This window comes from Odocoileus virginianus, chromosome 13 (genome assembly GCF_023699985.2).
Source record: "Odocoileus virginianus isolate 20LAN1187 ecotype Illinois chromosome 13, Ovbor_1.2, whole genome shotgun sequence".
NCBI classification, from domain to species: Eukaryota; Metazoa; Chordata; class Mammalia; order Artiodactyla; family Cervidae; genus Odocoileus; species Odocoileus virginianus.
Genome location: NC_069686.1, coordinates 60,446,013 through 60,589,474, shown reverse-complemented (window position 1 = coordinate 60,589,474; position 143,462 = coordinate 60,446,013). Strand labels below are relative to the sequence as shown.

Genomic DNA, 143,462 nt, shown 5'->3' with positions numbered 1-143,462 from the left:
AAAACAAAAACAAAGCTATTTTAGGATTCACAGCAGGGCACAATGGGTGGATATTTGAATTCCAAACCTAAACATCAAGAGAGAAACTGGGAAGCACAAGTCAGTCCAGATGGAGATTTCATTCTCAGAGGTCCTGAGCATCTTTGGGATCTACATCCTTTGTGGCATGCAAAGACAGATGGTCCATGCCACATGTGAGATAAAGTCCTTAGACCCTTCACTAAGATTCTGAAGGCTTGAGTAGATATAATATTCCCATTTTATTTGAACCTGAATGAAAGGTGACTATGAAACCATTTAAGTACCAGGAGTTAAAACTAGAATTAGAATGGATTAACTCCTGATTTCAAGTTTTGACTCTGGGGGGCAATTGACCTGAACATAAATTATAAATTATCTGCATGATACAGATTATCTCAAACTGTGTTTACTCCCAAGTTTCCGGTTCTGATTTAATTTATCAGATATGTAAAGTCTGTTACTGTTACACATTTGAAAATAACACATTCAAACGTGGCTTATTCTCTTTCATAACTGGAGACCTACTTTCCAAGCCATCTTCAATCTGAGAACTCTCAGGAAATTGGCAACTTGAGAATTAATTCTCCTTACCTGATGTTGGCTCCACAGTAAAGGCCTGATGAGGATGGACCACAGTGACATGAAACTCGAAATCCACAGGGCAACTGCACCACAAAGGAATCACGTAGCTTTTGCTGCAAAAAAAGAAGAAAACCATATAATATTATTTTTCTTTATAAGTAGCTCTTTTGGCATCAAAGAATACCCGGGTATTGTAATAAACAACCACAGCCAGGAGGACAGTCAACCCCCACACACTCCCGGGTGACAGCTAGCCGACAGCACATTCTGGGTGCTGTGGCAGGGGCATGTTTCAGAGAGCCCTGAGCCTATCCTGATGGCAAAGTGAAATGACCCTTTCGCAGTGGTAGTTTTGGGGATACAGTAGATTTCAAATATGGTTTGAAAAATGATGCTAGGAGTATTTTTACTTGGCTTTAAATTCATTATTTGGAAACATTCCAAACATAAAGAAAATATTGAAAATAATAAAAGAAAGATCCCTTTATCCACTGCCAAAATCTTCTGCTTTGGGTAAACCAATGTCTCACTTTAACAGATATAAAACGTGCAGAACAGTTGAAGCTCCCTGTCTACCTCTCCTTGGTCCTCTGCTCCTTCTTGCCTCCCCAGGGGTGACCACTACCTTCATTCACCATCATTCCCATGGATTTTAGAAATATCACCACATACGTATGTGCCCATAAAATGTATCCCATTTATCACTTGGTTTCAATTATACTGTTCTAAAACATGCTAGTTTTGCCCAGCATTATGGTTTTGAGATTGATCCATGATGACACTTGGAAGTTCTGTTCATTTGTTTTAACCAGCGATAAGTAGTTCGTTGTCTGTCAACATCACGTTTCTCTCTCTGCTCTCGTGCTGAAAGGTGTATAGGTTGTTCGTGCCTTTTCACTGCTTCAGTGTGGTGATGACAGCCCTTTGGGGGACCCCTTACGCGTGTGGGCCAGAGCTGCTCTAGCTGTGACTGAGAAATGGAATTATTGGCTAGCAGTAAAGTGAAACCATCAGCTTTGCTAGGTAAGGCCTAAGTGCCCTTCGAAGCACTTGAACCAATTGATCCTCCCATGAGGAGCATCTAATTACCAACACAGGATTCTCAGACATTGTAACTTCTTCCAGCTTGATGGGGGTGAAATAGTATGTCACTTTATTTTCATTTCTTTGAGGTTGATCCCACTCATTTTACCCATTGGGTTTCCTCTTCTATGAATTGCCTCTGTGTATTCTTTGCACATTTTTCTACTGGATTTTCTATTCTCTTATTAACTTGGAAATTTTAGATATTAATGTTTTCAATTACATCTATTGATATAAATTCAAGATAAGGGTCATTATACAGAGCAATCACTTCAGCCAACAGTGAGATGAATACTTCATAGCTTTTTTATTTTTTAAACCAATTCATAAATTCTGTCCTAAATCAGGCTCTATTAGAAGTATCAGTCCATCCATCTTAACTGTATGAGATGCGTTCTAATTCTGAAATACAGGGTACCTAAAAGTCATGACGTTTTTCGGGGTAATTCAACCTAACCACACTCAGGCCCCACTGAGCATCAGGTATTTTACAGCACTGGGCAGGTAAAACTAACATTACAAATTACATGTCTCTCAAGATGATAAATGACACTGCCCAAACTTGGACCCTGAAGATGAGGTCAGTGCCTTACAAACCACCTGGGCTGTGTGGGCCTCCAGTCCGTATCCCCAGGGGTCTGTTCAGAGTTACCCCAGCAGCTGCTCAGGGATCCTCTGCTAAAAATTGAATGTTTACATTTTCCTAAACTAAAACAAACAAACAAAGACTGGTAGTGCTTTTTATATTTACCCAATCTGTAGCTAACTTCAGAGCTCTGATAATTCCCATAGAAAAGGTGTCAGAGTATTTGTTTAATGATGATTACATGAAGCCAAGTTCCTGATGCATTAATCAGTCGGAAAAACAAACAATTCCTTAAGGGCACAAAATTCCAAGTGGCTTGATTCAGGAGACACAGCAGTGGCAGGAATAAGGCAGTGGAAAAACTGAACTTGGCTTTCATCATTGCTGTTCATACTATGAATGTCAAATTATGTGACTGGTTTCCTTCATTATAAATCAAGGGCGATCTACATTAATTTAGGTTAAGAGAAATTCTGGCAAATAGGAAGCTGAGTTTATTTAGAAGTTTTCCATATGTGAAGAAACAGAATCCCATTAGATTCTGGGGGCCTTAAAAATTCTCAAATAAATTCCATTGCTAAATACAATAAAAAAGTGCCCGGCAGTGAAGAAACATGAATAAATATACATATCCTATGCCTATGAATCCTCGGTGCAAATAGGAGCCTGAATTAGAGTTCTTCTATGATTTATAGAAAGTAGCCAATTAAAATATTAAAGCAGGACTTCCCTGGTGGGGCAGTGGTTGGGAGCTCTCCTGCCACCGCAGGGGTCATAGGTTTGATCCCTGGTCCAGGAGGATTCCATGCGCCACGGGGCAGCTGGCTCTGTATGCTGTGCGTGCTGAGGCCCGCGTGTCCAACAGCTTGTATACCACAAAAGAGCCTGCCCTCCCCATCCCCACCACCCATCCCTGCTCTCTGCAATTAGCAGGGGCCTGCATGCAGTGGCGAGGGCCCAGCACAGCCACAATAAAGATAAATAAATAATATTAAAAAATAAAAGCAGATAGAAGTTAATACTCTTCAAGTAATGACAACTTTTATCCCTGCTACTTTATTATTTACACATTTGATCAAATACACTAAGGCAATGTATAAAAATATATTAAGCACTTGAAAAGACTTGTGACTTATTTTTAATAAAATCCAACTCAAACTTTTTAAATACCAGTCTTATGATCATGTACAAACTGTGCCTGTTAGAAGAAAAGAGTACCAATTTGCCTCACAGAAAGTAAATATTATAAAATAATATAAACTCAAATTTCTTTCTTGTCCCTTTTCTAAACAAATGTTAGAAGAGGGCCAGACACTGCATTAATTTCCAGTAAATTATATAACATTTGTTTCTACTTTACTCCGATGTTATTTTCATCATTTACCCTAAAATCTACCATTGTATTAGCCAGGAGTAATCAACAATTTCTTGAGAGAATGCATAATCTTGTGAACTTATTGGGGATGACATAAAAGCAAATTTCTTCTCTAATTAAAACCCTCCATGTTTAGAGAGTGGACTGAGTGAGCCATCTGGACATACATAGTACTGGACTCCTTTTTGGAGAATGAAGGTTGACTGATAATGTCACCGAGAGGGACTGTATGGGGCTTTCCTGGAACAGACACCCCGCCCTGACCCCCATGTCCTCTACCTGCCTCTCCACTGCAGAAAAACTGTGGCCTCCTAGACCTCCCCTGAGCTCCAAAGAGTCAATTTAATCAGAGAACGAGAAAATGGAGAAAGAAAGGAAAACCATCAGGCAAGACAAAATTCTAATACTTTAGCCATTAGACAAAGTCAAGGACCTTCAGTCTCTCCTCAAGGGCCATAGATAATATTCTGGGCCACATCCTTTGAGCTGTCTTGTAGCTTCTGAGATTCCCACCAGGTGGGAGAAGTTGCTGGTATGCTACCCACAAGCATGTAGACTCCAGATTGGTTGGGACCAGAAGGTTGACGATGCTGACTCCTGATAACCTCACCATAATCCAATCAGAAGAATGTCGATGAGCTGACCACACACCCTACTACCCTCTTTCTTCACTCTGTCTTTAAAAACCTTCCCATGAAACCTTTCAAGGAGTTCAGGCCCTTTAAGCACTAGGTGTCTAGACTCCTTCCTGGGTGCCTGCAGTTAACACTGCACTTTCCTTCACCACGACCTGCTGTCATTAGGATGGCTTTGCTGCAAATGGGCAAGCGGACCCAAGCATGATTCAGTAACAGTAAAAAGCATGACAGACGCTAACTTATTACAAGATGCTGGATTCAGAGGGCACAATAAATTAATCATCAGCTATTACATGTTACTTGTAACCATCAAGATAAAGGGAAGCCTCTTCACAGAGACATATGTAAAATTTAAACCATAATGTAGACTATGTAAACATGTCAATTTAGCAGGACTTTTCCCTTGTCAATTACTCACTGATACAGAAATCACTTAGAGATCCAAAGCTGTGGACAGCAATGATGTATTTGCATGAGACCCACTCCTTTTCAAATGTACAGAAGACTCATGAGAAAATCGAATCTGAGTGAGCTCATCTATAGTGGGACTTCCCTGGCGGTCCAGTGGTTAAGAATCTGCCTTACAATGCAGTAGACATGGGTTTGATTCCTGGTTGGGGAACTAAGATCCCACATGCTGGGGGGCAGCTAAGCCCATGTGCTGCATCTGAGCCTGTGGGCCTCAACTACAGAGCCCATGCACTCTGGGGTCCCCGCACCATAACTACAGAGAAGACTCTGTGCTGCAACTGAGAGCCTGAGTGTCTCAACCAAGAGCTGAAGCAGGCAAAAATAAATACATAGATATGAAAACAAACCCATTTTTTTCCTACTGAGAGGTGGATCCCCGGTCTCCTTCCCTGGGATCTGGGCTCTCTGGCCACTCAGCTCCCAGAGAGCAGTGGAAATAATGATGCTGCACTGCTTTCCTAAGGTCACACCCAGGAGACTGGCATCCCTCGCTCCTGGGTGCTCACCGTGTTGCTGGGTTGGCAGGAAGTGCAAGCAGCCTTAGGAGAGACCCATGCGGAGAGAACCGAGGCTCCCAGCCCTGCACCCGGCTCAGCCCAGGAGACAGCCAGCATGCGAGTGGACCATCCTGGGAAGTGGATCCCTTGGCCTGGCCAAGCAGCCTCGCTGACTCTCCACAAAGCAGGGCAACTCTCTCCATCAAGGAACCTTCAAAATGTAGGTCCAGGAGCAAAACGAATGACTGCTGTTACTCTAAGCCGCTGCTTCTAGGGCAGTTTGTTAGACAGCAGGAAGGAAAAACCAGATCCAGACAGCACTCTCTCTTCCTCACCTCATTTCTCCTTTAGTGAGTGACAGCCTTTACCCCATTCCTGGTGGGAATCTTAGCTTGGACATTTTAAAGTCTTTCTCTCTTTTCAGTTTTACTCTTCACATGTCCCAGCCATGTGCTTGTGCCTCAGCAGCCTGGGAGGTAAGCGCTATTATTCTGCCCATTTCATAGATAAATAAACCGACCAGTGTGGGGCTGTCCAAGGACATACGGTTAACGAGAGATGAGGCTGGAATGATGAGGATCAGAAGGTGGCAGAGTAGAAGGACATGCGCTCATCTTCTCCTGTGAGAACTCCAAAATTACAACTTGCTGCTGAACAACCACTGACAGGAGAATGTTGGATCACACCAAAAAAAGATACCCCATGTCCAAGGGCAAAGGAGAAGCCCCAGCAAGAAGGTAGGAGGGGCAAAATTGCATTTAGAATCAAACTCCATACCTGCCAGAGATGCTTGGACAGCTCAAACAAAACCTTGTGCACACCAGGAGACCCCACAGAGACTGAGCCAGACCTGCCTGAGTGTCTGAGTGTCCCCTGCAGAGGTGTGGGTCAGCAGTGGCCTGTCACAGGGGCAGGGGCTCTGGGTACAGCAGACCTGAGTGTGGCATAAGCCCTCTTAGAGGAGGTCGCTATTAACCCCACCACAGAGCCGCCAGAACTTGCCCAGGACTAGGGAAACAGACTCGTGGAAGGCCCAAACAAAACCTCGTATGCATCAGGACCCAGAAGAAGGGAGCAGTGACCCCACAAGAGACTGACCCAGACTTGCCTGCTGAGTGTCCAGGAGTCTCCGGCAGAGGCATGGGTTGACGGTGGCCTGCTGCAGGGTCAAAGGCACTGAGGGTGGCAGTGCACAGGACCTTTTCAAGGACATCGCCATTATCTTCATTACTTCCGCCATAGTGTGATCTCAGGTCAAACAACAGGGAAGGAACACAGTCCCACCCATCCACAGAAAATTGGACTAAAGTTTTACTGGGCATGGCTCCGCCCATCAGAACCAAGAACCAGTTTCCCCCACAGTCAGTCTCTCCCATCAGGAAGCTTCCATAAGCCTCTTATCCTTATCCCTCAGAGGGCAGACAGAATGAAAATTACAATCACAGAAAACTGATCACATGGACCACAGCCTTGTCTAACTCAAGGAAACTATAAGCCATGCCGTGTAGGGCCACCCAAGACAGATGGGTCATGGTGGAGAGTTCTGACAAAATGTGCTCCACTGGAGAAGGGAATGGCAAACCATTTCAGCACTCTTGCCTTGAGAACCCCATGAACAGTATGAAAAGGCAAAAAGATATAACACTGAAAGATGAACTCCCCAGGTCGGTAGGTACCCAATATGCTACTGGAGAAGAGTGGAGAAACAACTCCAGAAAGAATGAAGAGATGGAGACAAAGCAAACACAACGCCCAGTTGTGGATGTGACTGGTGATGGAAGTAAAAATCCAGTGCTGTAAAGAACAATAATCTATAGGAACCTGGACTGTGAGGTCCATGAATCAAGGCAAATTAGAAGTGGGCAAACAGGAGATGGCAAGAGTGAACACCAACATTTTAGGAATCAGTGAACTAACATGGATTGGAATGGATGAATTTAACTCAGATGACCATTATATCTACTACTGTGGGCAAGAATCCCTTAGAAGAAAAGGAGTAGTCAACCAAAGAGTCCAAAATGGAATCCTTGGATGCAATCTCAAAAACAATAGAATGACTTCTGTTTATTTCCAAGGCAAACCATTCAATATCACAGCAATCCAAGTCTATGCCCCAACCACTAATGCTGAAGAAGTGGAAGTTAAATGGTTCTATGAAAACCTACAAGACCTTCTAGAATTAACACCTCAAAAAGATGTCCTTTTCATTATAGGGGACTGGAATACAAAACCTTCTAGAATTAACACCTCAAAAAGATGTCCTTTTCATTATAGGGGACTGGAATACAAAAGTAGGAAGTCAAGAGATACCTGGAGTAACAGGCAAGTTTGGCCCTGGAGTACAGAGTGAAGCAGAACAAAGGCTAATAGAGTTTTGCCAAGAGAATGCACTGGTCATACCAAACACCTTCTTTCAACAACACAAGAGAGGACTCTACAAATGGACATCACCAAATGGTCAATGCCAAAATCAGACTGATTACATTCTTTGCAGCCAAAGATGAGAAGCTCTATGCTGTCAGCAAAAACAAGACCAGGAGCTGACCGGGGCTAAGCTCATGAACTCCTTATTGCCAAATTCAGACTTAAATTGTAGAAAGTAGGGAAACCCACTAGACCATTCAGGTATGACCTAATTCAAATCCCTTATGATTATACAGTGGAAGTGACAAATAGATTCAAGGGATTAGATCTGAGAATGCCTGAAGAACTATGGATGGAGGTTTGTAACATTGTATAGGAAGCAGTGATCAAGACCATCCCCAAGAAAAAGAAATGCAAAAATGCAAAATGGTTGTCTGAGGAGGACTTACAAATAGCTGAGAAAAGAAGAGTAGCTAAAGGCAAAACAGAAAAGGAAAGATATACTCATTTGAATGTAGAGCTCCAAAGAATAGCAAGGAGAGACAAGAAAGCCTTCCTCAGTGATCAATGCAAAGAAATATAGAGGAAAATAATAGAATGGGAAAGACTAGAGATCTCTTCAAGAAAATTAGAGATACCAAGGGAACATTTCATGCAAAGATGGGCACAATGACGGACAGAAACGGTATGGACCTAACAGAAGCAGAAGATATTAAGAAGAGGTGGCAAGAATACACAGAAGAACTACACTAAAAAGATCTTTATGACCCAGATAATCACAATGGTGTGATCACTCAGCTAGAGCCAGACATCCTGGAATGTGAAGTCAAGTAAGTGGGCCTTAGAAAGCATCACTACAAACAAAACTAGTGGAGGTGATGGAATTTCAGCTGAGCTATTTCAAATCCTAAAAGATGATCCTGTGAAAGTGCTGCACTCAATATACCAGCAAATTTGGAACATTCAGCAGTGGCCAGAGGACTGAAAATGGTCAGTTTTCATTCCAATTCCAAAGAAAGGGGATGCCAAAGAATGTTCAAACTACCGCACAATTTCACTCATCTCACGTGCTAGCAAAGCAATGCTCAAAATTCTCCAAGACAGGCTTCAACAGTACATGAACGGTGAACTTCCAGATGGTCAAGCTAGATTTAGAAAAGGCAGAGGAACCAGAGATCAAATTGCCAACATCCACTGGATCATCCAAAAAGCAAAAGAGTTCCAGAAGAACATCTGCTTTATTTACTATGCCAAAGCCTCTGGCTGTGTGAATTACAGCAAACTGTGGAAAATTCTTAAAGAGATCAGAGTACCAGACCACCTTATCTGCCTCCTGAGAAATCTGTATGCAGATCAAGAAGCATCAGTTAGAACAGGACATGGAACAACAGGCTGGTTCCAAATTGGGAAAGGAGTATGTCAAGGCTGTATATTGTCACCCTGCTTATTTAACTTACATGCAAATGCCAGGCTGGATGAAGCACAAGCTGGAATCAAGACTGCTGGAACAAATAGTAATAACCTCAGATATGCAGATAACACCACCTGTAGCAGAAAATGAAGAAGAATTAAAGAGCCTCTTCATGAAAGTGAAAGCGGAGAGTGAAAAAGTTGGCTTAAAACTCAACATTCAGAAAAGTAAGGTCACAGAATCAGTCCCATCACTTCATGGCAAATAGATGGGGAAACAATAGAAACAGTGAAAGACTTTATTTTCTTGGGCTTCAAAATCATTGCAGATGGTGACTGCAGCCATGAAATTAAGACACTTGCTCCTTGGAAGAAAAGCTATGACCAACCTAGACAGCATATTAGAAAGCATAGATATTAATTTGCCAACAAAGGTCTGTCTACTCAAAGCTATGGTTTTTCCAGTAGCTATGTATGGATGTGAGAGTTGGATTATAAAGAAAGCTGAGCACCAAAGAACTGATGCTTTTGAACTGTGGTGTTGGAGAAGACTCTTGAGTATCCCCTGAACTGCAAGGAGATCCAACCAGTTCATTCTAAAGGAAATCAGTTCTGAATATTCACTGGAAGGACTGAGGCTGAAGCTGAAACTCTAAGACATTGGCCACCTGATGCGAAGAACTGACTCCTTGGGAAAAGACCCTGATGCTGGGAAAGATTGAGGGCAGGAGGAGAAGGGGATGACAGAGGATGAGATGGCTGGATGGCATCACTGACGCAGTGGACATGAGTTGGAGCAAGCTCCTGGAGTTGGTGATGGACAGGGAGGCCTGGCGTGCTGCAGGCCACGGGGTCACGACTGACTGATGAACTGATTGAGGGGGGAAAGAAAGCAGGACCCCAGGACCCAAACTCTTCACTGCCATGCTATGTCCTACTCCTCGGTCTCTAACAACCACAAAAAACTAAGACATCACACTGTCCACACCGACAGCTTCTTCCCCATGGATTTTCTCTTCAAAAGGGATCCATCTGGGCTTTATTCGCTAAGCTTTTTGAAAGGCAAGTTCTTCAATTAGTCCATCATCAAGAAAGGCTTATAAAGCCCCAGGACTTTTTCTCAATTGTTACCAACCTCCCCTCAAGTCCTGGCATGCATGCAGAGAGGAAGGGGTGGGGGTGTCTGGGGACTGCCCAGTTAGTTTCCTTCAAGCCTGAGGTGTAAATTGCTGGATTCAGAAGATGACCAACAAAAACAGAAAGAAATCAGACAAAACGATTAGTTTCTCGATACGCCAGATCCCCAGATGAATGTGCCACAATCTGAAAAGATATGAAGAGTGCAGAATAAATTATGTTTCCGATTTCAAAGTATGCCCTTGCATCTCAGATAATTTATGTTCCTGTGAACTTTCACATGCTGCTTATCTCACTTTCAAAGATACAATTAGCTGAGCCTGGGGCCTCAAACCAGAAGCACAGTGGGCCCAGGATCTTTAATGACGTAGTCAAATAAGGACACACACATTTCCGTAGAGAAATGGTCACTTAACAGGCATCTAATTTTTTTTTTTTTGCCTTTACAGAATTACACACCATCCTTACTTTAGACTCAGCTTAGACCAATATTGGGCTTCCCAGGTGGTGCTGGTGGTAAAGAATCCACTTACCAATGCAGGAGACATGAGACATGGGTTCAAACCCTGGGTGGGGAAGATCCCCTGGAGGAGGGAATGACAACCCACTCCAGTGTTCTTGCCTGGAGAATCCCATGGACAGAGGAGGCTGGTGGGCTACAGTCCATGGGGTTGCAAAGAGTTGGACACGACTGAAGTGACAGCACACACACACTAGACCAATATTAGAGGCAAAGATCGAGAAGGAGGCAAGGGGTCAGGGAGCTTTGGCGCTTTTTCTCTTGCTGCTGTGACGGTCAAGTTCCTTTCTTGCCCTTAATTCAGTTTCTTCCCCAACCCTACTTAGTTCTCCCCACTGGTACAATTTTACACCCATCCCAGTAGTTTAGGAAAAGATGGGATTCTGAAAACACTAGGGAACAACCACAAGTATTATTAAATGAGGTCCCCTTGCATACTTGGTTAAGGAAGTTAAGATATTTCTCTGGGGGTGGGGCGGGGAAGGGAACTGAATTTCGAAGAAGTTAGAGGTGACCTGGTGACATGTTACCTGTCATCCACAGAGACAATATGTACCCACTTCATATTTCTAAATGCCTTTTTTAGAAAATGTGTATACCATAAAATGTATCCATTCCTAAGGGCACAGTTTTTGGCTTACCCTGGTGGCTCAGTGGTAAAGAATCTGCCTGCAGTGTAGAAGACCCAGGTTTGATCCCTGGGTTGGGAAGTTCCCAAGGAGGGCATGGCAACCCACTCCAGGACTCTTGCCTGGAGAATTCCACGGACACAGGAGCATGCCGGGCTACAAGCCATGGAGTCGCATAGAGTTGGACACGCCTGAGGTGACGAAGCAGCAGAAAGGGCACAGTTGAGAGAAACTGGGGACATTCACACTGTTGTACAACCATCACTACCGTCCTTCTCTAGAACTTCTATCACTTGCAAAATTGGAACTCTGCCCCCATCAAACTGTAAGCCCATCCCCTAGCCTCTGGTACCCACCCTTCTGCTCTCTGTCCCTAAACATGATGAGTCTGAGTACCTGATGGAACTGTGGAATCACACAGTATGAAAGACCTTTTAAAAAGTAAAGGATAGGTCGGCGCTCGGGTCCGTCTCTGCCCGCGGCTGTGGCGGCGCCGGCGGCTCCAGCCTTAGCGGTTCCTGCCTGGGCGGCGGCGGCGGCGGCTCGGTCGACGCCTCCTCCGCCAGCTGAGCCCGCGGGAGCCCGGGACGCCGCTTCCCCGCCCATCCCCGCTCCCCGAGGCCGGCCGGCCGGCCATGGCGCAGCCGGGTCGGCTCCTCAGCCTGACGTTTCTCTTCAGCAGCGGGTGGCAGAATTGGAAAAAATTAATGCAGAATTTTTACGAGCAAAGCAACAGCTTGAGCAAGAATTTAATCAAAAGAGAGCAAAATTTAAAGAGTTATATTTGGCTAAAGAGGAGGATCTGAAGGGGCAAAATACAGTTCTACAAGCTGCACAAGATGATTTAGGACATCTTCGGACACAGTTGTGGGAAGCCCAAGCAGAGATGGAAAACATCAAGGCCATTGCCACGGTGTCTGAGAATACCAAGCAAGAAGCTACAGATGAAGTGAAGAGACAGTGGAGAGAAGAAGTTGCTTCACTTCAGGCTGTTATGAAAGAAACAGTTCGTGACTATGAGCACCAGTTCCACCTTAGGCTGGAGCAGGAGCGAACACAGTGGGCACAGTATCGAGAATCTGCAGAGAGGGAAATAGATTTAAGGAGAAGGCTGTCTGAAGGCCAAGAGGAGGAAAATTTAGAAAATGAAATGAAAAAGGCCCAAGAGGATGCTGAAAAACTTCGGTCTGTTGTGATGCCTATGGAGAAGGAAATTGCAGCTTTGAAAGATAAACTGACAGAGGCTGAAGACAAGATTAAAGAGCTGGAGGCCTCAAAGGTTGTGAAAAGTTGTAATCCATTTGCTTGGAGCCAAAGTTCTACCCTTATGCTTTGAGCAAAATTAGAATACTGAGGGAGTAAAAACTGTAATTTAGACTATGTATTGTCAGAATCTTGCTTTCTTTAAAATGCAAGAAAATGCTTGGAGATGATTTTGTCTTTATGGATATTTAAAATAATGACAATAGTGTTGCTTGTGCTGCTTCATTATGTAGTCAGTGTTTATCTTCTTATCAAAATGAGCATCACTCGTTTTGATGGAAAATAAGTTGTTCAAAGGTGACTTTGTTTCCTGACATCAGCCCTAGAATCGACCTTTTAGAAATTACGTAGCTGTAGTACAGCTGGATTTGTTGGCTGTAAAGACCCAATAGAAAAAAAACAAGATTTGCTGTTAGGCAGATCCAAATCTCTGACCATAGGTTATTATTTACAATAAAATGTAGTGAAGGTATAATGTCTGAAAATGAAAAAAATTAACTCATGGGAAAGGAATTGTCAAACATTTTAATAATTAATCTAAAACGTATGAAAGAAAAATAATTTAGAGGTAGTAATCAAAAGGACTATATAGGAGTGTAGAAAAAAATGTAGGAGTGTAGAAATGGATGTGTATCAGTAATTCTAGTAAGTGTAAGCTGATAATTACCTACTAAAAGAGACTGGATTTTAAATTTATAGTGTAATATAAATTTATATTGCTTGTAAGAGACATACCTAAAATAAAACTACAAGGTGATATTGAGAAAAAAAAAAAAGTAAAGGATAACTTCACTTAAACATGAAAATAGTAATAGAAATAATACATCGTATAGAAAACAGCATCTATAGCTCACTAGAGGTACAGATAATGTGGGGTAAGGAACGAAATTCAGGGCTGCTCATCCTAGTCAGGGCAGGTCCCTGGCTGCTAAGCTACCCTAAATATTTTGACAAAAGCATCGACTAATCACATTCTAGGGAGTTCTCTGGTGGCCCAGTGCTTACGACTCTGTGCTCTCATAAGACACATGGCATGACCAAAAAAAAATCACACTCTAGACACCATGTCATCCACAATATTTACCTTTGCTTCTTCCAGGAGTATAGGCTGAAACTCCTTATGCTGTACTCTTAAGTACTAGAGTTGGGAGCTAATCTATGAATAGTTTTTGTAACAATATTTTAAAGTTTCTTACTGTTAGTCCATGATACCAGGTTGGTAGTTTCATATAAGCCATATAATGTATCTATTAAACTTAACATATTATTCCAAGAATTTATACAAAAACTAGAAAGCCCTAAATAAAAAGTACTCCACCTTTTACCACTGCCCCTGATACACACGTTGCTAAACTGACCATCTGTTGGTGTTGTCCAATCCTTAGTACCGTGCAAACCAAGGGCAATTTTCCAAATCAAATTTGCACAAAATCCAAGGGAGAAAAGCAGAGTATTACAGTTTTCAAGCTAAGCTCTAATAAAGTCAATACTGCTTTCCTAAATTTTGTTTTTCAGCCTTTTGATGACTTTCTCCAGGAGTCAAAAGTCTGGGATTCAACATTTTGTGAGAAAAACTTAAAAAAAAAAACAACCCGAAACAAAGTAATTTAGGCCTTCCACTGAAAGCTCTCTTTGGGACTTCCCTGGTGATCCAGTGGTTAAGAATCCACCTTCCAATGTAGGGGACACGGGCTCAATCCCTGGTCCAGGAACTAAGATCACACCTTCCTCAGGGCAACTAAGCCCATGCACCATGACTACTGAGGCCTGAGTGCCTACAGCCTGTGCTCGGCAACAAGAGAAGCCGCCGCAAGGAGAAGCCCATGTACCACAACTAGAGGGGACCCTAGGAGACTTTCAGGCAAGCTTGTCTACAGCACTCCAACCAACTGGTCAACCGAACCAGCTTGGTGCTAGGAGGGTCAGGTGATGCCACATGGAGAGGACAACTAGCCAATCGACTGGATTTGCTCCAGATTCCAGCCAGTTATTCAGGAGGAGATAGACACTGCCAGGGAAAGTGCATAGTGAGATGATTGAAGGTGAATCTTTCTAGGGTCATGGAAACAGGGAAGATGTAACATTTCAGTACCTTTCATAAGCATGCTTTCATTTACTTATGTGTGCAGGAAGAGTAGCACTGTATCTGATCCACAACACTCTCTAAGAAACGAAGTGATGGCTAGAGCTACCCAGTTATGGAGCAGTTTCAACATCTGAAGGCGAAAGACAGCTGAAAGGCCTCTGCATCTCACGGTTGGATGTTGGATAGATGTTGGATAGAAACTGGAATGCTACTTTTTGCTATTTACAGAAGCTGTCAAAACATAATTCACCAGATTTTAAACCACCACAGTTGTTTATAGGTAGCTGGCAAATGTCCATGTGGGATTTTATCCCAGCGAGGAAAATTTACAACTATCAAATCCAGCCCATGAGAACATAGTTGATGAATAGATACAAGTCTGCCTCTTGACCTTCTGAAAAGTGGACTGAGGTGCCACCCAATCCTCAGAAAGGCTGGACCCAGACCACACCTGCTTCTCCCCAGAAGCAACCTCAAAGAGAGCAAACTTAGGATACTAAATGAAAATCCTACAACTTCTGGCAACTTGGTCTAAATTGATTATATATATATATATATATATATATATATATATATATATATATATATAAAGAGAACATATATTCTTCTGAATCTACTTTCTGCTAAATTTATGTTTTCCCATCACCTTTGACCTTCCCCATAATGTGCAGTATTTTTTTTTCTGTAGCTATAGAAAGAATTGCTTTACTCTGACATTTAAACACATAAATGTCATTGGAATACAGGCTCCTTTGTCCGTGGAATTCTCCAGGCAAGAATACTGGAGTGGGTAGTAGCCATTCCTTTCTCCAGGAAATCCTCTTGACCAGGAACTGAACCCCGGTAACCCACACCGCGGCAGATTCTCTACCATGTGAGCCAGGGAAGCCCTGTATATAAAACAGATAACTAACACGGACCTGCTGTATGGCCAGGAGACTACTCAATACTCTGTGATGGCCTACATGGGAACAGGATCTAAAAGTGGATACATGTAGACATACAACCAACTCCCTTCACTGTACAGTGAAACTAACACAATCGTGTAAATCAGGTATACTCCAACACATTTCTTTAAAATAAAAATAAATAAATAAACATATAAATGACACTGGAACCCTCGGACATTGCTGATAAGAATGAAAAATGGTGCGGTCATTTGGAAGACAGTGTGGCAGCTTCTCAGAATGTTAAACATGGAGTTACTACTACAGCCGACCAATTCTGTTTCCAGGTATGCAGCCAACAGAAACGAAAACACTTATCTGCATAAGAACAAACGCATGTTTATAGCAGCACTATTCAAAGTGGCCAAAAAGTGGAAACAGCTCAGTGTCCATCACCTGATGAGCAGATAATAAAATACGGTTTATCCGTATAGTAGAATATTATTTGGCATGAAAAAGGAATGAAGTACTGATACGTGCAACAAGCTGGATGCAAACTGAAAACATTACGTTAAGTAAAAGACGTCAGTCACCAAGGGCCATAAGACATATGATCCCATTTTTATGAAATGTCCAGAATAAGCACATTTATAGAGACAGAAAGTAAATCAGAGTTTACTTAAGGCTGTGAAGTTTGAGAGAGAAACGAGGAGGTGGAGGGTTCTTTTTAGGCAATAAAAATAGCCTAGAATTGTGGTGATGGTTGATACATACTAAAAACCACTGAATTGTATGTTGTAAATCAGTACATTTTATGATATGCAAATTCTATCTCAATAAAACTTAAAAAAAATATACACACCAAGAGAGGGTGGGGAGGATACATTAGGAATTTGGGGGCAAAAGATACACGCTACTATATATAAAATAGATAATGACAAAGATCTACCGTATAGCACAGGGAACTATACTCAATATTTTATAATAACCCATACGGGGAAAGAATATATAAATATATATACATATAACTGAATCACTTTCCTGTACACCTAAAACTAACACAACATTGTAAATCAACTATCATCTGATAAAGAAGAAAACAATTTAAAATACACACACACGTGCATAAACATGCCAAGAGAAAGATGCTCTTAGCCCCAGAACCTACAGCTACCCCCTCACTGCCCCCTGCCTGCCCCACCCTGGCCCCTCTCCCCAGCTCATGCGTAGCTCCTGACAGGTTGTTTCGGAGGCTTCCCACAACCCCTCTGCCATCAGCCCAGTCCCCGAGCCTTGGAAACCCACCTTCAGCTTGGCCGCCAGCCTCCCCACCCCGAGCCTCTCATAGCAATTTCTCTGTAAGTTGTCCACCTTTGTTAAAGCGTGAGCCAAACTGTCTGGTCTCATCTGCGCATCAGCTGGGCAAAAATCTCCTTGGTGACGACAGTGACGATGGCTGTCAACTTTCAGGGCTGCGCAGCCATCGCCAAGCAGAGCCTGGACGGGACTCCAGACCCTGCACGGCGTTCTCTCCTTCCCAGCTTCTTTACTGAGGGTCCCCACAGGCCGGGCAGGTGATACTGCGTGGAGAGGGTGGCCGGGGACGCAGCGGGGAGAGGTGGGGACTGTGGCGCCTGGCAGAGGCACGGCCCTCGGGAGGGGCAGCGTCCATGCCGTACCTGCTGGGCTGATGGTGATCAGATAGGAATCTGTGCCCAGTACTGCTGGAGCTAACTTTTTAAAACACACACACACACACAAAACACCAAAAAGTGGAAATCTAAATTTCACGTGAAATCTTCTGATTTTTCAACGCTGGCAACTAACTGAAATTTTTAAAATTTATTTTAAAGAAGGATGGTTTATATACTGTTGTGTTAATTTCTGCTCCACAGCAAAGTGACTCAGTTAAAAAGGAAAGTGAAAGTCACTCAGTCGTGTCTGACTCTTTGTGACCCCGTGGACTGTAGCCTGCCAGGTTCCTCTGTCCATGGAATTCTCCAGGCAGGAATACTACAGTGGGTTGCTGTTCCCTTCTCCAGGGGGTCTTCTGGACCCAGGGACAGAACCCAGGTGTCCTGCTTTGCAGGCTGATTCTTCACCGTCTGGGCCACCAGGGAAGCCCCCCAGTTACACATATATAAATGTGTTTTACACACACAGTTTTTTCCCGTTCTTTTCTACTGTGGTTTATCACAGGATACTGAATATAGTTCCTGTGCTCTACAGTAGGACCTCGGTGCTTATCCATTCTCTACACATAGTTTACATCTGCTAGCCCCACACTCCTAGTCCATCCCTCTCCCATCCCCTTCCCCCTTGGCAACCATAAGCCTGAAGTGTTTACAAAAAAATAAATCATGTGAACTCCCACTACGTGGACTAAACAGAGCAGATCAGCAGTTTAATAAAATCAGGATCACAAACTCAGAAAGGGCGGATGGGTGACAGGCTGAGGGATAAATCATTTGTGCCAGACAAGATAGGGGTGTTGGAGCGACACACCCCACTCTCTGCAGCAAGCTGATCCTCAGGAAACCATCCAGGGCTTTAGCTCTCCACAAGGAGCTAAGAAGGGAGAGACTGAGTTCGAGGGGCTGAGAAGGGACAGGGCTAAGAAGGAGCCAGGGGCATAGGTGCCAGAGCGTGCCCATCCGTGAGACACGCTAGCAGGTGGCCGGTGCGGCCGGAGGAGGTGCTGGCCCTCTGGGTGTGGGGCGGGGATACTGGGTGAGGTTGGCTGCAAAGGCAGCATCTGCATGTGCATCATTTCTGGCCCCAGAGCTGGGCCTCACAAGCAGTCCCTGGAGAAGAGATGGAGCAGAGCTGGGGGGATCCGTATTCACGGACGGGTAGGGACTGAGGGCCGAGGCAGGGAAATAGTAGGAGCGGGGCTGCAAATCGGGGCTCCTAGGTGGCTCGGTGGTGGAAAATCCACCTCCCAGTGCAGGAGCCACAGGGGACATGGGTTCGATCCCGGGGTTGGGAAGATTCCCTGGAGGGGGAAATGGCAACCCACTTCAGTATTCTTGCCTAAAGGATCCCATGGACATAGGAGCCTGGTGCGTTACAGTCCATGGGGGTCGCAGAGTCAGACGCCACTGAGTGGTCGACCACACACGACTGCAAATCAGCCTCGAGGGCAGGCGGTGGCCTGATGGGCTCCCAGGTGAGAGGTAAGACTGGAGGTCACAGGTGAGGATCACTGCTTCTCACTCTCCGAGCGGTGGCTGCAGCAGGTCCACTCTTGTAGGGAGGAGTACTAATATTTTATCAGAGATCATGCTGAGCCAAGTGCCCACGCTGCAGTTGCCTTTCAAACCAGAAGTGTGTGTACTCTGTGTTATAACTTCTTCCTTTAGCCAAAATGCCTAGTCCAACTTTTTTTTTTCTCCAATTAATCACATCCTAGGATCCACTGTATTGATACAAATCCAGTATTGCATGTCTTGCATGTAACTTTTCTAAAGAACCTTAATTTATGAACTATATGTATCAGAATAGTGTACATAGCCATGCAATGCAAAAAAGAAAAATCTACATAATTAATGCCACTAACTGTCCAAGTCTTATAGCAACTGGAACAATAAGTGAACAGTTATCAGTGCAAGGTCACACTGAAGGGCCCCTCTGTCCCCAGGAGGGAGCACCAGGCGTAGCCAGCCCTATACTCTCCATCATGACACCACCCATCAGGAGACAATCACCCCGCCAGGCAGCAGCTCACATCATCTCAACCTCGCAGGGAGTCTGCATCGTTGCTCCAGAGAAGGGCAATCCCAGAGCCAGATAAAGCCGGACAGAGAGCTGACAAGTGGGTGTGTGACCCAAGGGCGGCTGCTTGCTGCGCCCTGCGGCGATGCTACGGCTCCCCTCCTTCACCAGCTGGAGCTCCCAGTGCCAGGCTCCCAGGGGCCGTGGCTGAGGACTCTTCCCATGACCTTCTCCAGAGAAGTACCTTCAGCTGAGGGGCTGGGCGCCCTCACCCTTGCCCTGCCTCCTTAATGGGTTCTGGCTTAATAAACCATGGGCAATGAATCCTTATTTCCGCTTCTGAGGAACCTAAGGCCGCACTGCTTCCTTTAAATATTTGCAATCCATGCCTGTGAAAGTGCTGCACTCAGTATGCTGGAAAATTTGGAAAATTCAGCAGTGGGCACAAGACTGGAAAAGGTCAGTTTTCATTCCAGTCCCAAACAAGGGCAATGCCAAACAATGCTCAAACTACTGTAATATTCTGTTCATTTCACATGCTAGCAAGGTAATCCTCAAAATTCTTCAAGCTAGACTTCAAGCAGTATGTGAATCAAGACCTTCCAGAGATACAAGGTGGGTTTAGAAAAGGCAGAGGAACCAGACACCAAATTGCCAACATCCATTGGATCACAGAAAGAGCAAGGATATCCCAGAGAAACATCTACCTCTGTTTCATTGACTATGCAAAACCTTTGACTGATGGGATACAACAAGCTATGGAAAACTCTTAAAGAGATGGGAATACCAGACCAACTTATGTGTTTCCTGAGAAACCTGTATGCAGGTCAAGGAGCAACAGTTAGAACTGGGCATGTAACAAGGGACAGGCTTGAAACTGGAAAAGGAGAACGTCAAGGTTACATATTGTCACCTGCTTGTTTAACTTATATGCAGAGTATATCATGTGAAATGCCAGGCTGGATGAATCACAAGCTGGACTCAAGACTGCTGGGAGAAACATCAACAACATCAGATATGCAGAGTACCACTCTAATGGGAGAAATCGAAGGGGAACTAAAGGACCTCTTGATGAGGGTGAAAGAGGAGGGTGAAAAAGCTGGTTTAAAGCTCAACATTTGAAAAATGAAGATCATGGCATCTGGTCTCATCACTTCATGGCAAATAGATGGGGAGAAAGTGGAAACAGTGAAAGATTTTATTTTCTTGGGCTCCAAAATCACTATGGATGGTGACTGCAGCCCTGAAATTAAAAGACGCTTGCTCCTTGGAAGAAAAGCTATGACAAACCTAGACAGCACATCAAAAAGCAGAGACATCACTTTGCCGACCACGGTCCATCTAGTCAAGGCTATGGTTTTTCCAGCAGTCATGTATGGATGTGAGAGTAGGACCATAAAGAACGCTTAGTGCTGAAGAACTGAGGCCTTCAAACTGTGGTGCTGGATAGACTTTGGAGAGCTGCTTGGGCAGCAAAGAGACCAAACCGGCCAATCCTAAAGGAAATCAACCCTGAAGGGCTGATGCTGAAGCTGAAGCTGCAATACTTGGGCCACCTGATGCGAAGATCTGACTCATTAGAAAAGACCCTGATGCTGGGAAAGATGGAGGGGAAAGAGGAGAAGGGGGCGACGGAGGATGAGATGATTGGATGGCAATCACTGATGGCCATGTCCATACAATGGACATGAGTCTGAGCAAACTCCGGGAGATAGTGAAAGATTGTGAGGTTGCAAAGAGTCGGACAAGACTGAGCGACTGAACAAGACAACAAGACAAGCAGTGCCTGTTTTTGAGGTGCACTGGGGCCCCCTCCTGTCTTGGGCCTGGCTGTGCACAGCAGTGCTGGCCATGCCTCCTCTGGTTCCCACACAGGCCACTCAGGTGAGGCTTCCATCAGGTAGACTAGACTGTGCGTTTCTCCGCTTCCATTGTTCACTGGCAGCATCATTGAAATCCATGCCCCCCCAGCATAGCCTCTGAGGCCTTCCTTTCTCAGCCTTCTCCCTGCTTCCCCTGCCTCAGGCTAATAAATGTTCCCGACAGGCCCAAATCTGCTGCGCCTTCCACACCTCTGACTCTGCCGAAGCCTCTGTGCTACCAAAAACACCCCTCTTTCCTCCTGCTCTGCTCCCTTCTGCCGCTGGCTGATTCGAAAGCTCAGGGCAAGCACGTTCTCCTCTGGAAAGTCTCTTCTGAGCTTCCCTGTCCCACCTGCCACCAACTCACTTCACACTGAGCTGGGTAAGGTGTCCTTCCTCAGAACACACTGAGTTAGAAATTAGAACCATCCATTTAACAAACAGCTCATACAACTCAACAACAACAAGAAAACAAACAACCCAGGACTGCCCTGGTGGCCTAGTAACTAAGAATCTGCCCGCTAACGCAGAGGGACACAGGTTCGATCCCTGGTCCTGGGTGACCCCACATACCTCGGAGCAACTAAGTCTGTGCACCAACTACTGAGCCCGCGCTGTAGGGCCCAAGTTTTGCAAGGAGAGAAGACACCACAATGAGAAGCCCGCGCACCACAATGAGACAAAGCCTGCACACACCAACAAAGACCCGGCACAGTCAGAAATTCATATTAAAAAAAGATCAATACCCCAAGCATTGTTTGTCTTTAAAACAAACAAATTGAAAAACAGGCAGAAGACCTAAACAGATACTTCTGCTAAGAAGACATACAGATGGCCAACAGGCACATGAAAAGATGCTCATCATTGCTAATTATTAGAGAAATGCAGATTAAAACTACAATGAAGTACCACCTCATTGTCAGAAAGGCCATCATTAAAATATCTACAAACAATAAGTCCTGGAGAGAGTGTGAAGAAAAGGGAACCTTCCTACACTGTTGGTGGGAATGTAAGCTGGTGTAGCCATTGTGGAAAACAGTATGGAGGTTCCTTAAAAAACTAAAAATAGAGCTGCCATACGATCCAGCAATCCACTTCTGGACACACATCCAGACAAAATTATAATTTAAAAAGATACATGCACCCCTACGTTCACAGCAGCAGGAGCCAAAACATGGAACAACCTAAACATCCATCAACAGAGGAATGAATACAGAAGATGTGGTACATAAAAACAACGGAATATTACTCAACCTTAAAAGAATGAAATAATGCCATTTACAGCAACATGGATTGACCTAGAGATTATCATACTAAATGAAGTAAGTCAGAAAGAGAAAGACAAACCTAATATTTCATTTACATGTATAATCTGGGGCTTCCCAGGTGGTGCTAATGGTAAAAAACCTGCCTGCCAATGCAGGAGACATAAGAGACACAGATTTGATCCCTGGGTTGGGAAGATCCTTTGGAGGAGGGCGTGGCAACCCACTCCAGTATTCTCACCTAGAGAATCCGATGGACAGAGAAGCCTGACAGAGTTGAACAAGACTGAGGTGACTTAGCATGCACACACGCATATAAAACATGACACAAATGAACTTATCTACAAAACAGAAACAGATTCACAAACATAAAGAAGAGACATGTGGTTGCCGAGGGGGAGGGAGTTGAGGGAGGGATGAACTGGGAGTTTGGGATTAGCAGATGCAAATTATTGTATACAGAATGGATAAACAAAAAGGCCCTACTGTATAGCACAGGGAACTATGCTATGATATATATTAAATACCCTGTGATAAACCATAGTGGAAAAGAATATGAAAAAGTATGTGTGTATATGTATGCGTGAGTGCGAGCTCAGTCGCTCAGTCATGCCCGACTCTTTGCTACCCACTGGACTGTAGCCTGCCAGGCTCCTCTGTCCATGGGATTCTCTAGGCAAGAACACTGGAGTGGGTTGCCATGCCCTCTTCTGTGTATGTGTATACATACATCTGAATCACTTTGCTATGCCCCAAAAGTAAACACAGCATTATAACACAACTAAACTTCAATAAAATAAAGAATTGTCTATTTGTGAGATGAGATTCATGTACCCTCAGTACTACCATTGTGCCGGGCACACAGTAGGCATTCTATAAAGGTTTGTTGAATGAATGAATGAATGCTGAATAAAGAACCTACCCAAATAATATCTTCAATCCTTCAGTTCAGTTCAGTTCAGTTGTTCAGTCGTGTCCAACTCTTTGCGACCCCATGAACCAGAGCACGCCAGGCCTCCCTGTCCATTACCAACTCCCACAGTCTACCTAAACCCAAGTCCATTGAGTCAGTGATGCCATCCAACTACCTCATCCTCTGTCGTCCCCTTCTCCTCCTGCCCTCAATCTTTCCCAGCATCAGGGTCTTTTCAAATGAGTCAGCTCTTTGCATCAGGTGGCCAAAGTATTGGAGCTTCAGCTTCAACATCAGTCCTTTCAATGAACACCCAGGACTGATCTCTTTTAGGATGGACTGGTTGGATCTCCTTGCATTCCATGGGACTCTCAAGAGTCTTCTCCAACACCACGGTTCAAAAGCATCAATTCTTTGGTGCTCAGCTTTCTTTATAGTCCAACTCTCACATCCATACATGACCACTGGAAAAATCATAAGCCTTGACTAAATGGACCTTTGCTGGCAAAGTAATGTCTGCTTTTTAATATGCTGTCTAGGTTGCCATAACTTTACTTCGAAGGAGTAAGTGTCTTTTAATTTCATGGCTGCAATCACCATCTGCAGTGATTTTGGAGCCCCCAAAAATAAAGTCAGCCACTGTTCCCCATCTATCTGCCATGAAGTGATGGGACCAGATGCCATGACAGCCTAAAATTAACAGAGGATATTTCAGGAGAAAATCCTTTCACATACTCACCCTATCCTACCTTGGGCTGCTACCAGACAATATGGATTAAATGTGGTGTGGGCAGCGTGTGTCATTAAAAGTTGGGGGAAAGCCATTAAGTCAAAAGCATCAAGTCTGGGAAAGGTGTTCTTGGCTAGAAACAAAATAGCACTCTTATGTTTTGAAATATTTATGAAATTAGCAAGGTGTTACACACAGTAACTCAAGTTTTATAAACTGTTTAGCTGAAATTTTCATTCTGATGACAAATGAAGGGCATGATGTATAAAGCTCCTTGAGAGAAGCCTCCAGGGAAGTAAGCAGATTTGTGTGTTTAGAACCAAGGCTGGGCTTCCCTGGTGGTCCAGGGGTTAAGACTCTACACTTCCACTGCAGGGGGTGTGGGTTCGATTCCTGTTCCAGGAAGTTCCACATGCAGTATGGTGTGGTCAAAAAAAAAGAACCAAGGCTGAAGTCTGCATCCTTTCCTTCTGTCTATGCACCAGTGCTCTCAACGTGGACAGCCTGGCTTATGGTCCAAACAAGGAGTGATGTGTGGAGGGAGAGGGAGAGAGAGAGGGAGGAAGGCAGATGAACTAGGAAGTCAGTTGTTTCCACCACTTTGGTTTTGGTTGAAAATTGCCATTCACCCATTTAAAGGAAATAGCTATGTTTGGGGTCAAAATGCATAGAGTGAGTGGGGGTGAGCAGTCTTGCCAGGAGGGGTTCACCTCTGTTGGCCCCTTAGGTTCCTACATAGACCACTGAGTGCTGATGGGCAGTGGGAGCAGCGTAGATGAGGGGAGGGAAGAAGTGCCGGGAAAGAGTTCTGGCTGAGCATTCTGGGGGAAAATGCAGACAAGTAGAGCCAGGGGCCAAGAATATACATCACCCAAAATGTAAAGGTCTAATAACACCCACCATGGGCAATGATGCAGGAGAAAAGGGAGTGTGTCTAAGGGGCACACCCGTATCGGAGAACAATTTGGCATCAAAAGGTGACACTGAAGCTATGTGGACTGGCAATTACGCCTCTAGGTGCACAATGTAGAAAACTCTGGAACACACCCCCCAGACCATGCACACGGATATACAACAGCAGAGCTGGTCACAGCCAAAAAAAAAAAAAAAGTAGTAGTAATAATCCACAGGTCTGTTAGCAGTGAGAAGATTTTTAACATTGCCATAAACACACACAGCAGTGAACTACGCCGGCTCTGGGTTAATGTGGCTGGACCACGAGAACATAATGTTGGATCAAAAAAGCAAGTTATGAAAGAACTGATGCAGAGTATGATTTCATTTATATAAAGATCAGGGACATCCCCGGTGGTCCAGTGGCTAAGACTCCGTGCTTTCATGGCAGGGGGCCTGGGTTCGATCCCTGGTCAGGGAACGAGATCCCACATGCTGCGAGGAAGATCAAAGATCCTACACGCCACAATAAAGACCTGGCACAGCCTAAAAGAAAAAAGATCAAACACTGGCAGAGCCATACCACGTGTTATGTAGGGGTGCCCGTGGATGTGTCGAAACTACTAAAATAAATCAGAAAAATGACTGCCACAAAATTCAGAGCAGTGGTTGTAAAGTTACTGGTAGTGCTTTATCTCTTAATGTCTTAAAATCAATTTTCAATATATTATCATTCTTTAAACTGTGCATATTATTATATATTCTTTTGTATGTGTTATTTATTGATACTTCTTAAAGAGTTGTTTTAAAAAAATAAGTAAAGCGAGAAGGTGAGCCAGAAGCCCATGGGAAGCCTCTGGGTAGGGGGCAGGGTCTCACATCAGCTGAACCAAGGCAACTGTTCCAGATCTAAATGGTGAGTTTCACTCAAAGGCCCTGAAGGTCATACACCCTGGTCACCCCCTCCCACCACCAAAAAGCCTCAGCTGCTGCCTCTTTCCTCTGCTACTGGGTCTTCAGCAACTTGTATCCCCTTGCTCAGTGCCGCCTATGGGCACCTGAACATGCTCTGACCCCCCACACAGGCTGGGGCCCACAGTCTTTGCTGACTCTCTGTCCTTAGAGCAAGAGGCGTCTAGGGGTCTCCCTGGTGGTCCAGTGGCTGGGACTCCTCACTCCCAATGCAGGCAGCCCAGGTTCAATCCTTGGGAGGGGAACTAGATTCTACATGCATGCTGCTACTAGGAGTTCACAGGTCTCAACTAAAGATCCTGCATGCTGCAACAAAGACCAAGGATCCCACATGCCACAACTAAGACCAGCTGCAGCCAAAAAAGAAAAAAAAAAGAGGCGCCGAGTATCTGCTAGCTACGGGCTGGGTTCATCACCTGCAAGGCATGATCCACGCTCTGTGGCCACCATACTTTCGTATACCCGGTTTCCTTGCCTGGATGCCATCCTCACGGCCTACCCCATGGTGTCCTCTGAGGATAACTGGATGCCCCCCCTTATGCGGGAGGACTTTCCCCAGCCCCCCAGTCAGTTCTGTGCTCCCTCTTCTGGACCCACACAGAACCCCTTGTGTGCCTTGATGACAACACTTAGCAAGTGGTGTAATTTCTGAATGACATGGTTCTGTCCCCGTTAGACTTTAAGGCCTTCAGAATGAGAGCTTTTGTCTATTGGTCTTTTTACATAGGTGATACTCAAAACATCGCCCAAGCAGGACTTCACCGGCAGTACACAGCCAGCATGGATACAAAGCTGGAGCCAGGACCAGCAGGTCCCCCTGCGCCCAGACTGCTAGGTATTAACAACTTGGTTACTGCATCGCTGGAGGTGAGGGGTGGCAGAAGGGGCTCCAGGCAGATGAGCTGGGGGGACAGGGACAGGACAGTGTGTATTTCTCAACCAGTACAGGAATATTTCAAGATTTAACAAACTTTAACTGGTGTGGCCATTATATCTCAATGTCTAACTGCTCAACATTCATCTTCTTTATGTCCCTAGATACACATGGCACTGTGCCTGGTAGTAGGTATTCAATAAATATTTACTGGAAAAACAAGAGGCATCTTAAAGTACACCTAAGTCATCAACTACTTTCCCAGCAAGGAGAAAGGACTTGAGATTTGGCTTCCATTGCGACCGTCTACTGCCTTTGCCTTCTCTGCTGCCAATCTAGCTACAAACAGGTAAATGTCTGGGCATGAGACGCAAGCTGGTCCAACAGCATTCAATCCAATCCTGAGACTGCTATGTGAATACTCACAGCCTCACGGCCCCTCCAACCAACCGTGTTGTCAACAGTGTCTGGACCTTCTGGCAGCTATCTTGCCCCGTGCAGGGGAGCCTGTTGAGAAATAAGCCTGCGCAGGGCAGTGAAACCAAGACATGGAAAGGCTCAGGTTTCCCCAGCCTTTGCTAAACCTCTAGACCCAGTCATGCCTGAAGATCCAGCTTGTTCCTTGCAGGTTGATGACCTAACACACTCCTTTCCTGCTTACGATATTTTGACTTGACTGGGTTTGTTTGTTTACTCTTTTTAATTTTGGTTTTCTGGTTTTTGAGGGTTTTTCGTTGCTGTTATTGCAACTACAAGTCTAGTCTAATTCATCTAGGAGGAAAACCTCCCATTAGGAAAAATACAAATCTAAGTTTTTACATACGTGAGTCTCTCTTTTCACATCCCTTGACACTTCGGTAGTTCATTTTGATAACTTACCTTTCACCAAGTAGAACATTTGATAGATTTATAAATGAGGGAAAGTCCAGTGTGTTCATGACAGGATAGGCATGAATGGGAATAAGCAAAGTCTCATCTCCCTAAAATTAACAAGAAAAAAGTCAAGTTAACCACGCTGAAGACTATAATTTTCAAAGATGAATTTGTAGATCCTTTATTTCTTGTCCTGTTTTCTATCATTAAAAAATATTTCCAGAAAAAAAGGGAAAACATTTCTTTAAAAAAAAAACTGAGTGCTTAAATATAACATTTGAGATATTGACTTTTCTTAGTTATAAACAAAGTAGAGAACATTTTAAGTATATTTCATTGAAATTACATTCAATATTATTCAGGAAAGCTAAAGATAATCATATGATGACTTCATGTAGAGATGAAGACAGTAATCTGTTTCTCTTTCAGAATATTATAGAGGAAACAGTCTTGCATGGCCTGAGATACAGAAAAGCCAGCACAGAATTAGCTGATCCAGACAGCACTGAACAGCAAACTGGACCAGCCAGAGGCACAGAGCCCTGCTTCCAGACCCGCACAGCACACGGCCTTGAGTTAGACTTCTGACCTCCCCACAGCTCATGTCTTCCTTTGCTTTCAACTGGGGATAATTCCACCTTTCTTCAAATGTACTTTTGAGAATGAAAGCAGATGATGGCCTTAAAAAGTTTAAAGAGCCATACAAGTAGGAGGCACTACTAGCCGTGCTACTAATTAGCAGGACACTAGGGACTTTTGTTCTTGGTACAGAATATTCCTTCTGAAAGCAATATTCTGGTCTCATCTTTAGTTCCCTCTCCCCTTTTAAAAGCTGAAATTTGTTTATTGCTAAAGCATACTCTTCCACTTTAGTTTTGCAAAGTTAAATTTCGTTACCCTTGGGGCTTCTCAACTTCTCAACTTTTCAAGGGTCAGGCATGAAAGTCAGAGCAGGGGCAGGAGGTGAGCTGAGTGCCAGTTTTGAGGGGGGACTGGACAGCATATGGACCTGGGGCCTGGGGGCCAAGGATGAATTAGGTGACCTGGGAAAGGCTCACAGAGCACAGCCTCTGCGGTCGGGCCACACAGGGCCCCTTCTCCCTGCAGACCCCCAGGGCTGCCTCGGAGGACGTCAGCCGTTAGTCCTAGGTGTTCATAATCACAGCTCAGGGTTGTTGCTGATTTTCTTGCCTAGCACTTAAAGGATGATGTTTAAATTATTTGAAAAGCGTTTAGTAACTCTCAGGACCACAAGATAAATTAGGTTCTTAGGCCAGGAAAGGTGAGAACAAGCAGTGTCTCTGGCTCTGCCCCAGTGCTCAGCAACCTGAGGCTTCCCCAGCTGGGACCCACATCGCTGGACAGGGACCCCCAAGCCACTCAGGTCGCTGCCTGAGGCGCTGCGCTGAGAAACTTTATACTTGTAATTCCATCTCTTTCTTCTCCTCTTGAAGATATATGTTTTGATACCATCCCACTCCCCCAGAATTTAACTTTAAGGCGCTTACCTTACAGTGGACACGGATGCAATCATAATAGTATCGCCACTCATCTGGAGAAAACGTAACGGTGATCCTGAGAGACAAGCCAGGGACAAGGTTTTGCTCCTGGAAGACAGGGGGGCTCTTGTCAAGAGACCCCAGAGACCACAGGAGCAGCACCACGGGCAACACACCACGTACCGTCCCAGAGAGACCCCCCACACGGAAAGCGCCATCCAACAGTGAACATCGAGGGAGGACAGGCCACCCAGGGACACTTACCTTTTTCACATACTTGACCTGAAAGTATTTGGTTTGCGGGGGTAAAATATGAACATGTATGTCTTCATCGCAAATATTGACCAGATGCTGGAGAGAAAAAGAAGCATTCACATGAACACACTGCTTTATCTATCTGCATAGATATTTACACCCCACCTTGTTCCTAAAGGGAGGTGGAGATATGGTGTGCTTTTATTTTTATTATTAAAAATTATTTTTTAAATTTTACATTGAAATAGTTGATTTATAATGCTCTATTAGTTTCACATGTACAACAAAGTTATTGAGTTATACATATAGCCATTCTTTTTCAGACTTCTTTTCCATTTAAGTTATCACAGAACATTGAGAAGCATTTCCTATGCTCTACAGTAAGTCTCTATTGATTATATATTTTATAGGAGTGCATATATGTCAATCTCAAACTCCTAATTTATCCCTTCCCCTCAACCTTTCCCCTTTGACAACCATAAATTTGTTTTCAGAGTCTGTTTCTGTTTTGTAAATAAGTTCATTTGTATCATTTTTTAAGATTCCACATGTACATGATATCATATGGTATTTGTCTCTCTATCCGTCTTACTTCACTTAGTATGATACTAAGTTCATCCACATTGCTGCAAATGGCATTATTTCATTATTACTCTAGGCGGTGAGTCCAAAAAGATCTTGCTGTGACTTATGTCAAAGAATGTTCTGCCTACGTTTTCCTCTAAGAGTTTTTACAGTATCTAGTCTTACATTTAGATCTTTAACCCACTTTGAGTGTATTTTTTGCATATGGTATATGTTCTACTTTCATTCTTTTCAATGGAGCTCTCCGGTTTTCCCAGCACCACTTACTCAAGAGACTGTCCTTCCCTCCATGGTGTATTCTTGCCTCTTCTGTCATAGACTGACCATAAGTGTGTATGCTTATTCCTGGGCTTTCTCTCCTGTGTCACTGATTTGTGTGTCTGTTTCAGTGTCAGTACTATACTGCTTTGATTTCTGTAGCTTTGCAGTTTAGTTTGAAGTCAGGAAACCTGATTTGTCCCATTCTGTTTTTCCTTTCTTAAGATTTTTGGCTACGGTGCACTTTTAAACTTTTTAAGTGATTCAAAATCTATCATATACCACTTAAAGAATCATGAAATAGATACAACAAATCCCACTGAAAGAATAATGAAATATGCCCAGGCGAATCAGCCCAGCCTAAGGCTTTTCCAGAGCTGCAACCCCAGGTGCCCCCGTGTGTGACCTAGCACACCCCCCTCCTCCCGTCCTGACCAGTCACTTGTGGACATTTTTGTTGAACTCAGCTCACTCCTGTGGTTCAGCTAAGCTAAGAAGCCAGTCACCTGCTCACCCTCAGTTTCTCAATTAGATGACACTTGTGCTGGGGACCTGGTGACACTCATGCAGTCAAAAAACCAGGAAAAGGAGTGTGGAGAGGACGGCCCTCCTTCCATCCCTGGGGCTAATAAAACAGAACACAAAGTCAGGAGTCCCTCCTGGAGTCAGGAGCAGGCCCTCCTTTGAGACAGGACAACCTGTTTGGTAAGTTAAGTGGGTGTCTGAGTAGGGATGTTTTTCCTTTCTCTAGATGAAAGGGGAGCAAGGACTCTGGGTTCTGGGATCTGGCCTTCACCTGGGCAAGAAGACAGTTAAGAGGCCCTTGGTTTTCAGTGTCCAGACCAGAGGCTGGGTGTGCCACATGGCCCACTGTCCACGGCCTCAAAGTCACTGAGTCTCTAAGTTAGACGTAGGATACAGTCTCTTGATGAGACGACATCAAGGCTTGCATCGGTTAAAAGTTCTCACTGGTCATCTGTGAATATTCTTAAAGTGACTCCGTTTGGCATATTTTTTTTTGACTATAGTTGATTTACAATACTGCGTTAGTTTCAAGTGTCAAATTCAAGTTTCAGATTCTTTCCCAGTATAGGTTATTACAAGATACTATATATAGTTCCCCATGCCATACAGTCAGTGCTGTTGTTTATCTGTTTTATACATAATAGTGTCTGACTGTTAATCCCAAACTCCTAATTTATCTCTCGCCTCTTTCCCCTTTGGTAAGTATAAGTTTGTTTTCTTGGTCTGTAAATCTGTTTCTGTTTTGTAAATAAGTTCATTTGTAGTATTTTTTTTTTTGGATTCCACATATAAGTGATATCATATGATATCTGTCTTTCTCTGTCTGACTTACTTCACTGAGTATGACAATCTCTGGCCCATCTATGTCGCGGCAAACCTAAGTGTCCATCAATAGATGAATGGGTAAAGAAAGTGTGGTACATACACACAACGGAATATTACTTAGCCATAAAAAGAATGATATATTGCCATGTGCAGCAACATGGCATATCTTTTTAATACAGGAGAAGCCTGAAAAAAAATAGCCTGCCAAGATCTCTCTTGACCTACAAGGAGCCTGGCACACAGGAGTCTTGGTGAAGGTGTGGGCTCTGGAGTCTCCTGGCCCTGAGAGTGGTCCTTCCAGGAGACTCTATGTACATATCGGGACAGTTCAATGCCCAGACTTCATTTCCTACTTTTATTTTTATAGTTTGTCAGCAGGTCAGTTTGATTTCTTGTCAAAAAAAAAGAAGTATGCTTTCAGGGCTAAAATGGATTTCTGGCCTTTTCATTTATAACTAACACTGAGGGGAAAATAACCATCACTGAAAGGGGTAAAAAAAGGACTTCCTTTGTGGTATGGTGGATGAATCCGCCTGTCAGCGCAGGGGACGGAGTCCAGTGTCCTGGTCCGGGAAGACCCTGCCTGCCTGGAACAACCAAGCCTGTGTGCTCCGACCTCGGAGCCCACGCACCAGAGCCCCCAGGCCAGGATGCCCGAGCCTGCGAGCTGCAACCACGAAGCCCCGGGGCCTGGACTGTGCTCCGCCGCGGGAGAAGCCGCCACAGTGAGGGGCCGGAGCAGAGCGAGTGCAGAGCCTGGACTGTGCTCCGCCGCGGAAGAAGCCGCCACAATGAGGGGCCGGGGCAGAGCGAGTGCAGAGGCTGGACTGTGCTCCGCCGCGGGAGAAGCCGCCACAGTGAGGGGCCGGAGCAGAGCGAGTGCAGAGCCTGGACTGTGCTCCGCCGCGGGAGAAGCCGCCACAGTGAGGGGCCGGGGCAGAGCGAGTGCAGAGGCGCCCCTGCTCGCCGTAACGAGAAAGCCACACACAGCGACGGAGACCCAGCACGGCCAAAAACACAACAAATAAGTGAAGTTTAAAAAAAAGAAAAGGGAAATAATGGTGTCTCCTTAGGCCTGTATCGACTCTAAGGTGAGACTCAGCCCTTGCTTCAGTGTTTCAGAATGGGCCCCCCGACCAACACACAGGGAACCAGCCACCGGGTACCAGGCAGTTGCCGGCTGAAGAGCGTTTCCTCTCGGGTCAGGGGGACTTCGCAAGGACTGCTCACGGCTCCCCCCGCACACACTGCTCCTCACCGTCTCCCTTCCGTTCCCTCCACAGGGCAGAGCAAACCCAGCCTCCAGTGAAGTGCTGGCTTTGGCGGGTAGGGTCTATAATCTTCCGTCCCAAGCGCTTACAGTATTTTCTAAACACATTTCGGCCTCCCCAGGTTGGGGTCCTTTTAATCCTTCCCTCAAGGACACAGCTTCTCTGAGGTAAACGCCTAACCACAGGCATCTGGGGGCAAAACACAAGCAGCTCTGTAAGTTCTTTAAAGCCACTTGAGACAGGCTGGGATCTGGGACCTGGGACTCTCTGCTCTAGTGCTTGAGCCTGGACAAACATTTCCCTGAGCAACAAAATACAGAGAGACCATAAGGAAAAAAAAATAACTGCAAGCACGTGTTCAGCTCAGCTCAGCTCAGTCGCTCAGTTGTGTTTGACTCTTTGCGACCCCATGGACTGCAAAACGCCAGGCTTCCCTTGTCCATCACCAACTCCCGGAGCTTGCGAGCATGTGAAGCTTGCCAGCACGTGAAGCTTGCCAGAATGTGTAGCTGGGGCAAACTACGTACAAAAAGATACAAAAAGACAAAAAACGGAACAAAACAAAACCCCAAAACCAACTGACACTTCTGAAGTGCAGTCATAGGTGCTAAGTCGCTTCAGTCATGTCCGGCTCTGTGGGACCCTGTGGACTGTAGCCCACCAGGCTCTTCTGTCCATGGGATTCTCCAGGCAAGAATACTGGAGTGGGTTGTCATGCCTTTCTCCAGGGGATCGAACTCCCATCACTTTATATCTCCCGCGTTGGCAGGTGGGTCCTTTACCACTAGCGCCACCTGGGAAGCCCCTGACCACTTCTGAAGAATCAAGAGCAAAAGCAGGCTCTGAGCACATCCCTACACACACATCCCACCAAGAGGGTGAGCAGACCACCCAAGTCCTCCCTCAGGCCCGACCCCCTAGACCCTTAACCAGATAAGGAACCAGCATGCCCCTCGAAGGGTGAAGAGCAAGGAGGGGAACCAGTTGTCTGTCCTCACTCCCCCTGTTGCAGCATGCATGCTTGCATGCTCAGTTGTGTCCAACTCTTTTGTGACCCCATGGACTGTAGGCCACCAGGCTCCTGTGTCCATGGGATTTTCCAGGCAAGAATACTGGAGTGGGTAGCCATTCTCTTCTACAGGGGATCTTCCCGACCCAGGGATGGAACCCTGCTGCAGCAGGAGCCCCAGTAAAGCCTTGCCGGAATTTCTTGTGTGGCCTCAGATGGATAATGCATTTTACTTTAAAATTTTGCTCAGTAATGCAATTCTCCAAAATGGGAGAGTAAAACTGATGCTCCAGAAAGATACACTATGTTTACACTGGAGCTTCAGGTCCTGACCCTCACACGCTGACCTGAAGCCATTGAGATACGTGGCCCTAGTTTGAGAAGCAAGATCCTGGGGCAGAGGAGTCTCTGAAGGCTGCGACAGGGAGTTCAAAACTAATACAATTATTTCAGAAAGCTGGGAAGGACTGTGACTCTACATAAGATAAGGCTGTGTATGCTGACAACTTTGTTTTGGGCTGGTCACAGTAACACTGATTGTCTCATCGGAAAATTGATTAACTATTTACTTAATAAACATAGTTTCCCAGACAAAATCTCTCCTCAGAGGGAAAGAGAACTTAAGAGGTCTTGGTTTGGAGAAAACTGGGAACCATTATTTCAACTTTTAAAGTAAATCGAAACATTGATTTCTATGTGAATCTAAGTAAAAGGTTTTAAAGCATTTAACCAGATCTGGATCAATCTCAAATGTTAATGAACAATTTATTGTGGTTTTAAACACACATTCAATCATTCCATTCTTGGGCAATTTGTACCATTTCCTGTAACAAAACCAAGATAAAGTGCAGAGTTGAATTTCCCCCCTTGTTTGGCAAGAATCTCAAGGTAACTGCCTTAGGCTTCTGCTTAACTTTGCTGATAGAAATAGGAGGCTGGGTCTCCCAGAATGTTATTAAGATGAAATAATTTTGTACTTTTAACTGTTTGTTTTAACGTCTGATTGAAGCAGTGTGACTATTCAGACTTTACCTTGTATTTACTTGGAACTAGTGAGACTCCGCCAAGTCACTCTCTTCCAATAAAGTGAGTTCAATATCTTGACAAGTGTTTACTGAGTGTGTTCTGTGTGATAGGTACTGTGTTGTACATAAGACAGAGATGGATGTTCTTCAGCAGAATGAAGCTTTTACCCCCTCCCCGAACCCTAGGATCCAGGTTAAGCAGCCTGCACCCTGGACACCAAACCTGCCACATGCTTGCCCCCCGAGCCTCTCTCTGCATCTCCCTCCGCCCCCCGACTGCCCTCCACTCCCCGACTGCCCTCCGCCCCTCGACTGCCCTCCACCCCCCAACTGCCCGCTCCCCACTCCCCGACTGCCCTCCACCCCCTCGACTGCCCGCTCCCCACTCCCCGACTGCCCTCCACTCCCCAACTGCCCTCCACTCCCTCGACTGCCCTCCACCCCCGACTGCCCACTCCCCACCCCCGACTGCCCTCCGCCCCCCGACTGCCCTCCACTCCCCAACTGCCCGCTCCCCACCCCCCGACTGCCCTCCGCCCCCCGACTGCCCGCTCCCCACCCCCCGACTGCCCTCCGCCCCCCGGCTGCCCTCCGCCCCCCGACTGCCCGCTCCCCACTCCCCACGTTGCTTGGGCTGTCCCACATGGCTTCTCCGACATAAGTCTTCGATGCAACGTGACCAGTAAGCTCATGAAAAGATGCTGAACGCTATCAGTCACTAAGGAAATGCAAATAGAACAACAGTGAGTGGTGAACTCAAAAAGACACAGCCACGCCCCAACAACTGGAACGTGTGAATGTGACTTTATTTGGGAAAACAGTGACTGCAGGTGCTATTAAGTTAAGGACCTTGAGACGAGATCATCCTGGATTACCCCGGTCGGTCCCTCAGTCCAGTGACAAGCTTCCTTTTAGAGACAGAAGAGAAGACAAAGGGAGTCGGAGGAGAAGCCGGGTGAAGACGGATGCCAAGGTTTCAGGCCATTAAGCCTCAAGACAAAGAGCACCCGGTGCCGCCAGGGCTGGGGAGAAGTGAGGAGAGAGGCCTCCATGGAGCCTGTGAAAGGAGGGGGGCCCGGCTGACACCTTCAGTTTGGACTCCAGCCTCCAGAATGCGTTTCTGGTTTTCTAAGCCCCTAAATTCGTGGTAATTTGTAAGGCAGCCACAGAAAACCAACATACCATACAACCTAATTCCACTTCTTAATACATACCCAAGAGAAATGAAAATATATCCACACAAAAACATGTACACAAAGGTCCATGATGACATTATTCCTAATAGCCCCAAAGATAAAATCCAAATGTCCATCAACTGGCAGAACAAGGAAAATGTGAATGGTGTGAAGGTTCCTTAAAAAAACTAAAAATGGAGCTACCATATGATCCTGCAATCCCACTCCTGTGAATATACCTAGAGAAAACCATAATCCAAAAGATACATGCACCCAATGTTCACAGCAGCCCTATCTACAATAGAGAAGCTCTACACAGTCAGCAAAAACAAGACCGGGAGCTGACTGTGGCTCCGATCATGAATTCCTCATTGCCACATTCAGACTTAGATTGAAGAAAGTAGGGAAAATCACCAGGCCATTCAGGTATGACCTAAATCAATCCCTTACGATTATACAGTGGAAGTAACAAATTCAAGGGATTACATCTGATACACAGAGTCCCTGAAGAACTATGGACGGAGGTTCATGACACTGTACAGGAGGCAGTGATCAAAACTATCCCCAAGAAAAAGAAATAAAAAAAGGCAAAATGGGTGTCTGAGGAGGCCTTACAAATAGCTGAGAGAAAAAGAGAAGTGAAAGGCAAAGGAAAAAAGGAAAGATATATCCTTCTGAATGCAGACTTTCAAAGAATAGCAAGGAGAAGTAAGGTAGCCTTCCTAAGTGATCAAGGCAAAGAAATAGAGGAAAACAATAGAATAGAAAAGACTAGAGAGGTCTTCAAGAAAATTAGAGATACCAAGGGAACATTCCACGTAAAGACAGGCAAAATGAAGGAGAGAAATGCTACGGACCTAACAGAAGCAGAAGATATTAAGAAGAGGTGGCAAGAATACACAGAAGAACTATTCAAAAAAGATCTTCCTGACCTAGATAAACCATGATGGTGTGATCACTCACCTAGGGCCGGACATCCTGGAATGCGAAGTCAAGTGGGCCTTAGAAAGCATCACAGCGAACAAAGCTAATGGAGGTGATGGAATTTCAGTTGAGCTATTTCAAATCCTAAAAGATGATGCTGTTAAAGTGCTGCACTCAATATACCAGCAAATTTGGAAAACTCAGCAGTGGCCAGAGGACTGAAAAAAGTCAGTTTTCATTCCAATCCCAAAGAAAGGCAATGCCAAAGAATATTCAAACTACCACACAATTGCACCCATCTCACATACTAGCAAAGTAATGCTTAAAATTCTCCAAGACAGGCTTCAATAGTACATAAACTGTGAACTTGCAGATGTTCAAGCTGTATTTAGAGAAGGCAGAGGAACCAGAGATTAAATTGCCAATAACCGCTGGAGCATAGAAATTTTGATCTTAGCAAGAAATTTGGATCAAAGAAAGAGAATTCCAGATAAACATCTACTTCTGCTTCATTGACTATACTAAAGCCTTTGACTATGCAGACCACAACAAACTGCGGAAAATTCTTCAAGAAATGAGAATACCAGACCAGCTTACCTGCCTTCTGAGAACTATGCAGGTCAGGAAGCATCAGTTAGAACTGAACATGGAACAACGGACTGGCTCCAAATTGGGAAAGGAGTACATCAAGGCTGTATATTGTCACCCTGCACATTTAACTTATATGCAGATTACATCATGCGAAATGCCGGGCTGGATGAAGCACAAGTTGGAATTAAGATTGCTGGGAGAAGTTATCAATAGCCTCAGATGTGCAGATGACACCACCCTTATGACGGAAAGCGAAGAGGAGCTAGAGAGCCTCTTGATGACAGTGAAAGAGGAGAGTGAAAAAGCTGGCTTAAAACTCAGCATTCAAAAAACGAAGATCATGGCATCTGGTCCCATCACTTCATGGCTAATAGATGGGGAAACAATGGAAACACTGAGAGACTTTATTTCTTTGGGCTCCAAAATCACTGCAGATGGTGACTGCAGGCATGAAATTAAAGGACACTTGCTCCTTGGAAGAAAAGCTATGACCAATCTAGAGAGCATATTAAAAAGCAGAGATGTTACTTTGCTGACAAAGGTCCATTTAGCCAAAACTATGGATTTCCCAGTAGTCATGTATAGATATGAGAGTTGGACCATAAAGAAGGCTGATGCCAATGAATTGATGCTTTTGAACTGTGGTGTTGGAGAAGACTCTTGAGAGTCCCTTGGAAGGCAAGGAAATCAAACCAGTCAATCCTAAAGGAAATCAGTCCTAAATATTCATTGGAAATACTGATGTTGAAGCTGAAGCTCCAATACTTTGTCCACCTGATGCAAAGATCTGACTCACTAGAAAAGACCCTGATTCTGGGAAAGATTGAAAGCAGTTAAAGGCAGGAGGTGACGACAGAGGATGAGATGGTTGGATGGCATCACCGACTCAATGGACATGTGTTTGACCAAGTTCCAGAAGATGGTGAGGGACAGGGAAGCCTGGCGTGCTGCCGTCTATGGGGTCACAGAGTCGGACATGACTGACTGAACAACAATAACAAAGGACATGGAAGTAATCTGTCCATTGACAGAGGACTGGATAAAGATGTGGTATATCTACACAATGGGGTATTTCTTAGTTATAAAAAAGCATTAATGCCACATAAATAATGCCATATAAAATGCCATATAAAAAAGCACAGTGCCACATAAAAGGTGGCATTATGAAATAATGCCATTTCCAGCAACATGGATGGACCTAGAAATCATCATACTGAGTGAAGAAAGCCAGACAAAGAAAGACAAATATTGGGTTGGCCATAAGTTCGTCTGAGTTCTTCTATAATGTATTCTGAAAAATTCAAATGAACTTTTTGGCCAGCTCAATATCATATGATATCATTTTTATGTGGAATCTAAACTATGACACAAGTGAACTTATTTACAAAACAGAAATAGACTCACAGACACAGAATACAAACTTATGTTTACCAGAGAGAAAAAGCAGGAAGGGATAAGTTAAACGTTTGGGATTTAAAGATACACACCACTGTGCATAACACAGATAATCAACTGGGACCTACTGCATAGCACCGGGGAGTATACTCAGTATCTTGTAATAACCTATAATGGAAGAGAATGTAAATGAAGAATATACATATTTATATTAACATACAAAAATATACACATATAATTGAATCACTTTGCTGTACATTTGAAACTAATACAGCATTTTAAATCAATTATATGTCAATAAAAATTTAAAAAAAATTTTAAAAAGTGATATAACCATACAACAGAACACTATTTGCCCATAAAAAGGAATGAAGTACCTATTCATGCTACAAATTCAATGAGCCTGGGCGACATGCCGAATGAAAGAAGCCAGTTGCAAAAGACCACATGTTGTGTGATTCTATTCATGTGCAATGTTCAGGACAGCAAATCTGTAACAGTAGAATGTGGATCTGGCTGCTTAGGGTGGAGGTGGGGTGAGTAAAGGAATGAGAGTGAAGAGGGCTGGGAACAGGCAGTTAACAAACAACAATTATTTTAGATCCAGTCTATCATCATCTAGGGGCCTCCCCGGTGGCTTGGTGGTAAAGAACCTGCCTGCCAATGCAGGAGATGGGGGTTTGATCCCTGGGTTGAGTATTTCCCCTGGAGAAAGAAATGGCTACCCACTCCAGTATTCTTGCCTGGAAAAACCCCGTGGACTCCTCCCGTGGAGGAGCCTGGTGGGCTACTGTCCATGGGGCCGCAAGAGTGGGACATGACAAAATAACCCCAGCATCTAGACAGCAAACCTAATAACCAGGAAATGCAAGTTCCAAAATGAATGGTTAACCTTGGTCTTTGAGGCTGTGTTCTAAGAAATGTGTCCTCGCAGACTGAGGGGTAAAGTTCCTAATCACAGTTTTAAATCCTGACCCTTTTCCTAAGAGGAAGTGCTCGGCCCCTAGCAGCTTCCTCCGCTGATCCCTTCTCTCTCCTCCCTCGTCAATGTGTAAGGACTCAAGGAAGCGGCATTGTCTGTTGGCCGGGGCCTTGCTTTCTGACAGTTTTATCATCTGTCAGTTTCCTGCAGCCAGTCTCCCCACTCTGAGAATGAGTCTGATATGATAGTCGGAATTCTGTCTTGAAATGACCCACTTTAAGACACAGTTTTGGGGGCTGGGAGAAATAAGGCATTTGGGATTACCATATACTCATCACTATATATGAAACAGATAATCAAAAAGACCTACCGTATAGCACAGGGAGCTGTACTCAATATCCTGTAATAACCTATACAGGAAAAGAATCTCAAAAGGAATGCACTACATCTAAATGCAGAGTCTTGTAGTGGGAGGGGACATCACACACAAGCCAGAGTCTCAGGGCCTGTGTGAGACACCCCACATCCATCGACCTCACTCCAACACGTGCCCAGAGGCTGGCCTGGCTCAGTCCCTCGACCAGCTGGAGTAGTTCTAACATCTTACGCAGTGTGACTTTGCGGGATCACAGTGGGGGTCACCGAGATTGTGGAGCAGGTTTAAACGGTCAGTTCCCTTTTAATGGTGGGTTAGGAGTCCTGTAGTCAACCAAGCCCTCCCTAGTTGGGATATCTCAGTCAAAAAAGGGGACCCAGCAAGGCCGGGACCTCTGTGGTGGACCGCTGTCCCCACAGCTGCAGCCACTCTGCAGGGCAGCCTTCACCTGTCCCTTCTGTGGAGGTCGGTGGGGCCGCCGTCCCAGCTCTAGCTGGAGTCTCTGGCCACAGTGACTGATTTAGGCCTGGCCATCTGACCCAAGCAGGTGGAATGGAAGCCTTGCTGGACCGTCCTAAGAAAGGGACATCTCTCCCGCTGGTGCTGTTGGCTGGAGCAGGAGGGCACTGGCTGGGAGGAAGGTAGCCTAGAGTGAGTCTGTCTCATTACTGTTCTCTGGAGGCGAGTCTTTAACCTTACTGAATCACGGTTTTCTCATCTCTACAGAAAGAGTAGCAATACAACCATCACAAAGCTGGTGTAAGGACTAAACTGAAACACGTGAGACACGAAGATAGTTTCTGGCCCTCGAGGGCCCCTCAGAAACGGCCCCAGTTTGGAAAGAGTGTTGGGAGGTGCCTTTGGCAGAGGGAGGAAACCTGTCCACAGAAACTGATGCAACTTTAAAATTTCTCATCCTAGAACTACTGCCTTTCCTGGTCAAATTTACATCTTCCCTTCTGTTGATTATGCTGCTCTTTAGATGAATCAGTAATATAAATGAGAATATTCATGTCATTTCATTATTGTAATTATCCCACTTAAAGAAGGCTAATTATCCCACTATCTACACAGGGGTTATCCCACTTAAAGAGGGCTAATTATCCCACTATCTACACAGGGGTTGGGGAGGGAAGGGTTGGGAATTTGGGATTAGCAGATGCAAACTATTACACATAAAATGGATACACAACAAGGTCCTACTATAGAACACAAAGAACTATATGCAATATTCTGTGACAAACCATAATGGAAAAGAATATAAAAAAGAATGTATATATGTATGTATGGGGCTTCCCTGGTGGCTCAGATGATAAAGAATCCACCTGCAATGCAGGAGATCTGGATTTGATCCCTGGGTTGGGAAGATCCCCTGGAGAAGGAAGTGGCTACCCATTTCAGTATTCTTGCCTGGAGAATCCCATGACCAGAGAAGCCTGGCGGGCTACAGTCCACGGGGTTGTAAAGAGTTGGACACGACTGAGTGACTAAGCATGCACATATATAGGTATAACGGAAACACTCTGCTATATACTTAAAACTAGCACAACATTGTTAATCAACTATACTTCAATGAAATGTTTTAATTTAAAAAAAAAAGGACCTACCAATATCTGCTGGTGGTGTTTTTCTACTTGATAGCCTCCAAAATGTAATATGCCAGGTTTTGCCTGTATGACCTTATTATGCAGAAGATTCGCAAAAACCTCTGTAAAAACAATGCAGATAAGTATACCACGAGATGAGACAAAAAAAATACTAAGTGAAAGAAGATCCTATCAACATGGACTCCCTTTAATTTAGGGTGTTTTATGCACATGGAAGTTTCAGACAGAGGATACAGCTGTCAACAATTAATGACTGTTCCACATGAACTGGACTGCTTCTCCCACTATTTTAACATTTTGCTTGGGAGATATTACCATCACAAGACAAATTCACATTTGTTTTTTATTATTTATTAAAATAACTTGCTCTGTACACATTTTGCACAAGTCTTCATAATAAAACAAGCCTGTAAAGGACACACACTGTATAATACTGTGATTGTTGTGTAATGAATATCCACTTCAAAGAATGCAAACACCAAGTGTTTCATTTTATTGCTGTGTATTTAACTGTTACTATTTGCTTTCCTCTGAACTGAATTATAGTGTGATACTGAGTAATCCTAAAGCTCTGAATAATTATCACTCTGGATGGTAATGTCTCAATTTGCTCTTGACATGTGAGTGTCTTTTTTTTTTTCCCCAAGTTTTGAGAACAAAGTGAGGACAGCTGGGCTCAGAGAAGTGTCCAGGTCTACAAAACTCACCCCAGCTCTGCTGGGCTTCAAGCCCCTAGCTCTGCTGTGCTTCATGCCTGGCATTTCTTTATAATCCTCCATTGTTTCCATTTTGTAAAAATCAAGCCCAGGCCTGATTCTGACCAGCAAAGTGCCTCCTGTGAAGTGAATGCACTGTCTAGTTTCTTACAGATGACAGCCTTTCCCCTTCGGCTGTACCCAAACCTCGTGAGTCACAGAAACCCTGACCCCAGCCTCCACCCTCTGTGACTTTCTGTTCCACTGAAGTGGCTGTGAAATGTTTGCTGATTTTGTTCCTCCAGCGACGAGCAGTCACTGTTGTCAGCTTTGGGCCAAACTGAAGGGCTAGACTAGGGAAGGATGGTGTCTCAGGGGGTTGTCTGGTAAATTTTTAAGTATTGTTTAAAATTTTATTTTTATTTATTTGGCTGTGCCAGGGCTTAGTTGCAGCAAGTGGGATCTAGCTCCTTGACCAGGGATCAAACCTGGGTTATCTGCACTGAGAGCTTTGAGTCTTAGCAACTGGACCACCAGGGAAGTCCAATTTTTAAGTATTAAAATGAACATTACTTGGTAATGTTTTTTAATGCTGAGAGTTTTGGTTTTAGGGCCACAATACAGATGTAAAATGGGCATTGCCCTGTTAAGACCCAGAAACAGTCAAGTATACTGATTTGCATGCAATGTGTTCTAAAGTAACAACATAGCCACACCAAATGCTGCATGCCCCTCATTTGTGATGGGCCTTGAATGTTGAGCAGGAAACAAGCTGGTTGAGACACAGAGATCTAGACACTGGGTGGCTACAGCTGAGCACCAACCCACCACTCAGCTGAGTCACCCCGGTGAATTCATTTGAGCTTTTGGAGTCTCAGCTTCCCCAGGAGTAAAATGGAAATAGACAGGATTGTGATGTTAAGGTGGATTCAGTGAGAATATAGGCAAAATGATTAGCCTTCTACACAAAAGCTATAGGATTTACCAGGCTTTCTAGGCTAAGGATGTGCACAGAAAAATGCAAGAAGGTGTAAATGCAAGTGGCCTTGAAGGAACAGGAGTAACAGGTGTGGCTGGAAGTGGGGGATGGGAGGGGTGAGAACGTACAGTTTCAGATCCAGGCAAAGGGGGCCAAACGACAAGCAAAGGAACCGAAACTTTATTCTTTACACAAGAGGATTCCCTGAGAACATTCAAACAGGGTGTGGATAGGAGCCAGCCTGGATTCTAGAACAGAAAATGCTGGGGGGTGAAGGGTGGATGGGAGGAGAGCCAGGACTACAGTAGTCCTGGTGATCATCTGAGGACAAAGTATAGTCATAGAGCAAAGACACTTGAGGAAGTGGAAGAAACAGAACTTGGTGATTAATTTTCGCCACAAAAGTCTACCAGTTAAGCGAATGGATCTAAATAGAACCATTGTTCATAACAATAAAAAACTATTACAAGCCTGTAAAACAATATAGATAAATCAGCACCCAAAATTCCATTATGCTTTCTGGACTTTGGATCCTCTGGGAAGACCTGAGTTATAAAGCGAACCTGTTTTCTAACCACTTACTTGACTCTAGGAGATGATTGGGTACTTCTTTTGGTCTCTTGGGTTCCTCCACTAGGTTCCTTAAAAGGAGGGGTGACACATTTTGAAACGGTTCTTCAGCATTCTTTACTTCTCTGCCGGGGGTTTTCACCGCTGCCATTTTATCATGAAAAATGGAGTCTTCTTTTTAAAGCCAAAGGTCATTTCCTGGGAAGAAAACAGTAGTAGTATAATCATCCACAGAAAACCACGCACCATTGACAAATGTACCTCTTGCCACTGTGTAGTTTACTGTGGCTCAGATCTTCCCCACCTCTCATCTCACTCCCGGCCACTCTGCGCCCACACAGGTTGTCCTGTTCATCTTGCATCACACATCAACCGCAGTGCCATGTTGTAACCAAAAGTCGGGTCCAGCTGTTCACTATTCAAAAGCCAATAAAGAGGCAAGCCTGGTGGAAAGGAAAGTTTGCTCTATTTTGGATGCCAGCAAGTACAGGGCACTGGACTTCTGTCGAAAGGATGACTTACCACCCCCCACAATTAACAACCAATAGACAAGAGCTTTTATAGACGAAGGAAGGCTACAGACAGAAACAGCACAGTCAGCAATAACAGTCATCTTGAAATCGGTCATGCAGTGATCTGACCAGTGTCATCCTGATTGGTTTAAGTAACAGTCAATCTTCAGTTCTGGTCGACTTGTTCCCTTTCTTTGAGGCCACTTCTCTGGAGGTGGCAGCTTATGTCATAGTCATGTATGGATGTGAAAGTTGAACCATAAAGCAGGCTGAGCGCTGAAGAACTGATGCTTCCAAATTGTCTGGAGAAGACTCTTTTGAGAGTCCCTTGGACAGCAAAGGGATCAAACCGATGAATCCTGAAGGAAATCAAGCCTGAATATTCATTGGAAGGACTGATGTTGAAGCTGAAACTCCAATACTTTGGCCACCTGATGCAAAGAGCTGACTCATTGGAAAAGATTCTGATGCTGGGAAAGATTGAGGGCAGGAAGAGTAGGGGGTGATAGAGGATGAGATGGTTGGATGGCATCATCGACTCAATGGATACGAGTTTGAGCAAACTCTGGGAGATGGTGAAGGACAGGGGAGCCTGGTGTGCTGCAGTCCATGGGGTCACAAAGAGCTGGACACGACTGAGCAACTGAACAACGAATGTCATGGCTACAGTCTGGTCATCATGGAGCTAACTTCTTCCACCCGGTGGTGGTTTCAGTCTCTCTATGACAACTCCGAGGATATGACTCAGATTACCTATAGCGTTCGAGAAGGAACTAAAGGTCCTTGACTTTGCTTATGGACTAAACTCTTATTATTTTGTCCTATTTAACTGCTCTCCTCTACTTTTGCGTTTTCTCACTTCTCTGATTGGACTTATTCTTTGGCTAAGTTTTCTCAGAGACAAAAGGCAGGCTGAGGACATGGAAGGAAGGATACAGGGTCCTGCTCTGTTTCAGCGTCACAGCTCAAAACTCTGCTGTGGTCCTTAATTCTCCTTAAAAGCTTTTCTCAAAATGTAGTCCTGATGCTTTCTGAGGCTCTCGTGGCCAGTGAAGTTTGCAAAATGTTGAAGTCAGCAGTTAAACAGGACTCTTTTTTTTTTTTCCAAATTTGCTTGTGCTGGGTCTTCATTGTGGCTCGAAGGCTTCTCCAGTTACTACTGCATCTGGGCTTGGTTGCCCCGTGGCATATGGGGTCTTAGTTCCCTGATAAGAGATCAAACCCAAATCCCCTGCATTGGAAAGCAGACTCTTAAGCCCTGGAACACCAGGGAAGTCCCAAACAGCACTCTTCTTTATGAGATTTCTCCGAATCAGTTTCTTAGACGAATGTGACCATGAAACCCTTTAACACTGGGAGATACTAGCATAATGAGTCATCTTCCTGGGCCCCTCTGTGGAGAGAGGATGTGGAAAGCCACAGACCTCCTCCCCCGCCACTGGACGCCCTCCTAGGAGCTCTGTTCTAGGACACCGGGTCCCAGCTCATGTCACACCTTTTGGCAGACTTGCCTTGGGAGTCTGATCCTGCCCTTCGACGTTCTTTAGCAATTGCTGCCTTTACTGCTCCTCTGGTGTTAATCACTTATCGCCTTGTGATGACACTTTACAAATCCCACATGTCTATATCTTCCACAGCTAAGTCTCTAAACTTGGGGGCTGCTCCATGAAGCCCCTGAAATTGGATGTAAAATCATATGTGGATTTTCACGTGCCTTTTTCTGTGTTTGAGAAGACTCAGTTTTAGATTCCCTAAAGACTACAATATCAAGCAAAGCACACTGACCATACCGAAGCAATGCTTAATAATCACTTTCTGAAACGAGTTTCTCCTTTCCCCTCACGGCCCAACCCCCTTCACGTGCACGGCTGAGGGAGCCCACTCCTCAGAACAGCCTCCATCTCGCCCTCCAGCCGTTCTTCAGCCTTCCTTCCTCCAGCTTCCTTCCCCTCCAGCCGTTCAACATCTACCCCGGTTCACTCTCCAGCCCTCTTCGTTCAAACTCCCTGCCTCTACTTCAGGGCGGCACAAGAGCCAAACAGCTGTCCCCCGACTCCTACCCCAGGTCACTCACCTCCAAGGTGAACTGTCCCCCTTCACCCCTCCTCCCCACCCTCTCCCCAGGTAACCTTGGCTTCGGGCCCCAAGCTCTGCGGAGCAGTCCCTTTCACCCCTGCCAAGCGCCTGCTGCGGGGAGCGCCCCCCCTTACTCCAGCCCCTGCCCGGAGCACGGTCTACCCCTGACCCAGGCGCCAGCCCATCTTCATTTCACCCCTTGGGCCCTACCTCCCCCCCGCCCCCGCCCAGGTTGACTTGCGGCTGGACACCCTCCGGGGGTTCAATTCGCTCCCTGCCCCGCCCCGCCCCAGCCTTAGGTCCCAGGCCGCTCACCCCAGAGCGGCTTCCCCGGGCGGGAATCCGCGGGCGCAGCCACCTTCCCCGAGCGTCGCCATGACGACGCGGACGCTCCCGGGGTCGCGACCGGACGCGACCAAACTCCCTGGGACGGGGGGGGGACCCGGGCAGAGGTCTGAAAGTGGTGGGTCAGTTCTGGGGACTCAGAGGAGCCTCTGGAGTCTGAGTAAGAGCAGCGAGAGCGGCTTATAGCGTGCGAATTCCCAAACGGAGACACAAACACCTGGGTACCTTGAGAGGAGTCGGTGGCCGAAGGGGTGGCGCTTACCACGCTCGCTGGGTGGAGCTTCCCCGAGGGCCATTCAATCCTGGATTCCGTGCTGTGATACAGTTCATTTTGCACTTAATATGATGATGAGTTTCAAATTTCAAACGTATACAAAGCCGAGCAAAATAGTATGGTGAATCTTCAACACCAACCCACAACAATTATCAACTTATCTCTACCTTTCCTCCACTCCCTGTATTTTTTTTGAAGGAAACCCCAGACATTATAATGTCATCCCAGACACCAATCCCAGTATCAGTCATAAATATTTCAGAATGTACCTCCAAAAGATAAGGAGCCCTTTTAAAAATATAACTGCAATCAGTACCTAAAACATTACGTAATTTCTTAGCAACTTCAAATACTTGGTACTCAATTTTCATAAACGTATTTTTTTGAGTTTGAATCACAGTTCAAATAAAATCCACACATTATAATAAACTGATATGTCCTTTAGGTCCCTTTTTATCGGTAGATTCTCCCGCCATATCTTTTCGTTGTTGTTACAATTTGTTCACTGAAGAAACGGTTTCTGTCCTGATAATATGTAGGAATGATAAACCATGAAACCGGACCGGCTCCCCAGACCTGCTGCTCTGTTACTTCAGTCTGCTCACCCACGGACATTATTCCTTACACTGATAGCTCAGGTTTCTCTTCCCAGGATCTGTCCTTGTCTCGCTCCCTCCATGTATGAGGGGTCACTTGCGCGATGTTATTTGTTGCTTCATGTTGATAAGAGATTGCCACAGGAATCCAACAAGGATACCTGCCTTTCCCACACCTTCATCACCTGTGCTGCATGTGCTGTGGACCTCCAATATTCACTTTTCCCATCTTCCCATTCTTTAGCTCCTCCCTTCTACCTTCCATCATCCCTGATTAAAAATAAAACATCTACCCTTCTTTCAAGGCTCTCACTAGAGATGGTGTGTCTGCTATTGGCCCCTTAACCCTCCAGACCAGAAGGGCTGTTTCCTTTCTCTGGGCTCCCATTCAGTTTGTTCTGTCATCTTTGTCACATTTTTTATATGCTAAACCCATCATTGTATGTGTGTTTTAAGCTCCAAAATTCTTAAGAGGCAAAGACTCTGCCTTATCTTTGCATCTACCACAGCCCTTGGAGCAGGCCTTTGTTCGTAGTGATTACCCAGTAACTGTTGGCTAAGTGGATAAAAAAAATTCACTTGTTTCTGTTGTAGATTGCTTTAGTTCTTTCTGTTTTGTTGCCCCCAAAGGGTTGTGGGTTTCAGAACAAGTATTGTTTCCCATATCCTTGACTTTTCCACCTGAGCTCATCAAATGCTTGTCTTCACACACTTTAAAAAATATGTATTTATTTATTTGGCTGTGTCGGGTTTTAGCTGTGGCCCACGGCATCTTTCATTTTAGCCGGCAGGCTCCTCTCCCACTGTGGCGCACAGGCTTAGTTGCCCTGTGGTGTGTGGGATCTTAGTTCCCCACCAGGGATTGTACCTTCATCCCTTGCTTTGGAAGGCAGATTCTTAACCACTGAGCCACCAGGGAAATCCCTCTATACACTTTTTAATGGGTATTGGATAACATTTTTAAAATTTCCCCTTGTTTTTAAATAAATTTGCCAAATCCTCTATTTTATATGTTAAGATAACTAGATATGGATATAGATATAACATGTAGGCCTATGTACAGTCAATTGGCCAAAAAATATTATTGTGCATATTTTGTGCATATTATTATGCACATTATTGTGCATATTTTGTGCATATTATCTGCACATTATTGTGTAGTGTTTACTATTGGTCATCTGCCTCCACCGTCCTACAATCAGAACCCCAGCTTTGCTAAGGTTTCTCCCTAATCCCTCCTTCCCTAGATCCCACTTAGATTCTGATAAGTCTACACCAATCATGGAATTCCCAGTCCTCTTGCCCATGATTGATTTACGGTTGAGACTGTAGCTCAATTCTGGCCACAGAGACATCAGCGGAGGGCTTCTGGGGGACCTTGGGAAAAGGCTTCTTTTCTCCTAAGAAAAGTGACAGACAGCACCTTTCTCTTGCTGGACAGTGTGGTGTCCAGAAGTGATTCCTTGGAAGTGCAGCAGCCTCGGGGCCATATGGAACCCTCATGAGAGGGTGACAGTGAAGGTGGTGAGGAGGATAGCAGAAGAAGAATAGAACGAGACCCCATTGGAGGACATCATCTCATCTCTTGACTGTTTGGCAACCAAATCACACTACTTTCTTTCCTTTTTAAAAAAAAGTTAATTGATTCATTTCTTTTTGGCCACGCTGGATCTTCCTTGCTGCACGCAGGCTTTCTCTAGCTGTGGCGAGGAGGGGCTACTCTTTAGGCATGGTTGCGCGGGCTTCTCACTGGGGTAGCTCCTCTTGTGGTGCAGTGTGAGCTCAGTAGTTGTGAGGCATGGGCTTAGTTGCCTTGCAGCATGTTGAATCTTTCTGGACCAGGGATCAAACCAGCGTTTCCTGCATAGGCAGGCAGATAACCACTGGACCACCTGGGAGATCCCCATTACCTTTCAGCTAAAAACATTCTGACATACAATGATTCCTAAACACTCACTATTCAAAAGTGTAAACAGTAGCACAGAAACTTACTAGAAATGCAGAATTTCAGGTCACCCCAGACCTTCCAAATCAGAATCTGCATTTTAATAAGACCCCCCCACCCCCGGCCCTGACTACGTGCCAAAAGATTCATGGACACATTCAAGTCTGGGAATCACTGAACTGATGCCCTACAATTCTAGCTTTTCTAGATCTTCAATTATATTGTCAATTCATTTATGTATTTCAGATTTATTTCACTTAGCATTTGCAATGAGCAGAATACAAGGGTATCCCAGCCTCTGCCCAACTTGTTGTTCAGTCCTTCAGTCGTTTAGCTGTGTCTGACTCTGTGACCCCATGGACTGCAACACACCAGGCCTCCCTGTCCTTCACAATCTCCTGGAGCTTGCTCAAACTCTTGCAGTGGAATAGGTATGAAGGAGGCACGGAAGATTTTGCACAGGGGAGCCATAAATTTCCTTTCCTGAAACTCCTTGGTGGTTTGACACTGTACAGAAAATAAAACTCAAAATCCTTAACACAAACTTCAAGGTTCTGCAGGCCCTAACTGCCCAGTCCAGTCCTGCCTGAATTTCTGATCTCAAAGTTCATAAAAATAGAATAAAATGGCTATTGTTTCAAACCTGCAAGATCTGGAACAGATCTAGCTGCAGCAATAAATAATCAAAAACTTGGCTCAGTCCTGCTCAGCCTGAGAATCCCTTCCTTAGAGGGAGCTAAGCCAGCTTTTCCTGGCCTCCCTCACTTAATCAGGTCCCACCCCACCATCCTGTCTTCCAGCCCAGGGTTCTCTCCCTTTAGTGCATTTTTCATAGTGTGTGATTCTAAGACTGATGGCTTTCCACTTCTGACATCTGTCTTCCTAGACCATAAGTTCAATGAAGTTTGACTTGTTCGTGACTGTATACTCATCACTTTGCACACTACCTGGTACATGGTGGGACCTCCAATATATTCAGAGAATTAAGTAATTAATGAGTTATGCCAAGAGAGTTCTAAATTTATACATAATATCCATTTAGAGCATACATGTATTTTTGGAATATAGGCAATATATTCTTGTGGTTCAAAATTCAAAAAGTAAAAAATGTCCCTCTCACTCCTGTCCTTAAGCCACCAGTTTCCCTTTTCTAGAGGTAATCCATATTGCCAGATTCTATTTATCTGTCAAGGCATATCCAGTGCACGCATGCATACTCCGTCACTCAGTTGTGTCTGACCTTTTGCTACCCTATGCACTTAATCTGCCAGGCTCCTCAGTCTATGGATTTCCGGGCAAGAATACTGGTGCAGGTTGCCATTTCCTACTCCAGGGGATCTTCTTGACCCAGGGATCAAACACGCGTCTCCTGAGTCTCCTGCATTAGCAGGCAGATTCTTTTCCACTGAGCCACCTGGGAAGCCCATGCTATGCATACACGAGCAGTTATATGTATGCTTGTATTTGTAAGCAGTTCATCCCCTATTGAGAAGCCAAATTGCTCATTCTTCTGTTTCCTTTTTTCCCCATTTACAAATAAATCTGAGTGATCATGAAACTATGCCACAGAGTTCACAGAAGTTGATAAGTAACAGAAATCCTTGAACTTGTCTCACAGAACAACAGATAAGGAAAGTCTGTTAAAACACCTTGCTTCTGCCTTCACTGTAATCAGCCTTCATTGATTCTGTTTGCTTTAGTTTCTTTTTTTCCTTCCTCCTCCTCTTTCTTCCTTCCTTCCTTCCTTCCTTCCTCTCTTTAATCACATGCGTTCCCGGTGTCGCTGCCACAGTTACTTTACAAGACCTTGGAGTCAGCTCCTGTCTGTGTGAGCCAGCTGGACTTGTTTGGGACCACTGACCCTAAAACTGGGCCTGTGCGGATGTCCTATGAATGGCCTTTTGTTTCTTGATAAGTGTTGCAAAAAATTTTCAGCCACTTGTCATTTGACTTTGCTGTTAATGGTTTTTGGCTTGAAGAATTTAAAAAAATTTTTTTTTTATCTTATATTCATTATGTATTGTCTATGACTGCTAAGTCACCTCAGAAGTGTTAGAAGTGTTAGTCACTTAGTTGCATCCAACTCTTTGTGACCCCATGGACTGTAGCCTGCCAGGCTCCTCTGTCCTTGGGATTCTCCAGGCAAGAATACTGGAGTGGGTGGCCATGCCCTCCTCCAGGGGATCTTCCCAACTCAGGGATTGAACCTGTGTCTCTTATAGCTCCTATATTGGCTGGAGGGTTTTTTACCATTAGCGCCACCTGGGAAGCCCACCATTAGGTATTGTTCCATAACAGATTACTCCCAAACTTAGTGACTTAAAATAACTACAGTCACTTACTATCATGATTTCTGTGGGATAGGAGTTCAGACAAGGCATAGCAGAGATGGCTTGTTTTTCTGCTCCATAAAGTCTAGGACTTTAGCTGGAAGACCCCGAAACTGGGGAGGTGGAGCAGTTGGAAGGCATCAGCTGGCAGTGGATGCTAAAGCTGCCAGCTGCAAGTGTAGGTGAGGATCTTGGCCAGTATACCCACAAGTGGCCTTAACTTCCCTGTGATATGGTCTCTGGATTCCAAGGGCAAGTATCCCAAGAGAAAACCAGGTTTAAGCTGTATTTCCTTAAAAACTTTTAAAATTGAAGTATAGTTAATTTACAATGTGTTAATTCAAGTATACAGCACAGTGACTCAGATATATGTGTGTATATATTATATACATACAGGCTTCCCAGGTTTCCCTGGTAGCTCAGCTGGCAAAGAATCCGCTTGCAATGCAGGAGACCCCAGTTCGATTCCTGGGTTGGGAAGATCCCCTGGAGAAGGGATAGGCTACCCACTCCAGTATTCTTGGGCTTCCCTGGCAGCTCAGACAGGAAAAAAAATCCACCTACAATGCAAGAGACCTGGATTCAATCCCTGGGTCGGGAAGATCCCCTGGAGGAGGGCAACCCACTCTAGTACTCTTGCCTGGAGTTTCCCCATGGAGAGAGGAGCTGATGGGCCACAGTCCACGGGGTTGCAAAGAGTTGGACATGACTGAGCTACTAAGCAGGTGGCGCTAGTGGTAAAGAACCCACCTGCCAGTGCAGCAGATGTGAGAGACCCAGTTTTGATCCCTGGGTCAGGAAGATCCCTGGAGGAGGGCATGACAACCCACTCCAGTATTCTTCTCTGGAGAATCCCATGGACAGAGGAACCTGGCAGGCTGTGGTCCATAGGGGTGCAAAGAGTCAGACACGACTGAAGCGACTTAGCACGCATATATAAAGAATATATATATATATACTTTTTCAGGTTTTTTTCCTTATAGGTTATTACAAGATATTGAATATACTTCTCTGTACTATACAGTAGATTCTTGTTGGTTATCTGTTTTATATTCAGTAGCATATTTACTTTAATCTCAAACTCTTCATTTATCTATCCCCCACTCACTAGCCTTTTTGGCTACTATGTTTTCTATGTGGGTTTGTTTCTCTTTTGTAAATATATTCATTTGTATCATTTTTTCAGGTTCCACATATAAGTGATATCATATGATATTTGTTTTTCTCTGACTTACTTCATTTAGCATGATTATCTCTAGGTCCATCCATATTGCTGTAAATGGCATTATTTCATTCTTTTTTATGGCTAAATAATATTCCTCTATGTGTATATTTCACATCTTCTTTCTTCATTCATCTGTCAATGGATATTTAGATTGCTTCCATGTCTTGGCTATCATAAACAGTGCTGCTATGAACATAGGGGAGTGTGTATATTTTCATTTTAATTTTGTCCAGATATATGCAAGGAGTGGAATTTTTTGATCAAATGGCAACTCTATTTTTAGTTTTTAAAGGAACCTTCATACTGTTCTCCACAGTAGCTGCATCAGTTTACATTCTCATCAACCATGTAGGAGAGTTCCCTTTTCTCCACACCCTCTCTAACATTTTTTATTAATAGATGTTTTAATGATGGCTGTTGTGACTGGTGTGAGGTGGTACCTCACGTAGTTTTGATTTGCATTTCTCCAACAATTAGCCACATTGTATTTCCTTTTATGACCCAGCCTTGAAAGTTGTTCAGCATCACCTCCTTATTCTGTTGAGTCCATTACCAAGGTGCATTCAGGTGTAAGAAGAGGGAACATAGGTCCCACCTTTCCATGGAGATGGGCCAGCTTCTTAAGATCATTCTCTGTTTCTCTGGCCTCAACTGTGAATATTAGCCTATAGAACTACTGCAGCTGGTTTGCTATCAGCCTGAGGTTCTCCAGATTAGAAGAGGGCAAAGCCAAGAGAACCACAGGCAAACAGAACCCGAGCTAGATTTGGTCCACCCTGAAGCAGGCTCTGTCTCTGAACTCAGTCATGGGAGCCAATACCCAGCCTTATTGCTGCTTTAGCCCCTTTGACCTGGTTTGACTATTATCTGCAGCCACATGCATCTTAATTGGTTGGTACATCTAGACAATTTAATTGTGCTGAACTATTTTCAACCTCATGGCAATGCTGAAAGATTGGTATTATTTTTTCCATGATACAAATGAGGAAATTGAGGCTTAAAGTGCTCAAGTAACTTGCCCAAGGTCACCCAGCTAATTGATGACTAAGTCAGGATTTGAATCCAATTTTGTCTGTGGCCAACATTTTTTTTCTGTGTGCCAAGCCAAACTGCCTTAGTAGGCAGAAAAGTGGGGAAGCCTCTGGGAGGCCAGGGTGTACCTGACCTTTCTTTATTCCATCCAGTGAAGATAAGGCTTGAAGAGCATTAGCAACACTGTCTTTCAGATGTGGTTTTATTTGCTCTCTTTTATTTGATCTGTTTTAATGCTAATATTTCATACAAATATTTAAAAGGATGCTGACAAATGGAGGAGCAAAACAAAAGTAAAGTAAAAACAGCTTTCTTGAAAAAGCCAGCCCCCATTTCCAGAGTAAACAGTGAACCTGAGTCATAAAAACCTCATTAAAAAGTCAGTGTTATACCTTTGTACTTCAGCACTGAATAGGAAATCATGCTGGCCCCATTATTTATGGCTCATCAATAATGCATTAGCTTGACTCTCAGAAGAGCTCACACGCAGAAGGGAACAGACCTTTTTGTTTGGTTTATTGAGCAGCTGAAGGGGCAGAGCAAGTTCGTTTCATAGGTGCCGTCATTAAGGAAGGCTTAAACCTGGACCCCCAGGCATAGTCAACTTCTCACCCTCTCATCCCACCCTCAGCCCCGCCCCCAAAGCAGTCTTTGCAACTCAGGCATCACATCCCTGGGTAGCTTCCATAAGTCCATGCAGGGCTCTTTTTGTTACAAGTGGCAGAAAAGAATTCAAAGTTTAAAGAAACATTTTAAAAAAGTATCCATCTAAGAGAACTACACTCAATATCCTGTGACAAACCAAAATGGAGAAGAATATGGAAAAGAAACTGAGTCACTTTGTTGTATAGCAGAGATGAACAGAATATGTCAACTATATTTCAATAAAATTTTAAAAATTAATGAAAATTATCTGTCTGTCTATGTAGCTCTCTATCTGCCTATCTGTTCATGTCTCTCCCCAGCTACCTGTCTATCTATCTATAATATTTATCTGTCTGCCTATCTATCTATGTATCTATTTATCTGTCTGCATATCTGTCTATCCATCGAGGCTCCCGTCACGGCTGCATGCATGCACAGCAGGATGGTTTCTCTGTGCTTGGATCTCTTCACAACATTTGAAAGTCTGCCATCATGCCGTGGGCTTCAGCATCATCTGCCATCATGTAGGTTTTGCTGGTGCCACTCCTAGGGGCCCCGCTTCAGTGGTGTGCCCATCTGCCAACCATTCACTGGGGTCCGTTGGTGGGGGTGACTCTCCCTGCCTGGGTCTGGGTCATGTGCTCACACCTGAGCTGTTGGTGGTGAAGGCCCCACCCAAACCACATGGTCTGAGAGTGGGGATGGATAAGGGAGCTCTTTGTCTCAAAAGAAGAGGTAATGGTGGCTGACCATATACAACCACAGGTTGAACCTTGTGAAATCATCAATATCCAAATGTATTGATAATTTACCTACAAAACTGATGACTGAAGGACTCGGCCTAATACATTAACCCTCAAGGCTTACTCTGGTCCCTGAGTACAGGCTCCCATAGAATTTGTCCCAGTAGACCATACCTACCACACATACGGACACAGCTAAGGGACTAACAACAACCATACATTCTATGGTCTCTTACTTCAGTCAACCAGTAGGTTTGTTAAATGTGTGCTTGGGTGAACTTCTGAAGTCTTGACCACCTCGGTTGTCTTTCTGGGCCTCCTGGGAGGCGTGCAATCACAGGGCTTCATGCAAGCAATTTTCACAGGCCTGTATGGGTCTGGCATAGCACCTGAAACAGACCAGCTGCTCAATAAATAAGCACAGAATGGATGTGCTTAATTACTTTCTCCAAGTGTTTGCTGCTATTGAAAACATGCAGGAGATTTATATATATATATATTCTAATTTCTTGTTGAAGTAGTTAACAATGTCTCCAGCCAACCAGGTAACCCTTCTCCACAACATGAAGAAACTAATAAATCAGTGTTTTTATTGAGTGCACATGAAACCAGACTCTGATGTACATCACTGGCTTCTGAAGGCAAAGACAAGTAGAAATCTTACCCTTTCAGCCAGACAGACACAATCCATCACACACATGCTAATTGTCTTTACCAAAGGAAAAACAAAACTTCTCTAATCTTTTTGACAAGCTGGAAAATTACAACTTGGAGTTAAGCATGTAGGCTGAACTCCCACAGTATTTGGAAGAGAGGGCACCATTCTCCTGGACAATCACGTTTCAAAGAGAAGGTTTCAAGATGTTCAAGAAAGATGGTCCTGAAAAAAAAAGAAAGAAAGAAAGGTGGTCCTGGGATGCAAAACTGGCAAGAGGCTTATTTAGCTTTTATAAAGATTTACATACATCTCGGAGACAGAGGAGATTTATAAGTTTTCTAAGGGAAATGCTGAAGGGAAAGGGAGAGAAGAAAAGCTTTCTTTCTGACACTAGGGAAATTTTTATATTTCATTTTGGTGGGGGGGTGGGGGAGGAGAAATCTTATTCTTTCTCCCCTCCCAGGTTCAATGACTGAAGCCTGAAATCAATCTGACAAGACAGATTAACAAGATAAAAAGTTTTAATTGCCCAGATAGGCACAAAATTTCACAAGGAAACCAGAGTCCAGGAGGCAGCAGATGACAGGTTTCCAAACAGTCTTAGGCTAACAAAGGAGAAGTGGTTTGGGGGCTTCTGGGTGGGGGAGGCGAGCTGGGAAGGAGATGGGGGAGCTGGATGGTAAAAGGGCTCCTCTTGTGTCCTGCTGTGCAGATTAGACTCTCGCAGGTGAAAAGAGCGGTTCTCTTCCTCTCCTCTCCTGTATAAATGAGTCCTTTTGTAAAGGAAATTTCCATTTCTTAAAAGTCTCCTATACAACGGGGCGCTTTTGTACTTTACGTTTTGGCATCTCTGGGAAGGTGAAGAGCTTGTCCTGTACCTGCTGGTTCTCAGTTGCCTTTGGCTCAAAACAGTACTTATGCCAAAGTGGCATCTTTTGGCTAACATTCAGTATTTAGCCATATATTCTGCCTCCCTGGGGTGATAAAGACTATCTGTATGCAGCAGTAGAGAACAAGTTACCCTGGAACCAAATACATGATCTCCCATCCTCAGGGTAACTTAAAATTTTTTATTGAAGTATAGTCCTGAATATTCATTGGAAGGACTGATGCTGAAGCTGAAGCTTCAATACTTTGGCCACTTGATGTGGAGAACTGACTCATAGGGAAGACCCTGATGCTGGGAAAGATTGAAGGCAGGAGGAGAAGGGGACGACAGAGGATGAGATGGTTGGATGGCATCACCAGCTTGATGGACATGAGCTTGAGCAAGCTCTGGGAGTTGGTGATGGACAGGGAAGCCTGGCATGCTGCAGTCCATGGGGTCGCAAAGAGTTAGACATGACTGAGCGACTGAACCGAACTGATAGTTGATTTACAATGTTGTGTTATTAAACAGTTGCAAGTGTATATAAGGAGATTCAGTTGCATATATATAAACATATATATGTACATATATATAGTAGTTTGTATTTGCTAACCCCAAACTCCTAATTTATCCCTCCACCACCCCTCTTCCCTTTTAGTAATCTTAAATTTGATCTCTGGGTCTGTGAGTCTTGTTTCTGTTTTGTAAATAAGTTCATTTGTTTCATTTTGTTAGATTCCACATATAGTGATATCATATGATATTTGTCTTTCTCTGTTTGACTTATTTCACTTATCATGATAATCTCTAGGTTCATCCATGTTTCTGCAAATGGCATTATTTCATTCTTTTTATGGCTGAGTAATATTCCGTTGTGTATATATACCATACCTTCTTTATCCAATCCTTTGTCGATGGACACTTAGGATGCTCTCACATCTTAGCTATTGTGACTGTGTGTTGCTGTGAGCATTAGGGTGCATTATCTTTTTGAATTAAAATTTCACGGTAACTTTTAAGTTACTGTTGTGAGAACATGACTTAGAGTGTTCGGGGTAGTCATGACTTAGTTTCCTATGCCCCACTACACCTACCTCTCCAGTGTAACTTGGAGAAAAGAATGAGGCTCAAGACCTGGAAAAGCATCAAAGTCAAACAGACACCCCTTTCTGTTGCTCCTGGGAGTTATAATGACTTTAGAGGGTGGACATAAAGTGTCTCCCCACAGCCCCGCTAACGGTACTGGTATCAGTACTAGCGCTGCTGGTCCTAGGGGCTCACGTGCTCCTCCGGGATCTCCCTACTCTCCCTCAAGAGGCAGAGTCTGTGTTGCCCCCCCTAAAACCAGGACTGGCTTTTATGATTATCTGGACAACAAAAAGCAGAAGCAGAACTGTATGCCCTTGAGGCTGAGTCATAGATCACGGCACACCTTCCACCTGCTCTCTCTTAGGACAAACACCTTTGGGATCACAGTTTAAGAAGCCCAGGCACCCCGAAGCTGCCTGGAGCTGGGGCCACGTGGAGCAAGCCCAGCCCCAGTCATCCAAGCGAGCATGTCTCCGGGTGACTGTCTGACTGCCACCACGTGAGATGTGCTAAACCAGGGAACTGTCGGCCAAGCCCAGCCAGCCCCCAGGACTATGAAGTGATAGTAAATCATTGCTCTGATTTTCCATCACCAGTTTCAGGTGTAACGGACATAAGCGTGATGGAGAACTCAGGCTGGGAATCAAGAGACCAGAGTTTCAGTGCAAACAATCCTGTGTGATCTGCATTTCAGGCCTCACCCATCTTCATCTGTTCAGGTTTCTTCATCTGTTAAATGGGTAGAATGATATATCCTAGTGGGGTTATTCTCCTTTTGCCTCATCCCTCTCAAATCTCTTTTCTGCCTTCTCCACCCAGGAGGGAGGGTAAACTCTATGGACATAGAGAAATGCTATGGACAGTTTCTCCCCAATCTGTCGGTCTTGTCTCTGGCTTTGGGTTGGGTTCAGACAATGGAAGACATAGCCAGGAGATTCAGAGGGCAGAAAAAAGGTCAGGGTATTTATCCCAACACCTGACAGTTTTTCCATTTGTCTGTTTTTGGTTGTGCTATGCAGCATGTGGGATCTTGGTTCCTAAACCAGGGATGGAACCTGCACCCCCTGCAGTGGAAACACAGAGTCTTAACCACTAGAACACCAGGGAAGTCCCAGACCGCGGTTTTGACAGAGGCTGCATTCCCCTCTGGTTAAGATCCTGTGGGTGGCTCCACTCCCAAGGGTAACTCTTGCCTGCTTCAGGAGACACTGCTTTCTCTCTTTGTTCCTTGTTAAAGGAAAATTATCCTGACACTTACTAAAATGGTAAAGAAACCTTCATTCAAGACTGTTACAATAGGGGTGTTGCAATAGGGGAGAGAACCAGGGCTCAACTCAGAATATAACAAGAAATAAAGGGGATTCGTAGCTATGGAGCAGGATGAGGGTGGCCGTGGATGGATGATGACTAAGAGGAGACAACAAGACAGGGAGATTTCTGCTAAGCTGACTTAACACCCCTCTTGCTGAAGGCAGGACTGGATTAGACATCAAAGGTGGGAGACAAGGAACCTGACGGGATATCAAGGGGGAAGATTCTCACTAACCCATGGCAGGAGTCTTGCTGAGGCAGGCCAAAGACAGATGGGGCCAAGGTCAAAGCAGAAGAGGCGCAGAGGAGTCTGACCAGGCCTACTGCTGCTGCCCCGGACACCCGCATGTCCCCTGCTGGTTCGCTGAGCCCCACCCACACCTCTGCATGGCACCTTCTCATTAAACTGTCAATGAAACCATGTGAGCAATGGAATCTCCCTCTCCTGCAGCCCCTGATTGCTGGTTCTACAGACCCCATGGAGCTGTTTCAAGGATCAAATGAAATGCTGCATGGAAAAGAGCTTTGGAAACACTGAGAGTAAGAAAGTCATCTTCAGGATTGAGAGACGTTCTAGTGCCATGCAAAGGACATGGGCCTGGGCTTTGGACTCAGTCCTGGGTTCAATCCAGGCCCAGCCCTTGTTGGCTGCATTGTGGAGGCAAATGGTTACCTTCCCCAAGCCTCAAGTTCCCATCTGATTCATCAAGGAAAGTCAGTGTCTCTCAGACAGTCTTGGAGGATTAACTATGATGATACACCCAATTATTTAAAAACTCCCCAGCACATGGTGGGTATTAAATACATGGTTAGTTCCCCACATGCTTCCTTTCACCCTCTGAAATTGTGTTCTCAGGCAGGTTCTACAAAGCCACTGACAGCATCCGTGACTTCCCAACAGAGCATCTCAGATCCTTTTCTCAATACTCTGAGAGAGAGAGCCTCCTACCTAAGGAACAATGGTTTTCCACAGGCCAGAAATTGATTGAATTGCCCGGAATAAATGTCATTTTGCTTTTTTCACTGGTGATCACAAGGCTCTGGTATAGAACGCAGATTGCCTTTTGCATTATTTTCTTTTTTTGTCTTTCCATCAAAAAGGCAATACATCCAGTCATTACAGAAACTATTCATGCAACACGAAAGTCTATATAGTAAAAATGGCATATCCTTACTGCATGCACTTTTTCTAATGCACATTTAGGATGTCAGAGAAACTAGTTCATAACATTTTTCCAGCCTGAATCTTGAACCGATTGAGAAATACGAGGAAGACTGTGGGACCCAATATCACTTTTGTCGGTGATAATGGTCTCAGAGAATGTGGTTTATATTTGTGGACCAGAGCGGAGAAACCACCTCCTGCCACTGACCACGCTTGATCAAGGCAGTCAGAACCTTGACTTCCAACGACAGCCCGGGCCGGGGCAGTCCAGTTACAGGCCCTCTGGTGGGAACGCTATGAAAGGAAAGGGTGAGTGTGTGTTTGTGTGTGTGCACGTACACACATGCACAGAATCTCATGCCAGTCCTTACGCCAAAGACAGCAATCAGGTAGCGCGCACTTCACTTCCATGTGTGGGGAAGAGGGTGAGGGAGGGAAGACATCAATGAGCTGATGGACTTCAAGTGCCTGAGAAAAAGATCCAGATAGAAGGAGACACAGAAGGAAAGCGAACCAGAGCAGAAAAAGAAAAGAACTGGGTCTACAAAACCCTCTGAGGGTGCCTTGTACTGTACTGAGAGGCCAAAAGCCAACCTTCAGGAGATCCGATGAAGAAGGAAATGGCGACCCTTGCCAGTATTCTTGCTTGGAGAATCCCATGAACTGAGGAGCCAGATGGGCTACGGTCCATGGCGTCGCAAGCTGTTGAGCGACTAAACAAGGAGATCTGAGCCCTCACACTCAGGATGAGCAGCTCCCGGGCACACCTGCCTGATACTGAACTAGCTCCCCGGGGAACCAGAAAGCAGGAAAGCTCCAGCACAGCCCCAAACGCCGGGGCGCGCCGATGGTCCTCCTTGGTCTCACCTGATCATCAAAGGCTTCTCGGTGTGATGGAGCTCATGTGTGTGCAACTTTCTGGAAGGAGTGTAAATATCTAATAAGAAAGAAAAAAAGAAGTGAAAATCGGAAATGGAGCAGATGCCCCCCAGAACAGTGCCATAGGGATTTAGCGAGCACCGGCTGGGTCACAGGGCACTAGTACAAACTTTTCACCCAGAAGGTGGGCATTATTAGATGTACTGTTCGGATGAGAAGGCTGAGGTTCCAAAAGGTGGCCTCCTGCCCATCCTCACGCAGCGCAGCGGTGGCGGCGCTGACCCGGACCTCGGGGAGGGCTGTTTCAGTCCGCGGGGGTGTGGCAGTGGGGCCTGCCGAGCCTCGCCTGCGGGAGCCGCTCTAGGTCTCGCGTCCTCCCTCCACCTCCTCCGCAGCCGGCCTCCGCACTGGCCCCCGCCCGCCGGCCAGCCTGCCGGGGTGGGTGGAGGAGCGCACGCCGCGCCGCGTCCTTATCAACCGGCGGGGCGGCGTGGTGCGGGGCCACGCGGTCAGAGGAGGCGCAGTCCCGGGCCCGCCGCGGGTGGGGCCATGGCTCCCCTGGGCGCGGCGGCCAGCCGGGGTCCGGGAGGCGGCAGGGAGCGCTGAGTCCTGAGCGGCGGTGCGCGCGGGCAGGCGGCCGTCGGGGCGCCAGGGGAGCGCACGCGGCACCATGCGCCCCCGCCTGCCGCCACTGCCCGGGCTGCTGCTGCTCGCCTGCGCCGCGCACGCGGTGAGTACGAGCCCTTCTGCGGGACCCCCCCTGGGGGTGAGGGGTGGAGGGGGCCCCCCAGATCGTCTGCTGGGCAGTGGGAGGCGTTCCTCCCCGTCCTTTCCCCACAACTAAGATTTTTGTCTGCTCCTCTCCGGAGGGTCCTCTCCTCTCCGGAGGGTCCTCTCCTCCAAAATAAAATCTGTATGTGCCCGGGCGCAGGCAGCGCTGAGATAACCCGCCTTGCCCTTCACGCAACCCGGGCGCTCCTGGGCGGAAATTCGGGAGCCGCTCCTGGCCGTGGCTTTTGTGTGCGGGCACTTTGCCTGCAGTATTGCCTTGAAACCTCATCTTCGACTTTCGAAGTTGCTATTTTCACCCTCACTTGGCGGACAAGGAAAGCGAGACTTGGAAAGACCAAAAATCTTGCCCCGAGAATAGATAGCTGGAACCCAATCTGTCTGCCCCAGAGCCTTGCCATTTGCACGGACAGCGGCTGCGGATGGGGAGACCTCCGAGAGCTTTGGCCGTAACTGCCGGGGCTGTAATGCGGGCGTTTGCAGCTTTGGTCTTGTGGGTTTGGCTCCGCAATGTCGTGGGTCTGAGGACTTCTGGGAGCAGCTGGTCTCCCCAAACCAGGTCCGGGGAGGAACTGGCCAAGAAAAGTGAAGGCAGCAGAGTGAGTGGCTTATGTTGCTTTTTCAGAAACTCCAGGGAGTCCTGGCTTCTGCCTGTGGGGTTTGTGAAAGAGGGCGGCTGCGCCCAGTGGGGAGAAGGAGCGGTGTGGAAGGGGCGCACAGATTCCAGAACTTCCCCTTTCCACCAGCATTCCAAACAGGACCCCACAGCCTCAGTCCCAAGAAACTCCCCAGGGAAAGCCCTTGGGAACTCAATTCTGAGCCTGAAGTCTCTCTCCTGGGCAAACCCTTCCTGCAAACCTGTCAGTGGCCCTCCAGTGGTCCTCTCCTGGTTGGCTGTAGGAAAGACCTGCTTCCGGAGCTGGTGGAGTGTTGACACCAGGAGGCACATCTCCTATAGTATCCAGGGTGGGCTTTGCGGCTCTCCTGTGCAGCTCCCTGGTGTTAATAACTTGGAGCCTCCTGTCCTCAGCGCTGCAGTTGGAAGGTGCTAGGACAATAGCACCTGCTGGCAAGTCTAAGCTCCCACTTTGGGGAAATGCCACCTGAGACATGGGGACAGTTCAAAGCCAAATTCAGCCTCCAAGTGTGTTGTTATTTGGTGCCCAGAGCTGGGAGGCAGCCCCCTTGGTGACCTCACCCGCACCCCCATCCCGCCTTCCGCCAGCCTCCTTTTTAAGTATCTGCAGTAACACTGCGGTTGTCAGAAGAAATCACCAAGTGGCTGGGTCTTCAGGACTAAGGTTCAAAGTACATTTTAACCTCCAGCGTCATCTTAGGACTAAACCCAGGGGAAAATGAGAACCTTCCCTTGGTTCAGGTCTTCCGTGTGCCTTGGAAGGATGCTTTATTATGCCCTGGTCCACTTTCCTCCTTTTACCGGGGAGCAAACTGGTACCCACAGAGGGCAGGGACCTGCTCCTTATCAGTAAGTTTGTGGCAGCTCTGGGACTGGAGCCCAGATCTTGCCATTCTCAACTGCCCAGGGCTCTGTCCAGGTTGTCGCTTGTCTTTGCTCTCATCTTCATCTACTCACAGACCACTTTATGTTCCTGCCAGGTGGTTTCCTGTGTGTAAGTCTTGGCTCTCTGGTGATTTTATGGGCTTATCCAGATCTGAGGTTCACACTTCTTGGCAGAGAACTCCTTCAACAAATAGGGATGGAATTGCTCTGCTTCGGTTGGAGGATTTCCCAGCCTATGGAACCCGGCTTTTTTTCTATTTGAGTGGTCAGGCTTTTGATCTTGAAACTGACGGGCGTTCAAACAATTCCGTATTCATTCTGTGCTTCCTCTTGAGGGAAATCACAGGCATCTTCCTAATTGGTGGTGGTGGGGGATCACTAAGGCCAAATTGCTTATTACTACTCTCCCCAACTCCCCATCTTTCCATACAGAGAGATGTAGGGAGGGTCCCTTGAAAGTGGACCAAAAAGTGCTGATGGCTGGTGGGGCAGGTTTTTGAGACCCTCATGAGAAACTCTGGCCTCACCTCCCCTTCCTGTCCCCGCCCATGTCTCTCATGAGGATTTTTACCTGGAACAGTATCGTCATTATTTCCCAGGGCACCTGTCCTTCCCGTCTTCCCCAATATGTTCACTTAGAGCTTGAACCTTGAGACTTGGTTGCACTCATCCTTTATCCTTAGAACTTGTCGTATCAGAAGAAAGAGTCAATGACGTGTGTGTGGGCTGAATGAATGGGTGAAGTGATGGTGCTATCCATAGTGGCTGCCCTCAGCTGGGGCACTTTCATATAACAACAGGTAGTGAAGAATGACATCTTACAAGTGATCATTGCTTACAAAATTGTACATAAACGTGCGAGGCAAAGGTGCAGTCTCTCGGGGTGGGCTTTTAAATCCAGGGCGTCTGGCCAACTGCCCACCTGAGAACCTGAGTGAATTAAGTGGGGCACAAGGGGCTACTTTTTCCTTCAAGCAGGGTTTCTTAACTTTGACACTGTAATTCTGGATATTAAATCTGAGCTTTCCACAAGGGATGCTGGGACAAGAGCCAGGCCCTCCCCTGGCGTGGGAGGCGAGAGGGTGGAGATAGTGGTTAGAGAGAGGGGAGCAGGGGGTGGGGGTGTCCAGTGCATTGTATCTCCTCTCCAAGTTGTGCCAACAGAAAGTGTCTCCAGACATTGCCAACTGTCCTCTGGGAGCAAAACTGCCCTGGTTGAGAACTACTGCCTTAAAAGTTATTATGTCTCAGGGGAAATGTGTGAACAAGTTTCGTAATAGGTATCACTGGATGTTGGATTCAGGATAGTGGGGTTGGTGACAGGGAATCTGAGCTGGACACAGAAGCAGGTGTACCAGTGAAAACCCATCTCCGGATGAGACCTCTGTAGGGCATGGGTTCCTTTGGCTTCTCCACTCTCCCTTCCCACTCCCCCGTGTCCCTCTTCATTTCTTCTCGGTTGATGGCTCAGAAACACAAAAACTCTAAGGAGGGGCTCTGGCATGTGGTGGTCCCCACCCCTTTCTGGACTGCATCTGGACCCAGAGGTTGACAAGCTGGGTGAGCAGAATTTTAGGAAGGCCTGCAAGGTCACCAGAGGATCTGGCTACTGATGCCTGTTAGAGAAAAGTCACTGGGAGCTTTGTATCCCTGAACAATATTCCGAGGTAGTATTGTGGATTTCTTTTTTGAGTTTTTGCTATTCCTAAAATTCATGTGACTGATGACCATGATGATGATGATGATGATGATGGTGAAGGCTTCCCTCACTGAGTGTCTCCTTCACACCAGATACTCTGCTAAGCTGTGCCTGGCATTACGTGACTTCTCTCACCAACAGTCATCATCCCCACTGTGCATGTGAAGAAACTGAGAGTCAGAAAGAGGTGAAACCGTTGGTCAAGTCACCCAGCTGGACATGATGGTGTAAGGACCCAAACCCATCTGTTCTTAACCAGCACGTGCATCTGCTTCCAAAGAGAGGCCGATCTGGTTTCTGGCTCCCAAGGCACTGTCATGAAATCTCTCCCAAACCACAAAATGACAATAACTACAGTTTAATCTAATCACTTTATAAAAGACAAACCAAATACAGAATTACACACAGCATTTTACTGAGGGTGGCCAGAGATGAGCTTGGGGCCACAAATTCAAACAAACAGGAGAGATGCTTCCCACACTGTTTAGGGGAGTCCTTTAGACTTTGGCTCCCCCTTTAGGAGTTGCTACAGAGCTCCCCTCCTGTCCCCCAAATCCCCTCCCTTGGCACTGGAGGGCACAGATCTCTTCCTGGCACCCGTTGTTGAAAGCCCAGACTCCACAACCAGGATTAGAGCTCTGCCCCCGGAGTGGCCCCTGGTTTGGCCCCTGCATCCCTGCCCTTAGCAAGCTGAGGTCACCACTGACCTTTGCTCGGGCTCTGGAACAGCCTGCAGCCCAAGGTAAGACCCACAACACTCAGATTCTATCTACTTGCTTACATGACAGAGTATGTAAGTATTCATGAGGATATGAGAAAGCAGGGATCTCTTGGGGCCCACTCAGCTTCAATATTCCATGTCTGAGAGAGTCCAAGGGGGTGTCTGGGGAAGGGACCTCCCTGGTGGGTCATCTCCTGCTGGTTGTGCTGCCAGGATTCCCGAGTTTTCCAGTCTTCTCCAGAATCACCGCATGCCCGACATCAACTTCCCTCTCTCTTGGCTCCCCGAGGATCCCCTTGGAGTCTTCTGAGATTTCTGACCTTACCCCATCCTTTCATTTTCAATAGATGGGTTTACCTCCCATATCCCGAGAGTCGGAGAATGAGCATCCCTGAGCAGCCTCTTGCCCTCATAAATGAATCTAAGTTGTGCCCTCCTGTTCCTGGCCTCTTGCCCTTCCTTTAATGTCGTGCCGTGGCAGAGCAGTGCAGACTGCGGGGCTTGAACAGTAGAAATGTTTCTTCTTGTAAGCCTGGAGGCTGGGTATCCCAGATCATGGTTGGCTGCCTGCTGCTCACCTTTCCTCTGACTTCCGAGAGAGTGAGTTCACTGATATCTCTTGTAAGGACCTTAATCCTATCAGATTTGGGCCCCACCCTGTGACGTCATTTGACCTTAATGAACTCCTTCTGGGCACTGTCTAGCCACACCAGAGGTTAGGGAGTCAATGTATTCTTTGAGGGACCCAGATATTCAGTCTGCAACACACCTGACTGGAATAGAGGCTTTGCTCCGGCCCCCTGCTCCTGACCTCTCAGTGGCTTTTGTCCTGAGATGACACAGAGGTAGCCTTTACCTCCTCCTCTTGACTGAGTTTTCCATCAGCTGGTCAACCTGCCCAAGCCCACCCAGCCAAGTGGCAGAGGAATTCTACAGCTCTGGCCATGGTTCCTCCGCTACCGCTCATGGCCGGGGGGAAGATGCATTTATGATCCCTGCCTCCACCTCTGTCCGTTCCTCAGCCTGCAGCACCCTGGCTCCCACCCGTTCCCCACTCGCATCAGTCTCAACAGGCCCTGCGTTGTCCCACGTTCCCTAGACACGGCGTGATCTCTGTCCCACCCAAGGGGACCACATGGTTGATGAGAGGTTGGACGTTATGACTAATGACATCAAGGCAGTGAGCACACATCCTGAGTGTTCTGGGCAAGGTGGGCAGGGCACCCATGGGACTCCAGCCTCTTAGAGACACTGGGTGCTGGGACACTCTGTCCCTCCCCCTCTTCCTCACCTGGGCATCTGCCTTTCACAGGCTCACGGTTCCCGTTGCGCCTCAAGCGAGGTTTCCCCTCTTTCGTGGCTTCCCCGTGTCACATGGGCCCTTCATCTTGTGTGACCCCTCCTTTCGCGTGGCTCCTCCTTCTGCTCGTCTTCCCAGCCTGTGCGGGGCACTGTCTCAGGCACTGTCTCTGGCTCTTGCTCTTGTTACGCTGCTCCCTCTTCCCATGTGAGTTTCCTTGGCCACCTTAATGTGACATAAGTCCAACCTTAACCGTGCTCACCTCGCTTCAGCTGCTGCCCAGCTCACACCTCTGGTCCTTGCTTTCCCTGCTGTTGGAGTTATTGAGGTACCCAGAGCAGACGCAGGAGCCACGCTGCCCCTGTCCCATCTGCGCGCCTCCCCTCTGCCAAGGGGATGTCATCACACCTACGCGGTGCAGTGCCTCCCAGGGGTTTCCTGCCACTGCTTGTGGTCTGTGGTGACCTGGCCACTACCTTCCCCGCATGCTCCCGCACAGGCGCCTCTGGACCCCGTGGAGCCTGTGAGCTGCAGCAATAAGATCCGTGTCCACTCATCTTCGATTGCAGGGCATCCTAGGGACCCAGTAAGTATTAGATGACATTCTGGGTTTGGAACTGGTTGTAGGATTGAGTTCCCTCTTTATTTCTTACTGTGTAAACTAGAATAGTATCTCTCTTTTTTCCCCTGTGAAACTATTCCTTTCCAGTCTCAGATGGGCAGTTGACAAGCAAAGTGTGTTGAGTTTCTTCCCTTCCTTTGGAATTCAGTAGTTTTTCATTGGAGAAGGCAATGGCAACCCACTCCAGTACTCTTGTCTGGAAAATCCCATGGATGGAGGAGCCTGGTAGGCTGCAGTCCATGGGGTTGCTAGGAGTTGGACACGACTGAGCGACTTCACGTTCACTTTTCACTTTTATGCATTGGAGAAGGAAATGGTAACCCACTCCAGTGTTCTTGCCTGGAGAATCCCGGGGACAGGGGAGCCTGGTGGGCTGCTGTCTATGGGGTCCCACAGAGTTGGACATGACTGAAGTGACTTAGCAACAGCAGCAGGTGAATAAAAGCTTTTTCACTCCTGAAAAGATTCAAAAGTTGACCTCCTTATATGTGCTTTCTCAGGAAGTTACTGTAGAATGTGCTTCTGAAGAACAAGGAAGCAAAGCCAAGAAAAAGACAGGGAATATAGGAAATGGAACTGTGACTGGGGGGGGGGTGGTGGGCTGGGGAGAGGCCCCCTAAAAGCACAGCCAGGTGTCAGGCCCCACTGGCAGAGGTCCCTGGGAGAGAGGGCTCCAGGGGTAGAAAGAATAGACCTCTTGATAAATGTCTGTCAGGGCTGTTGGAGCATTTGGATAAATTAACCCTATCTACCTAGATAAACTAATCAAATGAAAACGCAAAGTAAATTGTTGACTACAGGAAAAACAAAATGTACAAGAAGAGACATAATCGTTTTACATGGCTAGACTCAGCAGTGAACAATATTTCATAGTCAAAGTAAGTCATTATAAATACAGACCATTCATTTAACTAAAAATTAAGAGAAGGATATATCAATATATTATATGGGGGGAGGGAAGTATATGTAGGGAGGTTTAAAAACATCTAAATCTTGCTCTTCATAATAGAGAGTTTTGGATAATGTCTCAAATTGATAAACCAAAAAATAACAGTATGAGATAATTTTGAAATACAGAGATAAAATGAAAATGTACATCTAAAAAAAAGGAAAGTGGTCTTCTTTGGAGAGCAGGAAAAGGTTAGGCAAGGGAACTGCTGTTTTTCACTATAAGCACTTTAGTACTAGGAACAGTTAAAGAAAAAAAAAGTACCTATCCAAACTTGATTTTTAAAAACTATTAAAAGGGACCGTTTCAAGACTAATAGCTCTTGCTTTGAGGAGTATTTTATATAAATTTTAGCAATACTTTCACCTTTACTTGTTTCTCCTGTGAATTTAGAGGAAAATTTTCAAGGGGTGAACTATAGAGCTTAGTCTGTTTTTGTCTTAAAAAGGTTTTTTTGGCTGTGCTGTCCAGCTTGTTCAATCTCTGACTAGGGATTGAACCTGCCCATGCCCTCGGCGGTGAAAACACAGAGTCCTAAGCACTGGATTGCTAGGAAATTCCCAATATTTCTAAATTTATTGATTATATAGAAACATGCACAAGCATACATACATTTGACTTCTAAATATCAGCTTCTTCTTTCCTCTAGGAAAACTTAGATGATAAGGGGGTTTTTCTCCTTCATTTTCCCTCTGAGGCATCTAACAAGCTGTTGCTCCATGAACACAATCTTCCCAGCCACTCCCAGCCTCACTGATCGCCCCACTCTGTCACTGACACCACTGTCTGCAGGCCACAGACTCATCCGCAGACTCAACCCTTTCAACAGAAGACTGTTGCTGTCATACAAACTGGATGCACACGTTTATGCAGTTGACATGCCATCACACAAAATAAACTTGGTTTATTCAGTTTTAATGAAAGGATTAAGGGTAAACGAAATGTGGAATGATCTACTTCACACCCACTAAGATAGATATTGGAGCTTGCCAGGTTATGCTAGTGGTAAAGAACCTGCCTGCCAAGGCAGGAGATGGAAAAGACGCAGGTTTGATCCCTGGGATGGTAAGATCCCCCGGAGGAGGAAAAGGCAATCCACTCCAGTATTCTTGCCTGGAAAATCCCATGGACAGAGGAGCCTGGCAGGCTACAGTCCATAGGGTCACAGAGAGTCACAACTAAAATGACTTAGCACAGCACAGCACAGGACAATAGATATTATTAAAACAGAAGAATAAGGGTTGAGGATGAGGACGTAGAGAAATTGGAACTCTGTGCACTGTTGGCAGGAAGGTAAAATGGTAAAGCTCATGTGGAAAACAGTGTGGTGGTCCCTTAAAAAAGTAAACATAGAATTACCGTATGATCCAGCCATTTCGCTTCTGGATATGTACCTAGAAGAATTGAAAGCAGGGACTCAAAGAGATACATGTACACCTCTGTTCTTGGCTGCATTATTCACAATAGCCAAGAGGTGGAAACACCCAAGTGATGAGTAGATGAACAAAGTGTGGTCTGTTCATACAATGTAATAGTGTTCATCCATATAAAGGAATGAAATCCCAACAGATGCTACAACATGGATGTGAAATGACACACAGAAGAGCAAATATTGTATGATGCCACTTACATGAAGTATCTAGAACAGACATATTCACAGAGTCAGAAAGTAGCATAGAGGTTGCTGTTTAATTGGTACAGAGTTTCTGTTGGGCTGTAGAAGTCCTGGAAATGGATAGGAGTGATCACTGTACAACTTTTCGTTTAATACCACTGAATTGTACACTTAAACATGATTGAAATGGCAAATGGTATGTGTATTTTGCTACAACTTAAGAAATTTAGAATTAAAAGAAGCTAAACTATCCTCTAATGATTATTTTTCCATTATTGTTGTTTGCTCGCTAAGTCACATCTGACTCTTTGTGACCCCATGGACTGCAGCGTGCCAGGCTTTCCTGTCCTTCACTATCTCCTGGAGTTTGCTCAAGCTTATGTCCATTGAGTCAATGGTGCTATTCAACCATCTCATCTTCTGTCACCCCCTTCTCCTCCTTCCCGCAATCTTTCACAGCATCAGGATCTTTTCCAGTGAGTCGACTCTTCCAATCAGACAGATGGCCAAAGCATTGGAGCTTCATCATCAGTCCTTCTGATGAATATTCAGGGTTGATTTCCTTTAGGGTTGACTTGTTTGACCTCCTTGCTGTCCAAGGGACTCTCAAGAATCTTCTCCAGCACCACAATTCGAGGCACCAGCCTTTGGCGCTCAGCATTCATTATGGTCCAATTCTCACATCTCACATCTAGTCAAAAACCATAGCTTTGACTAGACAGACCTTTGTTGGCAAAGTGATGTCTCTGCTTTTTAATACAGTGTCTAGGATTGCCATAGCTTTCCTTCTAAGGAGCAAGGATCTTTTAACTTCATGGCTACAGTCACCATCTGCAATGATTTTGGAGCCTAAGAAAAAACAAAATCTGTCACCACTTTTGCTTTTTCCCCATCTATTTGCCATGAAGTGATGGAACTGGATGCCATGATCTTAGTTTTTTGAATGTTAAGTTTTAAGCCAGCATTTTCATTCTCCTCTTTCACCCTCATCAATAAGCTCTTTAGTTCCTCTTCACTTTCTGTCATTAGAGTGACATCACCTGCATATCTGAGATTGTTGATATTTCTCCCTGAAATCTTGATTCCAGCTTGTGATTCATTCAGCCCAGCATTGTGAGTGATATACTCTGCATAGAAGTTAAAAATAAGCAGGGTGACAATATACAGCCTTGATGCACTCCTTTCCCAATTTGGAACCAGTCTATTGTTCCCGAATGTCCAGTTCTAAGTTGCTTCTTGACCTGCATGTAGGTTTCTCAGGAAACTGGTATGGTGGTCTGGTATTCCCATCTCTAAATATTTTCCAGTTTGTTGTGATCCACACAGTCAAAGGCTTTATTGTAGTCAGTGAAACAGAAATAGATGTTTTTCTGGAATTTCTTTGCTTTTTCCATGATCCAGTGAATGTTGGCAATTTGATCTCTGGTTCCTCTGCCTTCTCTAAGCCCAGCTTGTATATCTGGAAGTTCTTGGTTCATGGACTGCTGAAGCCTAGCTTGAAAGATTTTGAGCATAACCTTGCTAGCATGTGAAATGAGTACATATTTTTCCATAGTCCTGGGAAAAACATGAAGGAAGTTGAACCTTTCTTGGTGGGGATTCCCACTGTAGGTGTTCCCTCATTCCTCATCTTGCTCCATTGCTTACAAGAGCTCTCTGTGCTAGAATGCCCCTTTCTTCAACCTCCAAGAATGCACGTCACCACCAACTTTCAGGAAACACCACCCCCACCCAGTCATCTAAGCTGCATAACAATCACAAAAACTCAATGGCATGTAGCAACGCATGTTTCTTTCTTTCTTGGTGTTTGCAAGTGAGCTAGGGCTTGGCTGACCAACTATGATACTGACATTGATCCAGGCACTGTGCAGAACAAGTCTGCGACCCCGAACCCATCATGGTGCACCATTACAGCCATGCCTTTCTCCCCCCAACCCTCAGCTTTCCTTCTCAGCTGACACATTAAAGTCTCAATCTCTGTGATTTTACCACTGCAAGAATTTATGTAAATGATGTGGAATCTAAAACAAGATACAAGTGAATGTATTTACAGGACAGAAACAGGCTCACAGACATAGAAAACAAACTTGTGGCTACCAGAGGGGAAATGGCGGTGGCGGTAGGGGTGATAGGTAAGAGTTTGGGGTTAAAATATGCACACTACTGTATATAAAACAGATAATCAATGAGGACCCACTGTGGGGCACCGGGAACTGTACTTAACACTGTGCTGCGGTAACCGTGTGGGAAAAGAATCGGAAAAATAATGGATATGTGTATATGAGTAACAGAATCACTTTGCTATACACCTGAAACTCACGCAGCACTGTAAATCAGCTACACTCCAACATAAGATAAAAATTAAACTAAAAAAGAACATTGTATAGAGGAAATCATACTGTAACTGTTTGGGCTTGGCTTTCTTCATTGAGCATGCTTCTCTGGAGATTCATGTAGGTTGGTCCATGTGTCGCCACTTTGCTCCTTTTTATTGCTGAGGGTTTCCCTGTCGGCTCAGATGGTGAAAGAATCCTCCTGCGATGTGGGAGACCTGGGTTTGATCCCTGGGTTCCCTTGGAGGAGGGCATGGCAACCCCACTCCATATTCTTGCTTAGAGAATCCTCAGGGACAGAGGAGCCTGACGGGCTACAGTCCATGGGGTCCCAAAGAGTCGGACCTGACTGAGAGACTAAATGCAGAACTTCATAATGTGGATGGTCCATAGTTCACCACTTACACATTGAAAGGCATCTGGATTGTTTGAGTTTTGAGGTATTAGGAATAGAGCTGCTGTAAATATTAGTATACAAGTATGTGTGTGTGTGTGTGTGTGTGAACATAAGCTTTCACTTCTCCAGGATAAATGCCCAGGAGTGCAATGGTTGGATCACGTAATATTAATAGTTGCATGTTTAGCTTTTCTTAAGGCCCTGCCAACTTGTTTTCCAGAGTGGTTGTCTCATTTTACAATCCCACCAGCAATATGCAAGTGACCTAGTTTCACCACAGCCTTGCCAACGTTGTTGTGGTTTTTTATTTTAGATCTTCTAATAAGCATATAGTAATATCACATTGCGATTTCAATTTGCATTTACCTAATAGCTAATAATGTTGAACATCGTTTCATGTTCTTGTTTGCCATCTGTATATCTTCTTCTGTGAAATGTCTCTTCATGCACTTTGCCTATCTTCTAGTTAAATTTTTAAAATTTGCTTACTATTGGGTTTTGAATGTTTTTTATATATTCTAGATATTAATCCTGATTTGTTAATTACATATATTTTCTCCTAGTCTATAGCTTGTCTTTTCATCCTCTTAACATGGTTTTTCATGGAGCAAAAGTTTTTAGTTTCGATAAAGTCCAGTTGATCAGTTTTTCTTTTTATGGATCTTGCTTTTGGTGTCAAGTATAATCTTTGTCTTGCTCTGCATTTTGGAAATGTTCTCCTGTCCTTTTTTCTAAAAGTTTTAGTTGAGTTTTTTGCACTCAAGTCCATCATTATTTTGAGGTAATTTTTATATAAGGTAAGAGTGTTAGGTATGTTTTGTTATCTGTAGCTGTCCAATTACTGCAACACTGTTGCCTATTCTTCTGCTAATACCAAGTTCTTTTGACTACTATAGCTATGCAGCAAGTCTTTAAATTAGGTGAACTGATTTCTCCCAGTTATTTTTTTTAATTAATAGAACTTATTTTGTTGAGAGGACCTAAGTTTATAGAAAAATTGTGCAGAAAGTGCAAAGAATGACCATATACCCCTCAATCCCTCCTCCAGTGTCTCATTATTAATGTTTTGCATTAAAGTGGTGCATTGGTTACGGTTGGTGTACTAATATTGATACATTAATTAAAGTCTATAGCTTAAATTACTTTTTCTTACAAGTCTATTGTTATTGAAGTATGGTTGATGTATAACATTATATAGGTTACAGATGTATACAATTGGTGAGTCACAATTTTTGAAGGTTATACTCCACTTATAGTTATTATAAAATATGGGCTGTATTCCCTGTGTTGTACAGTATATCCTTGCAGCTTATTTTATACCTAACGATTTGTGCCCCTTACTCCCTGGCCCTATTTTGTCCTTCTCCCGTTCCCTCTTCCTGCTGGTAACTACAAGTTTGTTTCTGTATCTGTGGGACTTCCCTGATAGCTCAGTTGGTAAAGAACCCACCTGCAATGCAGGACACCCGGGTTCGATTCCTGGGTCAGGAAGATCCCCTGGAGAAGGGATAGAAGTCTGCTTATTTTTTGCTACATTCACTATTCTGTTTTCCTCCTTCGGAATCTCTGTTGTCTGGCCCCATTCTTGCTCACAGCGAGGGCTTACGTGCTAGAGCCAGCTTTGTGGTGCTGACAAGGACTCTTGGTTTTGGGTTTTCAGGTTGGTACCCCACCTCGACTGTGTGATGTGCTGCAGGTGCTGCGGGTGGAGAGGGACCAGTGCCTGCAGGAGCTCTCCCGGGAGAGTGCGGAGCATCCAGCCCCAGGTACGTGCCTACTTGCATCCATTCTGGGATGTGCCTGTGTTCATTTCCACTGGGTTGGTGGGCGGTAGGGGCTGGACCAACTGTGTTCCTTCAGAGAATGAGCAGAGGGGAAGGGTCCAGAGTGACCCTGCTGAGCTGTCTATGTATGCTGAAAACCACATCGTCACCCCTCTTTGTTTCTCTGAGTTTATGGGTAAAACCAGGGTTTTTGAACTGTTAGCTTCTGCATAATGACTTCACCCAGGTGAGTGTTTTGGTGAGAGTTACTTGTCATAGTGGTGTACCTCTTATCCATTCTCTCACCTCCATTGCTAGTTTGATGGGGGAGGTAACAGAAAGTCATTGTGGGGTCTGGGAAACTCAGGGTTCATTGCTGGCTGACCCTCACTGGCTGTGTGAATGTGAACAAATTATTTAATGTTCTGAGCCTCACTTTCCTGATCTATAAAACAGAGGTGATAAAGTATGTTAGAATTATAAATATATGTAAGATAAAGATGTTAAATATAGGTGCTTCTTAAAGATTATTAATTTAAATATTAACTATTACTATTAGTCAAGACAGTCAATATTAATAATTTGCTCCTTACATATTAATTTTATTTCTACTCCCTGCCTTCACTTATCTTCTTAGCTTTTACTCATCTAAAGGCAGTGGAGGATGTGGTATTAAGAAAATAACCCTTCACGAATAGTCAAACAAAGACTTGTACAGACAAGGTCTTCACTGTACTGGCTATAGTAGCCGACAGGTAGAAGCAACCCAAGTGTCTGTCAGCTGATGAAAGATGAAGATGTGGTCTGTACACACAACAGAATAGTATTCAGCCTTAAAAAGGAGTGAAGTACTGGTACATGCTGCAACGTGGATAAGTCTTAGGTGGTGCTATTGGTAAAGAGTCTGCCTGCCAATATAGGAGATGCAGGAGACAAGGGGTTTGATCCCTGAGTTGGAAGATCCCTTGAAGTAGGAAATGTCAACCAACTCCAGGATGCTTGCCTGGGGAATTCCAAGAACAGAGGAACCTGGCGGGCTACAGTCCAGGGACTCCGAAGAGTCAGACATGACCGAGCGACCAAGCGCACAGTCACATGATATGATTCTGCTTATGTGAAATGCTTGGATTAGACAGTTCACAGAGACAAAAGTCAGATTAGCGGCTCTCAGGGGCCCCGGGGGCCTGCGGAGCCCCTGTGTAGGAGCTGCCTCTTGGTGGTGGAAGGTGCAGAACTAGGTAGAGGTGCTGGTCACACAATACCCTGTCCTAAATGCCACTGACTGTGCACTTTAAAATGGCTAGTGGTTCATTTTATGTCATATGAGTTTCTTTTCAACAGACTTTACTGAAAAGTCTTTTCCAAGTGGCTGCACCATTTAAATTTCTGCCGGCGATGAATGATCATTCCTGTTGTACTATATCCTCACCAGCATTTGATATTGTCAGTGTTTTGTTTTTTTAATTGTAGTAAAATACCTGCAACAAATTTTACTGTCTTAACCATTTTCATTTATTTATTTTTCTTCCAGTTTTATTGAGATATAGTTGACATACAGCGTTGCATAAGTTTAAAGTATATAGCATAATGATCTGACTTACATACATAATGAAAGTATTATCACAGTAAGTTTAGTGAACATCTGTCATCTCATATAGGTACAAACTTAAGAAATGGAAAAAAATTGTATGATATGAACTCTTAGGATTATTCTCTTAAGAACTTTCATACATACCATACAGCAGTGTTAATTGTCTTTACCATGGTATACATTACATCCCTAGTACTTATAACTGGAAGTTTGTACCTTTTGACTGCTTTCATCCAGTTCCCCCTAACCCTGCCTGTGGTAACCACAAATCTGATCTCTTTTTCTATGAATTTGTTTTTGACATATAGTTGACCTGTAAAACTAGTTAATTTCTGTTACACAATTAGTAATTTAACATTCTATAAATTTCAGAATGATCACCACTGATGAATCTAGTTATGATATGTGACCATACAAAGATACTACATAGTTATTAACTATATTCCCCTCTGTACATTTCATACTTGTAGCTCATATATTTTGCATCTGGAACCTTTGTATCTCTTAATGTCCCTCGTCTATTTCTTTCTTCTTCCACCCAACTTCCCTCTGGCAACTACCTATTTGTTCTCTGTATCTAACTCTGTGTCTGTTTAGTTTGGTTTTCTCATTTGTTTTGTTTCAGAGATTTCACATGTAAGTGAAGTCATACAGTATTTATCTTTATCTGACTTATTTCACTTGTCATAATACCCTCTAGGCCCATGCATGTCACCACAACTGTTAAGATTTCATCCTTTTTTATGACTAATATTCCCTTGTGTATATATACCACATCTTCTTTATCCATTCATCTACTGATGGGTGCTTGGGTTGCTTCCTTTTCCTGACTATTGTAAATAATGCTGCAGTGAACATATCTTTTCTAATTAGTGTTTTTGTTTTCTTTGGATAAATACCCAGGAGTGGAATAGCTGGATCACATGATAATTCTATTTTTAACTTTTTGAGGACTCTCCATAATTTTTCCAGAGTGGCTGTACCAATCTACATTCCCAGCAGCAGTGCATGAGGGTTCCCTTTTCTCCACATCTTTGTGGAGACGCCTGCATTGCAGGCAGATTCTTTACCATCTGAGCCACCAGAGAAGGCTGATAATATTAAATAAATTCTAAATAAGTAAATATTAAATAAACTATTTCTGTCATTTGGATTTTTTTTTATGGCCATGCCATGTGGCTTGTAGGATCTCAGTTCCCTGACCAGGGATGGAACCTGGGCCCCTGAAGTGAAAGCGCTGTGTCCTTACCCTGAGTTCCAGGGAACTCCTTGTCATTGGAATTTTAATACAGATTGCATTAAATCTGTAGATCATTTTGGGTAGTATTGACATCTTAAAAATAGTAAGTCATCCAATCTGTGAACACAGAATGTCTTTCCATTTATTTGTGTTTTTAATTTGTTTCAGCAACATTTGGTAATTTTCAATGTGCAAGTCTTTCATCTTCTTGGTAAGGTTTATTCCTAAGTATTTTATTCTTTTTAATGCTATCATAAATGCATTTGTTTCTTAATTTCCTTTGTAGGTTATTTCTCATTAGTGTATAGGAATGCAACTAATTTTTGTGTATTGATTAAAAAAAAAGTTTTACAGTCTCTTGTTCGCTTCCACTGCACAACGCAGTCAGCTGCAGCTACACACGTACCCCCTCTCCCCTGAGCCTCCCACCCCACCTGCCTCTCTAGATCGTCACAGAGCACCGACTGGACTCTGTGTTATGCAGGAGCTTCTCACCAGCTATCCATTTTACACATGACGGTGTACACATGTTGATGCTAGTTTCTGCATTCACCTCCCCCTCTCCTTCCCCCGCTGTGTCCACAAGTTCATTCTCTACATCTGCGTCTCCATTCCTTCCCTGCAAATAGGTTCATCAGTACCATTTTTCTAGATTCCATATGTGTGTATTAATATACAATATTTGTTTTCTCTTTCTGACTTACTTCATTCTATATAACAGGCTCTAGGTTCATCCAGCTCATTAGAACTGACTTAAATTCACTCTTTTTATGGCTGAGTGATATTCCATTGTGTATATGTACCACATCTTCTTTATCCATTCATCTGTTGATGGACATCTAGGTTGCTTCCATGTCTTGGCTATTGTAAATAGTGCTGCCGTAAACACTGGGATACATGTGTGTTTTAGAGTTGTGGGTTTCTCAGGATACATGCCCAGTAGTAGGTTTGCTAGATCATATAGTAGATTTATTCCTAGTTTTTTAAGGAATCTCCACACTGTTCTCCGTAATGGCTGTATCAGTTTATATTCCTACTAACAATGTAGGAGGGTCTCCTTTTCCTCACACCCTCTCCAGCATTTATTGTTTGTAGATTTTTTTGATGATGGCCATTCTGACTGGTGTGAGATATTGCCTCATTATAGTTTTGATTTGCATTTCTCTGATAATTAGAAATGTTTGTGTATTGATTTTATATCTGCCCTGTCACTTTGCTGAATCCACTTCAGAAATCATTAGGGTTTTCTACATGTAAGATCACATTGTCTAAGAACAGATAATTTTACATCTTTCCTCCAATTTAGACACCTTTTATTTCTTTTTCTTGCCTAATTGCTGTAGACTAGGGCTTCCAGTGGGCTTCCCTGGCAGCTTAGCTGGTAAAGAATCCGCCTGCAATACAGGAGACCCCCCTCAACTCCTGGGGTTCAGGAAGATCCCCTGGAGAAGGGATAGACTTCCCACTCCAGATTCTTGGGCTTCCCTGGAGGCTCAGATGGTAAAGAATCTGACTGCAATGCGGGAGACCTGGGTTCAACCCCTGGGTTTGGAAAATCTCCTGGAGGAGGGCATGGCAACCCACTCCAGTATTCTCGCCTGGAGAATCGCCATGGACAGAGGATCCGGGCGGGCTACAGTCCATGGGGTCGCAAAGAGTCGGATATGACTGAGCAATTAAGCAAAGCAGAGTACGGGGCTTCCAATACTATGCTGAATATAAGTGGCAAAGGTGGGCATCCTTGTCTTGTTTCTGATCTTACAGGAGCTTTCAGGCTTCATCACTGAATATGATGTTCGCTGTGGCCTTTACATATATGACCTTTATTTTATTGAGATAGTTTCCTCTTATTTCTAGTTTAAGTGTTTCTATCACGAAAGGGTGTTGATTCTTATCAAATACTTTATCTGCATCTGTTGAGGTGATAATGTGTTTTTTGTTCTTCTGTTATTGTGGTGCATCACACAAAGCATCTTTACATGTTGAACCATCCTTGCATCCCAAAGATAGATCCCACTTGGTTATGGTGTATGTGTTGTTCAATTCAGTTGCTAGTATTTTGTTGAGAATGTTTATATCATTGTTCATCAGGGATATTGGTCTGTAGTTTTCTTTTCTTGTAGAGTGTTTATGTGTGTTTGGTATCGGACAATGCTGGCCTCATAGAATGATTTTACAAGTACTTCCTCCTTTACAGTATTTTGGGAGTGTTTGATGAGACTTGGTGTTAATTATTCTTTAAATGTTTGGTAGACTGTATGAGGGTGGCCATCTGGCCTTTTCTTTGTCAGGAGATTTTTTGTTGCAGATTAAATCTCCTGACTAGTTAGAGGTCTGTTCTGATTTTTGCTTGCTCCTACCTCCATCTTGGTAGTTTGAGTGTCTTTGGAAAATGATCCTTTTCCTCTAATTTACCACCAGGCATATTCTTTTGCAGTATTGTTCTCTCCAGGTCATGGCTTTTGCTCATGAAATTCTTGAGCTGTTGGTTATCTACTTTCTTGTTTTCCCCCACGGCCAGGCCCGTGACTCCTTTCCCACCCCACCCCACACACTCCCAGGAACCCAGCCACCGCCCGAGCCGCTGTTCCTGCTGGGTCGTTGCCTCCTATCTTCGGAGCTGTGTCTGTGGGGCTCTCCTCTCTTCTCCCTTCCCGTCTGCTCCCTCGCTCCAGGGAAGACAACTGTTTGACCTCTAGTCTCGTCATGATGGTGGCTGTAAGGCGGAGGCAATCCCATCTCTGTATGTGATTTCATTTCAGTTTTTAAAACAAAAGAAAAAGGAAGAGGAGTAGAGGTGAGGAGAGGGGAAAGGAGAGGCCCAAACTTTTAAATTAGGCTGTGTGATCTTGAACAAGTCCTTAATGTCTCTGGACCTCAATCTCCACATCTGTTTTATGGGATTGGTGTGACATTAAAAGCATTCATTCAAAAATATTTAACACTTCTTGTTTTGAGATGAAAATGGTAAGATTGATGTCACGTAGACTCCTCTCTTATGGCTTAAGAATATGTTTTTGTACACATGGCAGAGACTTGATATGCGAGCTTCATCATATAGGGGTTGCTTTTTCACACATCATGAAAGATCCAGAGCTCGTGCAAAGTTCCTGGGTATCATCAGATCCCATATTCCTTCTCTCTGCTCAATGTGTGACGTGCACCTCTGGGTCGTAAGGTAGCTGCAGCACCTTGGGAGGAAGGGAGAGTATTTTGGGCAAAGAGACATGAAAATCATGAGTTCAGATCAAGACACACATAATGGAGACTTCAGAGGAGGATTAGGCTGGGGAACACTTTTGTTTGGGTGGCAACTGAGACTGAGGTTGTAGGAGGAGTGGGCTTGAGATCCCTGCACTTACCCGCCAGGTGCAGCCAGAGGCAGGAGGGAGAAGGTGCCATGGTAAGCAGAGGCCAAGCAGTGCGGATGCTGTGATGTGCTCTGGCCAAGTTACTAGCCCCTGCGTGAGGGATGGGCAGGATGAGAACTTCCTTCCCCTATGCTGGCTGTGGAAGGTGCTTCCGGAGAACCAAACTGGGACCTTATGGCTCAGAGGGGGCCCACCATTGAGTCACAGCCTCCTGAACTCCAGGGCGCCCCCTGCCACCCCAGGAACAGCAGCTGCCCTCATGTCCCCAAGGAGAATGTCTAAAATTCCAGTGACAGAGTGTGGGACTTGTATTCAGGCCTTAGGGATAAAGCCCAGAATGTCAGACCCCTGGGAGAGATGATGGTAAACTTCAGCTCACATCAAGAAGTTACAGATGGTTATTTTAAACATTAGCATCTGAAGTGCTTAAATGTTCCATTGTTCCCCAGGGCGCCAGGATGAGGTTCAGCTCCTGACTTGGCCCTTGTTCACGCATCCTCTCCAAATGTTTCCACTTGGCTCAACCAAACCGCTTACGACTTTCTGTCCGTCCTCTCGTGCGTCTGGGCCTTTGCACATACTGAGTCCTCTGCTTTGGCTCCACTTCCTCTTCTCCAGTCTGTCTGCCTCTCCTCCAGGAGACGATTTCTGCTGGCGCAGCTGGCCACCCTGACTTCTGCAGGACCACCCCACCTCCGCGCTTAGCACTTCTTTCCCTCCTGGCACATCTGCACTGCATCGTGGCGATGTGTTTGCTGGGCTGGGACAGACTGTGTCACGTTCCTCTAAGACTGAGCTCTTGGTGTGTGTTTGCTGATTGACTCATAAGGGGAATGAGTGCAGACCCTTGACTGGGAGTAGAAAGGGGAGGCCTGAAGGAGACAGGGGGAGACGAGGCAGAGCCTCTGTGGTAGAGGATGCGGATGCTCCCAGCTGCCCAGCTCATCACAGACCAGCCGAGGTGAGAGGTGTGGCCACGTTGCCCATGGCAGGTGCTTCCCAGAGCCTGACCTGCCCATCACCCTGTGGGCGCTGACCTCAGACTGCAGGCCTGGGGAGGCTGTGAATACGCCCAGGTTGACTGACTTGCAGCAGGTCTGACTGTCTTCTGTCCCGCGTCCTACTTGTGCATCCAGGGCTGAGGGGGCTCATTAGGGGCTCCCGCCGGGCTCTGCTGTGAGCTCCTGGGGAGACCTCACTCTCCCCGTGCAGTGAGGCCATCCATCACTCGCAGTGTTTGCCGCTGTGTCCTGCCAGGCCGGTAAGTGAAGGGGGCCAGGGTGACCCCACCCCAGCACAAAGGCTCAGACCTCTTCGGTCTCTTTTGCATTTTGGCCTTCTGCAGCTTTTATTCAGGAAAAAGTGTCTGTTGCTCTGAAAACCTGGTTTAAAAGCCCCTGAGACAGAAGATGTGTGAGGACCCAGCCTCCTGGGAAAGTCTTCAGGACTTTTCTGCTCAGGGGTTGAGAAAGCTGAGCCAGAAAAGCCATCACGGAATTTAGAACGGATGTGGTGGCTGCAGGGGAAGATTCCCTCGATAAACGAAATCAGGAGAAACAGCAAAGCCACGGAGCCCTTGGGCAGGCTCAGCCCCGGCATCCCCATCAGAACCTGGTGGGTGGAGGGGCTGGGCTGAGGCTGCCTGGATGTGGGTCCAAGCCCATAACTCCGCTCAGGAGCATGACTCCTGAAGGCCCTCCCATCGCCCAGGAAGGATCTGTCTGGTGCCCGAGGCCAGGAGGGGCTGGCAGACTCTCTGTTGGGGGTACAGGGTTAATGGTTAAGCTGCCTGGTCTTCCCTGGGGAGGAGGTTAATGTTTGAATGCTAAGAGAGGCCCAGGAAATGCCACTCACCAGACTGTCACCAAACTCGGCACACTTATCACAGATGAAAAATTAACTCTTCAGCTATTCCGGGCTAGGTGACCAAAGCCTTCCCAGTGTTTCCTGGGAGCATTTCAGGGTCACCCGAATAGCTGCATGGCCTGCCCTACTGGGCCCTTTATCACTCTGTTTTCAGAAGCCGATACCCCCTCAGAGCTGGCTGGTGGAAGGGCTCTGCCTCACCCTAGGGAGGAATGTTCCAGAGACAGAGTGGTCGGACAGACCTGGGCAGGTGCATGCTGTGTCACTTGGGGGCTGTGTGACCTCTGGCAAGACCCCGGTCCTCTCTGGGTCTTCACGTCCTGGCCTTCAGAGTGGGAACTCGCCATCCCCTTTTCCTTGTCTCTTTGCCAGTGGGCCCCCCACTCCCAAAGAACATGGGCTGCCTTCTAAGGGGTTGGGGAGGGGTCAATGTGCCTTTTTATTGAGGTGAAATTCACATGATATTAACCATCTTATTGAACAAGTCAATAGCATTTGATGCATTCACAGGGCAACCACCACCTCTATATAGCCCCAAAGCATTCTCATCTCATCACTCCAAGATAAAACCTGTGCCCATTGCTCCTCATCTCCCTCCTTCCTGGGCCCCACCTGGCAACCATACATCCACTCCCTGTCTCTCTGCATTCGCTGACTCTCTTCATTTCGTATGAATGGAGTCACAATCCGTGACCTTTGAGTCCATCTCCTTCCACTAATGTTTCCAAGGTTCACCCATGTAGTGGCACGTATCAGTATGTCTTACATGCTGGCCTTTAATGCATTTTCTCTAACAAACATTCCAGGTCCTTTTCTGGATTCTCCTGGCCCCTGATGGCCTCTGGCAGACAGACACCCTGGGACAACCGTCACCTTATCCAGAGCTCACCTGTCCCTAAACTTTCCTTGCCACAGCTGACCCTGGCTCATTTTTCAGAAACAAGAAACTTACATTTATGGAGCACTTTGGACATTTTTTTTTAGTTCTTAAAGCAACCCATGCAGTTAAGTACTATTACCATCCCACCTCACAGATGAGGAAGTTGAGGCTCTTAGAGGCACGGGATCATCCAGTGCTGAAAGAGGACTCTCAGCCCATATCTTTTGACTGCAAATCCTGAGGATTGTTTGTTTTGCGATCCAGACTGAACTGTGAGTGACTGATATTCTCATTCTCCCCAAGAAGATTTGCATTTGAAAAAAGAAAAAAATAAAGGAAGAGAGAGACTGTTGGTGCCAATTAATGTCTAATTAGAGTGAGAGACAGCGTGAAAGGAAGCGTTTCAGCTGGAGGAAGGAGAGCTTGTGGGTGATTGAGGAGGACTCTTCGGGGCCAGTGCAGTTTGTACAGTCTGGGAAGGAGGAGGCTCAGGATCAGTGCTCACAAGCTCAGAAGCACTTGCCTTGGGCAAGCCTCTTGGAGGGAGAAGAACCAACCTACCCCAGGGAAGCGGCAGCCAGCCTCCCACTCAGAGGGTCTGTATCTCATCCCTTGCAGCCTCCTAACTGCACGACCCTCTCTGCTTGGATTCTTTCAGTAGTGGAGAGCTCACTACTCCCCAAGATAGTTCATCCCAAGGAATAGCTTGCGCTTCTCAGTTTAAAGAGAAGCACCCCGGACTCTCTGTTGTGCCTGCCTCCTGTGCTGTGCTTTTTAAGGCCTTTGCCACCTGGGCCTCCAGTTCCTCTCACCCCACCCTGACCACCTCTGTGTGTGGTCCAGCAATCACACGCAGGGCAGCACGGTCCCGACCTCAATGCTGCAGTTCAGGTCATTCACACAGCCAAGCAGACCTCCTTAGGGTGCCCTTGGGGGTGGGCTGAGGAAAGCAGAGGGAGCTGGATGAAGCCAGGAAACCGCTGCTGGGTATGCTTGTCTGGATGTGTCCCCACAGCCGTTTCCCCTCTGGGTTTTCCCGCTGTCTGGGGCAAATGGGCAGCAGGGCCCTTGAGCCTATTTCAGGAACCTTCTGTTCCCTGCGTATCACAACACTCTTGTCTCCCTAGTCTGAGTGAAGTCTTGCTCTGTATCTGTTTTTTTCAGAATTATGATTGCAAGATTTTCTTGCAATCAAGAAAATCAAAATTATGATTTTCTCAAGAATTATGATTGCACTAGAATTCCTCTTTATCCCCCTGCCCCGGGGGCCCTTTGGAAACAGGTCAGGGAGATTGTAAGTTTTCTTGCCTTCTCGGAGGCTATGAACCAGTAATCTGAGAAGGAAGGGGAGAAAAAAGGGAAAAAAATACCAGGAGGAAAAAAGATCCACTGCACACACACATCATTTACTTCCCACCAAAATTCTGGGTGGCACTATTTTATAGATGAGGAAGGAGGGGCTCATACATGTAAGTGGTGTGTTCATGTAAGTGGTGGTGTGTTCTGTCCCCACCACACTCTGCCGCGGGCACTGGGCAGGCACCCCCTGCTGCCCACATGGCATTAGTGGCCCGATGGTGTCTTTTCTCGTTTCCCTAGCTGAACTTCCCCCCGTCTTCCCTCCCATCCCCCCCAGCAAGGTGGTCAGTGCTGACAGGTGGGCTCAGAGATGGTAGAGGGGCGGGGAGGCCTTGGGCCCTGCTTGCCTCGCAGCAGCCCTGCCCCCCCTACTGGCTCAGTAACAGTAGATCTGCTTCCAAAACTCCTCCATCTCTTACCTCGTGGGTCCCCCTCAACCCCGACTCAGGCACTGAGCTCTGCAGTCTGGGTCTAAAACTCCCAGCCCTCCCCTAACCCGGTGACCTGGGTACCGTGCCCGGGCCCCAGGGGAGGCCAGACCAGGACGCCACGCCCTCTCTCTCGTGCTCCACCTGTGCAGCCGTCCCTCACTCAGAGCAGGAGCCGGTAGGGAGTGGGGCCCAAGGCCCTCCGTTCACACCCTGGAGCAGTGCAAAGGGGGCCCCTGCAAGTAGTCAGCAGGCCAGTCTGCTCCCTGCTCCCCCAGCCACAGACCTCCCAGCCCACCTGCACCATGCACCGTCTGTACTGTGGCCTCCATAGTGTGTTTTCCTTTATATCAATGGGTTGACTCTTTTTTTCCATCATGCTGTACATTAGATCTTAGACTTACTCATCATATATGGCTTCTCTGGTGGCTCAGTCAATAAAGAATCTGCCTGCAATTCAGGAGACCCGAGTTCAATCCCTGGGTCTGGAAGATCCCCTGGAGAAGGAAATGGCAACCCACTCCAGTATTCTTGCCAGGAGAACTCCATGGATAGAAGAGCCTGGTAGGCTACGGTCCATGGGGTCGCAGGGGTCAGACACGACTTAGCAACTAAACCACCACCATCATATATAAATCCAACTCTGTAATCTTTGACCAAGCTCTCTGTCTTCCCCCCAACACCCGCCCCTGGTAACCACCGGTTCTATTCTCTGCTTCTATGAGGTTAACTTTTTTGGATTCCACACACCAGTGAGATGATAACAGTGTTTGTCTTTCTGTGTCTGGCTTTTTTCACTGAGCATAATGTCTTCTAAGTTCATCCATGTTTTCACACATGGCAGGATTTCCTTTTTAAAATATTAAAACATTTTTAGGCTGAATGATATTTCATCATGATTTTCTTTATCCGATTCATCCTTTGATGGACACTAAAGTTGTTTCCAATCTTTGGCTATGGCAGTAATGCCGCAGTGAACATGGGGCTGCAGATAGCTCTGGAGACAGTGAGTTCATTTCCTTCGGATGTGTGTCCAGTAGTGAGATTGCTGGATCATTTGGTGGCTCTATTTTAATTTTTTGAGGAAGCTCCACTGTTTTCACCAGTGGCTGCACCAACTTGCATTCCCACCAACAGTGCATGAAGGTTCTCTTTTTTAAATTGACTTTTTTTTTTTTTAACTTAGCCTCATCCTAAACAGCAGTAACTACAAAATCATGGCTGTGATATACCTGTTGTATAACCTTTTAATGCATAGTAAATTCTTTTTAAAAAGGTGTAACTATTAAAATTAAAAGCGTTCAACCATGTACCAGCCACCGGAGCCTACCAGTGAGACGTGCTCCTCACATGCTGGGCCAGGTCTGGTCCAGTGCTGAACCTGTCCTGACAGCGAGGCCACGGCTGGGGGAGGCTGGCCATGTCACAGGGCTTGGGACATGCCTAGTACCGTGTGGAGTTGGTGTCCACGCCTGCTGCCGCCAACGGTCCACCTGGAGGTGGGATGCGAGCTCCCCCAGCCCGGAGGTGGGATCCTAGCTCCCCCAGCCTGGAGGTGGGATCCGAGCTCCCCCTGCCTGGAGGTGGGATCCGAGCTCCCCCAGCCTGGAGGTGGGATCCTAGCTCCCCCAGCCTGGAGGTGGGATCCGAGCTCCCCCTGCCTGGAGGTGGGATCCGAGCTCCCCCAGCCTGGAGGTGGGATCCTAGCTCCCCCAGCCTGGAGGTGGGATCCGAGCTCCCCCTGCCTGGAGGTGGGATCCGAGCTCCCCAAGCCTGGAGGTGGGATCCGAGCTCCCCCTGCCTGGAGGTGGGATCCGCGCTCCCCCTGCCTGGAGGTGGGATCCGAGCTCCCCCTGCCTGGAGGTGGGATCCGAGCTCCCCCTGCCTGGAGGTGGGATCCGCGCTCCCCCTGCCTGGAGGTGGGATCCGAGCTCCCCCAGCCTGGAGGTGGGATCCGAGCTCCCCCTGCCTGGTGGTGGGATCCGAGCTCCCCCAGCCTGGAGGTGGGATCCGAGCTCCCCCTGCCTGGAGGTGGGATCCGAGCTCCCCCTGCCTGGAGGTGGGATCCGCGCTCCCCCTGCCTGGAGGTGGGATCCGAGCTCCCCCTGCCTGGAGGTGGGATCCGCGCTCCCCCTGCCTGGAGGTGGGATCCGAGCTCCCCCAGCCTGGAGGTGGGATCCGAGCTCCCCCTGCCTGGTGGTGGGATCCGAGCTCCCCCTGCCTGGAGGTGGGATCCGAGCTCCCCCAGCCTGGAGGTGGGATCCGAGCTCCCCCTGCCTGGAGGTGGGATCCGCGCTCCCCCTGCCTGGAGGTGGGATCCGAGCTCCCCCTGCCTGGAGGTGGGATCCGCGCTCCCCCTGCCTGGAGGTGGGATCCGCGCTCCCCCAGCCTGGAGGTGGGATCCGAGCTCCCCCTGCCTGGTGGTGGGATCCGAGCTCCACCAGCGCTCCACCAGCACTTTGCCTCTTGGGGCCTGGGTTCCTCATCTCTGCTTGGGGGCAGTGACCCTACTCGACCCCTGCATTGTACAGCGCCAGCCTGGACAGCCCCTTCCCAGCCTTTTCTTCCCCCTGGCCAGTAGGAAGGATATGGGCATGAGCCAGCTGTGGGGGAAACTGTCCCTCTCGCTCTCACCCCCCATCAGCTCCTCCCTTGCTTTCTGCCAGCACCAGGCCATTGTCCCTGTGGGCCAGACCTGATATGACCCAGCTCAGGAAGCCTGCCAGATGCCCTGGCACCCTTCCCATCTGTCTGGCTGGCCGGACGTGGGTTGGGTTGTCCGGCCTCAGGGACTCAGGCCAGTGCCCTGGCTGACCTGACCAGCCTCAGTCCTGAAGCCATGGCTCCCAAAGTGGGGGAAGAGGCTCCTTCGTGTGCCCGCAGTGGGCAGCGCCCCCAGCGCTTCTAGGAGGAAGGGCGGCTGCATTGTAAACGGGGCTTCTGCGGAAGGAGGCAGGATGTGGGGTGCTGTGCCAGAGAGGAGGCACCCTGTGCCCCTTGTCTGGGGCCTCTCGGGAGCACGTCACTGTCCCAAGGGCATCCGGGGAGGCGACAGTCACTCAGAGGCCTGGCGAGCCACGCCCATGGCGGGAACCTGGAGGACCGGTGCCCGGACAGTGCAGAACCTTCCCGTGTGCCCTGGGGACGTTCGAGAAGAAAGAAGGTCCAGCCCGCCCTCTTTCGGTGCACACGGTGAAAGTTGGGGTGAAGGCTCTGGAACATCCAAGGGGGTTCTCATGCCCCACTTTCCTCAAAGAACTCAGGCCCTGGTCCTTGGCCCCCTGGAAGCTTCCAGTGTCATTGTAGGAGCGCCATCAGGCCCCACTCTGAGTCCCCGTGGCATTCTCCTCCTCTGTCTCCCCCCCCCCCCCCCCCCCCCCCATTGCTCAGGGCCACAACCTCCCGGGGCTGCTCTGCCCCAGCCAGGCATCTTTCCCTAAGAAACTGGGGCTGGTGCCTCTGGAGACAAGCAGGTGGGCAGAGCCCATGAGGTGGCACCCAGGAGCCTGGCTGGACAGTTACCTCACAGCCCTTCCGTTTCCTGGCTGGGTGACTGTAGGTACCCACCTCCTTGCTTTGTCGCTTCATTTGTAAATGAGGGCAGAGTCAGGTGCCTTGCAGCACTGCTGTGGGTGGAATGCCCTCCTGTGTGTAAAGCACAGAGCAACTCCTGCTGGCATCAAGCAGAGCTGGCAAACAGAGGACGTGGGATTCAGAAATCATGTGTGGCATCACAGCGAAAGCCCATTTACAAGGAGTGGGTGATGAGGAGGGGAACAGGGGCCAGAGACTCGGGCATTCATCCTTTCCTTAGGCGCTTGTTGAGTGCTTGTGCCATGCCCAGTTCTGTGGGCACAGGCCTCCAGCGGTCATGAATCAGACTGGTTCCTGCTCTTTAGATCCACTGCCTGGGGCGGGGAGCCATTTGCACCCAGGCACCAGGAGGAGCCCTGCCCCCTCCAGCTGTGACCTCCCCTGGCCTCTCACAATCATCTTGGATGGGCTCCCGGAGCCCAGGGCTGGTGTGAGCCCAGAAGAAGGGGCCTCTGCGGTGGGAAGGGAGGGATGCAGTATGAAGATTCTCAAAGCAAAGCCTAATGACCACATACAGAACCCCTGTAGGGAGGTCTTAGCCTGCAGATTCCTGGGGCTCAGGACAACGGAATCAGAATCTCCCCACTGACACAGATGTCCACTGCAGGATCAGTACCTCTAAAGTGGGACAGATCGCCAGGGAGACTTCACGTGGAGGGGATAAAAGTGTCCAGGAGGATGCTGAAACTTTGAGCCTGGTTTTATTCATGCCTGAAAAGAGACTCTTGCTCTTTATAAAAACTGGGAATTAACCAGCTGGGTAATCCAGGGACCCCTTCAGACTGCACCTATCCATCAGTCACTGGAGCTAAAAAATTGCCCTGCAGGTCAGAGGACCCAGCTGGGTTACCCCTCCCCCCCCAATGCCAGGATGAAACAGAAAAGGACTTGGTGAGGAAGAGGATTGGGAGGGAGCTGCCGTTCCCTGGCACCCAGTGAGTGCCAGGCTTTCCACGTGGAGGTGATCTCTTCCCTGGACAACCTCAGGAGGGCTTGGGCAGCAAGGTGTGGTGGGAGGATCGGAACCCAGGTCTCTGGGACTCAAGAATCTTGAGTTCTTTCTGAAGGTTGTGGGCTCCAGGGTGCTGTGGTCTGCTTTATGTTCCCCAGACTGGATGCAGGGTGACTGCGGACCTCATGGTATCACCTCTATTTCCAGTGTGCTCCAGACCTTCCTGGGTGATGTCCTCCGAGGTGGCATGGGCCCCCAGAAGTCTGTCACAGGAGCAGTTTCTCTGGTTCTCTTCCCCCGGGATCTTCTGTGGGAGAATTGGTGGCTGGTTCTGTTAAATGATAATTTTTAACAGAGTATCCTGCCAAACATTGTACTTAAGTAATGAGAGAGCCAGTAATACATTAACCACCGGTTCACAGGAGAATTCAAAGTACTGTACATATAAGGCAAATAGATGCAAAACTGACTGAAAACGATTTTGTATAAATTCTAGGTAATTGATAGTCATGCAAATGCAAAGAAAGTGACAGAAATGTGGATCCCACATTTCTTTGGACAGGAATCATTAGCATGGCCATCAGTTATCTACAATTTATAGAGTTGCGAAATAGCTCAAAGACACAAAAGGCCAGAGAACCTCAGAATCAGGTAAACCAGAAGGCTGTGCTTAAGACAGCACCTAGTTTTGCACTGCGGACACACAATAATTTTTTCATGTCAGAGTCTTTCAGTTACCCGAAGTGGGCCACTGATCTGGCTCTGAGCTTCCTAGCAGCCAAACCAAACAAAGAGGAAGCAACCTCAAATTCAGTGTCCATAAGGACAGATTTATACTAGCTGCTCACCGTAAGTGCAACTTTGCGTCGTGTTGAGACCAATTTATCCTTGGGAGGGATGTGGGGGGCAACACCAGACGCAGGCGCTGGAGGTGTGCTAGGCTGTGGGTGGTGGTGGTGGTGGGGGGGCGTATCCACATTGAGACCCTGTCTGATCCTGCTGCTCTTCTTGGCAGGCTGCCGGGGGCTATGGGACAACACCAGCTGCTGGCCATCCTCTGCGCTGGGACAGACAGTGGAAGTGGCATGCCCGCGGTTCCTCTGGATGCTCGTGGGCAGGAATGGTAACAACTCAGCCCGGGGGGCCGACTGGGCAGCTGTGGGGCAGCCCTCCGGGTGGGCCTTGGCCTGGAGGCGCGCGGCCAAGACTTCTCTGGGGACAGGGAGTGAATGGGAGGATGGGAGTGGTCCCTGCTGGCGACTGGAAGCCTCACTTGGGGGTGTGTGGGGTGGGCTGAGTTGTCGGTGCCAAGCAAGGGGCCAGGGGGTCAAATACCAGGGAAGGGTAAAGGAGGCCAGGCCTGCTCCTCTCTGCCCTGTGTTCCCACTGAGGGGGCTCCCCTCCTTCCTTCCACATTTCTGGCCCCTTGGCACCCGGGGCCCTTGCTCCAGCCCTGTCTGGGTCCCGCTTAGCCTGGGCTGGCCTTCCGGGACACTCGCTTCCTCCGTGCCCTCTCTACTAGGCCCTACGGATGAACTCTGCCCTCTCTGGAAGCTTCTGGTCTCCTGAGCGATCTCTCACCCGAGCAAAGCTGCAGTTTATACGGATTTCCTTAATTTTAGACGAGGAAGTGAGGAAGTTGTCTCAGACAGGGAACACTTAGGGACTAACAGGGGCTAACGCTGGACCAAACCCTGTCATGTACTAGGCATTTTTACAGATTTAAACTTTAGTTGTCACAAAACCCCTGCAAACCACAGACCTTTTCTCTCCACTTGGCCCAGTTAAAGAGCGAACATAACAAGGTCTGAGAGGAGTTTAGCTTTGGCTTCAGATTCACAGCTGGGAGGTGAGGAGACAGGGGCTGCAGTTTCCTCTCTCGGCCACCTGGTGTCACTGTGGGGCTGCGGGATCCGCCCACCTGCACGGTCTCACGGAGGCGCTGCCCTCTGCGGTCCTTGCTAGGGATCCGGGGCGTGGTTGGGGGATGAGGGTCGGCGGGGATCATCTCAGCCTGGGGCCTACTGTGCTCATACCCAGCTGCGGGCCCAGGGGATTGGCCAGCCCAGGAGCATAGGTCAGGACCAGTCCAGCCTCAAGTTACTGAGAACCATCTGTCCTCTATCTGCTCTCTCCCCATAAATCCACCTTGGGTCTAGAGTCTGAAGAAAGGCTCCTCAGTAGCATCCCAAGGGTTCCAGGACTTCCCACCCCAAGAAAGGAAGGTGTGTCCAATGAGAACAAGCTGGTGCTCCAGACTCATCCCTTTGAAAGAAGAAAAAAAGTAGAATAAACTAACTCTTTCTCAGGGCACCCACTACATGGGCCCAGGCAGAATGTCTGTGTGGCTGGGAAACCACAGGCTGGATTCTGTACCCAGATACTTGTGTGTCTGTGCTGGAGCCTAGAATATTCCGTCTAGGATGCATTCCTTTGATTCTTAAGAGGGCCCTGGTCTTCCAGTATTTCTTCTTTAAAAACACACTTCCTGAGTGGGGTCAGACCTTGGCTTTCTTTCCCTTCTGTCTTGGTGGGGGATGGGAGCCTAACTGCAGCAGATTCCTAACCTGATGAGGCTTTAGAGAGTCACATAAAAGCTTTGACCTGGCTCTTCCCCTGGACTGCTTGTGTGTGCATGCTCACACAAACACACATATGCACAAAAATACTGGCTGTACTTTTGGGGACCCTTGAAGTGGTCACTGACCTGAACCTAGGTCAGAACCCCTGACATATTAGGAATTAAACTCAGGGGGAGTGGATGGGGGCCCATGGGAACCCACCCCTCGTCTCCTCTGTGGTTCTACTAGGAGCCATGTCAGCAGGGGGCATCGCCTTGTTCACTGCCCTGGGCACCTGGCCTGCATCTTATGCAGCGTTGTCTTGGGAATCCTGCTGGGTCGGTGAGGAGAGGCGTCCAGACAGACAGCCCAGCCTCCAGCGATACACTGTCTGATAACCACTTCTGGATTCCAGGGAGTCTGTGTGCTTTTATTTCAGTTTCTTGTCCAACCAGCCGCCCTTTGACCACCATTCTTTCCTCTCTGACAACCTGGCTTGCTTGATTTAATAACAGAAAGCTTCCACTCATCTCCTAAATTCCAAGACTCCAGGCCCCACCATTTGTGGTCTAGTTCAGAAAGGCCAGAGGCAGAAGGGAAGTAGCCCTATGGCTCCGTCTCTGTGTCCAGCACCAGCCTGGGTTTCCTGCCCCGTCCTGCAGTGTAGGTGATTATTCCCATTTGGTACAGAGAAGTGATGCACCTCAGGCCACGCAGCAGCCAAGAGCCAGTGCTGGGTTTTGAACTTAGATCTGGCTGGTTCTTGACCCGTGCTCCAGGTCTCCTGAGCCATCATAGACCTGGCATGCCTAGAGCCCAAAGGCCACGGTCTCCTGCTGGAGTTGCCTCTGGGATCTCAGGGACGGGGCAGGCAGGAGGGTGGGACAATGACGGGCCACGTCGTGGCTGGCTCTGTTGCCCAATTCTGGGTCATGGTTTTCTTGTCTGAGACAGGCCAGCAAAACCTCCCTCAGAGGAATGCCATTAGGATCAGCGCGTTAACACAGTGGCTAGTTCTAGAAATGGCCACCATGTTTCTCCTGCTGAGTGGAATCTGTTTGGTCCTAACCCCCCAGAGACGGTGGCCTAGGCCATGGGGCCAGTCAGGGAGAATCACACCAGGCCCAGCTCGGGTGGCTGGGGAGCCCCGACAGGATACTGGTTGGAGCAGAAGGAGCAGCAGGGCTCCTTTGTACAGAGCTGGGGTCAGCCCCCTGCGGCCTCGGCAGCAGCCAGGTCTGGGGACCGGAACTCGGCCCCCCTGGCAGCCCAGGGTGGGGGATGCAGCCGAGCTGAGCCAGTCACTGCAGGCGGGGAAGCCCCCCGCGCGGCTTTCCCAACTTCTGTCTTGGCCTGGCAGCTCTTCTACCCCAGTCTTGGGGCTCTCGCTCTAAAAAGCTCCACCGGGGTAAGCTCTTCCCACTTCGCTTGTGAAAACGCTTAGAGAGGGCCCTTCCTCCTCCCTCATTTGCTTTCCTAGCCAGCCAGCCCACAGATGTTTGATGAGCAAGGGCTCTGGGGAGGCAGGCCCTAGGGAGCCCCTGGGGTCTCTGGGAGGGGAGGCAGGGGAGCCACGGTCCCTTCCGTGTGAGAGGGGCACACTAGCCTTGAGAGACAGAGGGCCGCAGTGATCTCGTGGTTTATAGTACAGAGCGGCGCCGAAGGGCGGCTCCCTGCGAGGGGATGCATGTTAGCTCCGCTGATTTTCAGACACTGGGGAGCAGGGTGTGAAGTTATGTATAAAGTAGAACTTCTGGGACTTCCCTGGTGGTCCTATGGCTAAGACTCCACACTCCCAGTGCGGGCGGAACGGGTTTGATCCCTGGTCAGGGAACTAAGATCCTGCATGCTGCAAGGCCAAATCAATAAATAAATAGAGCTTGTTAGTGCAGGAGTAGAACCAGGAGCCTGTGAAAAGTTAATTATGGGCGTGGCCAGGTCCTCACCAACCAGGCAGATTTCTCTGGGGGACTCATCCTTTAAATGGCTGTTCCTAATAGCTCAGTTGGTAAAGAATCTGCCTGCAATGCAGGAGACCTGGTTTCAATCTCTGGGTTGGGAAGATCCCCTGGAGAAGGGAAAGGCTACCCACTCCAGTATTCTATCCTGGAGAATTCCAGCCCATGGGGTCCCAAAGAGTCAGACACGAGTGAGTGACTTTCACTTTTCAGGGCCTGGGAGCAGGAAGAGCAGAGTGAGAAAGGGGGTTAGTACAAAGCCTGTGGGTAAGAATATAGGCCTGAGCCCTGGGGCTCAAATCTCATGTTCTACATTGACTGGAATGTGGTCTTGAGCAAGTTCTTTAACCACCGTGTGCCTCAGTTCTCCTAGCTGTAAAATGGGTGTAGTATTTTCATGTTACAATACATTTTACTATAAAAGTAACAGTGCCGACCTCATAGTCTTGTTAGGATTAAATGAGTTAATACCTCTCACATGCTTAGAACAGTGCCTGGCACATGTGTATTGTTATAGTAGAGCGTGAGGTTTTGTAACTGAGTAAACACATGGTCATTAGTGTGAGGCCAGTGTTGTTTGGCTTGGGGTGTGTAACCTGCCGTTCTTAAGCACTGCATACGGCCTCTCTCATCATCGGAGGCGCTGCCATGCCTGCCAGAGGAGCGTCTTACTATTCTCTGAGGGGCACCCAGCTAGCCGAGCAGTGACCCTGGAAGTTGTGCTGGGCCTGGGGCCTGGGACACGTGTCGGTCACCTCCCTCGTGGTGGAGCCTGGTGCCTGGCCCAGGGGGTGTGGGGCGTGGGTGTGGGTGAGGCCGTGGGGGCCCAGGGGGAGGTGGGCGGTGCTCAGAGGCTGGGAGGTGGGGTGCTCACGGCTCAGCGCCCACCAGGTGTGTAGGTCAAGGGATCCAGAACCGCGGCTCCGTCCCTCACACGTACACGCGCACCCCACTAGGGCTGTGTGCCCACACGCCTTTCCTATCTCTTTTCCGGACTGAGTCTCACAAAGCCTTCAAGGGTCAGCTGAGCAGTTGGAGCTGCCCTGTGGGGTTCGGAGAAAGGGACAGGGTGACAGAAGGAAGCCCCCTCCACCGGCAACTGAGGTGGACAAGGGCGCCCAGAAACCTGGCCATCTGTCCGTTCCCCCGCTCACCCCAGGATGCTTGGTCCCCACAGGTTCCATGTTCCGGAACTGCACACAGGGCGGCTGGTCAGAAACCTTCCCCAGACCTGATCTGGCCTGTGGGGTCAACGTGAACGACTCCTCCAGCGAGAAGCGGGTAAGCCTGCCCCGCCTCCCTGCGGGGTGGAGGGGCCTGGGGAGGTAGCGTGAAGCCGGCCCAGGGCTAGGTCGGCTGACCCGGGGCTGCCCTCCTCAGCCCCACACCCTCCCAGCTCTCTGTCCTGGCCCGCCAGCCTGGAGGGGGGGGACCCTGAGGACCGCGGCGCAGTGGGAACGGCCACATGCCGTGGGGACGTGGGGGCCAGGTTGGCCTGAAACCCAAAACACAGTGATGGGGCTAAGTGCTCGGGCCAGTGTGAGTCTGAACCTGCCCTGTGACCTTGGTGGGGGGTGGGGAGGATGCAACCCCTCTGTGCCTCAATTTCTCCATCTGGGAAATGGGGTGAGTAATGGTCCTGAGCTCTTCAGAAGGAGCAGAGTGAACCCTGGAAGTGCTGGGGAGGGTGAGGGGCCGCAGCGCCTGCTCACAAGGGTCCCTTCTCAGAGGAGACTCAGGCTCCAGGAGGCAGGAGCACCCGGCTGCAGGCAGGCCTGGTTTGAGAGAAGATGCTGGCGTGTGGGCGCCCTGAAGAGGCCATTCTGTTCAGAGTCCTTCCTGAAGGAGATTGGGTGGGGGACTCTAGTGGAGGATGGAGTTCCTTCTCTCCCAGGGCTTATCATCCAATTAGGGAAGATACGTGAGATCTTCAGATCCAGGTGGAATAATTTAATAGGGATTACGCATGGCTTTGGAGGGCCAGTGAATGGGCCCTGACCTCTGTAGAGTTCCGTTTCTGTCTCTGACCTATGTGAAGACAGGAGGCTTGTGTGGATCACCTTTGTAAAGTCTGTAAGATTCAGAAGGATCACATGTATGGATGGCAGGATGGAGGTTCAGAAGGATGCATGGGCTGTAAGTGACAGAAACTTCCAAGGGGCTTCATAAGCTAATGTGGCTCATGTAACTAGGATGTAGAGGACGGGCGTCAGGCGCTTGTAATGAAGCAGTACCACTCAGGATGAGGTTTTTTTCAATCTCTTTTCTTGATAGCCTGGTGACTTATCCCGGGGCTGGGATCCTGTTGTCAGGTGTGTGCCATTGGTGATGGCAGCCGCAGACTCCCAGGCCTGCTTGGCCAGGAGGAGGGACAGCCTGACCTCTCTTGCTAACCGCAGCAAAGCTTCATATGCAAACATCCAGTAAGCCCGTCCTCACATCTCACTGACCCAATGTGACTTGAGCCGGTCCACTTCTGCACCTTTCCTGGCAGAGGGATGGGACACATGCATGGCTTGGACCAGCAATTCTCAAACTTTTTGGCCTCAGAAAACTTTTATACCCTTAGGAATTACTGAGGACCCTAAAGAGCTTTTGGTTTTGTGAGTTATATCTGTTGAAGCCACACTTAAGAACTGTTGGCTAACATTAGTCAGCTGGATAAGAACAAAGGCCAGGGCCTGAACCATGATATTCATGGCTGGGTTGAAACTCTAAAGTGCCAGAGAAGGCACAGAGATTTAACAAAGATAAATGCAGAGTTCTGGACTTAACTGAGAAAATTAATTGCCCAAAAATAGTAAAAAAATAAAAGACTTACTATAACTTCAGCTCATGTAAAAAAATATTAGAATCCCTAAGATTGGTGGAAATTTTTCCAGATCATGGGATACACTGGTCCCTGATGCCAGACCACAGACAAGCACAGCCTTTGTATTTTTAATTTTTTTCATTTTGGCTGTGTGGCTTGTGGAATCTTAGTTCCTCAACCAGGAATTGAACCTGGGCCCTTGGCAGTGAACGTGTGGAGTCCTAACCACTGCCCTGCCAAAGAATTCCCCACAAACTTAGTCTTTTATTCTGAGAACTGAATCATCCTTTCTGAGTGTTAAAATGTATTTTTTTCTTTTAATCAAATGACTGTGAAAGTATGTATTTACTGATTGTCTTTTTGCAACTTCCTGACTTAGCACGCACCAGTTGCCAACAGTGGACTCAGATTAGCAGAAAGGCCAGGCAAAGCTGCCACGTGGATACATAAAGCTGACTTTGTTTACCCGGAGCAGAGGTTAGAAAACTAGGGCCCTTGGGCCAAATCCAGCCTACCACCTGCTTTTGCAAATAAAGTTTTATTGAAACACAGCCACATCCATTTGCATGGCAGGGGCTAAATTGAGTAGTTGCAAAAGAGACGGAATGTTTAAGCTTACATGTTTGCTGTGTGCCCCTTTATGGAAAATGTCTGCTGTCCCCTAACGTAGAGGATGGAGAAGGAAGGGGCCCAGTCAGGACGCACAGCAGAGAGGCAGGTAGCCTCATCCAGGACCGACGGCAGCGAGGCTTCCTTCTGGACCCCTAGCCCTCCGGGGGCAGGTGTCGCAGAGGCTGAGGTCACTGAGCTCACGTCTGGCTTCGGGGGAACAGGGCTCTTTTGGGGTCAGATCTCGAAGACAAAGGCAGAGCTGGCTGGGATGTCCTGAGGGTCACTTGGCGGACGGTAACCCAGCCACAGGACAGCATGCGATACTCAGCCTGGACCCTCTGCACTTGTCATCCATGCCTCCTCGCGCTGCCACGGGCTGACCCGCTGCTTCTGACCCAGGGCTGCAAAACCAGGTGTCTGCTGAGTGAGCTGGTGCCCTCAGCTCTGGGGTGCATCCTGCACATGGCAAGATCCTAGGGGTGACACCTCAGTCTCCAGACTTTTGACATTTCATTGCTCTTTGAAATCCTAAAGGCTAGGAACCGTCGACCCAATGCAACCTGCTGCCCTCTTGAATCCCTGCACTCATTCCTGAGAGGTGGCTCTGGCTTCTGGAGTTGCAGTCACCTCAGTGGGGAAGGGCAGTGTCCCATGGCGGCTAACCTGTGAAAAGTCCCCCCTGCTGTCAGAAGAATTTTGGTCCCTCTGAGTCGAATCTACTTTCTGATAACTTCTGCCCTGTCTGGAGCTTACAGTTCAGTCTTACTCTTTTAGACATCAGTCATTTTAATACCCTTCTTCCCTAACTTTGTTTCCTTCAGGATGTGGTGCACTAAAGTATTTTAATGCACTCTTCAGATGACATGGCCACCCCCCTCCGGAAATGCTCCAGTTCATTAATGTTCCTCTTAAAATAACACACCCAGGCCTGGAACACTCCAGACATTCCAACGTGGCTTGCTCCTCCACAGCACTCCATTAATGAAGCCGAGAAGAGGCCTAATTGTTCTAGCAGCTACCTCATGCCTCATACTTCATACCACAGTCTTAGACTGCTGACTCAGACTTAACAGTGGATAGTGGGGCAGAGGGTGAAGATGGAGAAAATTAACACGGACTGAGGTCTTCTAAGGGCCAGGCATTGTCTAGATACTCTACCCGATACCGTAACTGTTTTTCTAAAAAGCCTGCACGGTGGATATTATCCCCATTTTACAGATGAGGAATCTGAGGCTCCCAGAGAAGTTTAGTGACTTGCCCAGGGTCACACAGAAGTTAAGTGATTTCCCAGGACTGCTGAATAGTGGCAGTCCTAGGTTTGGAGCCCTTGTCTCTTGACTCTGAAGCCTTTCGGTGTTCCCCCTGCATACACTTCTGTAACACCGTGGAGCGTGGGCCACTCAAACCTCAAGGTCGTTTTCGTATAAACGCCTGTCAGATTTCCTCAGTAGTGTCTGTGTGCTGGTGTTTTCTTGTTACCCTTTTCTTCTGGTTACAAGACAATACTTAACACTGAAGAGAAGTGAAAAGTACAGAAAAAAGTGCAAATGAAAATAATGACTGTATCCACCAGTTTATAATCTAATCACTAATATCTAACACAACTCCTTACGATCTTGTTTCTATGAATGTATGAGATTGAACTGCCTGAGATGACCAATATTCAAGCTTTTTGATCTTCAAAAAAGGGAAGAGTCATACAATTCAACCTAACACTTTTCTTTGCATAAAGCAGAAATCACACTGTACATGTAAAAGTGTATTCTGCCTTTTCACTTAGCATTACATTATGTCCTGACATCTTTTGCAACTCTTGATAAGTAGCATTTTAATATAGCCTAATTTTGAAATAATTTGAACTTAAAAGAATTTGGTTAACTATTCTGTTGTTGGGCATTTGCATGTTTTTCATCAAAAATAGTTCTGTGATAAGCATCTTTATGTATAAATGTGCTTTTATATTTCTGACAATTCTTAGAATTAATTCCTAGAGGTGGACGGGAAGTCAGAAGGAATGCGTGTGGTGTTTGGTCGGTGCTACTTTCCAGAGAGACTGAGCCAGTTTTTCACTCCCACTGGACCTGAGGCTTCCCTGGGGGCTCAGTAGTAGAGAATCTGCCTGCAACGCAGGAGACCAACTGCAATGCAGAAGACATGGGTTCGATCCCTGGATCAGGAGGATCCCCTGGAAGAGGAAATAGCAACCCACTCCAGTATTCCCGCCTGGGAAACTCAATGAGCAGAGGAGCCTGGTGGGCTACAGTCCACGGGGTCACAAGAGTCGGACATGACTTAGCAACCAAGCACCGCCACCACATAACCTCACCTACATGGAATATTAGCACTTTTAAATATTAGTTAATGTGGTTGCTAAAAAAAAAAAAATGGAATGGCATTATTGCTTTACTCTTTATTTCTTTGATTCTTTTAGAGACTGTTGTACAATTTATTTTTTGAACCTAAAAAATACAGGTCTTTACATTTGTTTCTATATACATTATTCCACTCCCTTGAGATGTTGAGTCAAAGCTGAGCCAGTAGTGTGCAGTGGCTGCTGAATAAGTCATGACCGCCTGGCGGCATTGATAGGGGCACAGTGTATAGAACAGGGATTGCCGTGTGTAAATCAGGGCCCACTCTGCTTCTCACTGGTCAGAGTACATCTGTAGCTTCTCAAGTGTCTGGTTCAGGGTGTCTTGTTTAAGAAGGACATTCACAAACTGTAGCATGTTAATTGAGGGAAAATAGTGATGGGTAATAGAAAGAGATTAAAGACATGGGGAATACTGAATGCTGAGTAAGTGGGGAACAGTTGGGCAGAAGAACTGTGTTCAGAAAGGACAGACCTCTCTGTAGCATCTTTGTCACTCATCTATAAGTCTAAAGCTATTCTACCATAAAAAAGTTATTTTAAAAATAATGATGAAAAAAAGAAAGGGATTTCCCTGGTGGGTTAGTGTTAAGACTCTGCGCTTCCACTGCAGGGGGCACAGGTTCGATCCCTGGTCTGGGAACTAAGATCCCACATGCTGTGCAGTACGATCTGAATAAATTAAATAAAAATACTTAAAAAAAATAATGATAAAAAAATAAAATAATGATAGGCTTTAGGTATAAGAGAGATTCACTTTACTTTCAGTGACTCCAGAAGCAGAAAAGGGACCAATAGGTGCAATTTAAAAGTAATAGGTTTTAGATTCACTTGAGAAAAGATATCTAATACTTTGCACTGTTGTACAGTCAGTGAGTTCCTCAAAAACCAGTGAAGACGCCGTCCCTGGAGGTATCCAAGCAAAGACTTGAATTCAGGGTGGCGATCAGGGTCCTTGTGTATGGGGTAGAAATTTGAACTGGCATCAGATGATGCCCAAGGTCTTTTCCCAAACCAAGATATCATGAGTCTATGAATTTGTGTGCTTTGGGTGTGAACAGAATAGCAGTCAGAGTTGAAGGGGCTCAAGCCTCCTGGAGCAGGTCAAAGGGTGGATTCAGGCGGTGGGTAGGCGAGCTGACCGAGGCCTCTCTCTCTGCAGTACCAGTACCTGCTGAAGCTGAAGGTCATGTACACCGTGGGCTACAGCTCCTCCCTGGCGATGCTCCTGGTGGCCCTCAGCATCCTCTGTGCCTTTCGGTAAGAACAGGGACCAGCTCTCCATCTCCCTAGCCTTCCCCAGGCACAGCACTTTGGGTCTCTTTTGTTTGCTCAGACCAGAGAAAGGAAGGTCTGGGTGGACCACTTTGTCTTCTCTAGATCTCAGGCTTACCTGTGGCAAAACACTGAAGTTTCTGTGGCCTCCTTCATTCCTTCATTCATTTGACATTTACTGAACATCACTAAGAACTTACTGTGCTGGTTGCTTTAAATGTGTTATTTCTGATGTTCACACAATGTTAAGAGATAGGTATCGCCCTCATTTCACAGATATACTAGCCAGACTCATGTTTGCAAGAAACAGAAATCCATCTTAAAACATCTTAAGAAAAGCAAAGGTGACCTGAAGCTCTTAACTGATAGTTTCAGGGGCATCTGGCTTCAGGTGTGGCTGAATCTAGGTTCTCAAAGGTATGAGCAGACCTAGGTCTGTCTCCTACCATTGCTTTGCCCTGCATTGGCCTCAGGCAGGCTTTAGGCAGGGACAGTAGAGACACCCCCAGCAGCTGCAGAGACACATTCTACTAGCTCAGCAGCACCAGGGCAGGGAGACCCCTTTCTCCATCAGTTGCCGTGAAAGTCCTGGGGGAATTCTTATGGGAGAGCAGGCTTGGGTCACGTGCCCAGCCCTGAGCCAATCACCACAGCCAGGTGTGGAGTGCTCTGATTAGTCAGGTCTCTCAGGAGGGTGGGGGTGGAGTTGTCCACACCCAGAGCTGGAATGGGTCCCCCATATGAAAACCTGGTTCTTATAGGGAAGGAGGGGAACGGGTGGCAGACTTCTGCCCTTACGGCAAGGAGGACACCTAGGCTCTGGTTGGTGAAAGGCTTGCTTTAGGCCGCGTAGCTGAAAAGAGGCAGAGCCTGGATCTGATTCCTCCCCATGGCCTGTGTACTTTCTCTGCCCATCTTCCCCACCCTCCCTTCTAACAGTTCTGGGAGCTGCAGGTGGTGGTCGAGGCAGAATTGAATCCCACTCTTATAATCTCAGCATTTTTTTCAATTGCAGCATGACACAGTAGGCTGGCCACTGGGGGCCTGGGCTCGCATTCGGGTTCTGCCAACAGGGAAATTCATAGAGGTGTCACGTCCAGTATCTGGGTTTCCCTGGCGCATGGGGTAGGGGGTGGGGGCGCTGAGCTGGACCCTCCGGCTCTGCCACCTATGGCCCTGCATTCTTTTTCTCCAGGAGGCTCCACTGCACCCGCAACTACATCCACATGCACCTGTTTGTGTCCTTCATCCTGCGTGCCCTGTCCAACTTCATCAAGGATGCCGTGCTCTTCTCCTCCGACGATGCCACCCACTGCGATGCCCACAGGGTAACATGTCGGCATGGCCCATGGTGTGGCCAGGCCTGCCTGCTTCCCCCCCAACCCCATTCATTGAGGCTGGATTTAATGCCTAGAAGCAAAGGGGCCAGCACTGGGGCTGGAATAGGAGGTTCAAGGAGTCCCATGTCCCCACACGTGCAGCCTGGGACTCCTAAGAAGACAGTTTGTTGAGAAGCCGATGGGGCAACTATTCAACTCCCAGTGTCCTGGAGTGGATCAGCCTTTCTGGGATTAGACACATAGCAAGGCTCCTCCTTCCTCTATTCCTGCCAAGCCCCAAATGTAGACAGATGGCCACATCTAGAGATGGTTGGGATTGTAGAAAGAAAAAGGTGAGCATATCCTGCAGGGCAGGTCTGCATCTGCATGCCCAGATGTGCAGCGGAGCATAATCTCACCCTCTTCCTCCTTCTGAACGCACAGAGGAGTGTTCATTCATTGCAATATCACTCTGTGTATCAGTTGAGTATCTCTTCTTCTGTACACAACACAAAGCTATACATCAGCAGCTTAAACGGCTGGAGGTTGTGCCCCACAGAAGTGGTCCACAGATGGGCAACGCAGAGGTGGCACAGTGGCTCCTTGCCACAGTGACCACAGTCCTTTTCCCTTTCTGCTCTGCCAGCTTTGATCCCATGCTTTATACTGCATGTTAGCAACGTGGCTGCTGCAGCCCCACACCTCACAGCTATGTTTTGGGCAAAAAGGAGGGAAGTCAAGGTTAAGCATTTTTCTCTTTGGGAGGCTTTGGCTTTTCATTTGGAACAGAATGTGCTTCCCAAGAATGTGTTCACATCTCACTGGCTAGAACTACGTCATCTGACTACATCTAACTACAGAGGAAGCTGGGAAGTTGAGTTTTTTTACTATCGTAGTCTCCATAGTGTAGGCAAGCAAGGGTAAAGGGGACTGGAAATTGAGATTGGTTTAATCAGCCTTCCTGTCGCTTCCCACCACTCACATCTGTAATTGCTTATGGTTCTGTTAAGTTTGTGTATTGCTTATAGTTTTTCATGTGTGTATTTTCTGACTCAAACTGAGACGTCCCTCAAGCTGGGCCCCTGTGTTCAGGGAGATTTCCAGGATGAAAGAAGAGTACAGCGTGGAGTCAGAAGATTCTGACCCCACCTCATCACTGACCAGTGAAGTCCAGCAATGCCCAGCAGGGAACCTTTTCAGGTTCTTCTAAACTGTAGACTCACCAGCCAGCCGTGGGCCATGCCTGGAGTGAGTCTCCAGGAGACCACAGGCAGGGTGCATACCTGGCCAGCAGGTGGCCCTGGGCCCTCTGTGGCCGTGACCCTCCTGTATTTTGTCAGCAGCCCTCTGGCCATCCCAGGAGCTGTCCTCTCTTCAGGGAAAGACTAGGGAGAGAGGATGAAAGGAAGGGAGACCCTCACAGGGTGTCAGTGGGAGCCGTGAGGGCATGGAAGCCTCGTGCCCCACAGTCCTGCAGGCATGGCTTCCTGGGATCCCGACAGGCGACACGGCTGTCCCCTAAGCCACGGCGGCAGGCAAGGCCACCCCGTGGCACCCCCCTGAATGTTTCAAGGTCTGCAGTCCAGATGCAGCGCAGGCGGGGCTCCTGTATACTCTCATCAGTATTGATTGTCCCTTCTCCATCTATCTCTAGGAAACTTAACGAGGGAAGAATTTTATTAACCTTTTGCTCAGAAATCCATTTCCCTCCCTAGGCCTCAGGTTCCTCCTCTGAAAAATGCCCTTGTTTGCTGTTGGGAGTTGGGCAATATCTGACACAGTTTGCCAACTGGCGGCCAGTTCCAGAATTTGAATGCTGTGCCTGCTGCTGCAGCAGCCCATTGGCTGTGCTGACAGAGCCCGCTGGCCTATGCACTTCCAGCCTAGAGACATCTACGAGCCTGGTCTTCTGATAGCAGAAGGCCGGGGGGATGGCCGTGGGACTGAGAGATGCTCTCGGTGGCCTCGCTGCTGACTCCTCCTGCGCCCCTCGTCTCCTGGAGGGAAGCCCAGGGTGGTGGCCTGTGACTCAGCTGCCTCTCTTCGTAGGTGGGCTGCAAGCTGGTCATGGTCTTCTTCCAGTACTGCATCATGGCCAACTACTCCTGGCTGCTGGTGGAAGGCCTCTATCTTCACACACTCCTTGTCATCTCCTTCTTCTCAGAACGGAAGTGGCTCCAGGGATTTGTGGCCCTCGGCTGGGGTATGTTCTCTAGGGCACGGTGACTGCGTCACAGGTGGGAAAGGATACGGAGGCAGTAAACGCTTGGGTTCCAGTTTCAGTTCCACGCTTAGTGAAGTTAGTGAACTTGTGTGATCTTAGACAGGTTGCTTGGTGGTTAACTCTCTGGCCTCAGTTTGTCTGTCAAATGGGAAATAATAGCTGAAACCTAGCCCTGATTTCTGGCATCCAAAGCCTTTTATGATTTGATACCCCCAACACCTGTTGCCTTATCTTCCCTAGACATTCCATTCATACGTCCTCGTTCTCACTTCCTTTCTGTATCAGGTAGGGTGCTTTTAACTGTAGCTATCAGAAAACCTGACTGAGATAGGCTTTAATCTTAAAAGGAGTTCATCGGTTCATATAACTGATGAGTCCAGGGATCACCATTCAGGTGAGGCTGAATCCAGCAGCACAACATCATTTCTTTTTGTTTTTCTACTTCACCTCCTGTAACATCAGTGTTATCATTAGGCTGGTGTTCCCAGTGTAACTGTCAGCAGCTTCTGGGCTTCCTCCTGGATTCATTGCTACATCTAATAAAAGAAAGAGGCTGTGTCCCAGCATTCCAGCAAATACTCAGGTTCACTCTAATTGTTTCATACACATCCTTGAACCAATCATAGGGGCCTGAGGGAGTGGAATCCTCTGATTGGCTTAAGCTACCCAAACACAGAGCTTCTCAAAGGAAATTCAGGATTCAGTCCAGGAAGGAGAGGAAATGGTAGTAAGACAGCCAACTGCAGGTCCCATTGCTTCTCTTCCCCCTTTCCTTTCTGGTCAGTGAAGGTGATAACAATTCTGATTTCTTGAGCACCTACTGTATGTCAGGCATTGAGCTGAGCACTTTAATCATCACAACCTCCAGAGGCCTCTTAGGAACCTTGGCTCAGAGACGTGATATAACATGCTCAGCTCACACTGTGGACAAGGATAGAGTCAAGATTCAAACCAAGGCCTGTCTCTTTGCAAAGCCCCTTAACTCTTACTCTGCCACAAACAAACACCCATCCATCCTTGCAGTCATACACACGTCCATCAATCTATTCATCTGCCACCCATCCATCCATCCTTCAACTGTTCATTTGATAAACATATGTAAGCTCCCCACTGGGTTCTAGACAGAGTCAGATTTCTGTGAGTGACTCACAGGCTTACAGAGGTAGTCATGTGTACCAGTCTTTAGCTTCATTTACTCTCTTCTTGGTGCCTTTAATTAAGAAGTGCCCCTGCTAGGAATGCCCTCCACTGTCTTTTCTGCTTGTCTAAATCATGTGCAAGGGTTCTGCCTCTATCAGAAAGTCAGGGAAGTTGCCTGAATTGGCAGAGTTTGCCATGCCCTCCTGCTTCTGAACTCTTGACAGTCTGATTAACACATGACCCTCGGCCAGCGGAAGCTGTAGGGCCCTGCTGATCTGGATTTCCACACTGGTCAGTAGTCCCCAGGGCCTGGGACAAGGGACTTGCCTTATACAACCAGCTCTGCCCCAAACATCCCCAGTATGGGACCAGCTCCCTGAGCCTTGATTCCCGTATCTGGCAGCATTTCCCTGGATGAACATGGACGGTTTCATCATCTATAATATCAGGGTCATAATTTATTCAGCTTTCTTTGAGCACTTCTTTGTGCTCAGAAGGGCTTATGGAGATTCCAAAAATAAAAACGGTCCCACCAGTCAAGGGGTTTGTAGTCTAGCAAGGAGACAAAATTGCACTGTGATAATATCTCCATCACAGATTCTTAGGAGGTTTAATGAGATGAGAGCCTTCTTTTCTTCCTCAAATATTTATTGAGCATCTACTATATGCCAGGGGTTAGAGCTGCACATAAAAGAGCACCAGTTCCTTCTCTCCAGGCCTCTGCGCCTGCACAACCCCAAGGGGACATGAAGGGACTCAGGAAGGTTGAAAGCTTTCCAACTGTGAGAGACTTTTCTCTTGCAAAAGCAGCAGTTCCTGCCTCAGTTTGTACTTATTCCCTGCCCCAGGCCCCGAGATAAGTTGCTTAAATGAGTAGTTGGTCAACCATAAAACTTTGCAAAAAAGTTTCCTTTTTTTTTTTCAAATTAGAAAAAAAAAATTACCATAGTCTCATCTATTGAACATTTTCTGGGGTCTCTTTTTAGACTTTTTTATACTCCTAGTATTTCCCACTTGATTACAATCATCCTGTATGTAGAATTTTGAATCTTGCCTCTTTCCTTAAACAGAAGCATGCTCTGTATTCTTTCAAATCTTCAATAAATATTTTTAATACTCTGTGGATGTATATAACCAAATACCTGTTTTTTTTTTTTTTACGTTAAGATTGCTTCTCATTTTTCACTGTGACAAATAACACAGTGAGGAGTGCTTTTGTGGGCAAAGCTTATTCCATGTGGAATAGAGAATCCTGGAATTGGGACCCCTGAGTCAGAAGGCACAGGCATCTAAACTTTTTAATACTTATCCAAAGCTTTTACTTTTTCAAGGTGGCTGGAGTGTCAGTCTGTGCCCAGAAAAGTGTGACACCTCCGGCTTTCGTAGGAGATGCATGAAGCTCCCTCCCACTCACGGAAGGAGCTCAAGCCAGTGCTTCCCCAGCTGGAGCTGCATTGGAATCATGCAGAGGGCACGTCCACCCGCTCGGCCCTGGGCCTCTCCCCCGGCCAGAGTCTTGGTCTGGTGGGCAGGGGTGGAGCCTGAGACTCTGCATTTCTCTCTGGGCCCCAGGTGATGCTGACACCCCTGTCCCAAGGGCCACACTTAAAACCATAATTTATGCAGTGATCAGGTTTTCTAACTTTTCCACTGACTCACTGTTAAAGATGTAAAACAACAATAAACAAGTGGCCCTCAGAGTCCATATTTGCCCAAAGTACCCAGAATTTAGGTAAAGAAATTTTTTATCAATGTCATACATGCACTTGTTTTAAAGAATTAGATAGAAGTACAAGTCTAGGACTTCCCTGGTGGCACAGGGGTAAGAATCTGCCTGCCCATGCAGGGGACATGGGTTTGATCCCTGGTCTGGGAAGATTCCACATGCCATGGAGCAGTTGAGCCTGTGTGCCGCAGCCTCTGAGTCCAAGCTCTGGAGCCCCCGAGCCGCACCTACGGAGCCCGTGCGCCTGGAACAAGAGGAGGCACCGCGGCGAGAAGCCCTTGCACCGCTGCAAAGAGTCGCCCCAGCTCTCTGCCGCTCGAGACAGTCTGCACAAAGCAACAAAGACCCAGCACAGCCAAAAGTTTAAAAAATAAATTAGAATTTTTAAAAAGAGGATAAACTGCCTTAAAAAATAAAATGTAAGCCTAAAATGACAAAAAAAAAAAAGTCCCCTGAAAAGGCTCTCACTTCTGCCTCTCAGAGGTAATACCCTCCCATTTTTCAGTTCTTCCTCCTAATATTTACTCTCATATTTCTAAACAATATTCTACTATTTCTTGAGTTGTCCATCTGAGATATTATTGGTTGACTCCTTGTGATGGAAGGGAAGGATATAAAATTCTTCATCTACCACCTCCATCTTCCCATTAGAGTTGTTCACATTTTGGGGCTAGATCATATTCAATGTATAAATCATTATGTCTATAGAAATATTCCTCATAGCTTAGATGGTAGAGCAACTGCCTGTAATTCGGGAGACCTGGGTTCAATCCCTGGGTCAGGAAGACCCCCTGGAGAAGGAAATGGCAACCCACTCCAGTATTCTTGCCTGGGAAATCCCATGGACGGAGGAGCCTGGTGGGCCATAGTCCATGGGGTCGCACAGAGTCAGACACAACTGAGCGACTGATACACACACAAATCATATTCAGTGTACACATCATTCAGTTCAGTCCAGTCAGTCATGTCTGACTCTTTGGGACCCCATGAACTACAGCAGGCCAGGCCTCCCTGTCCATCACCAACTCCCGGAGTTAACTCAAACTCACGTCCATTGAGTTGGTGATGCCATCCAACCATCTCATGCTCTGTCGTCCCCTTCTCCTCCTGCTTCAATCTTCCCCAGCATCAGGGTCTTTTCAAATGAGTCAACTCTTCGTATCAGGTGGCCAAAGTATTAGAATTTCAGCTTCAGCATCAGTCCTTCCAATGAGTATTCAGGAGTGATTTCCTTTAGTATGGACTGGTATACATCATTATGTCTATATAAATATTGTTCACTACCAAGTGGTGTAAAATCATTTTACTTCTAATATTTGATTTTTTATGTATTATGGAGTCATTTTTTAAATTTAATTTTTATTTTATATTGGAGTATAGTTGATTTACAGTGTTGCATTAGTTTCAGGTGTATAGCAAATTGGATCAGCTGTACATATACATGTGTCTGCTTTCTGCAGATTCTTTTCCCATATAGGTTATTACACAGTAGTGAATAGAGTTCCCTGTGCTATACAGCAGGTGCTTGTTGATTGTTTTATATAACGTCATTGTTCAGTCACTCAGTCATGTCTGACTCTTTGCAACCCCATGGACTGCAGCATGCCAGGTTTCCCTGTCCTTCACCATCTTCCAGAGCTTGCTCAAACTCATATCCATATAGTCAGTGATGCCATCCAAGCATCTGGTCCTCTGTCACCCCCTTCTCCTCCTGTCTTCTATCTTTTTCAGCATCAGGGTCTTTTCAAATGAGTCAGCTCTTCGCATTAGGTGGCCAAAGTATTGGAGTTTCAGCTTCAGCATCAGTCCTTCCAATGAATATTCAGGACTGATTTATTTTAGAATGGACTGGTTGGATCTCCTTGCAGTCTAAGGAACTCTCAAGAGTCTTCTCCAACACCACAGTTTGAAAGCATCAATTGTGTGGCACTCAGCCTTCTTTATGGCCCTATTCTCACATCCATACATGACTACTAGAAAGACAGACAGTCAGCAAAGTAATGTCTCTGCATTTTAATATGCTGTCTTTTAATAATAAAAAGCTATGTTGCTCATAGCTTTTCTTCCAAGGAGCAAGCATCTTTTAATTTTATAGCTGCAGACACCATCTGCAGTGATTTTGGATCCCAAGAAAATAAAGTCTGTCACTGTTTCCATTGTTTCCCCATCTATTTGCCATGGAGTGATGGGACCGGATGCCACGATCGTAGTTTTTTAAATGTTGAGTTTTAAGCCAGCTTTTTCACTCTTCTCTTTCACCTTCATTAAGAGGCTCTTTAATTCCTCTTTGTTTTCTGCCATAAGGGTGGTATCATCTGCATATCTGAGGTTATTGATATTTCTTCCCGAAATCTTGATTCCAGCTTGTGCTTCATCCAACCCAGCATTTGCATCATATACTCTGCAAATAAGTTAAACACGTAGGGTGACAATATATAGTGGTATGTATATGTTAATACCCAAATTATGGAGTCATTTTTAATTGACTCATTTTATGTTGCTGTCATTAATTCTCCCAAATTCTCAACAGAACTGGAAAACCCTCCAGTGCCAGGTTTCCTATCATCAAAGGCAACAACGTGTAATCTCAGTCCTATTTGTTTGGTTTATTCCTGCTCTCTTAGTGTCATAAGGCTGCTGTAACAAGTTGCCACTGTCTTAAAACAACAAAAATTTATTCTTTCCCAGTGTGGGGACCAGAAGTTCAAAGTCAGGCTTTGGCAGGGCCAATTCCTTCTAAGGTCTCCGAGGGACAATATGCTCCATGCCTTTGCCCCAGTTTCTGGCCATCCTTGGTCTTCTTTGCCTGGTAGGAGCTTCACTCCAATTTCTGACTCCATCTCTACGTGGTCTTCTTCCCTCTGTGTCTCCTCTCTTTGTGTGGGTCTCGATGCCTTCTTAAAAAAATAACAGTCATATTGGATTAAGGCCCCTATAAATGACCTCATCTTAACTAATGACACCTTAAAAGACCTTGCTTCCAGGAAAGGGAAAGGTCACACCTAAGGTTCTAAGGATATGAACCTTTGGGGTGGGGGTGGGGGGTATGCCATTTAACATAATCTACTCACCCATGTTCTTTCTAAAGGAGCTTTCTGCCCTCTTGCTCTGCCCTCTGGTCGTTCTCTAGACTCACTCACTCCCTTAACCTTCACGCTGAGTTTTTCTTCATTTCCTCCACAAATCCTATACCTTGACTTCTTGTTTCCCTGTCTGTGCTTTACTGTTTGGCTGTGTTGGAGATCATCCTCTAGTATCTGTCTAACAGTGCAAGGAAGGTGCATTCTTTTGCACTCCATATCTAAACATATCTTTTTTATTTTAAGTATATTTATTTATTTGGCTGCACCAGGTCTTAGCTGTGGCATGTGGGATCCAGTTCCCTGACCAGGGGTCGAAGCCTGGCCCCCTGCATTGGGAGTGAGAGTCTTAGTGCCTGGACCACCAGGCTTTCACACCTAATTTATAGTTTTCCTGGGCATAGAAATTAGGTTGAAAATTGTTTCCCCTGAATTTTGAAGCTCTTCTATTTTGGCATCTGGCGTTATGGGACTTGCCATGTCATCCTGTTCCCCAAGCTTTTCCTCACCTCTCTGTATCAGCTGCAGAATCTTCTCTCTGTCCGCTGTGATTTTTTTTTTTTTCTTACTTTTTGGCTGTGCCATGCAGCATGTGGGATCTTAGTTCCTCAACCAGGAATGGAACCTATACCCCTTGTGGTGTAAGTGCAGCGTCTTTTTTTTAAACCCTTGCCTGAGATTGACATGAACACACCGCTTTATTTATTTGTCTTTGGCTGTGCTGGGTCTTCGCTGCACACAGGCTTTCTCTAGTCGTGGAGAACGAGCTCCACTCTAGTTGCCATCCGCAGGCTTCTCATTGTGGCGGCGTCTCTTGTTTTGGAGCACAGGTTCTAGGCACACGAGCTTCAGTAGTTTCATTAGTTCTAGGCTTGAGGGCCCTCGAGCGTGCAGACTTCAGTGGTTGTGGCTCTCGGGGTCTAGAGCGCGGACTCCGTTTGCAGCTCTCAGGCTTAGTTGCTCCTCAGCAGGTGGAATCCTTCCGGACCAGGGATCAAACCCAGGGCCCCTGCACTGGCAGGCGGATTCTTAGCCACTGCACCACCAGGAGAGTCCGGAAGCATGGAGTCTTAATCGCTGGACTGTCAGGGAAGCCCCTGTCCCTTGCGTTTAGAAATGTTGTAGGACTGTGACCCCATGCAAGTCTGTTTTCATCCTTTTTGCTGGTCAGCGGCGGCCCTTTCATCTGGAGACTCACATCTGTCATTTCTTGGACAGTCTTCTTACACTGTCCCTTTGATCTTTTTTTTTCCCTCTGGTTTTTATCCTCGCTTTCTGAAACTTTTAATCAGATGGTTCACATCCTGGAATTGACTTCTAATTTTCTCCTTTCTTTCCTCCTATTAATACTTTTCATTCCACACTTTGTATTCTGGGCAGTTCTTGGTCTTTATCTTCCAGACAATCTATGGACTTTTTAAAGTCTTGATCATCATATATTTAGCTTCCAAGCCGTCTTCCTTGTTCTCTGAATGCTGCGTTTTCAACATCCTGTTTGTGTCTTGTGGAGGTAATCTTCCCTCTAATCTCTCTGATGATATTCCTTAGAATTGTTTTGTTCAAGTTCCTCCTACAGCCTGTATGGTCTATTTCCTCTGAGTTCCTTTTCTCTGCTTGTTTTGGTCTTTGTCTTTTATGTAATCAGCCTTCCTCAGATGTCGGTGACCTTGACCATTCATAATTAAGAGTGAGTCACTTCAGTGTTGACTGAAGGCTGTCTCTGTGTGTGTGTGTGTCTGTGTGGGGTAGTGGTGGTGCTTGCGGGTTGGGTCACATCTCTCGCGGGAGACTGGGCTGGAAATGGCCACTGTGTTGGGGTCCTCAGCATGGCTATTACAGGCCCTTTTACTAAGGCCGTTTGCTTCCTCCAGGGAGGAATCCTTTCATCTCCTGCCTGGGGTGGAGGTTGGAGGGCTGGAGCAGCGTGGAATCCTGGCTGCTGGAGGTCTGAAAACTGAGCAACCTGGGGATGGGGCTCTTCTCAGTTAGGGGATAGATAGGCATGTCCATTAGAAATAGAATCTGAGTTATGTTTTATATAACTTAAAATTTTCTAGTAACCACAATAAAAAGAAACTAGTTTCACTAATTAGTGAAGTTCAATAGTATATGTTATGTAACCCAATGTAACCAAAATATCAACCTTTTAAAGTATAATTTTAAAAATTGTTAATAATGTATTTTACGCTCTTTTATTCATGCCAGATCTTCCAAATCTGCTGTCTTGTGCTTTCCGCACATCTCATCTGAGAGCAGCCATGTAGCAAGGGCTCCGAAGCCACACGTGGTGGGAGACGGCAGAACTGGGCAGCTCAGGCATAGCCCAGCTCAGCTGAGAACCCCTCCCACCCTCTGCGGGGCCAGAGCCCCAGTCCTTGGCTCAGCTGCCCCCAAGAATTCATTTCTGTCAGAGATGAACCACTGACTGTTTGGCTGTGGGAGGGTGGTTCTGACCACCTGGAGTGGTTACCTGCTTCCTGTCCAGACTTCCAAACCATCCTGCTGCCCACCCCCAGGCGCAGAACGAGCGTCTTCTCAGTGGTGCCCCATGCAGCGCTCACGCTTCAGCCTTCTCTGCTCTGGGACATCAGTCAGTTACTGCTCCGCTGCCAGCTGCCAGCTTCCTAAGAATGTCGACATCTCTCATCTACTGTACCCTCCTTTTCCATTCTTTGGGCTTATAGGCTTGTGGCATTTTAATTTTTTATTATCATTTTGAAGGGGTTTAAGTGAGAAACAGATAAATGTGTAACTTCAACTTAACATGTTCAGCTAGAAGTCAGGAAATGCTCTTGTATTTTGTCTTTAAAATTCTTGTGCATTACAAGTCTCTAAAATGATGCCGATAGGTTATATTACCAGCCAAATGGCTAAAGTTCTTACATCAATATTTGAATAGAACTGATTGCTCTCCTGTGGTCTTGTATCCCCTCCCCAAATATCCCAGTCTGATAAAGGGGCTCCACCAGTGGCCTCCACAAGCTCCTGGTCGCCTCCCTTCCCCCCTGAGCAGTCCTTCAGAGTCTGGCCCAAGCTTCCAGGAGACCCCTGCCTCCAAGTGGCCTTCAGGATCTATTTGATCCTGCGTCAGTTCCCAAGGATTCCTTGGCATCCTTGAAGCATGAAGTTGCACATTTACACAGGATGGCCAGGGGGTTTCCATGGCAACTAGACCTCAGCATCTGCTTACTGTCTGGCCTAGAGTCACTGATTGTCCTGTTTCTCATGAGGGTGTGGAAAATTGAGTCATCTACCTTCTGTTTCCCCCTGCCCCCTTATTTTTAACCCTCAGGTTCCCCAGCCATCTTTGTTGCTTCGTGGGCTGTCACCAGGCACTTTCTGGAAGATGTTGGGTAAGCTGTTGGATGGAGAGGTAACAAGAGTATATTTTAGATTGTCCAGTTCTTTCAATAGGATGGACCCCTCTCTGAAGCTGTTATCTAGGAGAGGCCTATGTCTCAGACCTGGAGCCATAGGCGGGTTCTGTGCAGTGCAGACTGCTGAGTGCTCAGCCCTCCTGGATGTGTTTGCAGACGTGCCGAGCCACCTCCTGCTGCCCAATCAGCTCTGTGCTTGGGTCAGGTGCCTGATGAGAGCTGTGCTGCTCAGGGAGAAAGCTCTAAGGGCCAACCTAGCTTTTCTCTTCCTGGCAGCTCCCTCCTCCACTCCTCCTGACATGGGATGTTTGAGTCCTGCAGACTCAGGAGAGCAGGAGGGTAGAAGCAGCCTTCAAATCCCCGATGGGTGCAAAGAGATCTAGTCTCCTTCTCTAAAGATTTGGGCTTAGGGACGGGGTGAGCCTGGGGGCTGCCGCGAGTGGGCTCGTGGAAGGAAAGCTTGAAAGAAGCTGGGGAGGTGGTGAGGCAGCATGGCCACGTGGGAGGCCGTGTTTCATCCATGGAATGACACAGCCAGGCCATGGCGGACGAGGTGTAGAAGTGTCTTGCAGTCCAAATTCAATCTAAAATAATGCTTTTAATTGAATTAATTCCCTCTTTAAAAAAAATCTGGATTTTTAATTTCTCTAGAACAAATGGAAAGTTCTGTCCACATTCCCTAGGTCCCTTGTGGCAAAAATGTGCTGGACAGAGCTGTGGCCACCTTAGACCAAGCGCAGTCTGTCCATTTGCCAAGTCCCCCACGCCCCCAGCCCTGCGCCTGATGTCCCCAGGGCTGAGGTCATGACCCTCACCCGACACTTCACTCCCTGACACTTCACCTGCCTGGCTGCTGCTGGCCACCACGCTCCCCAGTGATCTTGACCATGCACTTGGCTCTGGGGTCCAGAATCTTCCATCTCAGATCTGTGTGCTTTTGCTCCCTAGACACTCACTGGGCTTGCCTGGAGCCTGGAGGCTCCCCAGCCCTGGCAGTGCTCTTGGCAGCAGAAGACAGTCAGTCCTAAGGATGTGAAGCCCACAGTCTCCAGGGGGTAGGACCACACCATAGTGCTTCCTGCAGAGGGCACCTCTGAGAACAGGTCTCTTCGGGTCAGCCCAGCTCCCCACTCCTAGTGATGCCTGGCTGTCTCTCCCTAGGTGCTGGGACATCAATGCCAACACGTCCATCTGGTGGGTCATCCGAGGGCCGGTGATCCTCTCCATCCTGGTAAGTGGCTAGCCCCCCCGATCTGGGCTCCCAGGGGAGAGACCAGAACAGTGACAGGCTTGCAGGGACGAGGGCCTTGGCAAGGCCAGCACTGCTGCCTCCAGGTGTGTGGAGGAATAAACCAGAGTGTCCAGAGGCTGGGCAGCAGCAGGAAGGTCTAGAAGCCTTGCCCCCAGAGACTGCCAGAGGGGAGGGGAGCGAGGCCAGAGCAAAAGCTTGCCTTGGCCTTGTCCACTGGAGCAGCTTCCGGGTTCCGAGCAGAGCTCCTTACCTGGAGTGGCTGGCTCAGGTCGCTTGGGATTCTGCCTCCACTGGCTCAGATGGTTGGATCTTGATCACTTTTCTAAACATTGTCTGGTTGAACTGGGCAGACTCACTGAGCCAGGATCGCGGAGCGGGTAGCACCTGGGGAAAGCCAAGGCTGCTGTGGTCTGGCGTCTGTGGTGATGTGACGCGGGCGGGAGGGCAGGCCTGGAGGACTGGCTCTTAGACAGGGCAGTTCAGGGTGTCTCAACCTTTGCTCTCCTGTCCGCCTGGGAGCCTTTTAAAAAATACCAATAGCAGAGATTAAGGCTCTCCTTGTCCTGGGGAGGGGCCTGGGCACTCGGCTTGGTTTTAAGTTCCCAGGTGATTCTGCTCCGCAGTCCAGAGCCCCGTAGCTGAGCCTGCGAGTGTGGCTAAGGCAGACCTGTGGCGGGGCGCCCTGGGGCAGCCCTTTTCCTGAGTAATGTGCACAGTCTCAGAGGGATGCCGAGACTGCAGACCCGGGTGACAGGAAGTGCCCTTCCTAGGCTCCCGGGAGGGGCAGATGGGGCAGCAGCCGCCTCTCTACTAGCTGGCTGGCTTGCCTTGTGTGGCTGGTTGAGGGGGCCATCCCATAACCACTTTCCTTCTTTTTTTTTTTCAAAAATAGTAATATTTGGCGTAAAAAATAGTAGAATTTGGGACTTCCCTTGTGGTCCAGTGGTTAAGACTTGGCGCTCCAAACGCAGGGGTCATGGGTTCAGTCCCTGGTCGAGGAACCTAATATCCTGCATGCTGCACATGGTGTGGCCAAAAAACACAAACAAACAGAGTAGAATTTACACCATCCTCCCTACTGTTTCAACTCACAACAGGAGAGCTGGAAACTGTAGAGAAATCTGAGTAGCAGCCATGACAGGCCGCTGAGTAGCCCAGGAGAGCATGATGACTTCTCCATATTTCTGCTTCTCTTAGGGGGTGTGAAGGTCATTCATTAATCTGGAACCACTCAGGGTAGGAGTTAGGGTTAGAAACATATGTCGCATATGGTTGTAATGCACAGTTATCACCAGCACAGAGGGCGTCTAGTGCTTTAAACACAACTTTATTTCTGCTGCCCTGAGACATTGCTACCCAAAGTCACTTTATGTTAATAAATAAATAATTTGATTATAATTTTGACTTGGCCAACTTTAGCATAGTGTTTTCTAATCTGACTAAATTAAAATTTAAGGGATAGTGAGGGATATTAAGCTTTCATTTCCTACTACAGTCTTAATACACTGAAAACTGTATACTGAAATCTGCTATTATTTATCAAAAGTTGTTTTTGCCAGCTTGTTACATTTAAATCATGTCTGAATATTTTTTATTAGCATGATAATATGGCAGAAAAATATTGATTATTCTATCACTAATTATGTTATATGAAGAATGTACTTGTTCTATGTTAAATCAAAACATATTCTCACTTCTAAAATAATAGTAATAGAATTCATATAAAAATGGAAAAATACAAAATGTATTTTTAAAAAGGGAATAAAGTCACCCATATTTGTAGCACCTAGATGGACATCATGATGCTGTGCTTTTCTGTCCTGTAATTTTCTTTGAGTGCATGTGCTTTTTCAAAATGTTTATTATAGTTTTGTGTCCTAGTTTGTTTTTACCCTTAGCAGTAGAGGTAAGCTTTCCAATGTCACCTGAAATTATTTGATCAACTGCTGTGCTATCGCTGCTAAATACTGAGCCAGTTTCCTTGCTATAATTATGGGACTTTGACAGGCCAGCCCAGGAGAGCCCCAGGGCCCAGGCTGATTTCACAAAACCTTGGTCTCTCTAGTGATTGAGGATATTGATGGAGGGGGCACTCCTGATGCCAAGTATCTCTCTCCCAGCCTGTCACGGGGCCCAGAATTCCACTATTTAAGATTCATTCTTGGGATAGTTAAATTTTTCCCTTTTGTTTTCAAGTGCTTCCTATTAAATACAACTCAAAGGCAAAAAATAAAAGAGCCTTTGTTAGTTTACACCGTGTACAGCTTAGAGCAAGATGCACAAAGAGTGAGCTGAGAAGTGTCCTGACCAGGGGTGCTGAGCTGGGGTCCTAGACACGCCACTAACCCTGTGTCTTCTGGCAAGCGGCCCTAGGCCCCCAGACTGCTTGTCTGAACAATGAGGGTGCCTGCCTAGTCAGTTCCACTGATCCCTTCTGCAAAATGATTCTGGGGCTGGTGGGGGAGGGGAGGAGAGAGGGTGCTATATGGGCAACCTTGTAGTGTGGCTGGCACTGGGCACTGGAGTGGGGGAAAGGACACCAAAAGAAACAGACTCTGGTCTCTGTCCTTTAGAAAGGCAGGATTGAATTGGCAGTTAACGGACACACACAGATGCTTGCACTTGGCCCCTTGCAAGTATTTCAAGTGCCCTTACAAGTAGCGTCATCCCTAACTACAGTAAGTCAGGAAAGGAGGCGATCACGAAGGCTTCCTGGGGCTGCTAATTGAGCTGCTGAGTGGCTGAAGCAGTCGTTCTCAAAACGTGGTCCCTAAACTGGCAACTTCCCCGGGGAGCTTGTTAAGAATGCAAATTCCCCTGTGGTCCTGTGGTTAGGACTCCGGGCCTTCACTGCCGAGGGCCTGATCCCTGGTGGGGGAACTAGGATTCTGCAAGCTGCAGCTAAAAGAAAGAAAGGAAGGAAGGAAGGAAAGGAAGGGAAGGAAGGAAAGGAAAGAAAGAAACAGCAAATTAAACTATAACTTTTGGGGGCGGAGCCCAGCAACCTGCACCTTAAACTCTGAGATCGTCTGCTTGTAAGGCGTTTGCTCCTTGGGCGTAGTCCAAGGCCCAGCTTTGGCATGCATTCCCTGGAGCTTGCTAGAAATGCTGAATCCCAGGCCTGCATTTTAATAAGGTTCCAAAACATCCCAATTGTGAGTAATCCACCCTGCAGCTGAGCAGACCTCAGGGCTGCTGCAGCCCAGGAGTAGGGGCTGAGCTGTTGTGGACAGCGTGTTTCTCCAGGACTGGGTGTGCTGGAGGGCGAGACCTGCATTCCTGCTGTGGTTGCCCTGCCTTCCCTGCCTGGGGCCTGGGCCAGGAGAGGTGGCCCGAAAGCAGATCATCTTTAGCCTGACCTCTTGTGTCTTACAGATTAATTTCATCCTTTTTATAAACATTCTAAGAATCCTGATGAGAAAACTTAGAACTCAAGAAACAAGAGGAAATGAAGTGAACCATTATAAGTAAGTGGAAGGCAAAAACGGGCACTCTGTCAGTCAGCAGGCATTTACGGAACACCTACTGTTTACCCAGCTGGTGCTTGGCACTTTAGAGGTAGAGGAGCAGGAAGAATTGGGACCTCATCCCAGGGAGTTTACAGTGGCGTGGAGGGAAGGAGGAGTGGGTCCTTTCCTCTCCATAGAACTGCCCTGGAGGTGGGGAGAAAAGAAATCTAAGCAGGACCCCTGTAGGCAGATATCTCACCCTTGGGACAAGGCTAGGGAGTCAGGGGCCCAAATTCAAGTTTTTATGGGGACAGTGGCCCTCCTTATCTGAGGGTTTTGCATCCAAGGATTCAACCAACCTTGGACTGCAGATTGCATATATTTGGGGAAAAAATCCAAATCAAAACATTTTCATTGTATGACGTATTATAAGTAATCTAGAGATTATTTAAATATTTGGGGACATGTGCATAAGTTTAAGCAAATACCCCATTTCATACAAGCGACTTGAGCATCCAAGGATTTCTTTGTCTGCGGAGGGTCTGGAGCCAATCCCCATGGGTGCCAAGGGTCGACTGTATGTACACACTAGAAAATAATAAATACACACTAGAAAAATAAAAATACATACACACTATAAAAAATAAATACACACTAGAAAATAGTGCGTATTTTCTAGCTTTCACTAGACCTTCATCAGATTTTCAAGATAATGTAATTCAAAAATACTTTAAAACCTTTAAGATGGTCAAGAAAGATGCTGTGTTAATCTGCTCAGGCTGCCATAGCAAGACACCACAGATTGGCTGACTTAAGTAAGAGAAACTTAATTCCTCACCATTCTGGAGGCGAGAAGCCGAGGAATAAGGTGTTGGCAGATTTGAATCCTCCTGAGGCCTCACCCCTTGGCTTGTATACAGCCGCTTTCTTGATGGGTCCTCACACGGCCTTTTTCCTATACATGTGCCACTCCCATATCTCTTCTTAAAAGGACACCACTTGATTAGACCACAGTCCCACCCTGATGGCCTCATTTAAACTTAATCACCTCTTCATAGTCCCTATCTGCTAATACACTCACATTCTGAGGTACTAGGGGTTACCTAGAGCTTCAACTTAAAATTTTTTGTTGTGGGGAGGGGGATACAGTTCAGCCCATGACAAATGTTAAAGACAAATCAGTGTCCACCAGAGGCTTTCTCTGTGATGTTCTGGGTTCTCAGAATCTGGCAGAGGCCTGGGTGACTTGGTGACAGATTTCCCCAGGGTATCTTTAGAGCAGTGGCTCCAAAGTAGGGTCATGCTGGGGATCCAGAATAAAGCTGCCAGATAAAATACAGGATGCCCAGTTTAATCCAAGTCTTGGATAAACAGCTAATAGTTTTTTTGGTACCTACACCAAAAAAAAAACAAAACAAAACAAAACAACTATCTGTTGTTTATCTGAAATTCAAATTGAACTGGGCATCCTGTATTTTTGTTTGCTAAATTTGGCAACCTACCCTGGAAAGAAAACAAAAGAGCTTCTCCTTGCAGATATTCATTATCCAACAAATGAGAATGGTGGCCTTGCTAATAATATGTCAGACAGTGTGGGGTATTTTAATAGTAACACATGCACATGCGTTATAGCATTATTCCTGTGGCTACGGGTTCAAAGCATCTTACTGATAGGGTTGCATAATCCAAGAGTTTGGAGAGTGGCCATGGACTGGTAAGCATTGAATCCAGGTACTGCGTATGCGGGAGCTGGAGATTTTCCAAAATGAAAGTAAACAAACCCGCAGTGGGGACACCTCCGCAGTCAGGCAAGGTGGGGGTGCTTGTGGGCGTGGGCTTGCCTGAGACTGCGGTGCCTCTGTGTCCCCAGGCGTCTGGCCAAGTCCACCCTCCTGCTGATCCCCCTCTTCGGAATCCACTACATCATCTTCGCCTTCTCCCCTGAGGATGCCATGGAGGTCCAGCTGTTTTTTGAATTGGCCCTTGGCTCATTCCAGGTAAGCTCCAGGGATGGCGACTTTAAGGTGAAAGGAGGCATTCTCTCTCTCCTTAAAGAGGCCAAAACCCAGATCTTCCCAAAGGCAGAGGAAGGCCTCATCTGGCAGAGACCCAGGAGAGGCAGGGGCAGGACCTCACTGTGCTGTGTGACCCTCAGTGGGTCCCAAGTTCCCCACCAGTCACGTGTCACACGGGGGTGGGAGATGCAGCTCTGGAGAGAGACTGGCCCCAGGGGGGACAGGAGGGAATGTGACCCTGGTGAGCCTGATCACACGGCTCTCAGTAGTTAGAGACAGCGCAAGCTCTGAGGGCTAGGGCTGAGCCATCAGGAGTGGAAGGGGGCAAGAAGATGCGCAGAACGGGAGAGGAGGGTGGGGCGGAAGGCTGTTCAGAAGAACATGCTCATCTGCACACTGGGAAGTCCATAAAAACGCCCCAAGCTGAAAAATCCAGAAGTAACCACATCAGCATGTTACGCAGAATCAGTCAGGAGAGTTCCAAGTCTGAGGAACAGGAAACGGGGGCAAGGAGGTCAGGAGCCTACTGTTTTTTTCTTTTCTTTCTTTTTGTTTTGGTGACGAGAGACATTTGACTCTTTGAAACAAATTACATACACAATTTACTAAAAATAAAAACCAACTTTAAAAAAAGGGAAAAAAAGGGAGAGGAGAAACGACCTACCTACTAATTCAACTAGATGTTGTAGTTAAAAAATATAGTAAACCTATTTGGCCAGAAGAGACTTTTAACATGAATCCCAAACTTCACAATGTTATTTGTTTATTTACTCATAACTATCTCCTTCCAAAAATAATATGATGTAGTTTTCAGGGAAAACATACAAAGGACAAAAAATAAGCAGATGAGGCATCAGTGAATAAAGAAAATAAAGCCAAAATTGAGTTCATACACAGAAACAAATTTGGTGAAGTTCTCTAAAGAGGGGAGAAGTGCGTCATAAACTTTGGTTTGGAGCTTCCCAGTAGCCAAAGCAAAGACAGAAACACACTGTTTCAAGACTTAGATGCAAGCAGCCTGGTTCCCAGGGAAAGCCTAGGATTATAGTTTTGGGGCCTGAGAGAAATCTCTCCCAGTGGGTTTTCCTGAAGAAGCCAGCTTGTCATCAACACACAGACCATCCACAGAGACTTCCTCACCTGGGCAGGCCTTGGCCTCAGGGTGAGGCTGGGTGCCTCCCTCATTCCTGGAGTTCTATTCGGGACAGGGTGTGCCCAGAGTCACCTCCCACTGTCCTGCTCAGGTTCCTGGGAAGACACATCACTGGGAATGCACTCCTGAGTGAGTCTGGCCCTAACCCATGCCTGCAGACCCCACCCCAGGCCTGTCCCGGCTGCACTCTTTCTTCTGAGCCTCCTCTCTGCCCAGAGGCTCTCGCCGGCACCCCGGATCCCTGGGGTGTAGAATCCATGAGCTTCTCCTCTGGATCAGGAAGCTTCCACCTAACATGGGGGAAGGTTGGGCTCACCATGGCCTTTTTTATCAGGTGGGCGGGGCTGTCCACAGATGGGTGGAAGGTCTTGACCCAGCTGACAGAAGTGGGTAGTGACCCCGATGAGAACCTGGAGACCCAGGACTGCATAGATGGGGACTTCCTGTCTCTGGAACTAGGCTTGTGGCTAGGGTTGCAGACTACACCAATGGAAGGCCATTCGGCTCCTCTCTGGGGATGTGTTTATTAAAACCAAAAGCACTTTCCTGAATGTTCCCATAGGAATGTTTTAGTTCAATTCAGTTCAGTCACTCAGTCACGTCCAACTATTTGCGACCCATGGACTGCAGCATGCCAGGCTTCCCTGTCCATCACCAACTCTCAGAGCTTATTCAGACTCATGTCTATTGAGTTGGTGATGCCATCCAACCATCTCATCCTCTGTCATCCCCTTCTCCTCCTGCTTCAACCTTTTCCAGCATCAGGGTCTTTTCCAGTGAGTCAGTTCGCAGAAGGTGGCCAATGTCTTAGAGTTTCAGCTTCATCATCAGTCCTTCCAATGAATATTCAGGGCTGATTTCCTTTAGTATTGACTGGTTGAATCTCCTTGCAATCCAAGGGACTCTCAAGAGTCTTCTCCAACACCACAGTTCAAAAGCATCAATTCTTCGACGCTCAGCTTTCTTTATAGTCCAACTCTCACATCCATACATGACCACTGGAAAAACCATAACTTTGACTAGACGGACATTTGTTAGAAAAGTAATATTTCTGCTTTTTAATATGCTGTTTAGGTTGGTCATAGCTTTTTTTCCAAGGGGCAAATGTTTTTTAATTTCATGGCTACAGTCACCACCTGCAGTGATTTTGGATCCCCCCAAAATAAAGTCTGTCACTGTTTCCATTGTTTTCCCATTTATTTGCCATGAAGTGATGGGACAGGATGCCATTATCTCAGTTTTCTGAATGTTGAGTTTTAAGCCAGCTTTTAAACTCTCCCTGTATGCAGGTCAGGAAGCAACAGTTAGAACTGGACATGGAACAACAGACTGGTTCCAAATAGGAAAAGGAGTATGTCAAGGCTGTATATTGTCACTCTGCTTATTTAACTTATATGCAGAGTACATCATGAGAAACGCTGGGCTGGAGGAAGCACAAGATGGAATCAAGATTGCCAGGAGAAATATCAATAACCTCAGATACACAGATGACACCACCCTTATGGCAGAAAGTGAAGAAGAACTAAAGAGCTTCTTGAAGAAAGTGAAAGAGGAGAGTGAAAAAGTTAGCTTAAAGCTCAACATTCAGAAAACTAAGATCATGGCATCCGGTCCCATCACTTCATGGCAAATAGATGGGGAGACAGTGGAAACAGTGGCTGACTTTATTTTTCTGGGCTCCAAAATCACTGCAGATGGTGACTGCAGTCATGAAATTAAAAGACGCTTACTCCTCGGAAGGAAAGTTATGACCAATCTAGACAGCATATTAAAAAGCAGAGACATTACTTTTCTAACAAAGGTCCATCTAGTCAAGGCTATGGTTTTTCCAGTAGTCATGTGTGGATGTGAAAGTTGGACTATAAAGAAAGCTGAGCACAGAAGAATTGATGCTTTTGAACTGTGGTGTTGGAGAAGACTCTTGAGAGTTCCTTGGATTGCAAGGAGATCCAACCAGTCCATCCTAAGAGATCAGTCCTGGGTGTTCGTTGGAAGGACTGAAGTTGAAGCTGAAACTCCATTACTTTGGCCACTTGATACAAAGAGCTGACTCATTTGAAAAGACCCTGATGCTGGGAAAGATTGAAGGCAGGAGGAGAAGGGGACGACAGAGGATAAGATGGTTGGATGGCATCACCGACTCAATGGACATGGGTTTGGGTGGACTCTGGGAGTTGGTGATGAATAGGGAGGCCTGGCGTGCTACAGTTCATGGGGTTGCAAAGAGTCAGACACGACTGAGCAACTGAACTGAACTGACTGAAACTCTCCGCTTTCACTTTCATCAAGAGGCTGTTTAGTTCTTTGCTTTCTGCCAAAAGGGTGGTGTCATCTGCATATCTGAGGTTATTGATATTTTTTCTGGCAATCTTGATTCCAGCTTGTGCTTCATTCAGCCCATAGGAATGTTTACAAGGAAAATGAAAGATCTTTAAGGGTGTTTTTTTTTTTTTAAAAAGAACCATTGTTCAAATACAAACATATATATCATTTTATTATATTTTATACATATATATAGTGATATAATAAATATTTTTAAAATTCTATATTATGGAAATTTTTTCCATATCCAAAATTCAAATGAGCAATATAATGAACCTACATATAGCCCTTATCCTCTGTGACCTGTCCTATTTCACCTCCATCTATTCCCCATCTCTCATCATTTTACACAAACTCAAGTCATCATGTTATTTCAAATGTAAACATTTTAGTATATATTTTCTGAAAGACAAGAACATAAAGAAGGACACACGCGGAACCACAATACCGCTATCACTGTCATATAGTCCTAAAGACTGAAGTTTATTAGGGGCTTCCCTGGTGGCTGACAGTAAAAAATCCACCTGTAGTACAGTAGATCTGGGTTCATTCTCTGAGTTGGGAAGATCTCCTGGAGAAGGGAATGGCTATGCACTCTAATAGTGTTGCCTGGAGAATCCCATGGATGGGGGAAACAGGCTACAGTCCACGGGGTTGCAGAGTCAGCTCCTCCTAATTTTAGAAATACTTGCTTACTGAGGAAAATTTGGAAGTAAGGAGAAGTTAAAATAGAAAGGCAAAGTCATCCAAACTCTCATAACACAATGTAATGACCTCTGTTAAAATGATGTGTTTACTTCTAAGTCTCCTTTCTAGCCAAGAAGACACACACATGTACACACACTTACACACATGTAATTGAGATCATGATGTATGGTTTTTAACCCCCCTTGTTATATTTAATTCTCTATCATTCCACCATGAACATTTTTCCAGCTCACTAAAATTCTTCAGAGACTGCATTTTTAATGACTGTATAAAAACTGGTATTTCCTAAACTTGTTGGCTGTGGGAGGCCACCCCTCTACTTACCTGGGGCACATCTAACCCACTCTCACCCAGGGCTCCTGCCCTCACTTGAACAGAGAGACTGTGTCTCCGCATCTCTGAGGCCGGGCAACCCCTGTCCAGTGAGGGGCAGCAGGCTGACCTCCAGCTCCAGGCCCACCAAAACTTGTGACTCAGGTCCCTCACCTGGAAGCAGGGATCCTCCCTGCCTACCTTCCAGAACTCTGGCAAGGATTAAGTGAAGCACCTGGAACCCAGAAGCCACGATTACATAGGCTGAGCTGTGGCCCAAATCCAGCTCTGGATTATTGCAAAGCCTGCCCTTCCCTCTCTCTGACAGCAACTCCTAATCAATGATGCCCTTTTGAACCACCTAGCGATCTTTCAGAGCTGCTGCTGGTCCCACCCCAGACATTCGGATTCGGGGCACAGAGGGCACCTGGGCCAGAGCTCCCAAGCGATCCTCATGTGCGGCCAAACTTGGAAACCGCTGCCCTGAGCACCTGTTCCTGCCCCACCCCCATAGTCCCCGTTTTGTGTGACATCATCCACATCTGAGACTCCAGAGCAGATCCTTCTAGTTTGTCTCTAAAACTCTTGTCAGAATGCTGGGATCCCAGAGCAGTTACGTGTATGAAGCCCCCTGTAAACGGGCTGGTTCATCCCTCTTTGGCGTCCTGTCCATATCTTAAGTAGCCAGGAGCAGGCCTGGTTGGCCCTGGGAGGAGGGGTTGGGCTACCTGCAGTCAGGGCTGTGGCACCCGAGCCTCTGTGGGGCAGGGTGCTCACCAGCCGAGGAGGCCTGAGGGCAGGGCCTGTTAGGAAGGGCAGGCTGGCCCTCGAGGGTCCTTAGGTGAGCCAGACATCCAGACTGCTGAACCCTGTTCAAAGCTAATGGTTCCATACAAGCCTTAGGCCTCAAATCCCGCATCTCAGCCTGGAGTCCCTGACTGGTGGGTTCCACGCCAGGATTCTGGGGATACCATTGGGAAAAGAGGAGTCCAGATGCTGGAGAGGGAGGGTCCTGATAGGCACGACGCCCATCCTACCAGGGAACTTAAAAGCAAACGTGGCCCTGAGGCCTCTGACCTTGGAGATGTGAGTGGGGAGTCAGGCCCCCTGCTCGCTGGCTGAGACCTGCACTTGAGCTCTGCTCAGACTTTAGTTACATTAAGCAGAAGCTTCTAACTCAGCTGCAGGGACCAGGCAGGTCACTGGAATTAATAAGGGAGGCCACCCGGGAGAAGCAGGGCTCGGTGGCCCCTGAGGCATGCCCATCCTACCAGGAGCTGAGTGGGTGGAGCAGCCATGTGAACCCCTGGGCCTGGGTGGGCTTGTTTGCAGGACCAGCTGGAAATCTGGAGAGGTTTAAACAGGGACAGCTACTCAGATAGAAAGATGAATGTGTGACTGTGTGGTCAGAGCAGAGCTCTGGGCGGCATGAACTAGCCTCACGTGCCACCGTTCCCTGCTTCTCCGGGATGGCCCACCTTACTAATTCCCATGACCTGCCTGGTCACTGAGCTTGAGTTGGCAGTCTCTGTTTAATGTAACTGACACCACCCTGGTGCAGGGCACCTCCCAGGACCTGGGGTCATTCTTGCCCTCAAGGGTCTCAGGCTGTGTGGGTGATGCCAGCACAGCTGGATGCACTGCAGGGCCAGAAAGGAAGCACCTATTCCCCCTGGGGAAGGACAGGCGTGGGAAGGCTCTGGAACAGTCATGGGGAGAAGGGAGCCTGGGGCTGGTGATGAAAGGACCCCGGGGACTAGGAGGCCGAATGCTGGAGTGCCTCACCGATCCCGTTGCCCCTGCTTCCTCCGCAGGGCCTGGTGGTGGCCATCCTCTACTGCTTCCTCAACGGGGAGGTGAGTGCTGGGGGCTGCTCTGCTGCCTGGGGGGCTCCTTTGTCATTCGATTGTGGTTCAGAAGGGCTACCTGGACGGGGTGTGATGTGGGTGGGGGAGACCAGGGCCTCCTGGCTCAGATCTGTCTTCCAGGAGTCTGAGCTCACTTAACCGGAGCAGCAGAATCACCCAGAGGCCTTGTTAAAACAACTGCTGGGTCCTCCCTTGTTTCTAAACAGGCAAAAATGCGTCCCGTAGCTCTGGGCTGGAGGCTGAGAATGTTTTAACAAGCACTCCAGGTGATTCTAGCCCTCAGGCAAATTCAGGAAATGGAAAGTGCAGGCACCCCAACCCTAACTGAGGCTGCTGACTGCTGGTTGCCTGATGAGTGACCTCGATCACTGCCCTGATCTGGGCCTCGGGCTTCCCATCAGTAAAGAGTGACTCAGGTGAAATGTCTGCCCCTCCATCCTCAGAGACCTCCAAAGAGTGTGACTGCTGAGCAGGGTTGGGGGAGCTGCACGCTTAACTTTCAGTCTCTGCGCTTGCCCAGAGCATCTGGGTCAGGACAGGAGGCTCCTGGCACAGAGGCCATGCAGTTGAAGTTAGTTGAATACGGTACTGCATGCAAATAAACCCTTCCTGTAGCTGTCAATCATCTGGTTCACCCCACTTGAATGGGAGTAGCCTCTGATACTTTTCCAAAAGTCAAGCATCATACCTGGCCTCAAATGCTTTGCTGGTGCAGCTGGGGGTTGTGAAGGAGATTCCAAAGAGTAGACCCCTGGTCCCTAGATGAGTTCTGAGCTAGAGTGGCTTCGTGGGGACGTGTCCAATTGTCCCGGGTGACCATCTGTGAAATGTTCACAGGCCCCTTCTTCAGGACAGGTTTGCTGAGGTTGCTGGTGAAAGGTCCCAAGGGAAAGGGGCCCCTCAGTACCTATGGATGTCAGGGCTGAAAATGGTAAATCTGAGCGAAGGGGAGGGCATGCCCTCTGGGCAGGAGTGGCAGAGCCTGTGCTGAGGCCCCAGGGGAAAAAGCAGGACCGGGCAAAGATCGCCCTTCCCTCCTGGCTGACTCCTGATCTCCGGGGGCAGGTGCAGCTGGAAGTTCAGAAGAAGTGGCGGCAGTGGCACCTGCATGAGCTCCCATCGCGGCCCGTGGCCCCCAGCTCCTCCTTCAGCAGCGGCATCAAGGCCAGCCCCTCGGAGCAGAGTCGGGCCACCCGTAGCACCAGTGTCATCTGAGGCTGGCCAGCCCAGGTCCCGAGCCCGCCTTGCTGCCAGATGCTGTGTGGTCTTTCCAGTGACTATTACACCCCTCCTCCTGGCCTTGGGGTGGGGTTGTGGTGATGCTTCCTCAGAACTGATGGGGCCTGGGACAGCAAGAGGGCCTGGGACTCAGACCTGTTGAGTTTCCTAGAAAGAGTAGTTGAGGGGTCCCAGGAGAGGGCAGGGGAATAAATGGTAACTGGGATGAGACTTGGTATTTGTCGGTCCTCTTGTCCTTGAGGCACAAGGTGGAAGATGCTGACCCCTGCTACCTTCTGGAGAAGGGGGCTTCCCTGACCTCCCTGCTCCAGTTTTCAGGGATAAGCTTAGAAGCCCAGTGAACCAGAAGATAGTGAAGAATAATGAAGCCTGGCGTGCTGCAGTCCATGGGGTCACGAAGAATCAGACACGACTTAGCAACTGAAGAACAATAGCCAGTGAACCAGAGAAATTGCCCTTGGCCTTGGGTGGACCCTCCCCAGCCCTCATTGCAACTCACCCATCCAGCTCTTCCCCTGGAGCCTTCAAGACAACTCAATCAAGTTACAGGGAACCTTTTAGTGACCCTAACCTGGGATGGGGCACCTTGTTATTCCTGCTAAGTTATCTGTGGGAGTGGTGGTTTAGACACGAAGTCGTGTCCGACTCTTGCGACCCCGTGGACAGTAGCTTGCCAGGCTCTTGTCCATGGGATTCTCCAGGCAAGAATACTGAAGTGGGTTGCCATTTCCTTCTCAAGGATCTTCCTGATCCAGGGATCGAACCCGGGTCTCCTGCATTGCAGGCAGATTCTTTACCGACTGAGCTACGGGGGAAGCCCTCAGTTACGTGTAGTACTACAGAAAGTGGGGCAGAATCCATTTGACAGAAGAGATACCGGTTCACCAAGGTCCTGTCACTTGACCAAGATACCCAGCTGGAAGTGGCAGCTCAGTGCAGGACTTTTGATTTTAAACCCCCAGGCTCGCTCCAAGGCTGTCTGTCTCCCCTGCTCGCAGGTTGGGATGAATGGGGGCCTGTCTCCCTATCCCACTGGGGATTTTCATCTTATCCTTAACTGTCTGGATCTCAGTTCCCGCACATATCAGCATTCTTCCCTGCTGGCCATGTGAAGATTAAAGGACTAAATATTTGAACCTTTTTACCAAACACTGCCTACGTGCTCAAGGAAAGCATTCTGGACAGGAGCAGAGGCAACCCCGCCCCCCAGAGTGGAGGGAAGGGCATCTTGCTGGTGGGTGGGCCCAGCTCTAGTCCTGGCTTTAGGTGAACTGGACAAGTGGCCCTGCCCCCAACTTCTGCATCTCATCCCTGCAGACAAGGAAGTCACCCTCTCTCACCTCATAGACTGCCCCTGGGGTGAAAAGGCCAGCTTGCCCATTTTCCAAGGCTAAGACTACAGCCTGTATGGTTGATATAACTTTCTCCAGAGACCCCCATGAACTCTGTGCATCTTCAAATCAAGAAAAGTTTAAAAAAAAAATCACCAGGTATAGGCACCCAGAAAGAGGATCTGGCAGGGCAGAAACCTAAACCTCATGAGGCCAGAATGAACCAGGGAAGGCCTGAGTTCATCAGGTCAGGGAGGGACATGGCGCTAGTATAGAATGAAATAGGCTGAGGGTGGAAAAAAACCCCACCTACTGGGCAGAAAAGGGACTGGAAAGGGGGCAATTTAATGCACAAGAATATAAAGTGGCCGGCAAGGGTGGAAATCTCCATTGGTTCCTGTCTCCTTCACCTGCAGGCCTCTGTATCTAGGCTGGTTGTTAATCATTATCCAAGGTTTGGCCAGTTCCCTGTACCCCGTGGAGTCCAGATACGTGCTCTCTGGAGTGTGTTCTAGGATCAAAAATGGTACCCTGAGGCTATCTGGCCCTGACCAAAGATGGACGCACACGCTATGTCAGAGATCCATTCATCCCATGCTCAGTTGTGTCCAACTCTTTGCAACACCATGGACTGTAGCCCGCCAGGCTCCTCTGTCCGTGAGGATTTTCCAGGCAAGAATACTGGAGTGGTTTACCATTTCCTCCTCCAGGGGATTTTCCCGACCCAGAGATCTCCTGAGGCAGAAGTCTCCTGCCTTGGTAGGTGGATTTTTTACTGCTTGAGCCATCCGGGGAAGTCCCTACATCAAGAGGACAATATTGTAAGTCAGGCAGCTCTCCTGGAAGGGCTTCAGGCAGCACTCACGAGGAGAGTCCTCAGAGGGAGAGCCAGCTGCTGGAAGCAGGGGTTATCCTGGGGAGGCACCCCCAAAGGGCAGTCAAATGGTTTGAAAGCCATATGCAAGCAATCCTGAACTCTGCTTCCCTGGCGTGACCAAAGGGAAAATGCAAAGGCCCTTTGAGCTGGTGGAAGAAAGTCTTAGGCACTAACTGGACATCCTTTGCTGGAAGGATGATTCACTCTTAGTCTCCCAGGAGGCCCAGGGACCCTACAGCCCACATTCCAGCAGGGTCAATAAAACAGGTGTCAACTGTGCTTCCCGTGCAGCCGGCCTGGGCACCAGTGACCCGAGCTGCTTCCAGGTCTGTTCCCATCCCAGGAAGCGTTCAAGTAAAGGTTTTAAAATATGTTTATTCTTGTAAAATCAACATCCTATATAACACGGCTGTGGGTAAACTGGTGCAGCTGGTGGCATGGAGGCTCCCACCTGACCTCTGGGCTGCAGACCAGCTGCACAGACCTCTGGGCCACTAGCCCAAACACACCAAGGCCAAGAGGCATCAATTTGAACGTCACATGTTGGAATTAGAAAAGTCTCATCTTTTCCACCCGTCACACTGCACGGCATGTGGGACTCAGTTCCCCAGCCAGGGATCTAACCCGTGTCCCCTGCATTGGAAGCCCAGAGAGTCTTAACCACTGGACCACCAGGGAAGTCTGAAAAAGTCCCATCATAGGCAGGCTTTCCGGTAGAACTTGATGTCCTTGGAGGAGGGTCCTAAACTTTTGTAGGCAGGCTCCAGGGATGCATGTTGTTGTGGGTGATGCTGTTGATGTGCAGGCCACTGATAGCATTCAGGAAGAGAAGGAAGGAGGCTGTGAAGTCGCTCCAGAACATCAAGGTGAGGCCCCAGAGCGTGACCTGGCTCCTGAGAAGGACCAGGAAGCTCAGGAGGCCCCCGAAGGAGAGGATGAATGAGATGAGTAGGAGGGTGGAGCCCACAGCCCACTTCCGCCAAGCGAGGGAGTCTTCGCACACCTGGGACACTATGAGAAACTCCAGGCCAAAGATGGCGACCACCACGGCCAAGCTGGCCACGATGCGGGCCACGACCATGCCCGAGGCCAGCCAGGGCACCTGGGCCTGACTCAGGTCTCGGAGGCAGTGCAGCTCCGTCTGGTTGGAGGCAGTGCAGAAGCGCCACAGTCCGAAGAGGCGGTCATCCGCCAGGAGCCATTGGCCATCGCAGATGGAGATGGAGGAGAGGACCACAGCCAGAGAGGCACACAGGATGATGAGGCCTCGGGTGAAGGACTCAAAGAAGGACCGGGGGGGCCTCCTTTGGCCCAGCAGCCTCTGTGCCTGGAAGACAGCATGGGGCAGCATGTCAGGGAGAGCCCCCCGCCACACCTGGCCAGCCTCTTCAGGGAGGACCCACAACATGCGGTTCAGCTTCCCACTGCCACTGGAACCCTTCTCCCATCCTGCTTGTTCCTGGCCCATCCTCCACTCAAGACCTATAAGCATTGTCTGTGGATCCAGTTATTTATCAGGCAAAGAGTTCCTTGCCCTTTCTTTAATGATTTATAATGAATAAAAACCCAAATTCCATTTGCCTGTTTATACTCTTGAGCCCATTCTGAAGTCAGAAAACCTGTTTGACCTGGCTGTTGTGACCTTGAGCCAGCAGGCAGCTTTGGTTTCTTTATATGCAAAACAAGAACACTACATAGAGTTATTATTAGCACATCAGTGAGGGTTTCCTCCCCTGGCTCCGGGTCTCCCCCAGTTTCATCCTAATCTGTACCTTCTGAACTTGCCAGGACCCAGGTGCTCAGTGATTTTGCACTTTACCCTTCAGTCTGGCTTAGCCTGTACCCCACCCAGAACAGGCCAACACTAGGTGTTCCAGCAGCTTCTGGGGTTGGAGGGGGAGTCCCTGAGGTGCCCCTTCGGTCTCTGGTTTCTGGAAAAGTGCACTGTCCTCTCTCCCAGAAACCTCGGCCAAGCGTCCAGTGAGGTGTCTCTTGTTACAACCCTGGGGCACCCTCCAGCCACAGTCCCCCAACCCAGAAGCAAAAGGAATGCTTCAAAGAGTAGAACGCCTTAGATGGCCCACAAGCCCTCCCAGAGCACCCTCCCCGCCACCCTGCTCAGCCACACGGTCCCCTTCACATGCGGGGACAAGCCTAGAACTTTCTTCCTCACCTATTGGCTCCTCTACTTGAAAGACTCTTCTGGCTGCCCCCCTTTCTCCATTCTTCATGTCTCGACTGAAACACTGCCTCCGTACCCACCCAACCCAGAAGGGACTCCCTCTGGCCACTCTCAGAGGAACTGTTCTGACAAGTTACCTATTTCTGTCTAAATAGTGGTGAATGTTATTGTCTGTCTCACTCGGAGACTGAGGTCTCCAGGAGGCCAGGGCCTTTCCCTAGCACCTGGCACCGTGCTCAAGAGCCACGAGATAATGAACGTCAAGCTTGCAAGCACTGCCACTTTCATCTGAAGCTACCTTTAAACCATCTCCTGCCCAGTCCTAGATTATGCCCTTTACAGTGAGTGTGGAAGCAGCCCAGGTTACACCTTGGTTTGGGAGGTAAGCAAAGCAGAAAACTCAAGCGTGATGATCACTGCTAGGGAAACCAACCAAAAGGGGACTCTAGGGTCAGCCCTACCCACGTGCAAACGGAGGCTTCCAGAGGCAGGCCTGGGCCACCCCCTCAGTGAGGGGCAGAAAACAGGGCTACGCTCCTGGGAGACCCTGTGGTCAGAGCCCCAGCAGGAACATCAGGCTGCCTGCTAACCTGCTCACCTTAGCAGCCCCAGGGATACAGGAAAGAATCTTGATTGCTTGCAGCACTTCTGCCTAAGTTAGGATCCCATTTCACCCTTAAACCCGAGTCTGGACTTCCCTGATGGTACAGTGGATAAGAATCTGCTTGCCAATGCAGAGGACAAGCATTCAATCCCCAGTCTTGGACGATTCCACATGCCAGAAGAACTAAGCCTGAGTGCCACAATTACTGCAGTGAAGCCTAGAACCCATGCTCCACAATGAGAAGTTACTGCAATAAGATGCCTGGGCACCGCGATAAAGACTAGCCTCTAGACTCGCCACCACTTTAAAAAAAAAAGAAGAAAAGAAATAGCTGCTTTTTCATTAAAAAAAAGAAGAACAAGCTAGTCTGGTGGAGTAGGAAACTTCATGGGGGTATGCAAGGACGGCAACTGTCAGAGGCCAAGGGACCTACCCAAGAGCATTTATATCACAGTAAAGCTGGCACAGCGGGGGGTAGGGGTGGGGATGCATGCTGCCAATAAATACTGACTTGGGCCATTGCGTGAGGGGCTCAGTATGGTGGTGAGGAACAGGAGTGGAGGGGACTGAGGGACCCCCAAGGACCCTGATGCAGATCCAGACACAAAGGCAGCCTGGTGCGCGGTAAAGAGCATTCAGGCGGGAGTCTAGGCTGTGGTTCTCAAACCGTGTCCCCTTGTCTCCTAGCAGGGGGAGGGACCCCCTCACTTCAACCCATCAGATCCCTCTTTCCTGCCAGAGCCACTGGGAATCTGAGTCTGTACTGAATTTCAATAGAAAAAATAGCTCTACTGCTAAGAAACCAAGGGAGCTTTGAAACCTCTGATTACAAACCATAAAGGTGTTTGTCTTTGCCACGAGGTTTCTTAACCCCCTTGACTCTTGTTTCTCATCTACATTCTGTAGGAATTAGTGACCCCTGCAGGAAAGCATAGCCATGAAGGCACCTCGAGAGGTTATAACACCCCTAGAGGTTGTTAAGTTTCTAGTATGGGAAAACCTCAGACGCAGGCAACAAGTCACAAGAATATAGCACCCAGAGGCCTTTTGACCTTGGACATCACGCTGTCTAGAGAAAAAGCACATGCCGTCCTGCACTCAGCCCCACCTGTCCTGGGCACAAACTGGACTTTAATCTCCAGGCCCTCAGACATTCAGAAAGACAGCTGACATCAGGTCATTTTCCCCCTCCCATCCCAAAGTAGGGCATCATTCAAACTCTGACACCAATAAAACTCCCAAGGATTAAATGAGATTATGTATATAAAGATGCTTGGAACATGAGCAGTCCTGATTTACCACAGCTAGTCCTAACATCAGGAACAATAAGGTATCTTGAGTCCTCATTCCTCACCACTGCCCCCGACACCTGAGCTTTGAGCCATCCAAGAAATCCTCTCCTGGAGGGCAGTTGAGCCTCAGCATGGTCAGTGGAAGGTTTGTGGACCACCCAGGATGAGGGCAGTTGAGCCCTGTTCCTGATACTGCCCAGCCCAACTCTGTGACCTTGGGCAAATCACTTTAGTCTCTTAGGGCCTGGACTTTCTCCACTAAAAAAAAAAAAAAGAAAAGAAAAGAAAATGGAAGAGGCATTTCCCTTTTCATCCAGCTCCCTGAATGATTTCTGGTGACCTGTAGAACAGTGTCACTTGACACTCCTGGGCCATTGAGTCCACTGCCAAGATCCTGTCTTCCTCTACAACCCAGGACCCCATCTGATTCCATCAACCCCTAATTAGACACTCTGGGCTGCTCACTACTCATTCTCCACATCGCCTCTCCCTCCTTATTTGCCCCAACCCCCCCGCTGCCCACTCAGCCCAAGCCAAGGTCAGGCCCTTCTCATCAGCTGGAAATCCCGTCTGTGCTCAGCTGCTGAGTCGTGTCCCACTCTTTGGGACCTCAGATTGTAGCCAGGCTCCTCTGTCCCTGTGATTCTCCAGGCAAGAGTACTGGAATGGGTTGCCATTTCCTCCTCTGGAGGAGCTTCCTCCACCCGGGGATCAGCCTGGTTCTCTGGCATTGGCAGGCGGATTTTTTTTTTAACCACTGAGCCACCCAGAAAAATCCCTTCTACAGCTTCCTAAACAGTAAGCCCACTCACGCCAGCATGACCCCAGGACACTGGTCAGAGAGCTACAGGAGCCATTCTGCTTGGTTTTTAGCTCTTAGACCTCTGACAAGTTATTTATCCCCTGGAGATAACTAGTTCTGCCTCCTGCCCTCGTTGTGGAGCTGAACCGAGTTCTGAACACCCCAGCTGCATAGAACAGTCCCAGGCCTGCGGTTAAGTGCTCCTAAGCGACAGCGACTATCTTCAAGCACAGCCCGCGCCCCCCACCCCCGCTGCCGCCAGTAGGGCTCCAGGGTTTTAACCTCATCTTTTCCGCCCACCCCCCCACCCAACCCCCTTCTCCTTCCTTCGCTAAAACTCAAGTCTTTCAACCTGGCTACTCCAGTCTTCCTGCCCCTCCCAGCCGGGTAAGAAGCCCTCCTCCACCCCTTAATTCAGTCGCAGTTTCTAATCCAGCACCCACTTCCCCCGACCGCGTCTAAATCCTGTTTGCAAGTCTCTCCCCAGCTGGGCCGCCGGCTCTCCGAGGCGGGACCACACCCGATCCCACCCTCCACGCAGAAGGTCCGGAGGCAGCCCGATCGGGACTTCAGATTATGCCCAGAACGGTAGGGAGTAACTCGCAGCATCCCGCTCTCGGGCTGCAGAATCCCGGCCGCAGGAGGTTTGCGGGCGGCTCGTGGGTGGAGTTTCTCCTGTTCGGGCCAAGTCTGGCTCACACTCGATTCTGGGGCTGAGCTGGCCGCCACTCGCAGGTCACTTCACCTGAGCCTCAGCCTCCGCATCTGTAAACTGGGCGGAGCTCTGGGGTCAGTGCTGTGGCGCTCTGAACGCTCGCTGGCTGAGTCTGCGGGCCTCTGACCGTCAGGACCATCAGGTCGGGAGACTAGCCGGCGGCACGCGTCCGCTAGGGAAGCTCGGCTGCCGGGTAGGAGAATTGCACGCCCGAGGGGCGGAGGGAGACGGGCAAGTTGTGCCGCAAACGCCTCGCATCACTGAGAAACCTCATGTCTGCAATGCCAGCCCCTCACCTCACTACAGTCTGTTCCCAGGTTTCCGCGCGTCCCAGAGACTCCATCCCCGTCCCCGTCCCCCCAAAAGTCAGTTTTGCGAAGGAGAGATGGTATTTCTGGCCCCGGCTCAGGAAAGTTGACTTCCCCAGACATGCCTCCTGCTCTGAGGAGCGAACCTCACTCTACAAATGGATTCCGTCCATCCTCCGCCCCAGAAGCGCCCCCCTTTTAAGAGGGACCCTTCTGTTGAACCTAAGCAATGGAAACAGAAGACCCCAAAGACAACCGCCCGACCCCGAGACTTTTGGGAGCCTAGGGTGCGCGAAGGACCAGAGCGACAAGACCGACAGCGCTGGGGTGGAAGAGTGGCCCCAGGTGGCTTCCTGCCTGCCCCCCGGACCCCGGCAGGGCACTCCTACCGCTCTCGTCGCGGCCGCTCGCTCACCTGGACGCCGAGGGCTGTCATCGTGCACCCGGGCTCTTCGCGAACTCCCGCCAGCTGCCTCCACGATCCCGAGCGCAGATCTGCTGAGGCAGACCGTTGCTGCTTGGGAAATCTCTCCTCAGGGGCCGGGGCGGGGCCGGGGGCGGGGCCGGCAGGGTGGGTCAGAGGGCGGGGCTGGCGAAGGGAGCAGAGGGGAGGGAGGGGTGGGGAGGGGCGCTGGGCATCAGCAAACTTGGTGCTGCTGGCCGGGCTGCTGGCGGGGCTGTTCCCCGCCCGGGGCCGCTGGGTGGACGCTGAATCAGTGGGGCCGTGGGAAGGAGCCACCGGTGGGGGGTGGGGGTGGGGTAGGCCAGGACACGGCCAAGAAGTGTAGACTCGGGCGGCAGACTCGCGAAGTCCAGGCCTGGAGTCATTCCCTCGCTCTGAGGACTGCTGTGCGCGCGACGCCGATTCCCCAACGGCAGGACCGCGCAGGCGGAAGGCCAGCGACCCAGGACCCGATTTCGCCCCAGCGGGTCCAACCGAGCGTCAGGAGAGGCAGAGGCGTCTCCAGCACCCTGTACCGGGCTCTTGTTTTTCTCTCGTGTTGTTCAGTCGCTAAGTCGTATTTGATTCTTTGAGACTGGACGGACTGCAGCACGGCAGGCTTCCCTGTCCATCACCACCTCCCAGAGTTTTCTCAAACTCATGTCCATTGAGTGGATAACGCCATCCAACCACCTCATCGTCTGTCGCCGCCTCCTTCTGCCTTCAATCTTTCTTAGCATCAGGATCTTTTCCAGTGAGTCGGCTTTTCTCATCAGATGGTCAAAGCATTGGAGCGTCCTCATCAGTCCTTCTAATGAATATTTAGGGTTGATTTCCTTCAAGATTTGGGCTTCCCTGGTGGCTCAGACGGTAAAGCGTCTGCCTACAATGCAGGAGACCTGGGTTCGATCCCTGGGCCGGGAAGATTCACTGGAGAAGAAAATAGCAACCCACTCAAGTATTCTTCACTGGAAAATCCTATGGACAGAGTAGCCTGGTGGGATATGGTCCATGGGGTCACAAAGAGTTGGACAGGACTGAACGACTTCACTTTCACTTTTCTTTCCTTTAGGATTGACTGGTTTGATTTCTTTGCTGTCCAAGAAACTCTCAAGAGTTTTCTCCAGCACCACTATCTGAAAGCATCAATTCTTTGGCACTCAGCCTTCTTTACGGTCCAACTCTCACACCTGAACATGACTACTGGAAAAACCATAGCTTTGACAACACAGACTGTTGTTGGTAAAATGTTGTCTCTGCTTTTTAATATGCTGTCTAGGTTTTTCATAGCTTTTCTTCCAAGGAGCAAGCATCTCTGAGCCATGGTTAATAAATGAGATAATATTCATGAAAGATCAGAGTCTTGCCAGGCCCTAAGATCAAAGTCTTGCCAGGCCCTCAGTTAAGTGTGAAAATAGTGGAATCTTCAGGGCAGTCTTTCCTGTGTCACTTTTCTCTCCCCCAAAGGGGGATGTACAACCCTAACACCCCCTCCCTCCCAAAGGGAGAATGTACAACCCTGCCCACCTCCTTGCCACCTCCTGCGTGCATGCTAAGTTGCTTTAGTCATGTCCCACTCTTTGTGACCCTATGGACAGTAGCCCACCAGGCTCCTCTGTGCATGGGATTCTCCAGGCAAGAACACTGGAGTGGGTAGCCATTCCCTTCTCCAGGGGATCTTCCCAACCCAGGGATGGAACCCAGGTCTCCTACATTGCAGGCAGATTCTTTACCTTCTGAGCCACAGGGAAGCCCCTCACTTGAGTTTACCCAAGGATATTTTCACTTAATGCTCCCACCCCCTTCTCCCTGTCAGATGTCCATCGGGTTCCGGTACTGCCTAAGACACCTTGTCAAATCCCGGAACCCATCGCCTACTTTCTTCTTCCTAGGATTCTGTGTGTGGTCAGGCACATTTGTGTGTATGCTGCCTGTTATGCTTTTTTGGTAAGAATAGAAAGTCTTGAATCAGTGGAATTTAGAGTGAAATGTCTTGTCAGCAAGATCTCTGGAGAAGCAGAAATGACTTAGGAATAATCATGAGGAAGTGATGCCTTCCAATCATTTTATGGTCATAAGAAAGCCCAGGTTCTTCACTGATGGTCCAGTGATTAAGGCTCCATGCTTCCACTGCAGGGGGCACCAGTTCAGTCCCTAGTTGGGGAACTAGAGCCCACATGCTGCGTGTGGCCCAAGACACAGTCAAAGTCTGGGTGGAGTTTGTGCCAAGGACCAGGCATCCAGTCTGGTCACCTGGACCGGCCCTTCCTTTGAATTATAGGGTGCCAGGTTTTCCAATGGAGAAGGCAATGGCACCCCACTCCAGTACTCTTGCCTGGAAAGTCCCATGGACGGAGGAGCCTGGTAGGCTGCAGTCCATGGGGTCGCGAAGAGTCAGACATGACTGAGTGACTTCACTTTCACTTTTCACTTTCATGCACTGGAGAAGGAAATGGCAACCCACCCCAGTGTTCTTGCCTGGAGAATCCCAGGGGTGGGGTCGCACAGAGTCGGACACGACTGAAGTGACTTAGCAGTAGCAGTAGGGTTTCCAAGGTCCCTCCGTGGTGCCAGTGAAACAGAAGGGAAGAGGGTAGGGCAGTCTGAGAACACAACATAAACTGGTTAGAACCAAATGGGCCCAAGATGGTGGACAAGTCTAACTTCCACTAGACTTTGAGCCTAGTATATATTCACTGTAACACATTAGATACATGACTTACCCACAGGTGCCATGACAATTCCAAAGCCAATCATCGAAGACCAAAGTGGATGATGATCCAATTTCTGGAAATCTCTTCTCCAAAGTATTTGCTATAATCCTCCCACTCATTAGCCTGTGAAATTACTCAGTCCATGAAAGCTAACTGCACATTTTGAGGCTGCTCTCACCTTCCGGGATGCCCCATACAATCTGTCTTTGGAATGTGTTTCTTTCTAAATAAATCCATTTCTAAAGGAAGAGATGTTTTGACAGAAGCAGAGGTCTGAGTGAGACCATTGCTGGCATTGAAGATGAAAAGGAGCCCTTAGCCAAGGAATGAGAGCAGCCTCTAAAAATGAGAGCAGCCTCTAGCAGCATCTTCCAGTTCAGGATGGTGGAGTAGAAAGATGTGTGCTCATCATCAGCGAGTGCACCAAAATTGCAACTAGCTATTGAATAACCAAGGACAGGAGAATGCTGGAACCCACCAACAAAAGATACCCCATGTCCAGGACAAAATAGAGGCTGCAGCAAGATGGTAGGAGGGGCACAATTATGATCAAATAAAATCCCACACCCGCCAGGTGGGTGACCAACAAACTGGAGAACGATAACACCAAAGAAGTTCTCCCACTGTTGTGAAGATTTTGAACCCCACGTCAGGCTTCCTGGTCTGGGGATCCAATATAGGGACTGGGAATCCCAGGGAATCTGACCTTGAATGCCAGAGGGATTTGAATATAGGACTTCCACAGGACTGGGAGAAACAGAGACTCCAGTCTTAGAGCGCACAAACAAAATCTTGCATGCACCAAGATCCAGAGGAAGGGAGCAGTGATCCCACAGGAGACTGAACCAAAACTATCTGTTAGTGTTAGAGGGTCTCCTATGGAGGCGTGGGTTGGCAGAGGTTCACCACAGGGGTCGGGGTACTGGCAGCAGCAGTCTGGAAAGGCCCCCCTTGGCATAAATCCTCTTGGACGTCGCCATTAAGCCTACCATGGGGCTCATAGAGCCCAGGGCTGGGTCGTCTCAGGCCAGAGAACTACCAGGGAGGGAGTGCAACCCCACTCATCAGCAGATAATTGGACTACAGCTTTATTGAGCAAATCCCTGCCCACCAGAGCAAGACCCAGTCACTCCCATCAGGAAGCTTACACAAGCCTTTTAGCCTCTTCCATTAGAAGGCAGACAGAAGTAAGAACCACAGTCCCACAGAGGCTAGAACAAAAGCCACATTACAGAAAGTAAATCAGCATGAGAAAGAAAGTTCTGTCCCAGATGAAGGGACAAAATTAAGCCCCAGGAAAACAATCAAATGAAGTGGAGATAGGCCATGTTCTGGAAAAAGAATTCAGAATAATGATAGTGAAGATGATTCAGGATCTCAGGAAAACAGTGGATAAGATACAAGAAATGTTTACCCAAGACCTAGAAGAGCTAAAGAACAGAGATGAATGATACACTAGAAGGAATTGATAGCAGAGTAAATGAGGCAGAAAAGCAGATAAATGGCCCGGAGGACAGAATGGTGGAAATCACTGCTGCAGAACAGAAAATAGAAAAACGAATGAAAAGGAAAGAAGACAGCCTAAGAGACCTCTTGGACAACGACAAACACACCAACATTTGCATCATATGGGCCCTAGAAGGAAAAAAAAGAGATAAAGAGCCTGAGAAAATATTTGAAGGGATAGTAGCTGAAAACTTCCCTAACATGGGAAAAGAAATAGCCAACCAAGTCCAGAAAGCACAGAGTCCCAGGCAGGTTAAACCCAAGGAGGAACACACCAAGACACATAGTAATAAAACTGGCAAAAATTAAAGACAAAGATAAAAGATTAAAAACAACAAGGGAAAAATGACAAATACCATACAAGAGAACTCCCATCAGGCTATCAGCTGATTTCTCAACAGAAACTCTACAAGCCAGAAGGGAATGGCATGATATATTTAAAGTGATGAAAGGGAAGAATTTATAACCAAGAATATTCTACCCAGCAAGACTCTCATTCAGATTTGATGGAGAAGCCAAAAGCTTCCAGAGAAGCAAAAGTTAAGAGAATTCAGCACCACCAAACCAGCTTTACAATAAATGCTAAAGGAACTTCTCTAAGCAGGAAACACAAGAGAAGGAAAAGACCTACAGAAAATAAACCCCAAACAATTAAGAAAATGGTAATAGGATCATACATATTGATAATTACCTTAAATGTAAATGGATTAAATGCACCAACCAAAAGGCATAGCCTGGCTAAGTGGATGAAAACTTATGCATGTGTGTACTTCCACTTACCACATCACTCTGCTTGACCCCACCCCCCAGATTGTATGTAATTATTTTATATTGTTAAGTTAATCATGTTCCCATCATGGCTTGTGATTGTAATTATCTTTTATGTTTTTGTCTGGCTGTTGATTGTGAGGGCTTCCCTGGTGGCTCAGGTGATAAAGAATGTGCCTACAATTCAGGAAGCCTGGGCTCGATCCCTGGGTTGGGAAGATCTCCTGGAGGAGGGCTTGGCAACCCACTCCAGTATTCTTGCCTGGAGAATCCCTGTGAGCAGAGAAGGGAGTCTGTGGGCTACAGTCCATGGGGTTGCAAAGAGGTGGACA

General features: G+C 47.4%; 3 protein-coding genes and 1 pseudogene across 5 annotated transcripts in view; 2 read left to right on the top strand and 2 right to left on the bottom strand.

Moving 5' to 3' along the window:
- The window catches only part of CFAP221 (cilia and flagella associated protein 221), a 123,192-nt gene extending 75,937 nt beyond the window's left edge, over window positions 1-47,255 (bottom strand). Inside the window, exons 1-7 of one of the 3 annotated variants that reach the window (XM_070476316.1) lie at window positions 47,036-47,255; window positions 44,145-44,330; window positions 41,889-41,989; window positions 29,410-29,496; window positions 29,155-29,253; window positions 27,653-27,753; window positions 613-716 (exon numbers count right to left, since the gene is read on the bottom strand). In XM_070476316.1, coding sequence (XP_070332417.1) covers window positions 613-716; window positions 27,653-27,753; window positions 29,155-29,253; window positions 29,410-29,496; window positions 41,889-41,989; window positions 44,145-44,283 — 631 coding nt within the window. In that variant the 5' untranslated portion in view covers window positions 44,284-44,330; window positions 47,036-47,255. The remainder of the gene's footprint in view (window positions 1-612; window positions 717-27,652; window positions 27,754-29,154; window positions 29,254-29,409; window positions 29,497-41,888; window positions 41,990-44,144; window positions 44,331-47,035) is intronic. The other 2 variants (XM_070476317.1, XM_020914527.2) reach the window with 2 other exon arrangements.
- On the top strand, window positions 11,462-12,697 carry LOC139038014 (rab GTPase-binding effector protein 1 pseudogene; annotated as a pseudogene).
- Window positions 47,256-62,448: 15,193 nt separating the features above from the next.
- Window positions 62,449-129,799, top strand: SCTR (secretin receptor). Its single transcript, XM_070476315.1, has 13 exons — window positions 62,449-62,555; window positions 75,433-75,538; window positions 91,832-91,939; window positions 96,513-96,616; window positions 102,293-102,390; window positions 103,601-103,733; window positions 105,774-105,927; window positions 115,187-115,247; window positions 116,433-116,502; window positions 119,899-119,990; window positions 121,843-121,969; window positions 128,297-128,338; window positions 129,416-129,799. Exons 1-13 carry the CDS (start codon window positions 62,496-62,498, stop codon window positions 129,563-129,565), a joined length of 1,305 nt encoding a protein of 434 aa, XP_070332416.1. The 5' UTR covers window positions 62,449-62,495; the 3' UTR covers window positions 129,566-129,799.
- A 2,353-nt stretch (window positions 129,800-132,152) lies between these two features.
- TMEM37 (transmembrane protein 37) lies at window positions 132,153-138,231 on the bottom strand. The gene is made up of 2 exons (XM_020914522.2): window positions 138,116-138,231; window positions 132,153-133,124 (listed from the first exon to the last, which is right to left on the bottom strand). Exons 1-2 carry the CDS (start codon window positions 138,134-138,136, stop codon window positions 132,540-132,542), a joined length of 606 nt encoding a protein of 201 aa, XP_020770181.1. The 5' UTR covers window positions 138,137-138,231; the 3' UTR covers window positions 132,153-132,539.
- Between the last annotated feature and the right edge of the window lie 5,231 nt (window positions 138,232-143,462).

Bases quoted from the DNA above. Each gene is read 5' to 3' on its own strand.
- SCTR (XM_070476315.1), top strand. From the start codon at position 62,496: ATGCGCCCCCGCCTGCCGCCACTGCCCGGGCTGCTGCTGCTCGCCTGC. The intron at 96,617-102,292 runs GTAAGCCTGCCC...CTCTCTCTGCAG, and splicing joins ACTCCTCCAGCGAGAAGCGG to TACCAGTACCTGCTGAAGCT. The intron at 115,248-116,432 runs GTAAGCTGTTGG...GTCTCTCCCTAG, and splicing joins CACTTTCTGGAAGATGTTGG to GTGCTGGGACATCAATGCCA.
- TMEM37 (XM_020914522.2), bottom strand. From the start codon at position 138,136: ATGACAGCCCTCGGCGTCCAG. The intron at 133,125-138,115 runs GTGAGCGAGCGG...GCTGTCTTCCAG, and splicing joins TGACAGCCCTCGGCGTCCAG to GCACAGAGGCTGCTGGGCCA.